Source organism: Corvus hawaiiensis, chromosome 3 (genome assembly GCF_020740725.1).
Source record: "Corvus hawaiiensis isolate bCorHaw1 chromosome 3, bCorHaw1.pri.cur, whole genome shotgun sequence".
In the NCBI taxonomy this organism is placed as follows: Eukaryota; Metazoa; Chordata; class Aves; order Passeriformes; family Corvidae; genus Corvus; species Corvus hawaiiensis.
In genome coordinates this window covers 26574033-26691209 of record NC_063215.1, presented here as the reverse complement: position 1 = coordinate 26691209, position 117177 = coordinate 26574033, and the positions used below count along the sequence as shown (strand labels likewise).

The 117177-nt window shown below is 38.1% G+C and overlaps 1 protein-coding gene across 2 annotated transcripts; it reads right to left on the bottom strand.

The window, feature by feature from the left end:
* Nucleotides 1–10147: 10147 nt before the first annotated feature.
* PRIM2 (DNA primase subunit 2) lies at nt 10148–111823 on the bottom strand. 2 transcript variants are annotated; one of them, XM_048299175.1, is made up of 14 exons: nt 108768–108773; nt 108532–108715; nt 107725–107828; nt 107336–107415; nt 100827–100947; nt 84836–84931; nt 83848–83985; nt 48760–48827; nt 45186–45258; nt 44018–44203; nt 24370–24496; nt 23442–23524; nt 15635–15703; nt 10148–10742 (listed from the first exon to the last, which is right to left on the bottom strand). In XM_048299175.1, the coding sequence occupies exons 2-14, from the start codon at nt 108683–108685 to the stop codon at nt 10515–10517; spliced, it is 1527 nt and encodes a 508-aa protein (XP_048155132.1). In that variant the 5' UTR covers nt 108686–108715; nt 108768–108773; the 3' UTR covers nt 10148–10514. The 2 variants fall into 2 exon arrangements, with proteins under 2 accessions (XP_048155132.1, XP_048155131.1); XM_048299174.1 differs by having other exon boundaries at nt 108532–111823.
* Nucleotides 111824–117177: the final 5354 nt, after the last annotated feature.

Here is a 117177-nt window from a genome sequence, read left to right as displayed (position 1 = left end):
ATGTTATTATATCCTTCCAACCATTTCTTTATCATTTTGAAGTATGTTTTTTGCTATGTATTTTTAGGACTAGTAATGGAAGCTGCTCTCTGATTTGCACCTCTTTACATTTTGTACTATGTGCCCCTTACAGCACACATCTTCCATAGGAAAAGTGTGTTGTAGCAGCAGCAGAGTTAATTAATTCAGCAGGGTTTGTCCTTCAGAGGAAGATGCCTTGGTTTTGTCACGCTCCATATTTTTGTGGTGCTCTAAAGTCACAGGACAGCAATCCACAGTACACAGCACCTCAGTATTGCAGTGGAGATTAGGAATGGAAATAGTGTTCTCTTGGAAAAAGCAATCTTTCACTCTACATCTAGTGACCAAAGTGCTGCAACTCAGGTGGCTCATTATCCTTTTAGCAACTTCCATGTTCCCACAGCCTGATGAAGGAAGCAGACGGATCTTCAGACGTCCCTGGTACATATTTTCCCACTTTCCAATTTGTTGAACACAGAACACACAAAAAGAGACAATGGCAAAATGAAGTTTGCCTGAATGTTTCCATTAAGCCAAAGCTGTTTCTAAGAGCAAACCTGACATTAAAACCCCATCTGGGGAGTGTTTTCAACTGAAAACCTGCTCAGAGAGCGCATGCACACAAAAGGTCTCCTGCCTACCAAAGGGAGATGCTTGTAGGATTGAGTCACCCTCTTGTTAGTAACAGTGAATAGGAACAGCAGCATTTTCCTCTGATAAAGGAACCACACCATGCCCTGAAATGATCACTTTGTACTCTTTGGTTTACAGACAGGTTTAATGTCACAATTTTTCTGACAGTGTGATTCTGTGCATTCATAGAAATGAAAATCTATATGGTTTGGGGGAATTTTTTGAGATATTTATGTTCTAAAAACCATGAGTATTAAAAAAAGTCCCTCAGATGTCACCCACAAGACTTGCAGTTTTTCTAGGTACCTGATGGCTGTTGACACACAGCGCCCACAGCCTATGTCCCATTTACTGCACAACCAGTCCATGCGTGCAGAAAACAAACATACTGATGCTTTTATCCCTCCCTTTTCTATTCCAAAGCCACCCTGTGACCCCAAGGACCAGGCTGGACTGCTTTCAGTGCTAACAACTGTTCTGAATCATGAGCAAAGCAGGACTGATGACCAGCAGGAGCCTTCTTTACACTGGGAAGTCAAGACTTTACCAGTCACTTACGAACATCCACTGAGACTAGTTCAGAAGTACATCTTTAATTATTAGAGTTCAGTCTTCCACCTGACGGAACAAACATGCAAAGTAACCCATGGATTTAATAATTTACCCTCTGCAGCCACAATTTGGCCATACAGCTAATTCATGCTGTAGATTCTGCTCAGTGAGGCACCACAAAATTATCCACACAAGCAAAAATAAAACCACTTCCAGTGAGTAGATTTAGGTTAAGCACCATTCAAGGGCTTGCATGCAAGATTTTCACCACAGTGAACAATGAAGACATTAACACTGTGATACATTAGATGCAACAAATGCATTTATTTACTTAGAGCACAGAAAAGAGCCGACTTTTCATTCCCAAAACAGTCATTCAGCAACTGTTGAAGATTAAGACTCTTCAAAAGTACCCAGGAATAGCATGTGTTGGTGGTGTTTGTTTGATTTTAAATGAAGTATTTAGACATTTGGATTTTAAAGGAATGCCATCAACCTTCAATTTACTGGTAGAGAAAGGAAATAAGATACTTCTAGAATATTTCTACCATTTCATTTTAGTTCACAGTATTAAAAACCTTAGTCCAAATCAACTTGCTTTTCTCCTTATGCAGCTATAAACTGAGCATTCAACTTGTGAATGAATTCTCACATGAATTCAGCATGTGAGATCTGAGTTTTCTAAGCAGCTGGTCAATGCACACAGTAGAGGCCACCTGCCTGTCAGGCCCAAATTCCTATCCTCAGCTGACAAAAGTAATGAAGAACAGTTTAGTCTGATACTAGGAATCTCAGCCCTGTTGAAACATAATTGCAGTATAAACCTTGCTCAGTAAAAGGGCTCTATTCACTTCTTTATAATGTCAATTCAATTTAACAACAACTGTTAAAAATAGTCCTTACTAAAGCTTGGGATGCACTTATTTAGACAATTCTTCCAGATTTATGGACAACATCAGCTATTAGTGATTAAACGTTCTCTATAGTTATGGTGATTAGGAAGATGACAACTGGAAGAATAACACTATATACAGGAGCACTACTTTCCTTTCTGTTTTAAGACCTTATTGTTTCAGGCCACGGAAAGTTCCTCAGGTGATTTTTGTTAGAGAAAATTATTATTGCAGTCATTCTGAATGAGGAAGACTCACACAGGTTTAGGTCTACTAACATGAAGGGGGAAAAAGGTAACTTATTAGGAACAAACTTCTTTGCTGGCAATAACTCCACTGAATTAAAAAAACTTCAGTAACAGACTAGTTAAGAAATGCAGCATTTTTTCAGCTTAAATGTAATTAAAACTTTCTTTAAACAAATCTTATTAACATTACCACAAAATATTGAATCATTACAGCTGAAGAGTGCAAGTGAAATTTTTGAAACAGCATTAAATTCTATTTAGGAAAAAAGCATTTCTAGAGTTTGCTACTTGATGAAAAATAAGATCAACTACCAACAACCTTAAACTGAATCTAAACTGACAACTGAGATTGCTGGTGGCTGGCATTACTGCAGAGAACTGGGTTTAGTGATCTAAATCTGCACAATAGACAATTTAATAAATATTGAACTTACGTTATGAAATAATCATGTGCTAAGAACACTACTTGCAAAAGTATGACAAGTCTGTTAGGATACAGCTGTTGTTATTCAGACATAAAACCCATTTATAGGAAGCACTTTAGCAGAACCAGTTATACAGCTGGATGGCATACACAGAGATATGATTTTTCCCTCCAAAATAAGTATTTAAGCCCCTTAAGTAAGTGTCACACAGGCGAACCAGCTTTAATAGTTTTCAGCTACCTACCGGAAACAAGTGTCTCTCCTCTGCCATCTAATTTGATCCATGCTGGGAGCACACATTGCAGTTAAAAAGAGTGAATATCCCATCAAACTTGCTTGACAGCCAATTTAGATATTCCAGCGTGATGGTTGTGCTTCAGATCACTTTGGCCTTCAGGTTGGAAGCAGTTCAGCAGGCTGAATATTCTACTATTTTCATTTCTGATGAGGATAGTGATGTTGGTTTGGCTTTCCTTCAGAAGTGAAGTGTCATTTATATACGCTCCAAAACAATTCAGAAATCAAAAGCTTTGCCTCTAGAACTGGCATAAATATAGTCATCAGACCTCCCCAGTGTAGCTACACCCCCCTGGATAAGTTTAGAAGAAAATTAATTTCTTCACTTATCATTTCATTTGATGGGAATTTTAGAAAGGCAAAGGGAGGCGTTTATTTCATGTGACCTATGAAGGTCCTTGGAATTTCCATTGTGTAGGGACTTTTTCCTAGGTGATGCATGAAAAAAAATTGAATTAATTGGGACTCTTTAATCCAAAACTGCAAAATCCTGAGGTTTCAAGGTAAGGCTTTACATAGCTCATGAGAGGGAGCTTAAGCCAAAACACAGAGGCAAGAGACAGAAAATCCATGAATATCAGTGATGAATTTAAAAAGGACATTCCAATGTATTTTTCCACTGCATAATAAATTTGAAATCTTTACAAAACAAAATTATAACAATCTTTAAATGAATGGTAAAAAAGGGAGAAATATACTTTTTAAGGCTCATTTCTAAACACGCCAAGTAGAAATAGACTGGGAAAGGAGTACTGCACTCCTCACATATGCTTGCACTCACCAGATTACTGTGGCTGCACTACTAACATATTTGACTATTGTAACTCTGATCACACACCCTACAACTCATTTGAAACACGTATTTAAAGAATTTTTTTTATTTTTCTTATTTGTATGTTGATTCAGATATTTTTCCTCATTATTCTTGACATGCTAAAGTAGTGATGAAACTGAGAAGTAAGACCACAGGTGAATACCTAAATCCAAGTGAAAAGTTTCCCCAACTGTAAAAAATTATATTTCTGTTAATGCTAGGTCCTGGAAAAGAAAGTTTTACAGCCACTCCTTAAGATATCATAATAGAGAGAAAAATTTGATCACTGTAAATAAAACCACTCATCAACAGTGCCTTCTGATTTAACAGAGACACAATATAAGAAAATCCTTGCATCCTTCCTAAGCCACAGTGGACAAGGATTCTCCTTTTCTTCCATTCAAAGTCTTATAGTAAGTGCAGTTATTATTGGTTTTTACCTACAGCATGTTAAGAACTTTATGTATTTTTAATTATGCTCCAATACCAAAAATCAAATTAGAATCAAAGTCATCAAAGTCATTCAGCAGGTTTCCTGGTATTTTTCTACAGTCAACCATTTCTCTGAAAACTGTAGCTGGCCAAGCCACTGACACTTCAAAGACCTGAACACCGAGTGGCTGAATCACACATTTCTGACTCTTCTGTCTCTCTTAGTTTGCGTCTATATTCCACCCAAAAGCACTACAGCAGCTGCCTGAACCAAGGACACTTTCAGCTTAGAAGATTAAATTGTTATTAAATGCACACATCATAGACTTTAATGGCCAAAGGGGCCAGCCAGGCCATCTACTTTGAACAGCGCAACAGAGACCATTACATTTCATCCAGTACTGCACGCATCCATTTGACTGGTTCAGTTTGAACAAAGACACTTCTGATCTAAACTGATTTTAAGTGAAGTTCACTTTATGAGTCTGGCCATTGAGCAGGGCAGAGACTTTCTGTTTGCATAACACCTACCATGATACAACTCTGATCCTGAGTAGAGTGCAATATTCTTCTAAAAAAATAAACATTGTGCCATATCTTCTATTATACTGATGTCTTTTTCATTATCCCATGTTCATGAACCATCTTAATTCAAGTTGATGATTATGCGACCAAACATCTTCAACTTGGCGGAAAACTTTCATTTTGGCTAGAAACACAGCTTCTCATGATGCTTTCATTGTGGTTGTAATTTTTATTCTAAGAGAAATTGAGAGCTCATACATCTTACTTTTTTCCATCCTAATCACCAAGTCCTGCTCTCCCTCAGCTGATACACACTGATTTCACCATCAAGTCTCTAGCTACTGATCTACTTTTCACCCACCCTAACCCACTTCTAAAGTCTTCCACTGCTTCCTCTGTTAATAAGTTAGTATTTAGGTATATATTCCTATGTATTTCACAGCTATAATTCACTCTTGACAGTATCCCAACCATTTTTCTACCTGTTTTTCAATCAATTTACCTATATAAACACTTCCGGCTCCTTGTGGGATTGAATTACAGCCATTGATCATAACCTTTGTCCAATTCAAACACTGTAAATCCTTCAGCACTTGAGGGATTTAAACAAATCTCAGCAAACAAATGTGTTAAGGGGTGAAAGTCTTTTTTTTCCTTTCTGTCAACTAGATACCACAGGTAGAAGTTTTGATATTGAGGTAATACCATTACCAAGAGTACAAGCATGAAAAAAAGTGATTCTTCTATGGGTTTTTAAAGGACTTCAAATGGATATGGATTTTAGAATATGCTATATATGCTTTAAAAAAACCGTAACAACTGAAGTATCATGATGTGAAATACGCCCAAAAGAACCACTCAAATACTGAGACCTTGAATACATCTTTCCAGCTGTTTTTCTGATATGTACTCGGGGAAAACAAGGAAAGCAGCTGTAATAGTTTGCAATCAGTAAGCTTACCTGAAAGCTCACACACACCACAAACTCCTGGGGAGGGAGCTGGGGAAGGGGTGAGAATCAAAGCAAAAAAAAATCCCCAAACACCTCATGAGTTGAGATAAGAACAGTTTAGTAACCGAAACAAAGTTTTTTAAAAAATTATTATTATTATTATTATTATTATTATTATTACAGTAATGAAAACGAGAGAGAGGAATAACACCCAAGAGAAAGAAGTGATGCAACTGCTCACCACACAGTGACTGGTGCTCAGCCTGTCCCTGAGCAGCAATTGGTGATTCTCAACCAACTCCCCTCAGTTTATACACTAACCGTGACATTCTGCAGTATGGAATATCCCTTTGGCCAGTTTGGGTCAGCTGTCCTGGCTGTGCTCCCTCCCTGGCTTCTTGTGTACCTGGTCACTGGCAGAGCATGGAACATTGAAAAGTCCTTGATTTAGAGTACACCCTGCTCAGCAACAATTAAAACATCAGTGTGTCATCAACACTGTTCTCATACTGAGTCCAAAACACAGCACTGTAACAGCTGTAGGAAGAAAATTGACTCTATTCCAGCTAAAACCTGGATAAATTACATGGGCTAAAGACTGACTGAGATGTTCACCATTTTCAGGGGAATCTCTCAGTCACCTCCATTTGCTCTGCTTTGGCTCATGCTGCCAACCAGTCTGAGTGTGTGCAAACTGGGTCGCTTCTGGAAGAAATTCACACAAAAGGCACATTCTGCACATTCCTCTACCTGCTAATGACCACCCCAGCCATAGCATAAGACAAAAACTAGTCCAAAGTAAACCTCCCAAAACATGCAGAGAAGGAACACAGCGCGCTCAGCATCAGGCGTGTGGCTGCATGGATCGGCTCCTATGGTGCCGTGACGGTGGTGGCTGCTCCTGCCATTCTCCTTGCCAGGGCACCACTCCTCACCTCAGCAGAGCACTTTTAGTCACACTCAATTGGGGAGCTCCTCACCCTTCCTTCTGCTGAACACCCGACAGTGACGCTCTCTTCATCATTAGATCCTGAAAGGCTTTGAAGTCAGAGACTGTTTCACTGTCTTTGAATGCTAGCACTTCACAAGCTTTGGGCCAGCATTCCTTTTGAACCATCCATCTCCAAGCTGAACTGTGGTACATTTGAGATCAGATGTTGGATGGAAAGAAATCTGCTTCCTATATCAGTATGATTGCTGCACAGGGCTATGTTCTGGCACAGTGCAACCCCTCAGAAATGCAACCAAATATTATCTTAGTATCTCCTTTACTGACACAGAATACTGAAGTGTCTTGTCCAGCAAAATTTCAAACTGTAGATGTGCATCTCCTGTTTTTATTCAAGTAGCAAAATATAATAATTTACTTTAAAGATCCACTTAGAAGAGTTGAGACTTGCAAAGAGATCCATCTGCAATGTGCAGAAACATTTTCTTTTCCACTTGTAAAATAGGAATTGGAAGTTTGTGGGGCTTTGGTTTATTTGGCAATTGGGTTTGTTGCTATTTTTTACTATTTCATAATTCTATCAGGGTCCCTTTTGTTTTCAGAATCCTTCTAAGTATAACTTTAATAGCGCTACTACAAGGCAGGAAATGTTTTCAAATGAATTATTTACATATTCCTAGTGATTCTGCCTTTCTAATCTCAAAGAGCTCCATAATCATGAAACAAGTGATTCTTACTGAATTCACAAAGCAGTAAGAGCTTAAAGCTCCTTGGTGTCCAACAGCTCAAATGCAGGATTCTCTTTTGGATTTTTCCATATTATCAATTCCAAAATATTCAGTTTTCAAAGGAAATTCAAAATGGTCAAAATGTGTGAAATACAGTAAATTGCCATTTTCTTCAAATAGCAACAAAAGCATTAATTTCAATCCTTTGCTAGTTACTTGCAACTGTATGCTATAATCTGTACGTTTTTCTGCTATAGTTGTCCTGACAAAAAAAAGGAAAGCAAATACTGTTTAAAGCAATTTGTAGTACTATTAATCAAGTAATGTAAACAGACAGTAATGAAGTACAGCAATAAAGCCCAAAGGCTTTGCCCCATACCTTTATGTTTCTTGCACTTCAGTTTAAGATTTTTCATTCAGAGGATTTGTGTGGTTATATTCTCTTCATTGTAACAAAGACTTATTTTCAAAAAAAATTTTATGCTTGAATTTCTAAAAATAAGTTTATTCTAATGTAGCAATCCATTATAGAATGTGTGTGCAAACAACCCATTCCCAACATAGATTTCAAAGCTGAAGCAAAGCTCAGAAAGGAAGAGCTGGAAGTTTAATGTCGATGTGAGCAGGATCAGGGCTGAACCAGAAATTACATTTTCCTTTTGCTGGGAAACACCACCTGCACCCACCACCCTGATGACTTCATTCTTCTCCCAGCTGTTTCACTTAGGAACATAAATCTCATTGCAGGTCTGAAAGAGTTTCACTTCTATTGAAAGAATCCACAATGTCCACTGAGGCACCTCAAACTCAGGTATTCAGTAATGCAAAATCAGAGGACAGTTACCACTTCCAAAGACACTTCAAAACCCTGAAGTTTTTAACCATGTACTACAACCCATGGACTTCCACACGTCAGGTGGGGTGGTGCCAAGAGCTTAACCAGCAGGAGAAACCAAGCCCTTGGCTGTTTGTTACTCCTTGTTCCTTGGGCTCAGGACAACCACTCTGGCAGGACCCAGGCACAGGGTGATCTCCACAACTCTTTGAATATAGGATATGCAAAGGTGTCAAAGGTTTGGTAGTTCACATGAAAAGTCCCTAAATAAAGTAAGGAATACTTCAAGGAAGATAAAAGGAACAGTGAACCTGGTGAATCCTCTTCTAACAAGAAATGACCTGTTATTTTTAAAGCCTGCTGTTTCACTACCACTGTGCAAGTTATGCCCCTTTAAAAATCCACTCTACATATAAGAAACCAAAGATTTACAGTTAGTCCAAACTCTTAACAGTAATCAAAGAGTCTTTAGTCCAGTCACAGTCTTAATAGTCTATATCATCCAATTACTGTAGAGAAAATAAAACCTCTAACACAATATGAACAAAACATTTAACATAATATTATTAGCTACTCACACACTTTCTTGTGTCTATCCCTTGGGTCTTTCTTGTGTCTACTCCTTTCTCTAGTGCTGCATGCACCTTTCCATGGCCCCTAGGGGTCCTGAGACCGACATCACATAGTCAGGGTCCCACATTGCTCATCAGGAGTTGCAGGATGCTGATGGTGGGGACCTTCCTTCTCTCTAGAACCCACCTTGTGTAATATAACACATTTCCAAAAACATTGTACTTGCTGGTCTTTCTTCATTGTCTGGCAATTCCACATTACAGCCAAATAATTATTTATATATAGTGTTGTATATTTGTTCTTTCTTCTCTTATCCCTAGAAACTTGTTTCGCACAACACTTTAGGTTGTACTTTTTTAAGGATCAGTGCTTGGAACTTGGATGATTTGTTTATACCCATGGAGAGTCTGGCATCTAAAATCATAGGGGAACTCATTCTATACAAAATAACTACTTATTACTTCCTAGCCATTAGCCACAGAAATATATCAGAATCAATATAAACATAGGCAGCACAGAACACAACTGTACAAAGCTAGCCTGTCATTTGAGAGACAAAGTTACAACTACAACAAAGCTTCAGGTGGGGCAAGGCAAGCTCAGAAAAATGGAGGTCAATGAGTCTTCATGCCAAGGCCTCACAGAGTTGGTACAAGTCCCTGGCAATGACAGTACTGTGTTTATGTGGTTACAGGCTGCACTGGTAGGACGGTCAGTCTCCAGGAAGGGCATAATGTTGTCTTGGAACTCCTTAAGCACGAGGTAAAATAAAACTGAGGCCTTTTAAATCCTTGTGAGGGTACTCAAACAGCATGGTAGAAAATACCAGCTCTGCTTGGAGCTCCCACCCACTGCATGATGGTTGCTGCTGGACTGAAAGCAGTTTGTGTGTTGGGTGACCTGGGCTTTGGGGAAATGGGTGGAAGTTAGGTGACCCAGAGCTTCATTCAGATGGCTGTTTAACTCAGCAGGACACAGGAGGCTCCAGCCACACTCTGACACTGAGGAAACTTTAAAAGGAATATATGAGTCAGTTGGTAGAATATCTTTTTTTTATTACTTTCTTACATACAGGTGTCTAAACTCTGATTATGTTCTCTTCCAAGCATCAAAGCCAGCTCTCTAAATTTAGTGTCAAGGTACAAATTAAGAAGCTGATTTCCCTCAGCTCCTCCTATAGAAGAGACAGACTCCTCCAGAGGGTAATTTTGATCATAAGAACTCCTACTTAATTACCATCCCAATATAGCTAAAAAGAAAATACAAAAAATTTTGCTTTGCAATTTTTTTATTAAGATGATACATAGAAAACTGACCCAAAAGGAGGTAAAAATATTTGAACATTTTGAAAAAAACCAAAAAAGGTAAGTCAGACAAAAATTACCTAATAATTGGGAAGTTTCATCTCCCATCCTTAAACACACCATATAAAACAGCTTCCTAAAGCAGTAAGAATAAATACTGGATGCAATTACAGCTTTTATATTGGTCTTTCTTTTTTTCAACCTATTCAAAGCACTAAATGCTTCTGTATTCCAGTGAAGTGCATAGTCCTCAGTATAGGGACAAAATCCAGCTAAAGAAGGGAAAGAATGAAAGAAAAAATAACACAAATAACAAACAAGTAATGCAGCTGCTTAGTCTTCAGTGAAGTATGCTTCCAGTCCTTCCAGTTCTGTATCAGCTGTTGCATTTGAAGAGGTGGGAGTAGAACTTGAATTTATGCTTTCCTGACTATTATTTTTCTGTTGAAAGTTTCCTGAGTTATTGAATTCCTTCTTCAGTTCTCTACCACCACTCAATAGCTTCTGACTCTCCGTAAAGTACTGATTAGGATGATTCAAAGAAAACCCAATGTCATCAACCTGCACATAAAAGGAAAGGAACACCAAGTTATTACATTTATTTCTAAAAATAATCTTTTTCATATTCAATAACAAATTAATCGACAATTTAATAAGTTCCAATTTTGTTGAAGAAAAAAGCATCAGTTTGTATATACTATCTCAGTAAATGTTAGCATGACACAGATCTAGTTTCATCAGGATTTTTCTTCCTTCATTGTAGAAATAAAATAACTTTGGCTTATTCAAACATTATTTCACACTGTCTTTACTACAGTAAAGAAAAATAACACCCCAAAACATCTAAAAACACGTAAGTAAAACAGCATCTCTTTAGAGATGCAGGACTATTGAACCTAACCTTAAAAGGGACTTTCCCCCCAAAAGAGGGAGTGAGACAGGTCTAGAGTGAAAACGAAAGAGGAAAATACTACTAGGAGTTGTAGCAACTGCACAGTACAAATTTAGACTTTAAGTATCAGTGTGAAACTGCAAATGGAAACAGGGAGCTTCACTTCTTTCCCTGGTTTCCCCAGTAGGCACGAATGCAATATTTACAAGGGAGTGGCCAAGACAGAAGCCCCACAGATCAAGCTTATCTTTGCTCCATCAGTGCCACCATCAGCATCCTGACTCTAGATGCAGAACCAGTACCACAGAACATTTAGTCTTCAGTGGAAAAAAATACAGAACACTAGCATAAGGTGCAGCATATTCGTATTACTACTTTTACTTAGCAGGTGCATTCTTTCAGCTTTGCAATTATTTGATAAATGAACTTTCAATTAACGCTCATCAAATATTTCAAATCGACAAAGCTTTCAGCTTTAAAAGGAAGCTATTCTGACGTATTCACCACAAACCACAGTTATAACCTTTGTATGTCTTTTGGGAGGCTCAGAAGTTAGAAATGCTTACTTTAAAAGGTGCTTTCACCTCCTATTCAAGGCAACCTGCACCTTTCATCTGCCTGTCACTTCATGTGGATATTCCAGGAACATTTTAGAAAAATACTGCTCTTAAAATACATTGGAAGACTTACCAAACATGGGGTACAACAAACCATGAAAGACTAAGAGTCATATACGAGTAAATTTCTGCTCCCACTATATTCCTTTTTCCCTGGAAGGGAGGAGCCAATTCAGGCATAATAAGCAACTCTGCACACACACAGAGTCTCCTGAGGACATACTGTGGCTAATTTAATATGCCAAACCCCATCAATTTAAATTTCAGACGCTTGTGAATAATCATAAAGCAGAGGATCAATGTGTGCTCTAAATGGAACCCTGATTAAATGCATTACCACTGCCTAGCTTAGCTCCATTAGAAAATGGTGACATGGATAACAAAATCTAATTCAGACACAAATTAGCAACTGTAGTCAGTGACCTTGCTTGAAAAACCTTAAAAGTAAGTAACAGTCCTAGCACTCTAATTTGGTACTCCAAGGCATAAAGAAAAAAACCAAAAAACCTAACCCAAAGTCATCACTGAATTTCATTTTAGTCTTATCTGGATGAGTTTCATCCAGCCAGCTTTCATCCATGCTCCAATTTTCATACATGGAAACTAAATTACTTCTTTACATGAAAAAGACTTAAAAAGAAGTGATATAGTGAAAAACTGGCTTTCCTAGTAGAAGCTCTTAATTAGCTCTGGGTTTTTTAACCTTAAAATCTCAGTTCTCTTCAGACCAATTTAAGAGTCATTTTGTAACTCTTAATTTTATTCTAAACTCTTCTCTCCCCAACAGACTGGAATAAGCTGTAGAAGCAGCTCATTGTATGAATGGAGCCTACAACCATGTTTTCAGAGGTGATTGATGGTATTTGTGGGTTTTAATTTGTAGGTTCTTAAAAGCTATTTACGGCTTGTTAGTTAAAACTGTTGTATGACTCCATGTATCATTTTTCCTTTTCAAACTTAAATGCTACTAAAATAAAACTCTACCAGATGAAGCTTAGACAACTCCTAATTAAAAGAATTCCATCCGTTCAAACCATCACCTTTTTGTGAGAGCCTAAAAAGAGAAAGGGGAAGATTTGTTCATTATCTTCATTTGTGATATAATGATATAAAAACAATTCTGTTCTCTAATTTTCAACAGAGTTCAGTGAGCATTTCTCTGAATAAAAATATTCTGCTGTGGCTGGGAATTCACAAAAAATTTGAACACAAAAGTGGAAGTTTTTTCTACATTAGACTGATGATACTACTTTACCTAAGTTTTACAATGTTTTTAAGTAATATAGATCAAAGCGCATTCATTTTAAAAGCCTCATCATTAACTTAGCAGTAAGTTAGCTGAGACTTACTACCAGAAATAGAGAAAGTAGATTTCTCTTAACAGCTTTGCCAATTCACACCTGTAAATCTATCTGGAATCCACCATACCCAAAGAAAAATGTATTTTCTGTGCAGTAAAAGCTTAAGCTTTTAACATGCAAAAGTTTTGAAACTTTAATCTTTTAAACAAGCAAAAAGACCTGCCACTTCAGACACAACTGTATAATCCATCTAAGTAGGTGATATTAACATACTAACACAAGACTTTTTTTGGATTCAGCACATTTTGCACACACTGGTTCTCATACAAACTCCAGTTTAGTATTCCTGCTATAGGAAATATTGTTTTGAAAATCCTGAAATAATAATTTTGCAGCTATAACATCTTGGGGTTTTAACCAAGAACTTTTAAAATGACAGCTGATAATGCTACAGCTGATATTACAGAAAAACCACATGGAGCAATCATGGTGCTACAGCTTTCCTTTCTCAGACTAACTGAAGAGTTAACAAATTGCCTACGTGTTTATTAGTTCCTGCCTGAAGACAATGCACTGGACCACACAAATGATGTCTGCTTTTGTTCTGTGGTTGTGAAACAGTGAAACCAAAGTTCAGGAGAGCTGTAGATTGAAGTTAGTAAGCCCAGGTTACACAGAGCATCAGCTTTTTGTTAGCCTGTGCTATTTGAACCAGTAGCACTGAAGTGCAAGGACACAACCCCCATCACCCACCCCCTAAAAAATACATCTAAACATTTTCACTCTAGTCCAGCTGCATGTATTAGCATAGTTTTAGTGCCAAGTACTAGACTACTGAAACTGACCCTGTGAACTCAGAGTAATAAAATAAGTCTCTGTTACAAAGTCATTCATAGTCAATCTAACCTACATACACACCATAACTTGCAGGCAACACCAGCAGCTCTTCCCAACATATATCAAACACTTTCTTGGTAAAATTTTTACATAGTTTAAGTTAAAATTCTCCATGTGAGCAAGTCCATTATTTCCATGAAAATTTTACGTAAGATTGTGCCCCTGCTCAAAGAAACAATCAATGTTACGCTAATTGATTCTTCTGAAACTTCCTTCACTGAAAAACTCTGCTAGTGATATACAGGAAAGCAAAGGTTTGATTGAAAACAAAGGTCACCAGCTTCAAGACATCTTTTACCACCCCACAGAAAAACATTAAAAATTAATAAAGCATTTCACTGTAGAATAGACAAATCAGTCCAAGCAGGCTGGTAAGTTGAGCAGCTACACTCTGTAAAAAAAATTCCCATCATAAGCATGTGCCATTCAAACTACAGTTGGTGTCTGTGTATTCTGCTTTCTCTCATTGAAATAATATCAAGAGCAAAGCAGAAAGATAATTCTGAGTGCAAGCAGCAAAGACAGATATTTATATTACCACAAAATTGATAAAAAATAATGCTTTTCTGGAATTTCCTATAGAAGAATGGAAAGACAGCTTTCCTAAAATGCACAGTACTGATTTATCTTTTGATGAATGTTGACCTTGGGGTCTGTAGTCATCCTGGGTAAATATTATTTCTACTGACATGAGCTTACACAGGTCGAGTGTTACCTAGATTTAAAATTGTCATTATTTTTAGTAAATAATGTTCTCATATTTTCTAAGACTGTTAGACAAAGTGTTCCTCTCAAAATACAGCTGCCAAAACAACACTGGACACAGGCTCAGGGTACGCCTTTGCTATACATTCATACATATGACTGCTGAAAATATGTGAAGACAACCAGTTCCACTTAGATCAACTGTGAAAACTGGTAAGAACAAAAAAGTCAGTGGTCACTGCCTCTGGGGTGGGGCATCTAATCCTCATCCATATCCTTCATAAGGCTGTCCCATAGTCTGCTGTTTGAAAGGGATGTTTACATTTTTTGGTTTGTGAAGAGAACAAAGCTATAAGAACAGCTATGCTTCATTGGGTTGGTTTTTTTTACAACAAGGAATCTTGAACCCCTGCAAAAGCTGGTTCTTTAAATCAAGAAATTACACAGGAGATGGAGTGTGGCCATTTGTTATCTTAAAATCTTTTGGAGAAAACAGTAAGATAACTTTGCTTACAATTAAGCAAATGGAAAAGCTCTGAAAATGTTCATTTTGATTTAAAAAAATAATCCCACGTGACAACAAATGTGAAAAAATACCAAGTAAAAATTAACAATAAGAACCATGCAAATGCTAGGAGATTAAGTTAAGAGGTTTTAGATTCTTTCTGTTTATTTTTTAAGTTGTATCTAAACACATCAAACTTGCACAATGCGTTAAAGCCTACAAATTTGATTAAAAGCAGGATATTGAAAAAGCTAAATGACTTGAAATAGATAAGATTCCGCAATATTGACCTTTTCAGGAAGATAGCATAACATTTTACATCTTGTAATGTTGAGGGTATTAATAAAATCAATATATAAATGCAGAAAATGGCAAAAGAATGTTTCAAATTGCTGAAAAGAAAACTAACAAGGCAAAACAGCTAATGCTGGATGTGCAAACAGAAAATAGTCTCTGGGCTTCACTCCTGAGTTCCAAAGCCTTCTGCAAAGACAAAGTCGGTGATAACAGCTGAACAAAGAATAGTAGCTACTCACATCATGCGTGAACTCGAAGTACTTCTGACAGGCCAGCTGGTAATGCATGCCCTTCACCAGCTCCAGGATCTACACGGAGGGAGAGGAACATGACAGTCACAAGTAGCACACATACATCTTATTGATACTTTCAACAACAAGGAATTCCTTAACAGCCTTGTACAACAGCTCATGGACATTTGCAGCACATGACATCTGTGAATCCTTCTAATAGCTGACAACATTTAAAAATGCCCTGGCTACATTAAAAACAAGATGAAACCACAAGAAGTTACGCCTGACCCTTAAAATGTAATTTCAATACTCTTAACTTCAAGAGTAAGTTGAATCTATATTTTGGTAATATAATTGTGACAGTTATTGTCAAACTATCATATTGCAACATCTCTTCCATAATTGCAGACATAAATCTAGTAATTCAAGTGGTTGAAGCATGAAGCAATCAAGGACACGATTTGTATTCTTATTTTCCACATTACCAGTTCATGCAGATGCACAGTAAAATACTACTGTGCTCCCATCAAGAAAATTTAATGCAAATCCTTTAGACAAGTATCTGTGAGAGGGGAATGCTTTTACCTTCAATCAGATTTGCCCTTTTTGAAATGAAGCTATTTCTAGTCAAGCTCAGCAGAATATGTGAGTGAATAGGCTGTTTTGAACACGTATTAGGAAAATCATGCCATCTTTTGTAAATACAATTTGCTTTCCAATTCTACTTCAGGTAATCTCTTCTGTGCTGCATAAAGTCCCATTCTTATCACCAGAATGCAATGCTGGTTGAAATATTTTAAAGTTTCATTACCTCCTCCCTCCTTTATATAATCAAAATGTATGCTCTCTCTGCTTATCAAACAGAGAAAATTGCTGGAATTAAGAGACAGCCTCAGTGGAAGGAAAAATAGTTTTCAAGAAATGTTAATTTCAAGCCATTTCCCAAGGTTGACCTTTGCGTCAAACACAGCAATATACAGCTTAAATCCCTGCTGTACTCATTATTGGATGCTGCCATGTATTTATTGACAGGTATATAAATAAATTACATTTGCTGAATGGATAAAAACAGCAACACACTGCCAGGAAAGTACTTAGTCCCATTATTTCTCTGTAATAGCCCAACTGATTACATTTCTATCCCTCTTGCCACCTCCTGTTAAACATTCGGTAAAAGAGAAAGGCCAAGGGCAACTAGGCAATGGAGTCTGAAATCTGGCACTATCTGTGTACATACATATATTTCTGGGTTTTTTCTCCTCTCTCCTTGAAATTGACTGAACAAATTAGTAGTTAAGGATTGAAAAAACTCATCTATTCTAAACACTTCCATTTCATATTGCCTTACACCTTCTTGTTTGTTCCATACAATGCCATGCAAAAGAGGTATCTTTATTTTGAAGAAAATGCTAATAACCATGTTATATGTGTGTACTTTCTTAAAAAGTATTTTTCACCTAATATGGAGTAATTATCAGAAGACCTATTCATCTGCTGGTTAGTTAAAAGAAACATTCATAATATTCTGTAGCATTCAGGCCTGTCTAACCTGAATTTTCCAGTTGAAATAAGTCAGATAATTCAATCTAGTTCATAAATACTTACGGTTTTCTCAAAATTCTTCGTTTAATCAAGATTACAAGTAATAAAATTATATAAATAAAAAGTTTTCTAAATTTAGGTGTAAATACATTCTAAATCTCAGAACCTTAAGTGAGCAAACAAACTCAGGCATGCACAAATTCTTAGTATAAACCCCAAAAGATTAAAAGCACCAAGGCTCTCTTATAACTTCAGGAAACTTTTTGAAAGAGATGATCAGTTAAGAGTCTAGGAGACATTCCACATCTTGTCTAACTTTTGAATTGCAGACCACAGTTACAGATGCTTTTTGTATCAATGATGCCATTGTTCAACTACTCTGAAAAGCAGAAAAGACAAGGATTACCAAAGCTAGCTTTTAATTAACTAATTCACAACAACTGAGAGGATGAGAGATTGAGCTGCTGCTATCTTCTCTGACAGTTCAGTAGGAAAATGTTAACTTCAAGTGGCAGATACCAGATGAGGGATTGCTGACTGACAGTGCACAGATGATGACAGAATAAAGGGGCACTTACAAATAAATTCCAGTTCTGAGCAAACTTTTGGAAATCAAGCTCATCCTTGGCAAAAACTTTACCCACCTTTAAGGTGGAGACGAGGACTTCATTGAGTCGATGCTGCTGACATATGAAAGCCGTAAGGGTCATGTTATCAGAGCTGGCCTCTAATTCTTAAAAGAGCAGCCATGTTATTTCACAACATCTCAGTCTTCATTGCCCAGCTACTCTGTCGTTTCACCACAGAACTACTGTCCCACTCCCTTGAAAATCCCTATCAGATCTCTTACAGGCTACTATTAAGTGACCACACAGATTTTTCTGCTGTTCTGCTATGAAGACACATCTTAGAGAACTGCTGTGAGAGGAACCTATATCAGCATTCTCCAGTGAACTTTGGTAACTGGGTGTTCATGCTACTTCTCTTCCTGACATTGATAGAGTGCTCCAGAGACCAGATGCTCACCAGAACATTCCAGAGAGCTTCATCCAGCTTGTAATATTTATCAATGTACGTGATTGTACTGGTAGCCATCATTTCACTCCTGCTCCTTTATACCATGTGACCTCCCCAGCTTCGAATGGTTGGCCAATTTCAGCGAAATTTGACAAGTAGAGATGAAAAAGCTAAAGGCTGATTAAAAGTTGTGGTTGGCTAGAAAAGCCAGACCAATATTTGTTGCTCATCCAGAAGAAAAGAAAAAAAGCAGTTATAATTCAGCTCCTACTCATTCCAGGAGGCAGCCACAAGGCAGGTAAAGAGTAAGCCTGATAGTTAGTACATCTGTAAGTTTAAACTGGCCACGTCATGGGGGACCAGGTTCACCTTCTGCATACATGAAAGGGAGGAGGAATAAGGGGCACATTTAACATATTTAAAGAAGATTTAGTAGCTTTATTAGCTTTAGTAGATGAACTTGATTTATCAAGGAACGATTTGCTAAGAGAGGAAACAAAAAAGGTTAAACACTGCAAGAGAATGTAGCCCAGCTAGAAAGGAGTCCCCTGTGTGAGAGAAACTAACAATCCTCTATTAAAATAAAACAGATTTACCATCCATAATAAATATTATCTTTTCTACTACATTTGTGTCCATAAGGAAAGCAAACTTGCAGCTGTTTTTCCCTAGTATTTTCCAGAAACAGACCTCCACTCAAAGCTTAATTCCCAGCAGCAATCTTTTGCCTCTACATACATTAAGACATTTACACTGCATTGCTTTATTGTGTAAGTAAAGGTACATACTCAAGGACTTTTCCTGTTAGTCTTTATGTGCCTTTTTCTTCACTGCCATCTGCAACTTGCTTTTCTGATGTTGCTCTACTGACTGCTAATGAGGCTGAGATGATGTTTGGCAGCTGTATGCAGCCACCTGCTTTTATAGATCCTCAGCACTCAAAGTAAAGATGCTGCATAGCAGGATAGTTTGGGCTCTATAATTATCCACTGTTATTTTTACTTACTCAAAGTCAGTTTGGGTTTGGGTTTTTTACATTGTGGAATTAACTTATCATGAAAATCTTTCTACTATAGACTCAGTTATGTATGCCTAATTTCTAACTTTCCCTGAAAAGTTTCTTTAGCTGCAAGGGAAAATATTTTTACAGCCAGCAATAATCTAAAACTTTTAAAATATTAGATCAACAGGGAGAGTGTGAGGATTTTTTTTAACTGTGGTGGTCTTGGGCTGGGTTTTTTTGCAGGTTTGGCAGTTTTTTGTTCAGTGTTTTGATGGGATTTTTTTTCATTAATAGAAACATATAGCCATATCAGAGGCCTAAGACAGACTGGCTTATTTATTTCCATCTCTGTGAATAATCTCCAACCTATCAAAACACTAAATCTGTTGAAGAAGTTCAGTGAGTGGCTTATTCAAAACCTTAAATTTAACCCAGTTATAGGAAAAAGATTTTTAAATTAAGAGAAAAATTCTACTTGAAAGAACAAACCTTCTTCTGAAGTTATCTGCTGTTCACCTACATAAGCTTTTACTCCTAATAGAAAAGCAAAAAGAATTAGTCTAGGCTCTCTGTTTCTCCTGTTTGTAGAACCAGAAATTTTTACCACTTTTTGCTTTTGCTATTGTGATTGACGTGATTTGGGAAAAAGATAATTTCTCCAAGAAAACTTTCTGAAACAAATAATAGATATTTTGAAATAACTAATTCAAAGCCTATCATTTCTATCTCCCTATATATGAGATGTGCAGGCAATACATTCCAGTGCATTTAGTACAACACCACAACAGATGTATTTATCACAGAATCATAGAATGGTTTGAGCTGGAAGGGACCTTAAAGATCATCTAGTTCCAACCCACCTGCCATGAATGGAGACACCTTTCACTAGACCAGATTGCTCAATGTCCCATCCAACCTGGCCTTGAACACTTCCAGGGATGGGATATCTACAATTTCTCTGGACAACCTGTTCCAGTGCCTCACCACCCTCACAGTAAAGGAATTCTTCCTTATATCTCATCTAAATCTCCTCTCTTTCAGTTTGAAGTCATTCCCCCTTGTCCTGTCACTACATGCACTTGTTCAGTGTCTCATATATAAAAACATATCTTAACATCTACTTTAATCTTTATAGTCTTCAAATGGATTAGCTGTTATCAAACCTGATTTCATTACGATTTTACCTAATTAGCAGTATACCAGAGAGAGAAATGAAAACTTATATACTGTAAATTCAAATGCTATGCTTACACATTCACACATTAGATGCTCAGCTAATGCTTCTTTCTCCAAGAACTATTTTTAAAACAAACCAGAAAAGCTACTATCACAAATAAAGATATAGACTAGCCTAAGGAAAATGTGAAATAAATACAAGTTAAATAATTCAGTTCTTGAAATAAACATAAGGATTAGATCTCTGCTTTAAGCACTATGATAACTAGGCAAGACCTTTAAGTCATATGCTGCATTACTTTGAGACAATTACTTCAGCAGATACAATTCCAGACAAGATACAGCCTCAGAAATCTAGACTGGAACAACAGGTTGGATCCAGATACTTCACAGCAAGCAGATTCACATATTCAAATGCTTTGATCACTTTTGTCATTACTACAAAATGAATGCAATGAAGCAGTCTAATGCTCAGACTGGCTACTTAAGTCACGTGAGGTCTGGCAGTATTTGCTCTGTACCATCATCAGAAGGTCCAGCTTTCCCTTTTCACCCCTAATCCTGCAAAAAGCCCTTAAAGATGGGGTTTGTTCTTACCACACACCAATCAAATGCTTTATCTGTATTGGAAAAACTCAGGAATTCTTATGAACCTTAAAGGAAAGGGTGCATGTCAAGAGTATGGACGGCCCTAGAAACAGAAGGCTGAGAACAACACTATAAAACTGAGCATCTTGGGTAAAACCACAGCCTTAGGGCTGGACACTATCCCACACTGTGGCTCATATAATAGCTGTGAGGAACAAGCTTCAAAGACAAGGAAGCAGCTTGTTTATGGGCTTGAAGGGAAGACATGTGAGTACTCTAAACCAAAATATGAAAATCCCAGTGGGGGACCAATTCATAAGTGCATAGCTAAGTTCAAAATAGATGTTTCTATTATGCAAAAATTATGCATCATCCCAAAGATTTTGAAACAGAGCAAGGAACAAGCATAAGAGGTCCTGAGCCCCAAAAAAAACCATACCATTTATTAAAATACATAGCTGAAAGGTCAAGCTCTGAACCATTCATTAAAAACAGGTATCTACCAGTTTGTAAGGGAGCTCTTGTTGGACCTGGAGTTAACAGAAAGTCTAAGAGTCAAAGGATATGGTTTGAGTGAATGTCAATCTTGAGATCAAGCTACTGGAAATGTAGTTACATGAAAGCACTGAAAGATTAGTAAACCATCCACCCCTAACATCTATTCACAGAGCTAAAGGAAAAAAACCATTTCTGATACTCAGCAACTGTCATCAGCATCAGAGAAGACTACTAAAAGCCACAGTCTGGACTGAAGGATCCTGAACTATTATTAGTCACACAAACATTACTGGACCATGCAAACAGAGCAACAAGGAGGGGCAGCAATAATGACAACTTGGAGACAGATGGGAACTAATTTTATTCCTCTTCTACTGGCTATCTCAAAGACTGTCTGATTAATTTCTGAGAACCCAGGTATAGCCAACATTTTATTTTCTTTTTATTAGGTTTGCATGGAGGGTGTATTGTTTCATGGGTTTTTTGGTTTAACACTAGGAGTGGACACTGAAGAGCCCTTTATCCTAATCACACTTAAACCATGTCAAAGTCATGGACAGGACAACATCCATTTCTGAGCAAAGAAGATGTTTATGGAGACAGTTTTTCTTAGTCACTTTTGATAAGAAAAGATAAGACTCCTAGTGAATCCGAATTCTACTTTGCAAAAGAAAAACAAACAAAAAACCCTAAACACATACACAGAAATAAAATCACAATTCACATTAAATAAGGAACTACATTAAATATAAAGATACTGCCTTAGTGTGCAAATTCGCTGAAGAAAAAACCTCTACTAAATCCAACCCACACATATAGCAAGGCATCTAAGCCAGTAAATCCTCACCAATCTTTCCAATGATTAGCAGGATAAAAACCCCAGACCAGCATCAATTCTTGATGCATATATAAGGAAAAAAAGCCAAAGGATAGTATCTCTAGGGCTTGTCATATATATAGATGCTTACTGATATAAACCAGGAGAAAATAGGGGAAAAAAAGAAAAAAGGAAAAACATTCCTAGGAAAAAACATGGGTATTTCAAGAATTTGTCAAGAATTACTATCAGTGAACAATAAAGTCTTTAAAACTATTCTCTTTTAATTTGTATCTTAATTAATCCTTCCAAGGGAGAGTCCTTTAAGTGGAACTTTCACATTCTTTTCTATCTAGTGCAATAGTTTGCTGCTGCCTGACAAGTAGTGGTGACATTCCATATGAACTAAAGACAACAACTTAAAGCAGGTTTTTCCTATGGATCTCAAGCAGGTTCCAGACAGTTAATACACAGAACTCGTTGGTCTCAGCTTAAATATCACCAGTACATCTTCCTTCAATGAAAATGACAACAACCTCTTACTACCTTAAGCTCTTGCTAGAGCAAGCAGTGGGAGTCACAGTTCTTCAGGACACATCTGAAAGTACCAATTCCTACATTGTTTTTGCTATGTAAGATAGATTTTCAATTTAAGTTTCCATTTTTTAAAAGATGATAAAAATTTCTGCTTAATTTCATTCGGTGTTTTATGTGCTTTTGTTGTTCAGAGGAAGTTAGCACAACAGTTAATGAGGAATGTATGGGTTTTAGAAGTTTCTTATAGAAAAGAATTACATTTGTGTACTGACTACACAGTAGTCATCCACAAGTCACTGCATGAATAAAATAAATTCACTAAAACACTCACAGATTCATTTAAACTTCTTTTCTAATCACAGTGCAGTAAAACAACATATAAAAAAATTCTGCATCGTATCCACTATAGTAATAAACCTACTCATAATATTAAACAATAGAAGGTGGTGACTATAATCATCATATCAGTGGGAGCACTGCAGCCAGAAAGCCAAAATTCTGGTATAAACCTTTTATAAGAAGAAATATTTCACAATACACACTGACAAATTGCATATGGTATTCCGACACGACGAGGAAGTAAAATTGAAAAGCAGTGCCTTATTAATGAAAGTGTCAAGCAAAATATGCCTTACCTGAGTTATTCCACTGGGAGGGATCTTGTATGACTGCAGCTTTTGCTTCAGTAGCTCAGGATCACTGTGGCGGAATGGGCACCCTGACAGTAAAAAATAAGCAAGCTCACAAACAAGGCTGTTTACTCAGGAGTTAGTGCAGTAAGGCACTCAAGAGACCAGCTAAGCTGTTCCTAATTGTCTAACAGCTTATTAATAGGAAAGTTAATTACCCATGTGTACAATTGCTTACTTTTTTTTTCTTTAAATAATTACTCTACCGCAGAGTTATCAGGGCACCACAGGCTCAAGAGTCACATAAAATATCCCACCATAAACAGGCCACAATTCTCATTCACTGACAGGAAAAGGGTTTAAGTTAGTTCCTTACTAACAATGATAGCATTGGTACATTTAATAGCTGTGGAAAAAACTCAAGAAAATAAAAGTAATGAGAGACAACTGGTCTTTAAAAGCATAGTCCATTGTAAAAATATCCCTTTATAAGTACCTTAGAAAGTTCCACCACCTAAGTAACGGCGGAAGTTTTTTGTCCCAGAGTGAGTTTTGAGACACAACTGAATGAATGACTTAGTACTAGCATAACAGTGAAGCCAGCACAGGTTTCCCATGTTTAGTCATACAGCTGTAGGAGCTTTTAAAATACCCTAGCAAACTTCAGACTTCCTGTACGATTGATCCATATTTCAGAACACCTCTACCTGGTCATTTCTTAAAGCATCTGCACATTTAAAGTCTCCTTGAACTGCATGACACAATGAATATAAAAACAGCAGTTATCAAGTCTGATCTAAAGAGAACAATTCAAGACCACTGTGGTCTGGAAATTAAACACGTAATTTAAGAGACTACAGGAGGAAATAACTTCTCTAGCCAAAGGATTCTGATGTTTGTAAACACTTGGGGTTTTTCCCCTTAAGGAACTCACCATGATAATCCCCTTGACTTGGTGGATTGGACATGATAATCTTCATGCAGCTGTATGGGGTATAATCAGTCCTCTTTCCTTCTTTCCCATAGTTGTGGCGAATGCTGTAAGCATATCCTTTGTCAAACTGAATAAAAACAGAAGAATAAATTCGTACACATTGGGTCAGTAATTCTATCTGCTCTGCAAATAGAAATGCTGAATAACAAAATATATTTTCCAAACATACTCAAACTGAGGAAAATGAAAACCTATTTGCTTGCTGCTAGCTTTGGGGTTTATATTACATGAACTTGAATTTGTACATATACATGTTTTACAGACACATCACAAGAGAAGTGAGTAACTGCATTGATTTAAGGTCTTTTCAGCTGATTCTGTAATGGCTTTAAAGATAAGATGATATAAAGAGGAAAATTTTGAACCCCACAATATTATTAAATGGAGAAAACATGGTAATTTAAAATCTTTCACAAATCTCCATACATTGATTGCCTGATCAGGGAAAAAAAAACAGAAATACAGATTTCTTTACTCAGGTTCACATTCTTGTTCTTCCAATGTATAATGCTACACCTATACTTTGCTTCAGCACTGAAGTTCAATTCTTCAAATTCTAAAATTAAGTATACTTCGCTTGTACAAAAAAAGATTTTCTCTTTTGTCTACCAATAGACTATCAACTCCTCCAATAAAATGAAATCTTCTGAAGTAATATAGATGTAGTCAAACATTTATCTTGACAGCTGAGCACAAAGCTATCAATATATCATTTTAGAGAAGTCCTATGGAGACCATTCAATTACATGACTTCACATCATTTTTTTACATGGTAAGAGGTGACCCATAGTAGAATCAGATTACTTAATATACAGATTCCATTAAATTGCATTAGCTACAATAAGACATCAAGGAACATTTGTTCAAATACCATACTTCCAGTTCTAAAAACCACAAATATGATAAAATAATGAAGCATCATATTTATAATTACACCTCTTTGGTCTCTCTTTGCCTCAAAAAAGAGCTATGACAGTACGTAAAAGGAAAAACTCTGCTCTTGCTCAATTCAAAATTATAGCATTAATCTTAAATTCTACATCTAAGTACAGACAATTCCCATAAGAATTTAAGTTTTCTTCTCAAAAACCACTTTAAATTAATTTTTTACTCTGACTCTGGTATTTTCCTAATAGAAGACAACGTAATATATTGAGAAAAATCATTCAAACATACAACTGCTAACACTACTACTGCAAGGATATTCTCATTTCTACCGATAAAAGCAGTTCCCTATTTGGCCTGTGGATGTCCAAATAGTACTTCAGAATATTCATATACCTATGAAATCTCCTGACTGGACTAAAGATGACAAAAACAAAATAGAAACAAAAATGTATTTTTCTTCATATAAAACACTTCAATGTTTTTGAAAATATAGTCACTTGAAACTCTGTAACATAATATGCAAATATACATGATAAATGTGTATAAAAATATACACAAACTTTGAGAATAAAATCCTAAATTGCACCTGACTCAAACAGTAAAAAAAAAACTTATCCATCAAGATGCTGCTCATAACCAAGTCAATGCACGAAGAAGACTAAAATTCAGCACTTACCCCTAATAAGGCTTAAGACATCCAAAGCTCTGAACAAACATTGACTAATTAATCCATACTGTGCACTTGGCAAAGTGACTTTACTCTACTTTAAAAGACTTTTTAAAAAGCAGGAAAGGGAAGAAAAGAGAGACAACAGCATTTTGTTTTCCAGCATAGCCACAGGCAGGATCAAGCGGGTGGGAATACTCCTTCCTATCTAGCCAACCTTTCTGCTCAGGAGATAAAAGAACTGGTTGGTTGAATAGCAAATAAACACTACTTTTTCTAGCAACAGAGTTGGGCTTACCAACTCATCATTAGAGAGAACTCTCTAGGCGTGTGCACACACTCGGAAAGGCCAGGGAACAGCTCCCCACCCCTTCGCAGGGCCCCAGCAGCTGCTGGCCAAGTCCTGCTGCTGCCCCTGTTGGAGCAGCAAGTGGTTTGGTTATCCTGAAAAACAGCAAAGATCAAATACAAAGACGTGTGCATTTTAATTTCCAATCTCTGCATGAACCTGTTAAACTGAAGATGGAATCTGTGATCCTGTAGCCACCTATTCTTCTACCCAAAAGCTCTGGAATTTTTCCTCCTTTTCAAAAGATGAATTAAAGCACATTTCCATCTTCTTAACAAAGGATGTTTGAGCAAACAATTAAGTTACACTAAATTTTTTTTTTCCAAGGGTAAATCAAATTGTGATCGCTTCAGGATGCACTGCTTAGTTTCCTAGAAAATTAACACCCCTCTTTAACAGTTATGTATACTAAAATCTTGAGCTGTACTTTTCACATCACTTGCCTTAATGCCCACAGAAATTACTTCCAGTACTTAACTCAGTACTTTATGCTGAGAAGCAGCTCTTGCAGTAAACAGAAACAACAGCTACATAATAACACAACACGGCCTTGGGACAGGCTGCATCTTTTCTCATTGCTTTCTTGTAATCCTGTTTGGTTCCCAAGAGTTTTTGCAGTGGCAGATGGCAGAGAATAACACAGCTACATGGTGCAAGTTGGCACATGTGCAGTTACATGCTTCACTGAGAGCTCTCTCATCCTTGTGATTCAGCTTTTCTTATCATTGATCACAGAAACGGGATTTTAGCACGGCCAATATCTGACAGGCTGCGTGGTCATCCTCAGCAGGAAGAAACCATGAACTGCGGCATTTCATTATAGAAAACACATCCTGCAGAACAACCTTCTTTGTACACTGGGGAATGAACTCCATGGTCTGCCTCATTCTTTCCTAATATCATTACTCTAGGATGTGCATAAAGGAAAAAAAACACAAGGAGCAACCCCTTTTGCTAGAAAAATCACCAAGGTAAAATTAGACATGTTTGAAATCTGCAGAAACAAGAAGGCAGAGCGATCTGTTCCTTCCTGTTTATTCTAACACCTCAAATTGAAGTGGCTCAATTTAAGTTCCTTGAAAAAAATAAATTATACACAGCACGTATCATGCATGTAGGTGTTTGCAGGGTCATTCTAACTTCTTATAAATTGCTTGGTTTTAAACTATTTTAGAGAAACAGCTTTAAAACCTGTAAAACTACTATTACCATCTATTCTAACTGCAATCTACTAAAAGGGCATTATGGCAACAACCTGTAAAAGGTCAGACTCAAATTAAGTGATTTGAAAAATCACCAAAAATTTTTGGTGATTTTTATAAGAACTTTTGAGGGTCTTACTGAACCCAGATATGAAGTTGCTAAACAGTAACGAAGCTGCAGGAGCAAGTACATTTCCATTGTACTCTGCATGACAGTTTTCACTGAGATGAAACTAAAGAATACAAAACCAAAAAATGATTCATCAAAAATCTGGGCACGTTCTACACATCCCACCATAGTCTGTGCTAACTATCAACAGAAACTGCCAAAGTTACTATGAAACAGTAATACTGAAGCAAGACCATTACATTATTGAGATGACCTACTGCTGGTCACACTTGACAGCAAGGATTCTCTGCAAGTTTTTAACTGTAAGCCCACATCAGGACTACCTCACTTACTTTGCCTCTATTTAACTCTCTGAGCTTTATAAAATCTGCAACTCATTTATAATTTATGCGTAAGGTGAATGGGCCACGGCTTTGGCAAGGGAGAAGGAGATTAAGAAATATGTCTCGTTTAAGCAATGAACTGATTCACACTGAAGCCAAGAAGCTGAGGCAAAGGCAGCCCTATCAAAAATTGTCACTCGGATCTTGGAATGTGCAAGTCTAGGCATTAGCAGCAGTGTCAATTTTTGTTTCAAAAAACTGCCAGTCAACTCTCCAAGCTTTAACCTGATCACTGAAGACAAAGTTTTTAAGGACTTCTCTTTCCTTTAGGCATGGCTGTAGGATGCTCGTGACATCATCAGCAGAGCACTTCAGACCAGACAGGTGGGTGGTTTTGAGGTTTTATGCACCAGTGTTTGTTGTAATAAACTGATATGTCCACTGTATGATACTGAATATACTAAAGATGATACCGGCTATCCTGGTGACACTGAGGCTTTCTTAGACAACTTCTCCCTATAAGAAACAAAGCTCTTAGTACTGACAAGTGGGACAAAACCTGTAGTCCAAAGCCAGAATCAAGGAGGCTTGGGAGACAGTTCACTTGGTATAGGTAAGTGTACTGTAGCAAAGAACTTATATTTTGCTTTTATGTGGTACATTCACAAGAATATCAGGGTACTGCAGATTAATTTGCCTAATAAATGTTAGTTAAGACACACGTACTATACTAGATACACTTCACTAGAAGATATACAAGTTACAAATTATAGTGTAAATAAAAAGGGATAGATATAGATACAGATATCTAAAAGCTGTAAATTTGCAACTGGTATAGCCTAATACCAGATTACCATGTTCCAGATCGGAACTTCAGGAAAACCTATTTTCAACAAGTTCTGATCATACAAATGCATACAAGATCTTTAGACATGGAATGTGGATGTACCTCAAAGGGACCATTTGGCAGGTGTATGTTCTCCTTTGAAGGAAAGTTTTCAGTGGACAAAGCAGGAAAGCATGGGTCATGTCTGCCACATAATTATCAGTTTGATATAACAGAATATACTTTCAAAAGAGAACTACAAGAAATGACATTCCCCAGGCGCTCCAGCCACTGAAAAATGGGCATCATGTCATCATTGACCATTACCTTCCTTGTATCACTTGCCATATTTGCAGATTAGTATCTGTAAATAGAAATAGGTGCCCCATAAAATTTGTTATCAAATCTGATATTCAGCATGCATATTAGGATAGAAAATAATTTGCTGACAGGTCTTGCAAGCCCTGTATGTTCAGGTCCATACTTCCACAAAACTTTCATGTTTCAGTTAAAACTACTTTTATATATTCATGTAAGATTTTATGCATCTATTCCTTACAGTACTGCGAAATTTATTTATTTGAAGTCTATCAACTAAGAAAAATGGCACACAAACTTTGTCTGGCTTCTTGGCTGACCACCTGATTATTTTCAAGTCTGCAAAATTCAAAGAAGTAATGGCTTAACACCTCTTTTTTTTAAACAGTCATTGGGTAATTTCCTGTCTAAAATTGTTGAGCCTGTATAGATAACAGCTTCAAATTTATAAATTTATCACACACAGTCATGTATCTGCTGAAATAATTGGTTCTCTTTTTCATCCATTTCCTAAGCAGTCACTCTAATCATTACTGTTGACACTGCTTAGTTGGCGTATCTTTTTCCAAGCAACTTTTCTTTCTTTAAGCTCATTCTTAAAATAACCTCAATTTAAGATTATCTTTTTGCAAGCACAGTTGTATTTAGGAGCACAAATAAATGCTTCTCTATCTGCCAACAACAAAAATTTGTCCTAAATTACCGTCCTGTAGCCCAATTTCTACCTCAAAAGTACAGATCAGAGACATCACCTAAAACCAAACTGGAAAACTACTACATTGTGTAGCAGTCAGCACAGACCAATTCACAGCAGTATAAAAAACCTTTTCCCCTCCAGTTCCAGGATTTCCAAACTACATGAGGCAAGAACCACTTAGCCCTGGAGATGGTTTCATCTGCTATAAGAAAACCAGAATTTTTTGGTATCAAACACCTTGTATACTACCCATATGAGCATAAAGTGTGTGGCTGATGAACTAGCAAAAATCTGATACCACAGGCTTCTATTTACAGCAGTCTAAGCTTGCCTTAGTATAATTTAGCTAAATATACAATTTATGTACACAATTTCTTCACACATTTACATGCACCAAGACTTTGAACCAGGAAAAGTAAAACATAAACCCCAGCAGGCTGTCTTCTGCCTCAAGACACTGCATCAAATTATCAGCATAACACATCTTAAAGCCATCTCTGTAACAACTTGATTTTTCTTAGGCACATGCTTGGTCACCTACAAACGATTTTATTACCTACTTCAAAACTGCAATATTTCTTTCTGTATCTAAATTATTCTGATGTTTCAGTTGGGATAAAGTTAATTCTCTTTTGAGTAGCTGGTACAGCGCTATGTTTTGGATTTAGTATGAGAATGATGTTGTTAACACACTGATATTTTGGTTGTTTATAATTAGTGCTTACTCTGAGTCAAGCACTTCTCAGTTCCCCATGCTCTGCCAGTGAGGAGGTGAACCACAAGCTGGGAGGAAGAACCAAAAGGACAGTTAGTGGCTTGTTGGGGGGGGGGGATTGTGATTTGGGGAGGGGGGACGACAGGGGTCCTCTCTCTATTTTTATTTTGATGCCTATGAAAGTTAAACAGAAGTAGAATAGTAACTCACTGCATCTGCAGAAATAAGATTCCGCTCCAGACATCTAAACCCAGACATCTGCCATTATTATCAGTGGCGGTCAATGCAATCAGAGGAGTCTGGGGAGCAATTCCATTTGCCCTGGAGGCTCATTAAATAAATCATTCTCTAGACACTATTGACTATAAGGGCTAGATTTCTATTGGTCATAATGGCAGCTTATAATCCTAGTGTAAAGAGAATGTATATCAAGGAGAAAAGAAATTCAGTATGTCTGTATCAAAACTGAGAGAAATCCATACGCTTATGTATACCACAGCACTGTGTATTACAGATTCACAGAGAAGATGGATGAAGACTGGCAAGGGGCCCAAAGTCCAACAACTAATTTCCTACTGCTTATTCAAGCTCTATCAATTCCCTAAACAAGAATGCTCTCATATGATGTTCTATAGTTTTTATTTGAATTTTACCCTAAGCCTCAGGTTTTTAAATGTGGCCACATCACTCAAAGAGATTCAGTGACTTAGACTGAAAAACATCCTTTCAACCAAAGTGAGAAAGTTATCAACATTTGATACAACTGTGGAAAAAACCCCTGCCTTTTACTGATATGGTTAAACCTCTTGGACAAGGATCAATGACAGAACAAAAGGATATTAAGTCCCAATCACATGTTTCAGGATGTCAGCAAATCCTCAGTGTAAGTGTAGATTAAAACAAATTGATTTATTTTCTAGATAAATTGATCATTAGAAAAAAAAATCAAATAATTCTTAAAATAAAATTACAAGGAGAGTAATGAATAAATTTCCTCAGGCTGATAAGTATTCCTTATGTCTACTCTAGAAACATACACACCTAATTTTTTTGAGGCAGTCATAAAAGAATGACAAAAGCAAGGCAATAAAACACAAAACAGTACATGGATACTTGAGGTTTGTCAACCCACTTGAACATAGAGTAAACTAGATATTGGAGCTCTCCTAACAGCATCGTTTGGCTCAAGATCACTGGCATACTCTCTAAAAGCTCTGCTATAAGACCAGATTTTTTTATTTATTAACATGACAATAAAAGACAAAATCTCATTTTAAGATAATGATCAAACAGAAGTTCAGAAAACCAGGTATCAGCCCTTGCTGTCATAATAAAAAGAACTGCTTACATATAAAGAACAATTTATATTCTGTCTTATGCAAAGTTCACTATAATCAAGACATATTTCAACTCTAGACTGCAATTTTGACAAGAGCTTTTCTGCACTCAACAAAAGAAAGCTTGTTTCAAAAATACACAAGACTATTTTCCTATCTTTTTTTTTTTTTTTTACTAAAAGATGACTTGACTGCAGGGAAAATGGGAACAGAAGAATAAAGAAGCTCTACTACCAGACTGCTCTGAACTGTCTCAGAAGAAGTAACACACATCTCATTTTTAGTGCCTGCTGTAAACTTCTAAAAACAGGGAAATAACTGTGGTAAAAAAAGCACAAGGAGCCCAACTACTGTAATTGTGGGCTTTTTTAAAAAGTTTGTTATAATTCACTAGTATTGCCCCAATTCTCATGCCCCAAATTCAACTCCATTAAATAGATGAAATAGAAAAAGAAAATAAATTGGAATTTAAACAGCAAAACTTGCCATAAAGACCACATGCTTCCACTCCCACATGTACAGCAGGTGACCAAAAGAAAAACAGGGAAACAGAAAACAAACTAACAAAAAACTCCAAATCCCCGAAAAGCCCACAAATAAACCATATTTGAGGGACATTTTGTTTTTCTCCTTTGTGAGTGGACATAAGGGATGCAGGGAGCAGTGAAAGTTTAGCACACACCACATTATGTGGAATTCAGTTTCACAGCTAAATAGCATTGTACATTTCATACAAAATCAGAATCCAACTTTCTTTCAAGAAGTAGTAACATCTGTAATGTTGAAATACTTAAGCCTTATCATAGTCATTTCCTTTTCCTAAATCAATATATTAAACTTGCAAAACATGAATTGCACATAGAACAAATAATGTATGAAGAGCTGTTCTGTCTTTATTCATGAGATTCAACTGATCTCAAAGACATGAGGCAGAATGTTAAATCAATTCTGAAAGCAAAAGTACATTTTTATTTACATCGTGCCTATTGTGATATATCAGCACATTTGATACAACATGCTGCTTTTCTGGATGACTGAATATGAAATACAGCCACGATTTACTGGCTGAATATAGACTGAATATGACATGTATATGATGTTACACAAACTACATGGACATTATCAAACAAAAGTATTCAGAATTATGGGGTTTGTTTTTGAAAACAGTTTATACAATTACAGGATACCTGAATGTTTGATAAAATAATTTTAAAGTATTATTTCAACTAAGAGTACCAAGATTAAAAAAATTTCTATCAAAACTTTTCTGTTCAAAAAGAACAGGAACACAACTGGAAGAGACCTGCTGTGTCATTCAGCTTGTCCTGGAAGGTAGTAAAAAGATACGGATGAAAAGATTTGTATCTCAAAAACCTCTAACCTGTGTCAGAACTTGGGGTAAATAGCCAAAGAGCTTAAATACATTACCAGTGGTGTGTGCAGCAGATGGTTAGAGGCAGCTGTATGGTTAAGAAGGTATTCAAAAGAGTCTGCTAAAAGCTCTATATTTAGCGACACTCAGATACTTCACAATCCCTAAACTTAGAAATGTATCAGCCAGATAGGCAAATCCATCTATTACTTTTCTTAAAATGTCATGGAATGACTTTCTTGCTGCTGCTGTGAGGGCCAATAAAACAGAAACCTCTTCTGACAAGTACAGTCCATCTACACTGATAATGAAGTGCAAGACTGACAAGTGGTTCAAAACTACAAAACGCATCTTAGAAAATTAAAGGTCTGGCTTCAATATTCATTTTTATACATGCAGTTCTAAAAAGACACTACATCATGGAATATCAACAGCAGTCTGTGTTGCTGAGAATAAAGCAAGCCATAAGAGAGCAGATTCTGATCTAAGTTAGTTTCAGTACAGGAAAGATAATTATTGCTTTCACTCTCTTCACTGCAAGAACCATATCACAACCAGCTCATACATTAGATTATTAAATACAGATTTCTGTGTCTAATATGTAACAACTACAAAAAGTGATCCTGTTTCTTTTTATGGTAGCTAGGACAGTTAAACATCACTAAAACTATGCCATCACTGTTAATGTCCTGGAAGAGAGATTATAGCTAGAGCCCTTCTCTATCCCTAAGACATGTTACAGGCTAAAAAATGGCCCAAAATGTTCCCTTTTAATGTAATTCAGAAGATGAAAACTGAAAATCATACATTTTTAACAGGGTAAAAAATGCTGAACAAATTAAAGCACTTTAAACTGCATAATCATAGGCAAATGCCACCATAACTTGGGCATCACAACAAAGACTGCAGAGTTTCAGCTTTAACTAGGATAATTGGGAAAACCGAAAAAGGGATTGAGTTTGGAGTGAAAGAGCACACATTTTTACCATCACGTATTACTGTGATTCCTCAAATATTTAAGTGCACATTCTAGCCTTCAAGTATATTACACAGTCTAATACTCTTCAATGTTTTCTAGTACCTCATCTTCAGTTGGGGTCCATTGGAATAACACCCATGAAACAAAAATATGGCAAAAAATAATGGGTTTATACCAGGTCCATTTCATTTAAGAAATACTGCTTTAAGACTTTGAATCTATTATGCAAAAACTAGTCGTTCTTTAATTAGAAGTTTCTGTAACAAAAATACTGTCTTATGAAAAAAAGTTAAAAAATGAAAGTGGAACAGATTTTTGTCAATATTCCTAAGCTTAGATAACTATAAGAGACACTGATATACCGATTTTTAAGTTAAGGCTTGAGAAAAGGAAGTTTCAGAGGGAAATACACAGAAATATGGTTGAGTTTAATATGCATCTACATTAGCTACAGGGCATAATTAAAACATAATTATGTCCCAAAGACACTTCCTCCTTAGCATCCTTAACTTCACGGGCAAACCTGTAAGCACCTTGGGTTTAAAAGGTCAGGCAACATTGTTTAAAGTAAAATAAATTCTTACAAGTAAAAGGCAAAAAAGTAAGGGTTTCCTTTGTTTTTATTCCTTCTAGTGCTCATAACTTCCAATGTGTCGGTCAAAAAGCAAATTATAATACAAACTGAAGGCAAACAGTACCAAGTGAAGTTACAGATTATTCCCCTGCCAAAAGGAACTGGTGCAGCATCTACCATTGGAAGGGATCTGCATGTTTATTTATATATTTCTGTTTACATTAAGCTGTAAGTTAACAGTACCTTTTCAGTGATGGTTACATATATAGCACATGGGCAGAAATGGTGAAAAGAAAATTACTTTCATATTACTTTCCTTAAATAAGTGGAACACCTAATCTTATATTCACATCTCATTTTTCACCATCTGACTTCTTATTTGTCAACTGGAATTATGATGTGTATTGTTTATTTAATTTGGAACCAAAAGTAAAACAAACTATACGAGAGAAACAGCCACAGAACAAGTCTGTATTTTTTGTTTAGTGAAGAGGTTAGAGCAGCAATACCTACAAACTTGCACATATTTGTGTGAGGACTGTGAACAATGTAGATGTTACTGGTAAATCCCTTTGCAGCAAAGTCAGAATTTTTTATCCATCAAGAAAGCAGAAATGGTACCAACTGCTTTGTAAAACTTGTACTATTAATCATATCAGGCAGCAACATCCACAAATGCAACATGGCATGTTATTTTAATGACAGCAATTTCATACTATTATTTATATCTAAGTCCTAATAAAAATCATTATCTGATGCAAACAACTTTAAACAATTTTGATTTGATCTCACGATGCCTAATTAAACAGGAAGCACACAGCTATCTCTAGCTCTGATTAGATGAGCTAATTTTCTGCAGTCTTTCTAGAATGACTGTGTACACAAGACTAAACACAAGTAACACTGACAATGCTAATAGGGACTTCCCTCTAGCCATGGTTATATCTTTACAGGCATTGCTAATCATCTCTACTTTTGATACAGCAAGTAAGGAATCTTATCCCAGTTCCTTCCTATGATTTGGCAGAATTTAACAGGATTCTGCAAGAAGTTATTCAAGTACGATCACAGAAAGATAGAATCATTTATGTTAGAAAAGACCTTTAAGATTGAGTCCAACCGTAAACCTAGCACTGCCAAATCCACCACTAAGCCATGTCCCTAAGTACCCTCCTTCTTGGCATACAATCAAATGCAACCCCTGTGAGCGTGCTTTCTCAGTCCTCTCTGTTCCAGAATCCATTCCAGAATCCTTCCTACTGCTGTAGTCAATAGGCACACAAAACAAATTGACAAAAGCAAACCATGCAGATCAGTGTGTCAGTAACACCAACAGAACTCAGATGATCTTTCAAAATTCTGAAGCACTCCACAAGAGAAGGGAAAAGAATGCTAGCAAGCACAAGCAAATATGCACAGCACACACAAGACATGAAGGACACAAAGGACAAATTCCCACCTACAAAACACAACTTTAAGTAACAATATATGACAGCAAGAATCTTGCACAGACTTAGCACACATACTGTGATAGCCATAAAGCCAAAACCAACCTAATTTTAATGGCCATTGAAGCTTATTTCCATTCAGCTAAAGAAGGATATTATGTTTCTATTATTCTAAACTTAATGGCCAGATCACAGAGGTTTTGCAAGAAAATCCTAGTTGTCAGGCTCAGCTCCAACCATTCATATGGAACCAAATGGTGAAGAAAAATAGCTGCCCACAACATAAGTTCTCAGGATTTTCAGTTATTTACATCTAGCTCCTCACTGCTTATTAGTAAACTACTACAGCCAAAGGAAAATAAAATAAAATCTTTTTCCAGATACAACCAACAAGAATACTACTAATTCAGCTCGACTCAAATGTAACATCAGCAATCCATGCATTTATAGCTTGAAGTCATGCTTTTCATTCTCATGCCTAGTTGTATAAATTTTTACTATGAAACAAATTCACTCAAAACACCTCTTCTGCATATTGCTTATTAAAATACAAAAGGGCCTCCAGACTATTCTCTTCAGCCAAGATCAAGGCAGCTAATTGATCTCAGCAGCCACCTGTCTTCATGTGAATATCACCTTCAAAAACAGTTATGTCCCATTTGAACAACACACCTGTTCTCCTCCAGGCTTCAATTTGTGTGGAAAATAAAACACTGAGGAAGTTGTACGAAAGCAGTAGATCTCCTGATGTTTGACTCACTGATATTAAGCTGATTTCTGGAAACTAACATGACTAACGTTTTAACTTCGTGTTCAGTGTATCACTGTCTCAGAGGCTGTTCAGTTCCTAACAACCATCTCAACATATAACTCAACATCTTGGCTGAATCACTTCACAGTTGTGCACAAATACTCTGATTTCATAGACTTGTCCTTCTTTTCTTTACCTGGCTCTTTTCTTTAGCCTTTGGGGTTAAAATTCAAATTAAATATTAATTTTTACTTCAAGCTACATGCCTAGGATGTAAGCCTTGGACCACCTACTGTCTTGAAACACCCCTAACAATTGCACATTACTATATTTTTCTTTGAACTTGCATTAAAAGAAAAGGTTTAATGCAAATTAAACAGTAAGTTTGGGAATAAAAATGAGTTGTGCAAATGAAAAATGCATTTTCTTGTTTCTTCTGACAATTAAATCACTTTTAGCCTGCTATTAAAGAAATTCCAAGAGCTAACTTTGTAGCATACAAAACACATTTTGAAACATATCATAACAGTGTTTTTACTTTCTTTATACTATGTAAGTATAGCCATTCAACATATAATAATTTTATGAATGTAATGCAATTTTGCCAAAACACAACAAAAATTATTCACTCAAAATCTTTAAGACTCACTTGTTATATTTCACTATAACTAGAGTATGAAATCATAAATTCCAAATTGTCCAAGACAAATACAGATAGTAAGTGGTTCTACTGAAGCTAATTTTTACAATCATTGGTGGAAGGAAAAGATCTTTTTGATTTTATGGTAAGTTTAACACAAAAATACAATTTAATCAATAATGTGAATATCTTGACCCCTGATAACCAATGAAAGCAACAACAATATTCTTTACTATATCAACGTTTTGTTACCATGACATAGTCCTCCACTGCTACAGAATTCAGGAAATAAGATCTTACTGCTACTATATGCTGCACTTTTATTACAATTTTGTTTCATATGTCCTAGAAGAGAAAACAACATTTTCTTGAAGTTCTGTTTTAGTCTTTATACATCTCAGGAGAATTCAAGCCTGGCCACCTATTTACATTACAATACTACTGATGTAATTTTTTTTTTAAATGAAATTTTAACAGAGGAATTTCAATTTTTTCTTTATCTCTTAGATGTTAAATATTGTGGTTTGCTGTCCAAAATGTCACTCTAACCTGCAGATTTGTTAAGTTTAAATAATTCAAGAATAAGAATAGCAGATAACATTAAATTAGAGAATTATAATTAAAAATGTAACAGAATAAAGATCCTTTTCTGATTTATTAATCGAAATGTTCCTAAAATAGTAGACAGCAATACCCAATATAAAGGGGCCAAGTAAGAAAAAAAATAAATCTAAGAGCAAAACCACCCTCAAATCTCTAAGAAATGAGACAGTAAAATACCAAAACCGAACGTAACCAACTGACTGACAGAGAAAATATTCATGAGGATTTGAGCAGGTGGAGGTTGTTTTAAAGAACCACTACATCATCCATGCATTATAAATTGCACTGGGCATAGTTGTATGTGCTTAAAAGCACTGACCTGAAGATTGCCAAGTGCCTACTTCTATTTTACTTTAGATACACAGGGCTTTGTAAAAAATATAATTGCATAGACTTACAAAGCATTAGAGCATAAACACTTCTAATTTACGTCTATACATTACATTTGTTTATTCCGTACTATCTTGTCTCCCTCTAGCGGCTCGCTCTCACAAACGTGCTTCTACCTGGATTCAGCCCAGTCTGCAGAATCACGGGGTAATTCAGGCTGGAAAGGACCTCAGGAGGTCCCTAGTCATGGAATTTCTGGTTGGCCTTGGTAGAAACATTCATCACCAGCTGTTTGCAATCAAGGTAAAGGCTCACTCTTGAATCCAGACTCAAGAATCTCCTAAGATCATTTGGAAAAGAAATCAAAAAGCCAGGAAAATAAAGTCACTGGAACTATCTCATTGGAATGTTTTTTTAACAGAGTCAGAGACATATTCCTTTGCATATTGATGCACTATATGGCTGTCACATTATCTGTACTCAGCTTCCACAGGATCACCATGTGTGGAAGAAACATAATATATTAATAATCTCCTGAATTTCAAAAGCTTCAATCTTAAGGGTTTGCTTCTTTACCAACAACAGACTCTGAGCAAGGTTGAATTTGAGTAAACTTTCCTTTTCCTTCTTCCAGTGAAACATCTGTCGTGAGGACCTCCACTAGCAGGAAGGGATGAAGAGGCATACTCCGACAACTAGAAAACAACCTGCTCCTTCCCATTGGTGATCAGCCACAATAGAAAACCACATGCCCTATGAAACTATAGTGAATTAATCTGGAAGACTGACTCGGGATGAGTAAGAGGCTTTGCTAGCCTGAGTGCCACCATGTCTCTGAGGGAAGAGTCCTAGAACATGGGCTAAAGAGCCATGTCTCACTTTCTGCAAGAAGTCACAAGGACAGGAAAGTTATTTTGTCACAAGGAAAATTTGGTAAATATAGTAATACTTCAGTTTTGGAGAGTTACTGAATAAATAAATAAACCCCCACACTCTTGCACAGTTTTAAGATGTGCTTCAACAGCATATGCAACAATAATAAAAACTAGTGCAATATCAAACTGCAGTACCAAAGGAATTACTTTTCAACACAGAAGTGTGTAACTAGCAACTGTTACTTCTGCACAAAAAGGTAAAAAATCAGAGTACTAGAAGAGGGCATTTTGTACCACCATACATCTATTACTGCTAAGAAAAAGAACATGTATCACAAGTATATGTAGCAAAGGAAAGCAAAAAGTGATGGGCTGCCTTAAAGCCTTCTGTCTGTATCAAAACCTCAGATCCAGGCTATTAACTAAACATGTAACTGAATAACACCTTAAAGAAACTGATTCTGCATTCCTTCTTTCTTTTGTTCAAAACACTGCATTATTTTTCAACTCCTCCTTTTCACGTTCACAGGCTAATCATACAAAAGTATGTGAAAACAGTAACAATTTCCACTTCAATGATCTCTGTTAGAGGACTTTATTTATAACTATGAAAGCATTTTTCAATCCGTACTCTAATTATGTAATTTATCTTGTCATCTTATTACCTTTGTGTATTTTTAAATCACACTGGACATACATCTTTCCCCTCCCTTTTTTTTTTGACAGGGTCAGGAGCTACTTTTTAAGCAAGAATAGTGAAAGATTCTATGAGAATCAGTGTCTGTTTAGAGTAAGATTACAATTTATAGAAAAAACAAAACGGTCTTAAAATAACACTGAAGTTATAAAGCCAACTGGCACAACCATTCAGTCAGAAGTAATGCATCTACTCCTATTTGGCAGCTGATCCTTTCATCTGAACAACAACAATTTACCATTTAGGCACTCTTAACCTAGCAATTTGCAGAGTAATTTTAATTGCAGTGCCTAAATTAGATAATGTTTTATTTTCCATTCTGCATTTGACCTTGTTGTGAACAAGCCAATACATGACCACTCCCCCCCCGTCCCACCAAGAGAGCATCTCCACCAGTTTCAGCACTTTCTTTGTAGGTATTACTTGATTTTTTTTCCCACTGACTACATGGTTTCACACCTCATTCATACTTCACAGATTCCTCTCTAAAGGTAAAATATAATTTCTTTAAAACTTTCTACAGTGTTTTTATCAGTAAGCCCTAAGGTATGCATGAATCAGTTACTCAGAGCACAGGAGGAGTTCTTTTTGGTGCAAATTGTCCATGTGCCTATGCTCAGCCTGGAGACCGTGCTTAAGCCAGTTCGCTGCTAATGTGCTCATGGTAACTTCCTTCCTGCTGAAGGCTCAAGTTGTGTGCCAAGAATTCTTAGGACTGAGAATTGGCATAGATGTTGCAGCTATTAAAGACAAAAATGAACAAACAATTTTGAAATCATAACAATTTCCAGCAAATTGAACACTCCCTCTTTGCAATATAAGAGTCAGTAGGTAATACATCATTAACCTTAATCTTTACGAAGTATCATGCATATATCTTCACAATGCTCCAGTAAAATGAAACAGTGTAATTAATTATCTCCACTCTACAGGAAAGGAACAATGGCATGAATGCCAGAAAATAAAAATGTCAAATGAAGAAAATAGCAATAAGAATTGTATTAATCTTCCTTTTTTCAGGACATTAAACATTGTATGACACTACTGTGAAAAATCACGGGCCACCAGTCTCAGTTAGAGGCATGAAAAATTAGTTTTCTTTTTTATCCCAGTTTGAAGCTGGTTATCTAGAACTTGAAAAGGACCAAAATTACATGGAAGTAACAGCTTCCTTGTGAAAAATGCAGTAACCAAACTCCTTGTTTGATTCACAATATGCTTTCTAACTCTTGAAGCTAAACACAGGATCATAAAACTTCATTTCTTTCTAGGGCCTATCAACAGAGATGCTATAGTAGGAAGTCATAACCCTGTGATTGAAAAGAGGATCCAAGGTGCATACATGTCTTCATACATGTGCATGTACATATTTGGTCAAAGCACAAGTAGGTGGAATCAGATGTGTTCTCCCAATATTTTTTGAAAACAGAAATAACAAATGTCTGTCTTTATACTGCTACTGTTATACTGTAATAGCTTGTTTTTATTCTTTCAGTTCCTTTAAGCACAAGATATGGCAACTGAAAATTCTGGATTTTCCTGAATTCAATTAGTCTTGTGAGTTGACCCTTATTGGATGTCAGGTGCCCACCCAAGTCTCTCTCTCACTCCCCTCCTCAGGTGGGCTGGGGAGAGAAAATACAACAAAGGACTCGTGGGTCAAGATAAGGACAGGGAGGGATCAGCCACCAGTTACTGTCACAGGCAAAACAGACTCGACTTGGGAACACTAATTTCTTACCAGTCAAATCAGAGGAGGGAAATGAGAAATAAAAATAAATCTTAAAACACCTTCCCCTCATCCCTCCTGACTTCCAGGTTTGACTTCTGGTTTTCGCTACCTCTTTCCACAGGTGGTGCAGGCAGACAGGAAATGGGAGTTCAGCACACATTTCTGCCACTCCTTCATTTTCCGGGGGAAGACTCCTTACTCTTCCCCTGCTCCAGAGTGGACTCCCTCCCACAGGAAACAGTCCTCCATGAACTTCTCCAATGTTGAATCTTCCCACAGGCTGCAGTTCTTCACAAATTGCTCCAATATAGTCTCTTCCATGGTGAGCAGTCCTTCAGGAACAGCCTGCTCCAGTGTGAGTCCCTGTGGGGTCACAAATCCTGCCAGCAAACCTGCTCCAGTGTGGGCTTCTCTCTCCACGGGGCCACAGGTCCTGCCAGGAGCCTGTTCCAGCATGGGCTCCCTACTGGGTCATAGCCTGTTTCAGGCATCCCTCTGCTCTGGCATGAGGTCCTCCATGGGCTGCAGGAGGATCTCTTTTCCACCTTGGTCCTCCATGGGCTGCAGGGGCACAGCTGCCTCACCATGGGCTACACCATGGGCTGCAGGGGAATCTCAGCTCCGACACCTGGTGCACCTCCTCCTCCTCCTTTGGCACTGACCTTGGTGTCTGCAGAGCTGTGTTGCTCTCACGTATTCTCACTCTCCTCTCTCTGGCTGAAGCTGCTATTGTGAAGGTGTTGTTTTCCCCCCTTTCTTGAACATCTTATTCCAGAGGTACTACCCAGCACTCCTGATGGGCTCAGCCCTGGCCAGCAGCAGGTCCCTCTTGGAGCCAGCTGGCATTGGCTCTGTTGGACAATGGGGGAAGCTTCTGGCAGCTTCTCGCAGAACCTAACCCTGTAGCCCCATCCACTACCAAAACCTGGCCACATAAACCCAATACAACTAGTAATCAATTGGCATTCCACTTCAAAATGTATTGCCACTCTTCAGAGATGTTCTTAAGACCTTTGGAAAAAAATGCATTTTTGAGGTTTTTTTTTTAAATAAACTACCTATCTCCTTTTAAATCGTATCACATTTAAGAAACTAGATAAACAGAGGTTTAGATTCTTATTCAATTCATAGCTTTAAACCCCTTTCTCCTTCCCAAAAAATTTGCAGACATGTTGACCTATCTTCTGGGTCTTGAAAGAGGCATACCTACCAGAATTCATTTTAGCTGACTTTATTTTTTGCCCTGTATCTTGTATAAATAGCCATGGCCCAGAGAACCTGAGGTAACAAAAGATTGTCTACCAAGCACTCCAAAATATTTCACAGTACTCCGGAAGGCTGAGATCTCACAATATTAAATATGAAGTATCACACTCCACCCAAAACTGAGATATGGTCTGAAACTGTGCTCTAACACATACCACAGGCCAGGCAGAGAAGGATGAGAGAGGAAGCCTTCTTCATTGTACCTGAGCTGTTCAAGATAAGGAGCAGTTCACAGTCCTCCAAAAATTAGACATTACATCTTCCTCACCCACAACACTCTCAAAAATATTGGCAAGAGTGAGACTAATGACTAATATATCAGTTATACCTCCCATTGCACTGAATAGTATTTCTCACTGTTTCCTTGAACATATTCTTCTGACTTCTGTCCCCAGCTGCTTCTTTCATTCTTCAACTGTAAATTTGCTGAGGCAAGACTACTTCACACAGAGCTGTACAATTAGTATTTTTTTAATAAACAACAAAAAAGGCTAACCTTTTCTTTCAGATAGTACTGGTTTTGGTCACTTGTCTGCTTGTGAATTAATTTAGTTACATAGTACCTGTATTTCGTAAAGGACACTTGTTTCCTAGTAGGACGGTTTTTCTAGTCTTCATCTATAAAAAGCCTCTTTATGGCTTGCCTTTTTTACCCATAGTTCAGGTGAATACCCAACAAAATGACTAAAATCATAAGCAAAGAGAGCAAAAAAAAAACTTCCCACCTTTAAAATACATTACTGTACCTTTTGCCCAATTATCTCCTTCAAAAAGCATCTACTTAAATCTGTAGCACAATGTACGCATTAACTACATCTCCACATTCACATATTGAGGTAAGTTTGAGATACTTTCATTAGTTGAATTACCTTATCTGCATCCACTTTTCCTCTGATAAATTCTTTCTTCCAAAATTCCAGTGCCTGCTCCAGAGTCAGGCCAATGCCTTTTAGGAAGAGTCCGTACTGCATCCGGCCTCCGTGACGGAGGTGGTGGCTGTCCCGGAGGGCTCTGTGCAACTGCCGCATGCAGAGAGGGAATGACTTCACAGAGAGCTGACAAGAGAAGAATTTCTGTTTAAGCCATACTGATCATTTAATTTGTAGGATATATGTTTACTGTGATTATTAATTAGCTCCATTTGAAAATGCCAATGGCTGGAAGAAAAGATGCATGTACAGAGAGCCTTGGCACTGAATTCATAACACAAGTGAGTCCATAAACTATCCAATTCAATAACCATCTCAAGAACAAAATCCAGAGGACAGAGTAATACAGGTGGCAGTATCAGATTGCCTCCAGCTACAAAGTAACACAGGTTTAATTGCTATCAGGAAAAATATATCCACACTTGCATTACAATATTTCTTGACTCTGCTTTATTTTAGCATCTGGAATGGCGAAGCAGCCTTTGATAGAGTTTTGGGGGACTGGGGAAGGGGAGGGGATTTTCATTCACTGCCAGAGAAACACTATCATGGTTAAGATGGACACTGAAAACACACAATTCCTAAAATTCAGATAAAGGAGTTATGTTTTTAATCGTCTCTATACAATTCATGCATGGTGTTTTACATCCCATGTTTTACTTCCATTTTATTTACTTCCTTGTTTTCAAAACCCCTCCTGTAAGTCAAAAATCAAAAAACAGCATTGAAAAGACTAATACTGCAACACAGTAATCATAAACTAAACATCATAGTTTGCAAGATTGTTAAATAAGAAAATTTTGTTAAATTCTGCTTATAATTATGTTAGATATTTGTGAAAGTACACAAAATTAAACAGCAAATTAAGCATTTCACTCTGAGTGAACTTCACTCTGAGTCTGAATCCTGATTAGATGCATTTTCAGTTAATTCTGCTCCATTTTGAACTTTAATGCTGTTTCATTCAACAGTTACAAAGCCAATATGAATAAAAAGAAGATAAAGGCTTTCTATTTTGTTTGTACATACAGCACTTGAATTTAAGAAGTTATACTTCAACATCCTATATAACTCCAACATCCTATATAACTCCAGAAACACAACTTACAGCATCGATTTGCTCTAGAGAAATTTTTCCAGTGTTCTTTTGGATGCTGTAATCTGGGCCAACATAAGAATGGCTGAAAAACAAAGCAAACATCATTTAAAGCAGTTCCAAAATATTTTTAAGTTTACAAATTTAGAAAGAAAATAATTTATCAGTTGTGGGCTGCAAATATTTCATATCAGGCAAAAACACGAAACCAAGTAACTAGGACTCAAAAAGCCAACATTAGAGCAAATACAGCAAAGAAACCCTCTCTCCCTTTATCAGAAAGGAGAAGTGAGGGGTCATACAGGAATACACAGAATAAAGTGTAGCACTTGGTATTGTAATTTAGCAAAATGTGGTTTTTTCTGGAGTTAAACTCTGCATGCCTTCAAAAGACTTAAGATATGATCCTTGTAAATTAGTTACAAAATCCCTCTTGGACAAAGAAATTTGTGCTGACCCGCACTTTACAACCTGCTTTTTGGACCAATAATCTGTATCCAAAGTCCCTGTTTACTTTATTGCCTGTAATACTGTACTGTCAACTTTTGAGTTTGGTTGGGTTCTGGTGTAAGCATTTCCCCAGGCCTGTTCTGCAGCCCTGCATATATCTTCATTCAAGAAGTCTCAATATTTAAAAGTAAAAGCTGGGCATTAGATGCTTGTATTTGATTTGAAATTACTTGGGTGACAATGTCTGTGTGACTGTCTCTGCTGTAGTGTAGGGTTACCTGAACTTAGCTCAGCTTTCAAAGGTAGCTTCTTTGCCGTATGAGTGAAAGATGAGACAGCACATGTAAATAAATTCCTGTGCTACTCTGGCTAGGCCTTAAACTGTATTGATATGTCAGTAATGCAGGAAAGGCCATCCCAGACTTACTGTTACTCTTCAGTTTTTGAGTTTTTAATTTTTCCCCACAGTAGTTTGTCCTTCAAACAGTTGTAGGTTGCTACCTGAAGCTTCTTTTTCACCAGACTAAACTAAGTCAACTCAGCTTCTCCCTACAGTTCACGTATAGACCCAGTCCTACAGCAGGATGATGGGATTACATACGACGGGTTTTGTCCATCTGAAATTACTCCTGCTGAGTATTTTAAACAGTAGAGCGTTAACAAGCCTGTACACTCCATAAAAAGCAGGAGTTGCACAAGTGTTCTTCTCACACATTTAGATATTAAGTTTCCATCTCTATTAAACTGTTAGTTTCAGCAAGTTAAATCTCTTTTAGCCTACTGTGAGCATGTGAAATCCCTAAACACAATCTTGCATCAAATACTTTAACATTATTACTAAAAATGTTTTCTTTTTTTTTGGTCCAGTACAAATGGTACTAGAAAGCACCAACGAAACAGAATAGAATAAAAAGAGTACTAAGTAACAGAAAAAATACATATTTAGTCTAAAACTAGTTGCAAAATACATTTCCTTTAAAAAAAATAATGGGTATGGGTTAAAATATCTATGGAGACATAATCCACAGTAAAATCACCTTTTCAGAGGACTTGCTAATTTGTAAGTCACAAGCAAACATGAATAGATGCCAAAGCATGTGTGGGGCATTAACAACTAAACAATGCTCTGTAACCATCAATTGTAAGACCTTTTCATTAATTTCTAAGCTTTTGCTTCCCTGACAGAGGTCTATTGACGTATGCCAAAAGTAAAACACTGCTCTACATATTCAGATAATGAAGGTAGAAGAAAGTCTACAACTAGCTAATATTCTCCTTTCTCAAGAGCAAGATGAAGCAAAAGGAATCACAGATTCACAGAAATAAATAACAAAGATGACGTATTTGGTCACCTGTCTGTTCACTGCCAGAGGCTGCTTTTCAAATTGCAAGATCTGATATATTCTGTTCATTTTAAAAAACTTCCAAAAAAGGCAACTTGGAAGCATTTGTATAATTTTTTCAGTTGGTGACAAACCAGAAACAGTCCCTCAATTTTCACAAAAGCAAATGGAAGTGATTTACCAGTTGTATAACATACATACCCAAGGTAACATAAGAATGTACAAGAAATACCAGTTAGCATAAATGTGGGGTACAGTATCCCTGTTAAAGTAGCTTTTTTGGGAACCTTTCCTTTTTCCATATTTAAAAAAAAGCACAGACAGGACTGATTACTGTGAGATACTCAAGGACTGTTCCACTTACATAGATGCAGAGTATATATCAAAAGAAATTTTCAATTTCTTAGTGATTACTCCTAGAGAGCACAGTTTATGAAAAGCTAACTTAATTGCTCTTGATCTTCAAATGGAGAAAGGTATACCACTGAGCTGCATTTTTTACAGTCCCAGTAAGATGTAGGGTAATAAAATCATGGAATGTTATTGGCATTCAGAAGTATCCCCAGCTATGTAACAGTAACAATAACACTGCAATCCTTGTTTTCATTCCTTGCTCTTGAACAAAGTTTAATCGTATGTAAATAAGCGGAGATACCATGAAAGCTATTTTTTCTATTCTGATTTACACTAAAAACAACAAAACATAAAACTCTTCCTATATAATAAAAATTATGAGATTTTTAAAAATCAAAATAAAATGTCAGGTTTTGGGAACAGATAGCTCAAGCAGTACAGCACCATAGAAAATAAGGAGCATGATCTAGCAAACTAGATCTGCATCCCAATTCCCCATGCAGTACTGCCATGACAGAGCCTCAACACTTCCGTTTTTAATTAACCCAACATCATTTCAATGATCTTAATGCTAAGCTGTATGTGTTCAAAAACAGCATTCATTACTGACATCCAATATTTAAGTAAATTTCTATCCTTAAAGACATTAAAAATTCGACAAAAATAAACACCTGAGCAATCTGATCTAACCAGATCTGCATTAAGCATGGGCTAGATTAAATCATCTCAAGAGGTTCACTTCAAGTTAAATTATTCCACGATTCTAAACCAGCTCGCTTTAATTGTATGGACCTTGTCCTTTTGCATACTACCATAGTAGGAAAAGTCTCCCATATAAAGTGATAAAAAGCAATCATGTATGTAAGAAAGAGACCTATGCTTAGCCTTTCCTAAAAATAAAGTAGAAAGCTTACATACATATATATACACACGCACACACATATACATCTGCACACACACACTCATACTACTAAGAGGGAGGCATATTATTTATTCTAATGGTTCACACTTTCAGCAATCTACTTAGGTCCATTAAAAAAACAAATTAGTACTCCATTCATCAATGACAGCAAAATCCCCCAAAAAGAGCAGAGAGCATAGAACATTTGCAACAAGGAAGGCCCATGCTCTGAGCACTGTAATCTGGAATCTGTTTTGTTCATAAAGAAGCTTAATAACCTTGCACTTGCTATTGAAAAAAAAACTTTATAAAAGCTACAACTATTTTTTGTTACTTAGAAGCAACACTAGTTCTATAAATTATGTTCCACGTCATTTACAAAGGGAATTAAGTTGAAGGGTTATTTTGGGGGGTTTTTTTCCAGTCAAAGCCAATCACACAGGTGAGGTCTGTAAAAAACCTGTACCTAAGGCATTCTACCAAAACAATTACTTTAATCTGCATGAAGGAACACACTCATGCTTTCACTTCATACTACCTGAGATGACTAAGCAGAGGTTGAAGTCTCTCATCAGACTGTATGGAAGGTAGTGATCGTGCTGTCAGCTGGAAGAAAAAAGGAGTACAATCAATAAAATATTAGCTTAAAAAACTTGGTAACACAAGGCAGGATTATGTTAGAAGTCACACTGTGTTGTTACAACTTTATACAACATTGGGTAAGACGTAATTTCTCCTATTAAAAATAATGAAGCACAGCCTTCCAGAATCTGAAGCTAGCAGAAATATTCACAAGTTAACAAAGAGTGAAAAATAATTTTTCTAAAATTACAATGCTATTAGAATTAAATAGCAAGACTTCATTGAAAGTGGTGTATGTTTTCCAAACGTATTTGAACTAGAAGTCATATTGTGCCTAGACAGCCTTCTACAAGTGTAAATATAATACATGAAGCCACATTATACATAATTTACGCAGTATCTAGCACCATGGGACTTATATAAACATGCCTCTGTGTACAGTTTTTTTTAAATGGGCATAACCTGTTTTGAAATTTGGTTGTTTTAAAATAAACACTTTTTTTTTCTTATAACTCATATGACTAGTTAAAACATTCAATTTTTCTGCATAAATAAACCTAGCAATCTATAGATCAACAAATACATGTCACACTATTGTGGAATACTAATTAACTGGTGTATTAACTAAAATAATTGGAAAAATATATGTATTAAATTTGCTTAGTATCTGTATATAAGGTAGCTACCTTCACCTATAAAAGCTACAAACATAGCACTGTTGATCATTCTGACATACATCTAACAAAATATTGAACATAACATGCATTTCATGATTCTGTGGCTGTATTTTGAAAACTAACTATGAACAAATTAGAAATTTTGAGATATTTCACACTGTATAAATAAGCATCAAGTACTTAAGTATTTTACAAGTAACTCAAAAATAAAATGCATTAAAAATATGTAATTCCTGAAAGACCCCCCCATTCATTACATCCATTCCATAACCTTTGCTGCTAGGCAGAAGTCGGACTAGAATCAAATTTGAAACTTGCACCTCAAGCTCGCAATACCATGCCCCAGCTAAATGAGAGGAGGTTCGAAGCAGCTGTCTGCCAAGGGAAGTTGAAGCTACTGAACACAGGGACAGCAGCAAAGGAGGAAGGGCCATTTCTGCTGCTGAGGGAGCCCTGGACTGCAGCAACCACTGTCTCACAACGTGGCTCTTCTCAGTCCCAGGTAACCCAAATGTACTCATCGAATCTGACTGCTGCAGGAAAGGTTAACCTGGCACTCTCAGCAACCCATTCATCTTCCTTTTAAAAAAGGCAGCTATCTCAGCAATAAAGCATGATCCACATTCCCTTGTTTTATGGAGCTAGATTGAGATGCATATGATATACTAGAACTCAGTAAATCCTGCATTTACTCAGAAGGTTTTTTTTAATTAAAAAAAACCCTCATTTTCCTACCACTGAGTTTTAAAGGCCGATATAAGGATTGTTCTATATTCATGTCCCCTATAAAGTAACCCTCTAATTTTGTTTTTAACACAACCAGAAAATCAGAAACTAATTCTGAAAAGAACGTGGAAGCCTTCTAAACACCAAGTTACTCCACAAGTTATCAGAACAAAGACTGAATCACCCGAAATACCATCTCCTTCTTTTTCCATTAATTACTTAAGAGATACAGAAAACAGTATTTGTGTGCACACTCAAATACAGATACAATTTTACATAACACAAGCATATGGTATTTTTCTCTATGTAGTACTTGAAATATTGCATTTAAGCAGAAAAAAACAATGCATTTATGACAGGACGTTTATGAAAGTCTGACTGGACAGTGATGTAAGCAGCAAAAAAAAAAAAAAGTAACATTCAAAACCTGAAAAAGTATCAACATTATTATCAAAGTTATATATACAATAAAGTACGTTTCTGTGTAAGCACTATCAATTAACAGAAACACTGGTTTAAAACTCATTTAGGAGACTTGTAGTAATTGAGGCAGAACCAAGACCTAGTGATCTTTAACGAAGATTTTACTTGACATCGCAATGAAAGAATATGGAAGAGGTGGTCTGTGCTGGCTGTTTCAGGATCCACCATTAAAGGGCAGAAAAACATAATCCCTTGAAGTCAAAGGAGAATCCACATGGCCAATATTTTTCTGAATCTGCAAATCTTAGGAGCAAAATGACTCCCCATTTTCCTCTATTATGTTGCCTGGACAAGGTAATGTTCTCTACACACCATAGTGTTGTGAAAATAAGATCTAACACTTTTCAAATCTTAGAACAAACACTTTGTCCAGTTATTTCAAATGTTTATTTTCTGGAAGATGCGGAATCCTCGTAACACTGCTCTTTTCTATCTAACACCCAGGATAGCTTTCCTTAAACATAGTTGAGGAGACCTCATCAAAATATTTGAACGACTTTAATTGAAAGAGCACATTTTCCTTCAGCTTGCCTGGATTATAAAAATAAAAGGTAGCATTTTCAAGTATAAAGTTTCTCCTTATAACCTTATGTTTTTTCTAACAGAGCCAGAGTGTAAATAAAAGCAGCTTTTACAAAAGTCATGGTAAATTAACACTAGTGTTTTTAAACAGCTAAGAATTTTAGGAGCTTTTTCAACAGCATTTTTCTAGAAGATGATCCCTATCACACATTCCAAATTGAAATTTTGAAGACTTTTTTCAACCACTCTGAAATAAAATATAGACAAATTCCTGCAAGCACAGCCTTGCCTTCACCTCTATATGGTACTCAACATAAAAATCATCATACCAGGGAAAAAAAGGCAAAAACATGACATTTGATATTTTAGATATATGAAAAATATCAAAATGTTGTCAAATAAAGAGCATAGCTCCAAACTTTAATCATGTTGAAGCAGTTCAATTTACAGAGAACATAAAACACTGCTGACTTAAGATAATTCAAGTCCTGAGGCCTGGATCATCAGAGGAGGGGGCAGAGTGAGCAGCAGACAAGGACACACAGACAGAGCTAAACTGAGATGGTGACCTTATAACCTCAAGTTCAGCAATAAGACTGAGGGGTAATTTTTCCAGAGCTCCCATTGCTCAAGACCTGGCTGGACATCAGTCTGCTGCTGGTAAGCATTGCTTGTGGGGTTTTTTGTTTTGGTTTCCTTTCTCGTGTAATAAACTGTTTTTACCTCATTTCACTCCTCTCACTGGTCACAAGACTGAAGAGATCAGTGTCTGCCCCTCGACTTCCTCTCACGAGGATGCTGAGGACCGCAATGAGGTCTCCCCTCAGTCTCCTCTTCTCCAGGCTGAACAGACCAAGTGACCTCAGCCACTCCTCATACGGCTTCCCCTCAAGGCCCCTCACCATCCTTGTGGCCTCCTTTGGACACTTTCTAACAGTACTTAATATCTGTCTTATATTGTGGCACCTAAAACTGCACACAATATTCAAGGTGAGGCTGCCCCAGGGCAGAGCAGAGCGGGACAATCTCCTCCCTTGCCCAGCTGGCGATGCTGTGCCTGATGCCCCCCAGGACAGGGCTGGCCCTCCTGGCTGCCAGGGCACTGCTGACTCATATTTGTCTTTCCATCATCCAGGACCCCCAGGTCCCTTTGCACAGCGCTGCTCTGCAGCCTCTCATTCCCCAGTCTGTGCACACAACTAGGGCTACCCAATCCCAGGTGCAGAATCTGTCGCTTTCCCTTGTTAAACTTCACATGGTTGGTGATTGCCCAGCCCTCTAATTTGTCAAGGTCTCTCTGCAGGGCCTGTTCACAACTTACTGCCTGACCTATCTGTGCCCAAAAAAATGCACTATAGTCTATTTGTTCCCATTAAATGCATCACTCAGTTGAGTATGAGCCCTCACAGTAGCAAAGTGCAAGAGGGAAAGAAGGTAAAAGCTAAATGGAAACAAAGATATGAGTAAAATATGACATCATGGTAGCACCTGCAACACCTCTAAAGGAATGGTATACAATTAAAAATTATCTTTTGTGGAATGAAATAAAGTTACTTTCTGCTCTGCTAATCCAACACTACTTCAGGTAAAGTGCCTTTTTCTTGAGCTTTTTGAAAGAGATAGGTATACATATATATATATATATATATATATATATATAGCTATCTATACATAGATATCTATGTATATATACATAGATATATATCTCGCTAAAGGTTATATATATATAACCTTTAGCGATAGCTATTTAACATTAAAAGACACAACACTTGTTCCCACTAACTCATTAAACTTTATTTAAAGATCTGTTTGGCCAGCATTTTAAGATGTTTTCTAAATGTAACCAATCTAACAGAATATCAAATCTTATGTAACCAAACCATACGTATTTTTTTTTTAATTGACAACACTGTAGCTATGGCATATCTGAGAGTCAGAATTACAGATCCCAGCTTTCCCCCTCCACTGGGAATAACTGAGAAACAAGAGAAGACAGTAAGACACTTTCTGTGAAAGTCTTTACCTTAATTCTGAATTTTTTTCCATAACCCTAGTTTATCTAGATTAGGTTTTTCCATAAGCTAGTTTATCTGTGGCAATCTGTTTACCCGTTGCTTTTCCTATCCCAGATTGTTCCCCACTGTTCCTTGCCCCTAGCCCTGGCCATTCCCTCGGGCTCTCCCTATTGGTTCCTGTACCCCAACTCCGCCCATGTACCGCCCCTGCGATCTGACAAAACCCCCCTGCGCCCGGATCACGAGGTCTCTCTGCCTCTGGGGATCGCTGGGACGAGATGTAGCTATTACTAGATCCTCTTAAACTCTTATGGAGAGACCCTTCTCGCCTCCTTCATCATCACTGGTTGTAAAGCTGACAGCTGCCGGAGCAAAACCGCAGAATTGTCCAAAATGGACTACGGGAGGGTGACAATGGTCGCACTGCCCTAGGCAGCTCTGCTGAGCTCTCAGGGAAAGCTGCAGCTTGCTAAACTAAACCTAGCATTACAACAGCTATCCTTCTGGAGTATCCGTTTGATCAAAAAAAAAAACAATCTTCAGGAGATGCTACAAAAGCCTTTGGGAAGCTTTCCTCTCCTCATTTTAAGATATGGAACAGGTTTAAAATAATGCTGTAGAAAGATTTTAGTTCTACTCAGTAAAGATTGTATCATAATAATCACTATATTGTTATAGATACACTACACACATCAGAGTACTCTTTACATATTTATAAGATCAACATAGAATCATAGGGTGGTTTGGGTTGGAAGGGACCATAAAGCTCATCTAGTTCCAAACCCTCTGTCATGGGCAGTGACACCTTCCAGTAAACCAGAGCCCCATCCAGCCTGGTCTTGAACATGAACTGCGCAAATATCCAGCAAGATTATGATAAATAACAGGCCTTTAAGTCTCAGTTCCACTTACATAGAGTCTGTTGCAGTGGGGATACTGCAACACGCATATATCAAACCAGGAGTCCCGTGGAAAGGACATATATACGGACAGACAGATTCTTGATAGCTGTTTCAGAGATGTTTATTTCTCCAGCCGCATGGCCGGAGCTCTGCCCAGGAACTGTTCCAGTCACGGGACCAAGGGTCCTTCTGCCCGCGCAGGGAACACAAACCAACCAATGGGAACGAGGCTGAGCAGGGACAGGAAACCCCGTGTCTGTGCCCTCAGGGCCCCTCTCCCAGGGCTACACGGCAGGGGAGGAGACCCCAACACCTCACCCGTTTTATTTTAATAAAAGGAGAATGAAAACAACTGGATAAACATAACAAGAACAGTTTCAAGACAAAACAAGCCACCCTCCTGAGTCTTTAAATGTCCAAACAGATTCTGTGGAACATCTTAGGGCTGACAGAAGGGAGACAGGACTCTCCGGGCATGCTTTGTGGGGAAACTGAGGCAAGAGAGGGTTTAACTTCTTCCCTCCCCCTTTTCATCCCCCACTCGGCATTGGAAAGGGATTTTTGGGGAAACAATTGGCAAAAGCATGGTTTTGTGAGGGAAACCATGGATGAAAAAACGGATTGGGAATACACTGGGGGTAATAGGACATAGAGTAAAAGGGAAAGGTGGGATTAGGAAAGGGAGACTGTAGGGGGGACTTACAATAGAGATACTGTCTAACATGACTACGGTTTTTTGCATATATACTGCCTTTTACAGGAACACCATCAGGCCCAGTGACCTGCGATGCTTGTAACCCTTTTCTCCCTACTACAATATTAAATTCCACCACCTCTCCATCTCCCAAGCTTGGGATGCATTTTTCAGGGTTATTCTTTTTAATAGCAGTTCTATGCACGAATATGTCTTGCTGGTTGTCACACCTTGTTATAAAACCATAATTTTGCTTAACATTATACCATTTTATTATCCCTAAGATCTTAGTTACTATGATCTTTTCCTTTTTCCGAGTGGCTGCTGTTTTCTGTCTCGCTGCGTCTTTGCTCTCTCTTTCGCTTGCTCCCGTGTTGGAATTGTCGGGGCTGCTGGTGCCTGCGCGCTCTTCCCGGGGTCGCGTTCGGGGCTGCGCGGGCCGGGCCGGGCCGCGCCGCTCAGTTCTCTGTGCGTCGCCTCCTCTGGTCGCAGCTTCGCTGCCGCTGCCGGGCGCTGCACCCACGTCTCGGCCGGGCCCCCGAGCGATGACTCCCCCGCGCCCGGCTCCAGTGCGCGTCTCGGCTGGGCACGGCTCCGTTCCACCGCCGCCCGCCGCCGCCCGCGCGCCGCCCCTCTCGGCCGGGCATTCACGGGGCTCACTCCACCACGCGCTGTGCTGGGCCATGTGGGCACCGCCGGGTCCCGCCACTCCTCGCTCCGCCACCGACACTGCGGCTCGCGTGGCTCCGCCCGCGCGCGGGAACTGCCTCGCTGCTGCTCGCAGAGCGCTCGGTGCACGTGGCCTGGGCCGCACGGTCCCTGCGCCAGGCTTCCCTTCGCCAGGACACAGCTGACATTGCTCAACAGTCTCGGTAACTAAATAATATTCACGAAAATATTCTTCCATCAGCATATATTTTGACTCCAGTATTAACTGTGTCCAAACAGTTTTCCAAAAGCCCTTGGTAAGAATTAAATCCCAAGAAACATAGAAAAAGTTCTTAAACAACCATGCCAGGAAGTGTTTCAGTTCTTTTTGAGCTTGAATCAAGCTAAAATTTACAAATCGTTGTTCAAGAATCATTTTAAGTTTAAGATAAATGTCCATATGCGGCTCTGAGAGCCAAGAGTCTTCCCACGGTTCCTCCATAGTTTAGATACGGAATAGCAAAGCAAAACCAAGAAGAGGAATCCAAAGTTTCCAGGGTTTACTCACACAAATCAGTCGCTTAGGGATCGGGGATCGTTCTGCTCTCAATTCTCCACCATTATGTTGCAGTGGGGATACTGCAACACGCATATATCAAACCAGGCGTCCCGTGGAAAGGACATATATATGGACAGACAGATTCTTGATAGCTGTTTCAGAGAGATGTTCATTTCTCCAGCCGCATGGCCGGAGCTCTGCCGAGGAACTGTTCCAGTCACGGGACCAAGGGTCCTTCTGCCCGCGCAGGGAGCACAAACCAACCAATGGGAACGAGGCTGAGCAGGGGCAGGGAAACCCCGTGTCTGTGCCCTCAGGGCCCCTCTCCCAGGGCTACACGGCGGGGGAGGAGACCCCAACAAGAGTCCAACTATAATTGTTTCTCAAAACATTTAACCAAGGCCATGCTTTTATATAAAAAGGGGAACTCTACTATACAATGACATTTCACACACAAATCACTCACATAAAGTCTCTTTCCTGCAGCAATCTGCTTTCAGCCACAAAAAGTAGTTTTCGTGTACATTTTATTAAGCCTAAATAGAGGAAGTAATAGTCACAAAAGACTCCTTAATGCATTTCTCTCTGATTAGAAGCATTGTTCATGAAAAGAAGCTCTAAAACTTTAAAACAACTTCATTTTCAATGAAACCTGAATTTTAGCCGGCTATTCTCTAAAATGCAGTTTTAAAGGATATGAATTCTCCAGTAAGGCATTTTAATGCACCAGGCACCAAGACATTTGCTTTAGATTAAATTTCAGATACAATGTCTAGAAAGGTTTTGTACTTCTGAGAAAGTCTTAATATTACTTTGGTTTGCCTTTATTTATTTTTTTAAAAGACATTTCAGAATGATACTACATGGTTTATGTGATTTTGCACAAAGAAGTTATGAGATGCAGATACTGCCAGAACCCAAGAATTCAAGTTAATTACATTCCAGAGAAACACCTTCAGCATCCAACTAAGTTGCAGGCTGTCTCATACCAACAAAAACCGATTGATTGCGAAACATCAGCTATAGTGCTAATGTTGTTACAAAATGTCACAATGCAAATGTTATGCAGCTGGGGAACCTGAAATAAGAAAGCAGTGTTTGCATGCCAGTATGCTGCTGTACCTAGACAGTTGACATTTTAACACTGATCAATTTTATTTTGAAAAAAGCTGGAGTTCAACCTTTCACAGCATCTTACATATCTCAAGCATTGTATAAAATTAATAAGTAATTTTTGCCAAGGCTTCTTCAGTTATTAAAAGTTATTTCAGCAGCACTTACACTGAAATATGCTCAATAAAAACTACACCAAAAAATTAATGTTACATCTATTCCACAACAATTGTTAACACACAACCTATATAACAGCAAATAACATTCTTCAAAACTAACAAAACTATGCAAAAAATGCTTTTGACATTATCAAACCTTTTTTTAAATGGATCAATATAATTTAATACATCAATCATTCTGATTATTTCCATCTAGTACCACCAAATTTATGGACTTGATGCCTTTTCCTGGTCTTAAAATCAAGAGGCATACACGGTTAGAAGGGGAAAAGGGATTTTACCTTGGTATTTATTCTTAAGGATCCTTAGGTGTACACGTCCAGGTCATGTGCATCAAGATGCACCCCACCGAGTCTTTCCCTGTGTCTCTGTGTCTCTCCTCTCGTGTCTATCCTAATCCTCCCCCAACATTGGGTATAACATTATAGGCTTTACTAATTAGCATATCTATCAAAGATTCCCCAATGAGAGGTTCAAGTGAGCCCCCCCTCCCCAAGGAACCTTCCCCTGGATGGTTCTGTCTTGGTTTACAGAATGTGTTCTGGAGAGGACCTTGGGGTCTGGGGCACACTGATCCCTAGCTACGAAGCTTCTAAAATGTTTAGTCTCTTAGCTTAACAAACAAGTCCAAGAATGTAGGCAAAAAGCACTAGGAATACAGAAGCTGTAAAAAGGTATAACAGGGGTATAACAGAGGTATAAAAGAAAAGGCAAAAATCTTCATGGCATCAGACTAAAGGAAATAAATAATACAGACTAGCATTACTGGGCTTCCAGTATAAATGTAACAATTCTGACATTTCTCAAGCACAGGAGAAAATTTCACTCTTGAATCTGTAGTGGATGGTATAAGTGTCAATATAAGGCTGAAGATGGTTTTGTGGGTTTGCTTTTGTTTTGTTGTTTAACTACGTAAAACTCCCCACCAACTCCTCTCACACACACACACACCACCCCCCGCCTTCACAGTAACACAAGCCAGCCAAAAGAAAATCACACAGAACACAAAGTGGCCTTTTATGTTTAAGGAAAGCAAATCAAAGGCAGCAACTAACTTATTTAAAAAACAAACAAAAAAAGGAATTAAAGTTATATTATTAGCACTGTCATTTTCTTTTCGGACTCTAAAAGGCAGGGCACAATAGTTATCAATGTTGCTTAGATGCTGTATCTGAAAATTTAAAACCTATATACTAGTATAATTAAATATAAATTATGTTGTAAGATATATATTCTAAATTATAAATATTACATATACAATGTCTTCTTTCATTTTGCCAGTTAAGTCAAGCTACCAAAGGAAAAATTTTCCATAAAAGAAGAAAGAAATTAAGAGTTATGAAAAGTGTCCTTGCTTGTCCTAGATATTTACCTAATACTTTAAGAACTCTGAAGAAACCAAACTCCACTAATTTCAGCTCAGCATTTGTCAAATGCACTCAGAATAATAATTAATGTTTTCCTGAGGCACTTGCTTCTGAAAGTAATTGATTTCTTTTTTCTATTTGGAAATGTCTAGGCTTTCATATTCACACTGAGGTATAAATAACATCTGGATTGGAGTCTCATACTTAGTCTTTAAAGCAAAATTTTTCAATAATTAAACCTTGTTTAATTGCTAAGCAAACTGTTGCTGGGTTTTGCAGCATTATTACTTGTGCATATAATCATTTCACTTGCATGTGAGGGTGACAGCATGTAAATGAACTCATCTCTTGTACTTTTTTGCATACTAAAATAAAGCTGAAGTTGACAGTTATGAAGATGCTCATTAGATATTTTCCCCCAAAAATAAGTTATTGATTCCATCTTTCTTACAATAGTGTATAGTGTGTTTCAGGCTTTAATTATATGTAGATTGAAGCAGACATTTAAGAAGCTACCTTGTCAGCAAAATCCAAATCTTCTGTTAAATAGTATTGCTTCCCATAGTTGTAAAGGTTCTTCAGTGATTTTATCAACTGTTTCACCACTGACTTGGCCTTTACAGAGAGCCTTGTCAACTTTTCATTTAGTCCTCAGTCCTTTTTATCAACTTCCAGATACCTAGTAATTTTCAAACCAAACAAACAGTGTACTGGAACACTCGCCTTCACAGCAAGCATGGAAAATGAAATCGCTTCTTTTATTCCACTTTATTTCACTATGAACTTCTGATTCTTGCAAACAGTTCTTCATCTCTTCATTACTCCTTACTATTCTTTGGCTGCATGCAGATCTTCTGTTTCTTTCTCTGGCATTATTTATGAACAGAAATTTGTTGCTTTTCCAGTCCTTCTCCCAGAGACTAAATGGTGATTCCATTACTCCAAAGTAACCTGGAATGTGTTCCTCAGTTCAGCTATACAGTGATGCCTTAATTAACTTGCATCCATGGAGCATTACTGAAGTGGGAGAAGGTAACTCAGACAGCAGTGATTTCCCCAAGGTCTTAATGTTATGATTTTAAAGTTTCACACGCACATCCCGCACCTCGCTCTTCATTCGTGAGAAGGAAATTAAGAAAGCCAAAATCTCTTCATAAAATCTCTTCTTGGTAGAAGCTACTAGTCAATATCACACAAGAAGCAATTGGATAGAACGTATGAAAGATTATTATTTAAAGACCCTCAAAGTCACGGTCACAAACCATGGTAGGTGTTTCCCAACACAAACTTCATCAGTCTAGCATTGTGTTCCAAAACTGCTTTAAGAACAACCACACTAGCAGAAGTTCTCTGATGATGAAGACTATATAGTCAAAAAAAGAAGAAGCAACTCTCTATATACCCATCCAATACACTTGATGAAAAGCTCATTTTACATAGTCATCATTACTACTACAGGGCTTCATCAATGTAGGCCATCATAAAAACCTTCAGTTAAAAACTGCTATGTATTTTATCTTTACAAACCCTATTACTAAAGCCCTATCCACTACAGGAAACAAATGTCTGCTACTGTATAAAAATCAGTTACTATAAATCAGTTTTATTACAGAACTTCAGAAGAGATATTTAAATTTTAGCAGTAATAGGATTTTACTACCGGGAATTGATTATCTGTCCAGTTCTGGGCTCCCCAGTACAATAGAGATGGACACACCAGAGGAAGACCAGCATAGGGCCATGAAGATGAAGGGACTGGAGCACCTGTTATGAGGAAAGACTGGGAGAGTTGGGACTGTTCAGCATGGAGGCAGAAAGGCTCTGGAGGATTCTACCAACGAAGGGAGGGTGGAAAGAGAACAGAGCCAGGGTCTTTCCATGGGTGACCAGTGACAGGACCAGATAAAACATGGACAACAGACTGAAATGCAGGAGATCCCATCTGAACATCAAGGAACACTGTATTATGTACTGTGTATTTGGTTTTCAACAACTGTGATTCACAATGTGGCCGAGGTTTGAAAGCACCTCTGAACGTCATCTAGAGCTGTTTGACCAGGACTGCCCAGGCAGGTTTTGAATATCTCCAAGGATGGAGACTCTGCAATCTCCCTGGGTAATCTGCTGAAAATCAAATACAAAATACATAATACAGCCCATAAAACAGTACCAAGTATTTCTGAACTACTAGCCTTCCTGTTGTGCATACAAGAGCTTCCATTCTCTAACCAGCCTCTGAAGTCCACATTTTCATCTGCAATGTAGGGAAATTTTAAAAACTACTCGTGATTATTCTGACAAGTTCTAACAAGATTGTCAAGTCCTTTTTCAGGAGGATGAAATGAAGGGAGGTTTTTTGGAAACAAGATCATTTTACTCTCAGATATCTTTCAGGGAAAAATTATTAACAAAACATCTTAAAACCACTTGTTCTTAGGGACCAAGATTACTTACTGAAGTCAACACTAATCAAGGCTGTGTTCTTATTCAGCCCTTAAACACTAAGATAGAGACACTAACATCTAAGGAAAAAGGATACTATTGCAAACCATTTTTCTGTGTTTAACGACCTTCTCAAATCTCCATATAGTTACTTTTTTCCCTTGACAAATTTACCATACAATTTCAAATAAGTTTAAATAACCCTTAGGAATTCCATACCTGATCTTTCGTAACAAACAACATAGAAAACATTTTATTACGACAGCCTGGATGACAGCAATCTCTTACTTCCAAAACTCAGAAGGCAGCATTTGAATTTCAACTGTTTTATTCTCTCAGTATGTGGTACTGCTTGAAACTAATCGTTTGTTGCTAAAACTTAGAAAAATATCCATCTTTTAAAAGTAAAAAGGTATTTGGAATACTTCTGCTCAGTTGTGCATATTTTACAATATTCATTAACTTTTTTTAAGAAGCAAAATCAAATCTTGCCAGCCTTTAAACCCCAGTTTCCCATATGTTCAAGTATCAGTGATTACATTCTTATCTTTAGTGAGTAGAGCTAAAAACATGACAGGCACTCAAATTCCATACTGTTAAAACCCAGCATTAATCTGAGCCTACTTATCATCATTTTCCAACATTTTACTTCATCTCAACTCTCTGCTGCCAGTAACAGCAATGACACTTCCCAAACACGAGTAAGAGTTAATGTTTAAATATTTTCTTTCCAAAACAGAAAAGGACATTCAATTAAGGAGAGCTACTAGCAACTCCAACAACATGCAGTGCTCTGATTTCCTTAAAATGTCCTTTCTTTTAAATGTTGATTACTTGTATTTACAATTATTACAAATATTTTACTTCTGAATAAACAAATACACTCTGACATAAGAACACACTTCCCCCAGGAGTAAATTTCATGAAGCAGAAAACCAGGCCTTCAAAAAAAGCTACTTATTTATAAAACATAAATTTTGCTGCCTTAGACCTTAACCATGTAAGTGGGACCTCCATTTGACCCATATTAAGGCCTGTGGCTCAGTGCCTTTCAGAGCAAAGTGCACACAGCAAGCCGCTGAAGTGAAGCTTGAAGCTGGTGGCTTCAAGGCCCAGGGATGTTCTCCTTCCCAGCCCCTGGCAGCCAGACTGCTTCCAGCCCCTGACCCCAGCCAGGCTGACCATGTATTCCTCACACACACACACTGTACAGATGCTGCTGGCCACCTCAAGAACTCCACAAACACAAAAATAGGCACCACATGCACACAAACAGCACATGCACAGACAAACCACACAATATGGGCTGGGTTGTTCACATGTGTTGGCTGATTTCAGGCATATAAGCCTCTCATAGCTGGCCACAAACTGTGGTCTCCTCAGAGGCTGCCTCTCGAGCCCTCACTCTCCCTCTGGACATCTTGGACACCAGACACTCCAGCACCAACTCCCAAACCCTCTGCTCTCTCCAGTATCTTGCCCCCAGACCTACGGGCTCTGGCTCTCAGCCTTCTGAAACTACTCACCAGCTCCATGGGATTGAAGGTTGCTAGCACTACACGCACAGAAAACAGAGAACAAGCTCAACCAGGAAAATAATTAGGAATAATGTTTAATACAGATTTTTTTATTAAGCTATTACTGCAGTGATAAGACACTGAGCAGAAGCCTAATTATCATAGATTTCTTTCATTCCCTTTTCCTGCCATTGGCTCTTCTGCTAGATGATCCATAACCACTTATACACAATCCCACAAGTCTCCTCAAATATCCCATAATAAGTTTGCTCTTTTCCATGACACACATGACAATCTTGTTTCCCGCAAGGCTTTGAGCTGCTTCCTCAATGGTCCATCAACAAATAAGCTGAGGTTAGAGTGATCCTACTATCTACACTCATATTTAAGTGTTAGAATCAATAATTTTTGCCCATCTTAGGCAATCTTACCACACTTAATAGAGAGATAAAACCTGTAAGACACTAAGTCCTAATAAATTTCACAGTAAAATATTGGGTGAGAGACATAATCATCTCTCGGAAATCAAAACACTACAAAGAACAGTAGAGACTCTACAAGGAAAACGTGTTATGTCAATTATAAGAGAATTTTCAGTTTGTATGCAAACACCAAAATAATCGCAGGAAACCAGCCCCCTGCTCAACTAGCAACATAACTGAAAAGATAAGCAGACAAATAGATAACAATTAACTACTTACTGAGGTGTATGGACTAGTTTTCAAGAACAGATTTCAAGAATGGGATATTAGCAATAATACTAGAACCATATCTCTCATGGTTCTCAATAAGCCTGTATTTTTTTTCTGACTACTGGTCATCTGGAAGGATCTCTGGAAGCTGCTCCTATTAGCTAATACATCTGACTTACTGTGAGATGACTAATGAAATAATGAGACCCTGAATAAATGAATATACATAACTGCAGCACAAGAGTTGAAAAAGACTATGGAACCATAGCAACCAAAAGTACAGGATTAAAAGATGTAAGTTGTGTGAAGCCAGATGAATGTGTAAAGGAATAACCAACCCAAATAAATGGTAAACCAGGTACTGCAACTGCATTTCAGAAGATAAGGTAGGCTACTTTACAATAATGTCTTCAAATACAGGAGGTACTAAAAAAGAGTTTTTATGAAGAATGTACTCTCCAAGCATTAGTATTTGAACAAATCTCGTATTCATTTTCTGAAGCAAGAACAACATATTGTTAGGCAAAACCTGTAAGCAAATATACTTTGTAGCCTTGTATCATTCTAACATTCTTCAAACCACAGTTTATGATCCATTGGGAGCCATGAAAATATACAATGGTATTGGCCAAGCGTCTGGCAACAGACAGCAGAAGTTTGGTTTCTCCTAAGTTACAGCAGTTCAGCACCCTCGGGGCGGAGAAATAGAGGATGTAATTACTACTGGCAGAGGATCAGAGGCTGTAATCAGTAGTTCAAATATTTATATTAGCCAAGGAACTCTTGCTGCTAGCATCAAATCTGTTTCACCATGGCTGCTGAGTAATTATAAAGCCCTAAAGGATCTCTAAGCTGCTCACAACTACTTGCAGCATTCTTTCATAACAGAAAATAACCTGTGTAGAGGAAGGTAACCTAAAAAGCTACTTTCTACATAGCTCAGCAAAGCCATTGTTAAATACAGTACAAAAATAAGATCAATATACAATTAAAACTTAGAAGTTACTAGATCCAAATACATATCATATCAGTCATGTTCAAGTAGTTTATCAACACAGCAACAGCAAATAAAAATTAAAAAATCACTTGCTAATGACAGCTTACTAATTCTTTTGCAGATTGGTTTGGCATAACCCTTGGACACCAAAACGGCTCCAAAGCCCTCACTAAACTGTGACCAGGTGAAACTGAGTGACACTTTTTTATATATATACATTTGATACTTATTGAAATAGTGCTCACAAGTCCTACTAGGCATACTCCCTACAGCAGTCAACATATCACATCATCCCTATGACCATAAAAACACAGATTCCAAACCTACACAGTTTTTTAATTTTGCTTTTTATGACATTTTCTCTCATTGTTACTGAAAATCATGTGGAAGCCCACTGTCCATTTTGTATAAGAAAATTAGCTTCTTTTCACACTAACACATGACTTCAGCATGACTAAGCCTGTACAGAATACTCAAGCAGGAGAAAAATTATCTGGGGCAATAAGGTTACCGAGGTTGGGAAAATCGTATTGTTTTCATCTATGTGCAAGAGATAATGGAAAGGGTTAGGAAAAAGCAGAAAACAGTTTCCACAAAATGCCAGAGCAATTACAGTCACCCCTCAGCCTATATAGAACATTGTTTTAGAAAGCAAAGTTAAAGGAGAAATTATTTGTCTAAAATACTATCTCTTCTCTTTAAGGTCAACTCACTAAGTCAAAATAGAAGAACACATGCAACAAAACATCTTTATTTTCCTTTATTCAAACTTTCTGTCCCTAATGCCTTCAACAAGTGACAGAAACAACTGTGTATTGTCCAAGTGTATCGCTCAGAAAATAAGACTTTTGACTACATTTGTCCAGCTCTAGCTCTTCTGATGATACCAGTATACACTGCTAAAATGAGGAAAGCACAGATGACTGGCGTAAGCTTGTCTAAAAGACAACATCTGCCTCCTTCTGATGGTTTAGGTATGGGCAGGACAAAAACAAGAAGAATGGATGAACTCATAAGAGTTTTACTTTCTTGCAACACTTGGGCCAAAATGCAGAACAATGACAGCACCTCAGGTATCAACAGCAGGTTGGCTTTAGATACAGAGAAGGTCAAAAAGACAACATCACCAAGGAGGCCACTGACAGCTTATGCCAAGTGTCTAAATTAGAATGCAACAAATAAATAAAAAATAATAGCCCTGAATGAGGTGACTAACCCATGAACATTCAACACTGCAAAAGACTGACCCCAAGAGGGAACCACTATGCATAGAAGCCAAGCCACCAAGTGAAGACCTGACCCTTGCTGGGAGTGCCCTGTTCAGCATCCATGGCACCGGTCACAGCTTGACAGGAGAGTTGTTTGATGTGACTCACTTTTCGTCACAGAATGTGAGAGCTGGTCATAGAAGCATTTGGTGGGTAGACCTTAGCTAAGGGCCAAACTCCCACCCAGCCATTGGCATACTCCCCCTCCTCAACAGGAAGTTGGGAGAAAATAGATCTACAAGTCCATGGATCACTTATCAATTCCCATTATGGGCAAAAGAGACTCAACCTAGGGAAAAGTTAATGTACTGACAATTAAAATAGATCTGGATGGTGGGAAACAAAGACAAAAAACCAAAACACAACCTTGCTTTGACGCTCCTCTTCTTCCCAGGCTCAGTTTCACTCCTGTATTCCCAATTTCATTACCCAGCCCTATCAAGTGGTATAGGTGGAATGGAAAATTAAGAGAGTAAATCAAAAACAGTGTGCATTGTTTTAAGAGATTGCAATGTTCTTAACCATATGCTCAAAAAGACATACTAAATTGTCATGCAGGTTTTCAATTGTACTTTTTGTTTTTATTAGCCAATTGATTTATCTTTTGCTATATTTTTCAATGAAATAATCTATATAAAAACAAAAAGTACAGAAAACTAACTACCAGTGAAGCAGTATTAAAGATAATCAGCTCTTTTGTAACATCCAGCAAGAGGTTGTTTTCTGCCAAGTAAGGCCAAATACCTCTTCTTTTCAGAAAGAGCCACTTCAACTCTGTCTCTGACATCCATTGCCACTTCAGTTGCTCTTCACTGAATATCATATCTGTAAAGTGCTCCAGATGAAGAAGGCAATGTGTGCATGAACCATATAATTTTGTTTGCCTGAGTCTGAAACTTGGATAAAGACAAGGATAACAATTTCCACCAAACCAGTCCCCCTTTATCTACAGCACAAAGTGATACTGTATAGAAGCACTTGCCTTGCTCTTGAGGTGACAATTGCTAGCGCACTTTTGAACAGTGTCAAGCTAACATGGGTCAGATCAACATTTTTCAAGAATATCACCACTATGGAAATACCACTGGATAGTAAGATATGCCAGCCTTGCACCAAAGAAGCATCGAAGAGAGCAAAAGAGATCAGAGAGATCAAAAGCAACACACAAGGAAAGTCACAGAATTCCATCAGGGCTTCTGGGCAGAAACAGGTGATAGAACACAAGTTGTACAAGCTGAACAGTCATGTCTAGGTGCATCAAAATTTAAAATAAAAACCAAGACAGTCTCCATAAAACATCATTTCTTAACTCAAATATTACATTTCAAAACCTAAAAACATCTCTAGTTCTTTTTGAAAAACACAGCAAAGATGTTTGAAATAGCATGCTTCATTTCTGCATATAACCAAATACTCAGAAACAAGATTCTGTCAATTCCCATATGTGTTTTCAATAAAAATCCAACTGTTTTTCACGCAGTGCTAATGGTTAACCAAGTACACAAACAAACCCACCAAAAAAACAACCAACAACATTTGTGGGGAATGCTGCATAACCAGATCATAAGAGTTGATTAAACTATATTTTCAATTCAACACAGTACACAAGTGTATATACCACTGCTATTCTGACTGAAACTTCACAAACAAGGCTTAAAATTGCAAGTCCAGGAAAAACACAGAAAAGAATTTTTGTCATGAAGGTATCACCAACCGGCTTAGGATTTATAAAGTCAGATCTCTACTACTCAGGAAGTACTATGCCTCTTATTACTTTTATTATTTTGAGAAAGACCATTGCAAACTGCAGAAGGAAACATTTTTACAGGAGGAAAACAGCAAAACTGAGCTACATAGGAATCACTGCTTACAGACAAACTATGTCAGAAAATGTGTCAAATATTTTTCAAAGCTATTTTATTGCTTTATCTTGCTGCAAGAGCAGATAACTGCAGAAGCATTCCAAACTGATACATTTTTTTACTCAAGGCTCTACTTCTTCACTGGTTTACCAGCTAGAACATTGACAGTAACAGGGTTTCAGATTGCTCCTAATGTGTGAGACAACCTAAATTTATACTGTCATTTAAATAGGTAGATGTGAGCTGAAGTAGAAGCACACCTGAACTATGTTTGCACTATATTTAAGTTCACATGCAGAAAAGCCACGATATGTAGAATGATTTTCAGAATACACTTGCCTCCACTTGTGCTAAACACACAGAGCTTTCACTAGAGATACCACCACAAATCCTAAGGATAAAAGCATTATGTTAACACGGTACTCTGCCTCTGTACTTTCATCTACTTCTCAGAGTTATCAGTCATAGCTTGGCGTAACACAGATATGGTGTGGAAGGTAATAGAGCCACGTCACTAATTCTGTTATCTCTGCAGTGAGCTGCACAGTTACCACCTAGCATAACTATTTTTTAAGGCTATGGCTTTACAAAGAGTAACATTGTTTGTTTATTTACTTTTATTGTAGCCTATAGTAGAATTGTGGTTTGGTTTTTTTAAGCTTGCTGCAGAATTGGATTTGTTGCCAGGCAGGGAACTCACAATTCAACATAAGCTAGATCTGACAATGAAGAGAATTCAACTAGAACACAAATCTGGGAGGAATAAGATTGTAAGATGCTACATCCTCTCCTTGAAAAGTTTTAGACATAACCTTGAGATATTAGCTAAAACCTGAAACACATCTTTTCTACAAGGAACCTGACACGCAATTTCATAGCAGTGCTGACAAGAATAAAAATCTGGGACTGAACCCCTGTGTTACTGCAGCTCCAGAGTACCAGCAATAGGCTGTGCTCTTCTTACAGTATCAAATGCAGGACAACACTCTAAATATCCAGCTGGTAAAATGGAATCTACAGAGATCCAATACACAATATTTGCAAGAAAAAAATCAAACACACACAGAGATCTTATACTAGAATACTGATGAATATAACCACATCAGGGCAAAAAACAAAGCTCTAAACACAGGATGACTCTTACAGCTAGCTGTCCACTGATGACAATACATCTGCAGTATTTCAGGTTATAGAGGACTTGAGGGGAAATGCTCAAGTAATGACCTCAAAAAGCTGAAAAGACAGGCAAACAGAAACAGTTTTCAAACCAAATGAGTAGCCAGTTAATTAGTAACAGTTTTCTGGTTTTTTGGCAAATCCAAATAGCATTATTTTCCAAAATCAGCATAGTTGGTAAAAAAACATTCAGAGAGAAAGAATCCCTCATCTTTTAAAGATGATAAAAAGCTTTTGACATAGATTATTTAAAAAGGAACATATGCCCATTTAGTAAGAATACAATGACATCAGGAAGAAAATTAAGACACTAAGGAAAGAAAATAAGAACAAGGAATTGACCATAGAAATCAATGGTAAGCAGTCTCAACAATAATTAAAAAGAAAAAGGTAATTGCTCTTTTATGGTCAGATACTTAGTTGATGCTAAATCTTATGGAATGAAGTGTAACGACTGAAAGATTAACCTGTATAGTGTTAACATCATGGACAAAACGAAATATTACCTAAGACACTGAAAATTTTGAATGCAGCAGATGTTAAAGATGGAGCTACAGATCACAAATACACAGAAGCCTACTAACTGTGAATGACATGCAGATTCCCAGTGAATGACAGGAGTATTCTGCTAAAGACATCAACAGAATTTTTAAGTGTTGATTATTTCTTAACTTTTGCTTATTAGTTCATGCTGACAGATACAGGTAAATTAATCACAGAAGCAAAAATTAATGACATTTTGTGAAATGCTTATTTGCATATGGTGCATACCAAGGGAATAAAACCAACCTCATTTACATACATTCTGCACTAGTCCGAACACAACACAAGTTGCTTCAGCATCAAGAGCTGAACCCCACGTCCCGTGTCCTCCACAGAGGACGTCGCTATCCACAGCGGAGGCTGCGGGATCGCGCTCCCCGCGCTCCCGTTGGGCGCTCCCGCCGCGCCCTCCGCCGGCCGCGCCCGGGAGGTGCAGCCACAGCCTCGCCCCACGGAGCTCCCGGGCACGGCCGCCCCGCAGGAAAAACGCTCCGGCAGCTGCAGCCTAAGCCAGCTAGGCGCAGGGGCAGGCTCCCAGAGCTCACCGCCTCACCCGTGTGCTGGCCAGAACTAAAACTGCCACCGTAGCTTATAAACAGAGTCAGCTCACAAAATACGAAACTGATAAAGCCACTCCAAGCTCCACACTCGGTGGGCAAAACGTCCAACTTACATCCACATGATGTAAGTTGTGGAACTGCAGCAGCCTGGAGAGAAAATTCATACAAAGCATTTGATTTTAAGTATTTAGTCTGAGCTTGCTTTCCTGAAAGTTTCCTTGAATTCGAGCCCAACACAGAAAACAAAGCATTCACAGAGCTCACTTTAAGAGCTGAATAAAGACTTCAGGAGACAAAAAAAATCTAACTTGAAAACTGGCAGAATTACCCAACAGTATTTTGAAATTCCCACACTTTGCCTTTTGAATCCTGCAAATATAGGAAACTTTTGAGTCCAATTATGCAGTCACTGAAATACAACTGATATAGCAATTTCCAAGTAATATTAAAAGTGCATAGTTTAATTATGTTTGCTAGGTGACAGGACACAGTAAACAAAAAAAGGAGTATTACATATTGACTTTCCAAATTTCCAAAAGTAAACAGAAATCAATTAGATCTTAAGTATTTTAGCTTCTAAGAGTTATGCCACAAATTAAAGACAAATGCAAGTTTGAGAGCAATTCTAACCTTCACGTTTTTCTCTCATCTTTACTGATAAATTTCCAGACATTTACGCTTTATAAAGATTATTTAAGGAAGCAAAGAACTACCTAGTAGTCAAAAAGGATTGAGTAAGGGATCTACCAAGAAATGTCCTCTCATGCAAGTCTGTGAAACTTGATGGGATGTACCTTAGGGTACTGAGAGCTGAAGTTATGAACCCACTCTCCACCATTGCTGGAAGGCCACTCTAATCAGGAGAGGCTCCTGATGACTTAAAGGCAAGTCCTCCATTCATCTTCTGATGGAACAGTAAGGATGAGTGGGGAACAACAGGCCAGACAGTCTCACTTCAGACCCTGGGAAAGTCACAGAGCTTAGTATTCTTGAAATGCAGTTAATAATTCATTTGTTTTTAACCAACCTGACAAAAACAAGTAGATCTGTGGGTAAGGAACAGTGGATGTCATTTGCCTTGGCTTTGACAAGACTTTTGATACAGGCTCCCTGTATCTACGTTGTAACTTTATAGTCCAGGTTAAGTTAAATGGCTGAAAAGCTGTTGGAAGGTTGTAGTGATGCTCACCAGATCACTGCTCACTGTATAAAGCAAGTAGCTAAGGATTCCATTTACAGTAAACCTCACTAATCCAAGCCTGGACTGTGCTACTCTGTGTGTGTAGCCTGGGTTTCAGGCCCGTGTTGTGCTACCCATATTCCTTGGCTGCAGGAGAAATTTAGGTGACTAATTGTAATTGAAATTCACCAAGCACAACTGAGAAGTCCTGTACCTATGACAAAATGGTACAGGATGATGGCCAACTCACTGGAGAACAGCTCTTCTGGAAAAGAGCTGAAAATCTGGTAAGCAGTAGGTTCAACTTCAGAAGTGAGGACAGGCAGAAAACAGAGGGTAGAATTTTACTAAACTTGCCCCACTTTATCAACATCTTTCTTGTGCTGCAAGTCCCCTGTGGCAGGACGTGTCTACCCCCTCTCTACCATAGATGGTTGCTGCATACGCAAGAGATGACCCAGGCGGATCACAGGCCCAGCATGGAGTCATCTCTGGCACCAAAAGGGCTCAGGCCCCCAGCTAAGAATCAACATCTTAGTCTGCAAAGCAAATGTGGGAAGAGATGAAAGAAAAATAAATATTCTTGACCAAAAGACATGGTTCTTTTGTCTATAAAAGCCCACACAATTACCACAGAGACAGAAGTCTCCTACAGACAGCCTGAGAAGCCTTCTACCCACATGCCCTTGAAAGCGTGTGAGACTTCTCCACAGAGCCTAGATGCAGATTCCATAGTTACTTTCCTGGGAATTGAGGGAAAGGATTTCGATGTGTGCTCCATCAGGATTTGGATGGTAAGAAACATTGGATCCTAAGTTATATTATTTCTTTCCTAGCCGTAAATTTCATGGTACCTTTAACCCCAGATGTATAATATACTAGTGTTCCCTTTTGTCTTATCTCTGTGTAGTAACAGTCTGTTTTAAGTCTTATGTCTGTTCGTTTTGTGTCTGTTAATGAATAATTCATTCTATAATACACCCAATCAGCCATTATTAAAGAACTTGCGAATGAGAGTGGGTCTTGGGGTGCTGGCCACCTCAGTAATGGGACTGCCTGCTGCCAGAGGCCTGGGCAAAAGGCAGGGACTTATTTAAACCCATATCATCCATTAACAACAGCCCCAAACTAGAGGTAATATTCTAGATGTGGTCTAATAAGTGTAAAGTAAAGGGGTAATTCCTTCTCTCTACCTACCTACTACACTTCTGCTGATACAGCCCAAGGTACTGTTAATCTTCTCTGCTGCCAGGGCACTTTGCTGGCATACATAGAGCCTACTGTTTGCTTAGATGTGAACTACACTAAATCCAAACTGCAATGTTTGTACTAGAAGTTTAAACAACAGCATCATACAATCCCATTGTGGTTGCTTTTGCTATGCTATTTAAGTGGCTGAAGAAACACACATCAGTGGCCAAGGAAATCCTTGGTGACTGTGACTTAGATTTCAATAATGTTACCCAACACTCAGAAAAAAAAAAATTTAAGGAGGAAAGTTGAAGAACTAATCCTGAGCTCAGAGTAATCACTTGTCAGATAAGAGTATGTTACCATCTGCTACACAAAGTATTACATTTCTATGGTGAAACATGTCTTAAAAATAAAAAAAAAAAACCACAATACACACAAAAACAACAGCTGCTTCTTTTCCTGAGAGGTTCTCTGTGGCTTCTAGACACTGTCACAAAAGCAAAGGATGTTATATAAGAAAATAAAATTGATTTCTTTTTTTCAAATATCTCATATCCTTCTCCTGTTCATAATAACATTCATGCCTGGGGAAAAGTTGTCCACCTGAACAAAGTGCTCACAATGACCCTCTTACAGCTTCTGCACAGATTTGCCAACAGTGCTGGCAGAGCACCCTGTGCCGAGCAGGCCAGGAGCTTTCGTTCTCCACTACTCCACATCTACTTCTTAATCCCTCAGCAGCAGAGCACAGGTTTATGCTCACGCTCTGTACGAGGTATTCTCCCTTGTAACAACTGAATTCGAGTATCCCACATCCACCCACGAAAAAATCCAACTCTTTTAGGAACCAAGTACTTCATGTCACAAGAATTACCCATTATCTTGGAACCATTATAAATTCCAAAAGTCACAGGTCTAAACACAGTGCTGGTTTGAAAAACATGCAGCTTAGAAGAATTTTTTATTATTGCCTCTCTAATTATTAGTTCAACCATCTCTGTTCTTCTTGCAGGCTCTAACAGCATTATCCTACGACATAAGAAAAATACATAGATGAATAGAAGTGTCTAATAGTTTTCACCTAGAAAGGGAACTAATAATGAAAGTCAGGGATTATTCCCCAGCCTAAATTTTGGCAAAAGCACATCACCAGATGATCCATTACACTCTCCTCTTCATTCCTCCTGAAATAACTGAAGATCAAAAGTCCAACTGGACTTGCTATTTAAAACTGGTTAGTCTAAAACTGGCTAGCTGTACTATGAGTGATAAAAGTACTGAGAGGGAAGAAAGAGAAGGTAACTACAGGCATCAAGATGCCTGCTCTCCAAAGCCTTTTGTTTTTTATACAGGAACACCAGAGAACATACCAAATTTAAAAGCAGATTACCCCAATATTTTCATTTGTTCAGTAGAAACAATCTAGAGAAAGAATTCCAGTAAAGTTTAGAAGCATAATTCAAAAGAATTATTATTGCCTTTGAAATCACACTTATTAAAATATCTAACAGCAAAATGTGTTGTGTGAGACAGATAAGAGACTGGTTTTAAATTTAAATATGTCCTAAATTAATTCATAGCTCTTATTTTTTCGTTTACATCCTCCTGTTACATTTCTTTTACTTACTTGCTCATGCAATATGAGATATCATCAACTTTTATTGAAAAACAGATATTTGCTTTCTGTCACCAAGGGGTACCACATGCCTAGCATTCTACAATAGTGCGTGGAAGACTTAACTCTTCCAAAAATTACTTTAAAAGCCTGTCATCTGGAGTAAGAAGTGATTAATAGTTTTATTCATTCACTTTGACAACTGGTGGCATTCTACTCACTTTGAAAAAAAGTAATTCTACATTTCCACCATCCCCAAAGAGGATTTTCCTGATTCACACTTCAGTTTTAAAGAGAGAGGGTGGAGGGCAGTGTGTTGGGATTGCCACATTTTTAAAATTTATTTTTAATGTCTATAAATCAAAATGATGGAGTAAAAAGAAATATAAATAATGTTTGGGATTAAGAAATCTGGTAACAGAACAATCTTCACCTCACTTTGGCATCATAACTGTGAAAATAACAGGGAAAACTCATGGGCTTTTCTATTACTTAAAAAGCTCTAAGCAGTACATCCAAATTTAATCCTTTTTTTTTCATGTGTACATATATAAACAAAGGCTGCAGTCATTAATAAACCACGTCATTTTGCTTAACTTGTGACAGATGGTAATAAAAAGACCTTTGCTTTCTGGTATTTGTTCAAGACTACAGATTATTTAAATTAAACATCAATCCTTACAAACAAAAAAGTACTAGTATTTACACAAAAAGGAATTTGTTTACATAAGTACAGAAAAAAGTTACAGCTAAAAAGATCTTTCAAAGCTACATGTAAATTGAAACTGAGTATCTTCATTGGTCTGTTTTTCCCAGATACTTCACCTTATTTTCTGCCTTTCTACAACTCAGACACTGGACACCTAATTCAGGGTCCCTGCAAAAATTTACTGAGCACATGCAAGATTTTACAAAATTTCACATGGAACTGGAGACTTCCAAATACATCATCACCTTCCAAAATCCATTTTTACAACAAAATATCTATATTTTACTGCCTCCTCCCTCAGACAGATGAGATATCGTCAGACGATGAGAACATACAAAATATTTATGTATGTTGACACTATCAAACATACGTAACTCACATACGATCTATGGAATAATCTAACAGGAAATCCAATCAAAAGTAACCCCAAATCAACCGACCATCCAGAATCCGTTGAGCATAAGCCACTGATTTCCCTACTTTAAAACATCCCTGCAGTCAAAATATTCAGGGATACAGCAGTACTCTCCTGAGGCAGGTAAGTCGTTGGCCACTAGAAGGGAAGTGATGATCCAGTAGGAGCCTGACAGCAGAGCACAGGCAATGCAGAGGCACCTGATGCCTCCCTGGAGATTATTGTCCATATAATCCAAGTCATTATCCAAATAAGGACCTGCTTCTTTTCAATCCAGAGGTGCAAAATGAAGTCACAGCTGGGAAGGAGGGGTGCAGGGTTCACCAACAGGCCCGATGCTACTACAGCCAAGTTTAACTACTCTAGCTCATATTTGCAGCCTAATTAAATCATGTTTCTAATATTTCAGGAAGACAGTACTCCAAGAATTCTAGTGATAGCCTGTACAGACTGTTCATAAGACAGCAGGGTGTGATTTTATTGCAAAAACTCTATTGTAAAAAATTTTATTGTAAAAAATTTCATATATACTGCCTCTGAAACATACCCTGCTTTCCTATTACTAGGAAAAAGTTACTCTGACAAATAATCTTCATTTACAAGAACTAGAAAAAAAACTTCCTCTCTATCATAGGTATGCAAATTGACACAACAATACATTAACAGATGAAATATCCTTTGGGAAACAGCAGTAAAATGGAAAGTCATACAATGACACGACCCAGAAATCAGCTGCAGCAATACTGACAGTGCCTAGCATTTCTAAAAATACTCACTTCATCTATATTTAAAAGTTTGAAAATAAATATTCAGTAACTTCAAAAAGCATATTGTTACTTTTTTCTTAAAAAAGAGTTCAAAAACACTTGAGTCGTGTAATCAGTAAAATTAGGGGGCTTTTTTAAATTAGTTTTACAGTAGAATTTCTTTTAAACACATCTTGGCAAAGGCACTGCTGAGATAAAACTTGTGCATACTTTACTCTGACATTCACAGCTTAAAGGAGCGCTCCAACCTCTAAAAAGATTCTCTACATTAATCTACCAAGACCTGATATGACTACCAGGTGTTCAATTTATTTCAGGTCTGATTTTGATCTACCGACAGTCATTTCCCATTTTTCCTTCTGACTGAAAAAAGGATTTAAGATTCAGTCCTTCCCCAAAGGTCAGCCAATCTTTATCATTAATAGGAATGGCAATGAACATGATAATGTCACATGTGCAATGTACATTAGGATATTATAACACTTTACTCAGGAGAACAGCCATTCTCCATATTTCATTGCAAAATGTGTGAAAAAAAAATCATGTAATTGGAGAGGTAGCCATCACAATTTTTAGTGATTCAACCCACTTCTTTTTGCCTGCTCCATAAACTTGCTAAGCCAGAGTATAGGGGATGAAATTAACTCCAGATGGATACTACTACAGCTATCACAAAGCAACTGACTGTGGGTCACAGGCTGCCATAAGAAAATAATCAGGAAAAATGCAAATTTGTAACACAGTGTCATCCTAAGATACAGACTTTTGTTTACTCACCAACTGCATATGACATTATAGTTCTTTCTCACTGACTAAAGTGCATCATCCTCAAATTACTGTTACCAGCATATTAATAAATAACATTTAACAGGTGTCATATTAACTGATGAGTTTCCAGGTTATCACATCTATCACACAACATAGAAATAAAACTGTACTTGCAACTAATATATTCAATTCCAATTTTTTTCTGAAATTTGGGGAACAACTAACTTAATTAAGCAAGCCTTCCACATGCTCCAAATACTGCAAATCTTATTTTGTTAGCTTGACTATCAAGAAATATGGATGTGGATTTGAAGATTGAAGCATTTTCACACAAATCAAACCAGAGACAACCACGTAGAGATCACAGCAGTTGTTTATGCTGCAAATGTAGTGCTTAACAAAATCTTATGCACTGTACAAAAGATGCGAGGAGCCAAGAGAAGAAATAGAAAGAAAAAACACACAGTCAAATACAGTCAAATTTCATTTAGCCTCCTAATATTATTCATAATTACTTTATGCTACCAACCTGTGTGGTCTCTAGAAGGAACACGTGTACTTCAATTAGTAGAGGAGATAAAACACTGAAGGATGTTAGGAAGTATTTTAGAAAACAGAGAGCAATGGGACAATGGCCAAAAAAAACCCACAAAGAGAAGTCCAGGAACAATTCCACATACAAGCTTCAGTCTTCTCTTGACACACACACTCTCTAAATAATTTCCCTTAATATCAATTCTCCCACTCAAAATATCACCATTTTATTCAGTTGACCTGTGCCTTAGCCAATGACTGTGTAGTACTCAGAAATGAAGACCAGCTGCTTCTCTGCAAAATTCTCACTGCAAACTTTACCTGAGAGATTCAGAGGACAAAGTCACTGTAATCACATTTTACCTTACACTGCCAAAGTTATTACCTTACTAACCTTGTATGTGCATATTACAAAAATCATCCATTTACGTTACAGTGAATTACTTTAACACTGGGAACACAACACCTGAAATGAATTTCAAGTGACAAGACCATCATCAATCATACTTTCTCAACATTAATGCCACCACATAAAGCCTTCTGCTCCACTGCTTTAAAACATAGGTGTTTTAGGAAGAAAATGTTTCACAGATGGTGCTATGTATACCGATACTTTTCCTGAATTAGAAGGTTCTTTGTACATACAGCATAAATCAACCAAAATAGCATATTTATTTGACTAATATTTCATTTTAAAAGACAAATCATTACAAATATTAGTAATGCAACTTACTTGATCCCCATTTCTAATTATTTAAAAGATTACATGCCAAATCAGGAAAATAATCAAGAAAAAATATACAAAATTAGAAAACACCAGTGAGGTCTTCCTTTTGCGATGGGTCCTTGTAGTGGTTTATGTGTAGACATTTTGTCAGATTACACAAGATCATATTTCAAAGTAAAAAAGTGCAGGTATTAAATTAGGAAGAAAAAGGTTCTTTTAAGATTGTATGTATTAATATTGGAATCAATTTCTTATGGCACCAATTAGTGCTATTTCTGAGTTATATTTTAATTTGCAAACAGTTAAGATCTTATATAATTTTCTGACAAAGTGTTTTCACAAAAAGCAACTTTTTTGCAGTAATTCGGAGACCAGCCAAGTTATTACTTCAATTGCTAGGCAAAAAAAGGGGCAGGATTTAAATACAAGTATGAGAAATATATGGCTCAGTTATGCCAGCCTAGGTGATTACAAGTCTTTGTAAAATAAACTCTTCAACACACCACAAAAGCACTCACACAGCAGGAATATTTACACATTCTCAAGCATCAGCTTATGGCTTTAACATGTATTGTTCAAAAAGCACTAAAACTTTAGGACAAAGCATTTTCTGAATGTAATGTTCATTAAGGTAAAATGACAATGATTCAACCTATTTGATTCAAACACTACTGGAGGCATCCCAGTTAGAGTCAGGTTTTTCAGTATCTAAGATCCCCACATCTTGAATTTATTGGGGAGCTCTTTCAGAGGAAGAGCCCAGGAAACACAGAAGTTAACATGACTGTGTGAGCTGGAACCAGAGTGCTGAGCCTCCTTTCCTCCAGCATCCAACCTCAGCAGAACTACAAGCCTCATGACAAAATATGAGAAGAACAGCCATAGATAACTCACCCCAACCTAATGGCCAAACTCCCACCCAGATGCTGATAAAGACAGGGAGATTGATAAACAATTACCACTGCAAGCGAAACAGATTCAACGTGGGGGAAATTCATATAATTTACTGCCAGTTAGACTCAGGTAGTGAGGAGCAGAGACAAAAAAGACTACACCTTTGCTTCCCTCTCTCATCAGCTGCACTGTGCTCCTTCACCCAAGATTCTCACACCTCCCACCCTGAGCAGCAGGACATGGACAGCAGGGGCAGCTGTGATGGGTCCAGAACAGCTCCTCGCCACAGCTCCTGCCTGCTCACAGTTCCCCCTGCTCTGGAATGGGTTTTCTCCCATGGGATGCAGTCCTTCAGGAAAAAAAAATGCTTAAGCATTGGTTTTCCACAGGCTGCAGTTCCTTCAGGAGCTCTCCACCTGCTTCAGTGTTGGTGCCTCCTTCTGTCCTGTATCTACGTGTCAGCTGCTTCTTCCATCTTCTCCCCCTTTTGTCCTACTGTAGATTTCTCTGGAGCAATCCTCTTTTGTGCAGTACTGAGTCCAATACAGCTCTGATATGGGTCTGTGGGTCTGAGCCATGACATTAAGCTTAATCTTCTGATTTTTTTTTTAAAAATCAAAATTTAAAACTACTTTCCTTTTCTCAAACATGATATCCATAATTTTGTATGTTAGCGTAAACAGTGAAACCCTCATGTATAAAACATTAAGCAAACTTCTATGAATTTAAATTGTGTTAAGTTATAAAACAGTTGTAGAGCTAACACTACAGCTCACATGTTATAGAAAATGTTTAAGCTTTCTAAAGTTTAATCATCATTAATGGCACAAGGAAATTATTTACTATCAAATGGGTCAGAGAATATATAAAGAAGGCCTTTGCAGTATTGATTTTGCACATAAAATTAACGTCTTCAGTTGTACTTGGAACTGCCAAGAGGGCCTGACTAATATCAACTCCCCTTTTTATAAAGCCTCAAGAAATAGCCACAGTTGGGATGTCAAACTTGTTTTTAAATGATGAAAGAGAACATGTGAGTGCTTCATGGGCTTGACTAGTAAGTGATTAAAGCATAACTGACTGAACTGAATTTCTGCCAGTGTCAACATAAAACTTTTTTTAAAAGTCAGTGCTATGAATTATTTACTGTTCTCCCAAAGCTCGGTGTCAATACATCAATTCACTCTCATTCTATTCCTCCCTTACAAGCCCAACTAGAATCACTCTAACATGCAGGATGGTGACATACATCTGCAATGTAGCGAGCAATGTAACAAGGCTAGGCAACCACCCAAATTATTGAATGTTTTGGAGACCCAGGAAGAGCATCTTTAGTACAAGCACATTCCCATAAGGTGTACAATTTCAGAGCACCTTGGAAAACACGGGGCAGACCTTCATCATAGTATCACTCCTGCATAAGCATAATTTCTTCCAAAAACCTGTGCATGTGACTACTTGGAGTAGTACCAAATAAGCTCCACGAAGAAAAACATGGATCAAGTACAAATAATCAATAATACTGCACAAACAATCCATACTGGAAAACGATGCTGCTTTAACATTGAAGAACTGCACCTCTAACAAGAGCTGAAAGAAACTACATGCTTGAAAAACCATCTTTCCAATATCTATAATCAGGGTATTTTCTCATAGAAGTATACAGCAGACTGTCAAAACCAGAAGTATTGCCCAAAGTCACAGAATCACAGAATCAATTAGGTTACAAAACACCTGTGAGATCATTAAGTCCACCCTATGACCAAACACCATCCCGTCAAACAGACCATGGCACCGAGTGCCACATTCAAGTCTTTCCTTAAACACCTCCAGGGACAGTGACTCCACAACCTCCCTGGGTAGCCCATTCCAATATCTAATCACACCTTCTGTGAAGAAACTCCTCCTGCTGTCCAGCCTGAACCTCCCCTGGTCCAGCTTGAGGCTATGTCTTCTCATCCTGTCACTAACTGCCTGGAAGCAGAGACCGACCCCCACCTTGCTACAACCTCCTTTCAGGAAGCTGTAGAGAACGATAAAGGTTTCCCCTGAGCTTCCCTTTCTTCAAGTTAAACAACCCCAGCTCCCTCAGCCATTCCTCACAGGACTTGTGCTCCAGACCCTTCACCAGCTCTGTTGCCCTTCTCTGGACACCCTCCAGCCCCTCAATGTCCTTCTTGAATTGAGGGGCCCAGAACTGGACACAGGACTTGAGGTGTGGCCTCACCAGTGCTGAGTACAGGATAATCACTGCCCTGGTCCTGCTGGCCACACTACTGCTGATCCAGGCCAGGATGCCATTGACCTTTTTGGCCACCTGGACACACGCTGGATCATGTTCAGCTGGCTGTCAAACAGCACCCCCAGGTCCTTTTCCATAGGGCAGCTTTCCAGCCACTCTGCCCCCCGACTGTGGCACTGCCTGGGGTTGTTGTGACCCAGTTATAGGATGTGCCAGTTGGCTTTGTTAAACCTCAGACCACTCATCTCTGCCCATCAATCCAGCCTGTCCAGATTCCTCTGCAGAGCCTTCCTACACTCCAGCAGATCACACTCCAATCCAACTTGGTGCCATTCATGAATTCACTAAGAATACACTCAATTCCCTCATCTAGATCACCAATAACAATGTTAAACAGGACTGGGCCCAATACTGAGCCCTGGGGAGCACCACTAGTGACCAGACACCAACTGGATAGGACCCCATTCACCACCACAGTTGGGGCCTGGCCATCCAGACAATTTTTAACCCAGTGAAGTGAAAATATCCAACAGGAGATACAATTTTTTAACCTAATTTTACAAACCCCTTCTTTAGAAATAGCATTCAGATTATTGCACCATTACAGTCTTTAATTCTCAAATTCTAATACAAGGACTGTTCACTAGAAAGTGCTGAGAAGAGTGTAAATAGCCAGATGCTGCAAAACCACCAGAACATACTCCCAAAAGAACACACAAGTAACGCTTACCAAAGTGGTAATTCATTAAGAGACAAATTAAATAACAAAACAGGTGATGATGTTCAAGGCTTTATTACTTCTTAATTAAGTCTGGCCATGATGCACAACTTCTGTTCAAAGTCATGAAGACCTCTATATTGCCAGAGTGCCTAAAATGAAACACATTTCTGTTGCCTGAGTTGTCCTTTGCAGCAGATGCAAAACAGCATCCATGTCCTACACAAGCACAGCTAAACCAGCTGTACTTACAGAGCTTGGGCCCAGATCAAATAGTATTTCTACAACTACTTTTCACAAACAATACTGGAATTGTGCTACTGTGTCCTAACTTCTGCCTCTTCAGTCCAGATATGGCTGAGCAAATTGTTAAGATTATCCTCTGGATTTATATATACACAATCCTTTCTTTAGAACTGTAGTCTTACAGTTTCACTGAAATGTAATTGATGTTTATGGTTTTGTTTCAGTGAAAACTACACTAAGTAGCCAGCTACCAAGTACCACACTTCAGTTAAGCCTCTGGTGTAACAGAGTTAACATTAGACTGACCTCTGTAAAACATGCTGGAACTTTGGCCTTTATTTCCAAAGACTCAAATTAATAATATTCCTCGCATCTCTCAGCAGTGCACTGTGCTGGCTGGCTAAAATTAGCTGAAACAGTTTACTAAATACAGTTTGTCAAACTAAATTAGCAATCAACCACCCCCCCCCCCCCCCCCCCGCAAAGTTCCCAAGTTCAATTAGGAGCTTTGGAATAGGAGAGAAATCACTAATCTTTTATTCCTTACCTAGAAAACATGGTGAACTTTAATAAACAAAGCTTATATACTAAAAGACTAATGCAAACCTGAAGCACTGCAATAACATACAGCAGTTCTGTAGAAGATAGTTTTCCTAGGTCATGAGTGTTCAAATTTCTAAGCCATGACTACAAAGTACAACATAAAGAAGCACTTCTTTCCTATAAAGCAGCTATTGGCTTTAAGAAAGTAATCCAGGTGAAATGAATAATATGTAAGATAGTGTGTGTGTCCTCAGATTTCTGCTCGAACTAAGGAGTCAGCGACTACTCATTGCAGTTCTTACTGTTTTTCAGACTTCTCAGCTATTCACAAAAGACACAAATTCCAGAAGTCCACAAAGCTTCTCAAAAGTATTTTGAATAGATGCAGATAATCTGCATATTTAGCCACATTTCTGCAGAATACATTCTTTTTTTTTTAAATCTTACACAAGTGTTATCAGCTTTCAGCAAGAACATTATGCATCAACTCAAATACAGATATCTCTAGCTGCAGTTGTATTAAAGACTTCTAATGGAAATGTTCACATTAGACTATCACAATTTCCACTGTACATTAAACAATTCCACAGATTCCAGTTATATTCAAAATTGGTAAGATTCCAGTATGCTCATTTTCTAATTTGTTAAAGGAAAGCATTTTTACTTCCCATTGTTTGTTTACTAAATGTTTGTGGTCACCTTGGTATCAATGTAACATAACAATACAAGGCTTTGAAAATATTTTTAAAAAGCAATGCAAACTGCCTTCATGTGATTCAATGCTGCATTTTCTAGGACTAAAATTTCATGCATTAGGCATGATCACCCACCTTTAAGCCCTGTGAAGAGTCTCATACTGTAAAAATGCAATTCCTGAGTTGATCACTGAATTACTAACAAAAGGCCATTCACATACAGTGTTTGCCATCGAGGTCCTAACTAGACGTGATACCCCACATACTCATACAACAAAAACTTTAGCTTTGTGTGACATCTTCTGGCTTATCCTCATTTCAGTTCACAGAATATTCTGAGTTAAAAGGGATCCAAAAGGACCATCAAGTCCAACTCTTAAGCGGGTGACCTGTACAGAGATTGAACTCATGACCTTGACATTACTAGCACCATGCCCTAACCAAATGAGTTAATCTCAGTTCTTACTAACAGAAAAAAGAGAAAAAAACCCACAACTATTTTACCCGTTCCAACAAAAAACTGTTGCAAAATGCTGTGGGAGAAAAGATAGATACGAGTAGAAAAAACAGTTGTGTGCGTAGGGGTAACATGTTCAATGAAAGAGCTGTTACTATCTCTGTGAGAAACAAATTTTAAAATCCTCTAGCACAAATTTCTTTAGAATGCACACCACTTAAAATTAATGTACATTCAGCTCACAATGAACTTTTTTAGTGCTGCCAGTACTTGTAGTAAGGTTTCTGGTATTCTCCAGATGGAAGCATATCAATTTAAAAACCAAAAAGGCTAATTGTCCAAGAGCATCACCAAACAGTACAACAAGAGTTGTAAAAATCAGACTTTATCTGACTTACCGCCAGTGCTTTAGACAATTTTGTTCTATAATTATTCAAAACAATCACATCAATCTCCTTTAATGGCACATAGGCAAAGCCATCTTTAATAAATACTCTTCTGGCTCTAAATAAATCCACAGCATCTGCAAGTCCAACCTGAGAAAGAAGAAAAACCCACATTGTGGAATAGCAAAATAATGCAGTAACAATGTTTACAGCCCTAAGATTTAAGATGGGCCAGTAAAGCTTTAAGTCATTCTCTGCCTTTTAACACTGTCTCCAGACAAAACTCAAAGACTGTGAAATTAAATGTTGACTTAGGAATAGCTGATCATTATTTTGGTGGGAAAATACTGCTTGCTTACAAAAAGTCATGCAACTAGGCACAAAAAGCTACTTTAAAGTTTGTGTCAGGTTACTGACCCAATTGTATGATTTTGCATCACTTACTGATTCAGTATTTGAAAATGGGTTTCTGTTGGCCTTCTGTTTCAGACATCTTGAAATACTTGATTCATGTAAGCAACATACAAAAGGTTTTGTAAACAGATCTGGAACCTGACCAAATTTACTCCAAAGAAATAGTGGGCCACATGAGAAATTTTCTTCTCTCCCCTTGCTCTCTTGCAAAATAAATTTTAGACTAATACAATCAGACCAAACCTAATTTCAGCAGTAGATGTTTGAGAATATCTCCATCCTGAACAGTCTGACAGCCAGGTAAATTAAGTCATTTGTGTGGGAAATATTAAAACTTAAGATCATTTTTGTGGCAAAAGTCAGGGACGGCAGAAGAGGACAAAAGACATTATTAGGAGTTTGAAGCTTCCTTCATTTTCCCAGTCCCTGCCTCCACCTTTATACTCACATGAAGTAGAGGAACTCTCATTAGTCTTTTAGATACTTGGATTAACTGTTAGTATTAGGTAAAATTAAAATTAGTAACTCTGCATTTAACTGAGAGAGAATGAATGCAGATCTGTGGGACTCAGCCATTTTTACTTACCTTATAGAACATTTGTTCTTTTACTTTAGAGATATTAAAGCCAGGGGTTGATGCACACAGGTCATCAGCCAATTCATTTTTCAGGTCTTCACCAATCTAAAATTAAGAATTTGTTTTAAAACTGTGGAAATACTTTAGGATAAGGCTTTTTTATTTTATTACCATGAGTTAAAATATTACTTAACCTGTAATATCATCGGTTTAGTTGAAAACAGAAAAAGAAGTACATATTCAGCAAACAACCACTAATAATTAATCACGCAGAAACCAGCAAAACACTAGAGGTCAACAGTGTTAAGCAACCTTCCCTCTGAAGTAGAAGAGCAGATTTTAAACTACAATAATTTTAAGCATTAACAAGAACTGTAAAACACACTTTTTAGAAGTCAACCTCTCTAAAATAAAACTTGTGACAATCCTTGCTTGTCTCTAGATACGCATTAAAACAAAGCAAGATGACTAAATGGCAGTTAGTAAGGACTTAAACAACTTTGTCAGATTTTTAACAAAAAAAAAACCAGTTTCAGCTTATTTTTAAATACATTTAATACAGATTTAACAAAACTATATCCAACCTTATACTCAGGAATTTAACTTCACTTTTCTAAGCAGTGAAACAATGGTATATTTATTGTCCTCTAAGTGTTAGTGCTTTTGCAGCTCTTGAAACAAGTAAGCAGCAATGCTCTAATTTAACAACTCGAAGTATTTTAAAAACACAATGTTACATTTCCTATTAAAAATCTTAAATAGTGGATACACATAAATTCACATCACAGAATCACAGAATATGCCACGTTGGAAGGGACCCATCAGGATCACGGAGTCCAACTCCTGGCCCTGCACAGGACAGCCTCAAGAGACGCCACATGCCTGAGAGCATTGTCCAAACGCTTCTTGAGCTCTGTCAGGCTTGGTGCTGTGACCACTGCCCTGGGGAGCCTGTTCCAGTGCCCAACCATCCTCTGGGTGAAAAACCTTTTCCTGGTATCCAACCTAAACGCCCCCAACACAGATTCAGGCCATTCCCTCAGGTCTTGTCACTGGTCACCACAGAGAAGAGATCAGTGTCTGCCCCTGTGCTTCCCCTCATGAGGAAGGTGTAACTGCAGTGAGGTCTCTCCTCGGTCTCCTCTTCTCCAGGCTGAACAGACCAAGTGACCTCAGCCGCTCCTCATACGGCTTCCCCTCCAGACCTTTCACCACCCTCACTAGCCCTCCTTTGAACACTCTCTAGTAACTTTTTATCTTTCTTATACTACTGCACCTAAAACTGCACGCATTTGCATAACACGTTCTTGATGAAGTGTAATGGGAGTAGTCCCTGACTGAAAGGAATTAAAGTGTTAAGGAACGCAGAATATCTTCTCAAAATGTAGATGGACAGCAATGTCACCAAAGCATAACACGTGTGACACTGCTCTCCATAAACTGGATGTGTGCTCCAATACCTACAGTGAGCTAAGATTGCAGTCAAGGTAGCTTTTAGAGACTAATCAGGAACCAGTCCCAGGCCATCAAATGCAATAGATGAGCAGACTCCAAATGCAAGATAAAGTCACCCAGTGACTTTTCTCTCCATGGGAAGGGATGTGCTTAAGCAGTTTTCTTCTCTGAATGGGACAGAATATCTAATTTGTTGACCAATGCCGATATGCAGTTAAATGGACATTTAAACAAGATTTTTGCCTTCCCAGTTGAAAAACCCAAGAAAACAAAACAAGTCGTAGTCATTGGAAGTCATAGGAAGGACTCTTTAATTTCAAAGTTGGAGGAGTAGCTTAGTGAAAAACAGTGATTTGATATATGCATACAAAATGGCCAAGGCAGCAATGTTGAGAAGGCTTATGGTTACCCCGTCTGCATCTTGATGTAATCTGTAGTACTCTCTCAGGAAAACCAGCCTTAAGAAATAATAAAGATGCCAGCAAGGCAGAAGAATGTAGCTTCGAAGAGAGAGGAAATACACAATAGCATTATATATAATATATTTTTTAAATAAACAAATATTAATCAAACCACTATTTATTATATAAATAAATAATATACATAAAGCTGTAAAATAATTTACTTCTTAGAGCCTCAAGTCTCTTATAGGTTAGGCAAACATTCAGCAGCCCTAGAAACACTTTGCTCCTTGCCTTTACACTAAATTCACATTGCCTTCATGTTCTCAGCTAATAGAGAGAAAGAGGAAGAAGAAACAAGAATAATCCTAGCCCCCAACTAGAGCTGGGAAATTACTCAAGAATGCATTCAAAAATAAAATTGGCTTCCCTAAAGACTGAAACATGAAAAATAACCTTCCATCGGCATTACTGATTTCACCATTTTCACATAAAATTGACTGAAGATGCAATGCAAAGAAATATGCTCCTCATAGTCTAAAGTCAGACTCCAGCTTTCAGTTAGGCCATGCCTGAACCTCTGCATTCAGAGCATCATGAAAGATGTATCCCAATTTTTCTTGGTTCACAGAAGCTAGAAAAGCTTATTTTTACTGTTGTTTTTGGGTTTTTTAATTATTTAAATAAGAATACTACAGTTTGTATATTTAACAATTTCATCTTAAAATAGCACCTGCAAAAATGCATTCCAGTAATCATTAAAAAATTAGATACACTTAAATACAGCTTTTAGGATTCTAATCAAGACTGGAAAGATAAACACGCTGCTTAACTTCTGACAGAACTCAGTGATCTTCACCAGATAAAATACTGTGTTGCCCAAAATATTTTTAAAAAACCAAAACAAAACATACAGTTCTTCTGAGGGTCTCACCGGGTGATCATCTGACCTCCCACACAGAACTGATTAAACTCACCTCACAGAAAACAACTCACTAGTTTTGTCTTGCTCGTTTGTAGCCAGTTTAGTAAGCTGCTTATCACCATGTCAGACTTTGCTTTGCACAAGCAAAGAACACCAGGAAAAGGATCTTCCCTTTTCAGTGACAGTGGGTCAGGTAGCATAGCTTGAAACAATTCAGCTGTTCATTGTAAGTTTCTGAGACTTAGGAAAAATAAAGATAGAAAAAAAGAGGAAGGGAAAAAAGCAAGTACTCAGGACAAGTTGCATTATTTCTGGTTTTCTTGCTTCCTATGTGCAGTTTATTCATTGATTTTTAATCACAGAACTGTCCTGGAAACACAAAGACACATGAATTTAGATTAAAATATGAATAATTTAATATGCAGGGCTTGGTTAAACAAACACAGTCAGTGAGGTAGTCCAAAAACTTCAAAATAAATTTGATATCCCTACTCTGTTTTAATGAAGAGATAAAGATGCATGCATACATTATACTGCTATACATGTGCAACTACCTAGTTTCGCTATTTCTAAGTCTCCCAGTAAGGAGCAAGAAGAACTCCATGCACAAGTCCTTTCCTTTTCCAAGACTCAGCTTCAGGTATTTATGTGCACATGCCACTGGTGTCCTTAGAAAGTGAACTTCCTAAAATTTGCTGTAAGTCGCAGAGCACCATGTACTCAAGTGGCACAACACCCTTCCCAAAACCAGGCAGTGTCAATCAATACTTTGCTAAATTGCAACTTTAGGCATGAAGCAGAAAAAACAATCATTTCCTAATCAATCTTCTCCATTGTCACACATCACACTACAAACTAAGCTAGCACTAGAATACCAAAGTATTAACCTAGATACCATTAAATTTGAGAATATAAATTTGAAGTGTAATCAGCCAGTTAATGAATACTAGCTTGATTAGCAAAGGACACCATTCCCAGCTCTCCTACCAATTAAAAGGATGAAGAGCCTTAAAGAAAACACTCCAGAGGCTTGTAAATCTGTCATTCACAAACCTGATGATTATCAATTTCACTGTGGCCAAGCACAAATTAATTAAGAACAAGATTTTATCTTCCATAGTACTACAAGTTTATATTTTAGCTCAAGTTCAGCTTGCTGGCATACCTAAAAATATAAAGGGCAGCACTTGGAATTATTATCTATTCTTATCCCTGAATTGAAATATTGTTTGGGCTTTTTCTTAAGTCAAGAGTGGGCACAGAAAGAACATTTTATGTTTTCTTCCACACTATTTGGCTAACTCAGGGTTACCATAATCACAGAGAAACTCAATGACAGGTTCAGTCTCCTACATTCCTGACAAGCATTTCCCTATATCCATTAAAAGGAAAGCTGAACAAAACAATTACTACAGAATTACCTAGAAGTATAGAAGTAGAATTAAAAAGAAACTTGTTAGCAAATGTTTCTCTAGACTGAATCCCAAGATTAGCAGGGAAGAGTGTTTCAAAGTTGGCAGACCATTTTCTGAAGTTTATGTCCAAAATGGCAGCTAGTAAATTCTACTTGCAGAGTAATTACATCCTGCAGAAACCATCCTATCAGCTTTTATGCTGCTGTATTAAGGATCAATACAAACATCTCCAAAGCTACTGCATTCACTGCTATGTAAAAAATAAATTCATTTTACGAACATTATTAACTTCAACCACTACAAAAGAACTTAACACCTTGATTATTCAAAGAACATATTTTCTTCTTGGACAACATATGGGTATCATTTTTAAAAATACACTACTGATTTCCCAATTTTCTCTCTTCTCATTCCCCAAAAGAATATCTAGAATATATAGAAAAAAGAGGAGACACTTGATGGTTGTCTATACTAAGTTTCTTCCAAGAATCCAAAATTACCAACTGCTAAGAACCGAAAATCTATTAGGATGAAGTTAGGATTTTCTATGCTTTTCACCCTTTCCAAGCCTTTAGACAAATGGCAGTCAAGTATGACGTGGTCAGCTACTGAGTGCTATAGCACATTATCACACAAGCAGTGTGGGTCCCCTTCCCACTTCTACCTTAAGCTGAAGAGCCTATTTTCCACTACAATTTTGGCACAGCTGCCACTTTAATTTTACTTTAGAAATCCAGAGTTACAGCAGAACATCTGCCTCAGGATTCAGACTGTATAGCAAATGTTGTCTAGTAGCTGTCAGCTAGATTAAGAGGAAGAATATTTTTATTCATCATATCTTTACTGCAGCCTTTTTTTTCAATTTTATTTCAAAGCACATAACTTTTTTCAAAGCAGTTAGAGAATGTACTTCAAACCAGAAAGAACATACATAGTACCTAGTACAGAAGGATTCAGCCTTACAGTGGACTGTAAAGTTCCTATTTAACTCAAATGATGAAACACACAAAGCCATTTAGTAAGAATCATAGTGCCCCAGTCCACTAAAGGGGCATAAGTAACTGTACATTTTGTGGTGCAGTTAGACTTCGTTCCACAAGTCAATTTTAAGCAATAAAAAAGACCTTCTAAGGGTCTATTTAGATTTCTGCAGATAATCAGCATCTGTTTCTAATCAAACTGAGATGATTGCCAAATTAAAACTTTTAATTAGCATTTTGCATCATTTACAAACTGTTGTTCATTATGTTTATGAAGGTGAAAAAGGACATCCCCAGTAGCTATATATTCTTTAATCACATCTATTACTCAATTCTGCAGTTTTATAGAATATCACCGATACCATATGTGCAAACAAATACATGCAACTAGAATTACTGCAGCAAAATGCATCAGTTTTCTCCATAACTAAGAGTCATGCTTACAGTTCAAGGATCCATTAGAGAAGAGTAAACAAAGAGACCCATACATCCTGTCAGTGCATAAAAAAGAGAAATTTTTTTAAAAAAAAAATTTAAAAGTGTGAGAGAATATTACCACTGATTTTAAGCTTAAATGTTTTAATCAAACCTCATCCCATCTACCTGTCCCTCAAAATGTTAGCTCACTACAATACCCAGGCTGCTTGGCAATCAACCCAATTACTTTTGGATGAGAGTAACTCACTACATTTTTTAAAGCACTAATAGTACACGTTTCAGTGTCTTACTTAACAAAATCTAGCACTTAAAAAACCACCCTACTCCTAAACCTTTCCACATACAATTTTGTTTCTGTTACAACTTGAAGCATGGAGTTGAATGACAGGATACACATTTTTAGCTTATTTTGGCAGTAAGGCCCGTTTCCCACTTAGGCATGCATCACTTATGACCTTTGCTGTCACCTGTAAGACAAGCATCACCAGTTTTCAAGCAAAGGGACAAAAACAAGATCTAAGTAGCAGAAAAGTAAGATACAATTCAGAACCATTTCCTTAGCAAATGCAAACCATAGCCTACTTGCATAGTTATTGTCTTAGCTTGGCATAAGTTTCCACACAGTAATATAGACTCCAGACAGTTTCTACTTTTAAGTATTTTCCCCATCCTGTTTGGGAAAGGAAGAAATACTGTTTGATGCCCCTGAAATGAAAAGCCATAAACTGTATCAGAAGAATATTCTGGTTTAAACATCTGGTTCCAAAGTAGATAATTATAGTCACAGCCCTTCAGTGGCTAGACATGATATTGAGTATTCTTTCAAACATATCTGTTCTTAATAGGGACAAAAACTAGTCCCCATTCTCATTAATCCACATCTGACTTTAGGATCTTCTGTACCAAATAAAGGCAGTCATAAAGCATTTTTCAAGAAGCTGAACTACAAATATTTCTACAATTGCCCCACTACCAAGATAAATGTTTTTGAAGAAAGCATAATAGTGATATCAGAAAGTCTCTCATAGGACTACTCTGATCATAAAAATGGAAATTAAAGAAGTTTAATTTCTAGTGCTTAAAGCAGCTAAAAAAGCACTTCAACTGCATCATCAAAGAGCTACTGTGGAAAAAAATTCCATCGCTAATGCATTTTGCTCTTTCCATTTTATTTTGCACTTCTTATTCCTTTCGCTCGAATGTCTGCAGATGCACTAAAGACCTTTAGCTCCCCCAGCTGACTATTCCCATCTGCCATTCCTTCCCTATTACTGTGATCCAAAGCATTTATTAAAATAATGTGCTTTATAACAGCACCTAAAAATTAGGACATCTGATTCTGCAATAACTGGCTGTTACCCAAAAAATAACTCATCTAAACTAGAAGTTATTTAAAAGGTCATAATATTTTTTAAATTTCAAGAGGCTATTCAGAGGTAAGAAAGTTCAATTTAAACATGACTTTTTTTTCTGCTCTGTGGAGTGGAAACAGCAACACAGATGTATTCAAGATTAAATACACCATGCTTAGAAGTTTATTTCTTTTGCACAATGCAGAAAGATAATAGTGAACAGAAGCATTGCAGGAAATATAAATCCAATTATACAACACCCTTACACCACAGATTAAGACATGATAATAACTATTAATTTTCATTTCTTCTGGAAGCAACAAAGAGGTACAAACAGTCTGAAGATAAAGAAACCAGAACAGCCAAAATGATGACCACAATATCACCAAAAAATAAATTTAGGATAAAATTTTGCATTCTACTCCACTCCATATTCCAGTATGTAAGTTTGATTGCTGGAAAGGTACAGCAACAAATCAAAGCATCCAGTAGTACTTAGGAAAAAACACAAGACAAGCAGCAATCCACCTGTGACTGTCAAAAAAACCCAACTGTGTTAAGCTGATTTCACTGCCTTTATCACAGTGCAGCAGACCTCAGGGGCACAGAAAAAAGCAGGTGTCATATTCTGTCAAATGCCCTTGAAGTTACCAAAAGACATTTTCACATGCAAATGACCAAACAGTTCCAAACAGTTCCACTGAATCTTCTATAACCGGGGTTCAAAACCCATTGGAAAAGTCATGAATGGAAGAATTGAACTCAAAACAGAAGGATGACTTAAGCCAAATTCTACAATCAAACTAAAATTTAATACTTCAGTTCCTAACCTGTATATTAAAAGAGGAGCAGATCACATATTGAAATACCATGAAGCTGAGGGCACTGTAAGAGCTCTAGAGAATGGGATCAGGGAAGAAAATCTGATCTAAAATTGAAGGCTGTAAAAATGGCAAAGGGCACTCACAGAAATGACAAAACACCACACAAAGAAAGGCTAAAAGAAGAAACAAGAAAGCATGATGACAGATAGAAGGCAAATACAAAGAGAAGGGAAAAACAAACAAAAAAACAGGAAAAAAGCCCTATCTTTCTCAACTAGTGGATAGAACAAGAAGAAATATGTTAGGTTTGACATTAGTTTAAAAAGATTAAAAGGAAAGTAAAGCAGCAGAATGATGACCACCACTGTGAGACTTGAATATAGAGTTGCAGGGAACGTTGCAAGCAGAGCTGTGACATTTTCACAGACAAGGCAAGTGAAACGACTGTCATTTTCAAAATGCTGTTGAAAGTGTTCAAGGAAAAAAAAACCAAAACCAAAACCAAAAAAAAAAAAAAAAAACCCACAAAAAAAAAAAAACCTACCACACACAGCACTTTGAACACAACCACAGAACATTTTGGTCCACCTGAGCAGAAGAGACCCTAGGACCAACCCCAGGGAGAGACAAAGTGTGACTGGTTAAGGTGAACAGGTTTTGTGGCAAGTTTTCAGAAGAACCAAGTGGAAAGGACCCATAAGTTCATTATATCTTCCAAATCAAAACAAGACGTATCACAGACCTACAGCTGCAGATGCTGAAAGGACAGATCTTCCATTTGATGTCTAAGAACAAGTGGCAGGTCTTGGAGAGTTAAAATTATGCAAGGCAAAGCAGACAAAAGGCTGAAACTCAGATTAAGGGCTTCAAAGGAGCTATTTCTGACCATGTCAAGAGCAACTTTGTAGTTGAAGCCCAAGTATCACTTACCGGTAAAACCATTTATTTTATATAATTCCTTCATATACTGAACAACTTACTTTGAGATTAAAATATTTTCTTCAATGACTTTAATATTTAAAATATTCACAAATTTCCCTTTAAATATCTTTAAATCTGTTAGCACCTTTTACTGCCAGAAACTGTCAGGCATCATTGATGTAATTACTCATTTATAGTAAGATTTTAATACTTTAATATCCTAAATTGATGCAAATCTCAACTGCACACCTGTGTTTGCATATTATATTTGATGGGCTCTGTCACCTTAAATGTCAGCATTTACTCCTCTTGAGTGCTGCTTAAGGGTTTCCGATGCTCCCTACGTGACTGACTTTGCACCTGGATTATTTAATAGGCCATGAGTGCTGAAAATTACATGCCATACATAAAAAGCTTCCATATTTATCTGGATGAGGGGAGTACTGTCCCTTAAAAACCTTTTCTCTTCCCTTTTTTTTTTTAATACCTGAAGTGTAGAACAGACTAAAAACATTCTGAAATACCTTCAGAACTATTCCATTATCCTCCTTTTACTATGATAAAAAACCAATCCATGTATCAGGGGAAAATACTCTTAAAGCAGAGATTTATTCTTGCTTTCCTTCTACCCTCTTCCTTTCTCGACATTTTATTCAATACCATGCACTCTACCCCTTCCTCATGCTGGCATAAATTGGTAGGTGTAAACAACAATATTCCAGACTACTGTAAAATTTTGAGCACCAAAGCAATGTTCCACTAGGCTGGGCAGCACCAGTCCAGCCATCTTCCACACTTGTCAGAGAAGAGACTGGCCAAAGCTATTCCTACAAGTGATTAAAATGCAATCTATATGTTAGTAGTTCAAAAAGTGTCTCAAATACAAACTCAAATCAAGCTTCATTTTTTTTTCCAAGAAATCCAGGTCCCAGAAGACTAAATACTTTAGTATTCTTACAGAATACTAAAGATGGACTAACTTAATCCAGTACCAGCTTTGTAAAAACTTTCCAAGGAAGAACTTACCTAACCTTCAAATTTCCATGATTTATACTAAATGTAGAGTATTACTGTATCCCGCAGCCGTAGGGAGGAGAGGAGAGATCCAACAGGCAAGAATTGTGCAGCAAGATTGATTTATTTAATTATTTTACACTCTTTTATAGACTTTTTCCTTCATAGTCTAATTGGACAAAGGATCAGCCACCCCTTGGGTGGATTGGCTAAAATCCTAAACATCCATTGTCAAAATATTTTTCTACTGTACTATAAACACAGTTCTACAAGGTCACAGGTGTTCATCGTTTATAGAAGTTCTGCCATTATCTTCCGTGAGAGAGAAAAGTATCCCACGGGCTTAGAAAGAAGCAATAAAATTCTTGCTAGCAGCAATATTGTATCCACAGTAGAGAGGCTTATTTTTTAATCACAAACATGGTAAAAATTTTGAATTGGAATAATCCTATACATGTTCAGACATTTCACCATACTGAAATCATCACGTTTATCTTGAGTACCATGAAGTTTATAGCCTTCCTTTTTCAAGTGAAGGGCATCTTCATCATCAGGTAAAACTCCCCAGAGCAGGAATTTACTAATTTTAATAAGCCCTGTGCCACATATTTTGCTCCTTCAGCAATACAAATGTCAGCCACATGACATAGGAAATCCTATTATAAAAATTAAAACATTAGTTTTCATTAAATTTCATTTCTGTTTTTAATTTCAGAAAGCTCTTGATTAAAAATTTATTTAATCATGAGATCAGAGCTACTATCATATCAAACTCTCTACAGCTGACCTTCATATTAAAAAAAAACCTTTCAAATCTGGTATTTTTTCCTTCTAGTTGCTAACAACTTCTTTCTTTCAAAAATTTGCTAAATAAGATCATTTTATTAAGTATTCAAAGATCTTAAATATATAAAGATCTTAACAACTTCTTAAGTATTATCCATTGGTGGGATCGAAGATTTCTTGATTCTATAAAGCAATAATTCTCAATGCATAATTTACAAAATCTCAGAAATTAGTCTGAAAATCCCCTGCAGAATATTATATAAGTCTCACTTCCTCATGCATGTAGACAAACACGAGAAGGTGAGAGGTGACAGTTATTGAATTCTCAATTTTAGGTTCACTTTGTCAGCACTGTAAATGAAGACAACTGTGACAAAACTGTACAAGGCAATCCAATTATTCCTGCTCCCCACAAAAGAGCTGACCAGTTCTTTTAATAAATACTGAGAATCACTTCTTATAGTGGTTCTTAAAATTGTTAACATTGCTACACCAGACTACGTCAAGGTCAAGCTTTAGCAGCTCTGGCCTTTCTCAGATTACAGTTCTGAAACCAGAAAAATTATCTAGAAAACGCAAGGCACCTCTCTTCTCTTTGAAGAAATTTAACTAGAAGTTTCTTAGTGCATCATAAGCAATTGAAAGTTCCATAATATCCATTTACCCATATAGAAAATGGATTGTAACATCAGAACTTCCTTCCTGTTTCTGAAGACCATCCCCTTTTCTAATTGGTAGAGCATGAAGTTTGATTTCTATCTTGTTTCATGCCACAGTAAGGCATAAAAACATTGTAACTTCTAACAGAGAAGCATAAAAAGAATAGTTCATCCTAATTTTCTTCTTAAAGCCTTTTACAAATAGAACATTGAGAAAAAGAATACTGCTTTTAGAGTGCCCTTACTTTTGTAGTGGCCTCTACATAGCTTCATAGCATTTAGACCTGTTTCATATACATATGGAATTCCTTAGTAATATTCAAATGTTTTATACATGATAGTGCAAGGAAGGATTAGTTTTGCCTAAATTCCCATGAGAACTGGAAGCAGGGGGTGGAAGTAGAAGCAGGGAAGTAGATTTTCAATGAAATGATGCTTTGTTGCCTCAACAGGAGTAAGAAAGTAATACCTTCTTAATCATTTTGACATATTGAAGGCACATTCAGTAGCACAGAACCAAGCCCTACTCCTAGCTATTTCCAGCAACCCGCAAACATTAATTTATCCATACAAGCCTGAATGCTGAAACCGTGACAGAAGAATATGAGGCTGGGGAATAAGCAACAGAAATACAGCTCCACAAACACACCTCTCACTGAAAGGTCTGTTGAACCAGAGAATGGCATTTCTAATAAGTCTCTCAATGACACAGGAAAGCCTCTGTTACTCTTAACATACAAATCCTATTTTACCAACATGCACTGATCCCAGATATTTCAATCCAGCAACATATAATGTATGTCAGCCACATCTTAGAATATTTAAGTTCTTCTAATACGCAGTATTTTAAGAGAAAGGCTTTTTCAGTAGAGTGATGATTGCACATTAATTTTTATTAACTCAAGTTTACAATGAGAGCTATGGGCAAAAGCTGGAGTTTCCTAAAGAAACAGTTCATAGCTGCAGTGTGAAATATTGTTAAAATCATTAATGCAGACACTGCATTAGACATTTTCCTTTAATCCACTCAGACAAACAAAGCAGTACATAACAGCAGGAACTCTTTTGTAATATCCCTAAAACACCAACAACAGTTGTCTAAACAGATTTTGCATTTTCAAGGTTTTTCATCACTTGTCAAAAGAAACAGAATGAGTTTAAGTCAAAAGGGAAAAAGTTTTGAATCTAACTTCTAATGAGAAAGCAACAACTGTGAAATTAGAGCATTTACAGAATTTTGGACAACTTATATTCTGCATTCTCCATAGCATGTACTTAACGGGCAAAAATCAAATTAGCTATTAAAAGAAAATAGGATAATTTACATGTATGTGCATGTATAAAGTCTATGTTACAATGAAACTTATTTAATTGTACATCATTTCTCTTAAAATTATAAGTAAGTCCTTAACCACAATTTGTAGCTACTGTATTTAACACCAGCCTTTAGTTTTTCATTATTTAAGCTAAATCATGATCTTGGTTATACACCTATAGCTCCAGTAACTCATATAATATGCACAAACAAGAAGAATCAAAATGGTTTTTGGCATGCACAAACATGTAAACCATGTGTCCCCATGGAGACAATAACACAGAAAGCTACATTTTTGAGCAATCCATACAGGATTTTCATAATTGAATTATTAAATTTTAAGTATGTCCTGAACAGTTATCATAAGCATTCATTGAATGCACTTATCTTCCATTTCCACATAGTTTTCCAGATGTCAGTGTTCACAAATGGAACAATGTACAAAGTCCCCAAGTCACTGTAGTTTGCTGCAGTTTCTATAGCAAAAAGCCACATCTTAAAAGTAGTTAGTAGATAGTAAAGGTTCTAGAGCAAAGTTTATGAACAAAGACATATTTTGGCCACAATTATTTTTCAACTGAAGTCAATAATGTGATGAGAACAAATTGCACATACAATTGACGTAAGGATCAAACACAGCCATTGCTTTCTTATTACTGAAACATTTAGGGTGAATTACCACACAATTCACCAAGAAAGCAAGGTAATTTTAACATGAGTGTTATTTGGCCGAGATGGCCAGACAAGGCAGATAAGACTTTACATGAAGAACACAGACTGTTCTTATCTGAAGAACACAAACTAGGGACGTAAGATGCATCCCAGAGTCCTGAGAGAATTGAATGATGTAGTTGCCACACCACTCCCCCTGATATTTGAAAAGTCATGGCAGTCAGAAGTCCCAAGTGAATGGAAAAAGGCAAACATTGTACCCACCTTTAAAAAGCTTAGAGAAAACCCTGTGAACTACCAATGAGTCAGCCTCACCTCTGTGCCTTGAAAGATCATGGAAGAGATCCTCCTAGAAGCTGTGCTAAGGCACATGGCTAACAGGAAGGTGATTTGGGACAGCCAGCATGGCTTCACCAAGGGCAAGTCCTGCCTGACCAAACTAGTGGCCTTCCATGATGGAGTGACTACATCAGCAGACAAGGGAGGGGCTACAGATGACATTTATCTGCATTTCTGTAAAGCCTTTGACACAGTCCACAAGATCTGTCTCTCCAAACTGGAGAGAATTGGATGTAATGAGAGAACCATTAGATGGATAAGGAATTGGTTGGACATCTACATCCAGAGGGTAGTGCTTAATGGCTCAGAGTCCTGATGAACATGAGTGACAAGTGGTGTCCCTCAGGACTGGGACCAGTGTTATTTAATATCTTCATTAACGACATAGGTGAAGAGATTGAATGCACCCTCAACAAGTCTGCAGATGACACTGAGCTGAGTGGTGCTGTTGACACACCTGAACAACAGGACAGCATCCAGAGGGATCTGGACAATCTCCAGAAGTGGCCCATGGGAATCTCACACAGTTTAACAAGGGCAAGGTTCTGCACCTGGATCAGGGCAATCCCTGGTATCAATCCAGGCTGGGGGATGAACAGATCAAGAGCAGCTCTGCCGAGACGGACTCGGAGGGTGCTGGTGGAGGAGACGCTGGGCATGAACCGGCCATGCGCACTCATAGTCCAGAAATCCAACTGTATCCTGGGCTGCATCAAAAGTATAGTGGCCAGCAGGGCAAGGGACGGGACTGATGGCCATAAACTAAAATGCAGGAAGTTTCAACTCCACATGAGGAAGAACTTCTTTATGCTGAGGGTGGCAGAGCACTGGAACAGGCTGCCAAGGGAGGTTGTGGAGTCTCCCTCTCTGGAGACATTCAAAATCCACCTGGACGTGTTCCCATGTAACCTGCTCTAGGTGACCCTGACTTGGCAGGGGGGTTGGACTGGATGATCTCCAGAGGTCCCTTCCAACCCTAACAGTTCTGTGATTCTGCCCCTCTACTCCACTCTAGTGAGACCCCATCTGCTGTGCTGCATCCAGCTCTGGGGTCCTCAGCACAGGAAGGACATGGACCTGTTGGAATGAGTGCAGAGGAGGGCCACCAAGATGATTAAAGGGACAGAACACTTCTTGTATTAGGAAAGGCTGGGAGAATTGGGATTGCTCAGCCTGGAAAAGAGAAGGCTTTGGGGTGACCTAATTGTGGCCTCCAGTACTTGAAAGGAGCCTACAAGATGGAGAGGGACTTTTCACAAGGGCCACGTGGTGACAGGACAAGGGGGAATGGCTTCAAATTGAAGGAGAGTAGGTTTAGATTAGGACAAAATTCTTTACTGTGAGGGCAGTGATGTTCTAGAATAGGCTGCCCAGAGGAGTCATGGATGTCCCATTGCTGGAAGTGCTCAAGGCGAGGTTGGATGGGACTCGGAGCAACCTCGTCTACCGGACAGTGTCTCTGCCCATGGCAGGGAATTTGTCTTAGGTTACAATGTAAAATGTAACCAAAAGTATGTATTCTATCATCATCCGTTAAAACCAGGTGGGGCAGGGTTCTTTATCTGTTTTGTGACACATCCCTGATAACTCCCTCTGGAGAGATATCTTCTGTCAATGGGCCATCCAGCTTCACTGCATGACTCAAAGTTACATCATCCCAGTGTGACATGCCCCACCCAGGGGGAGCAACCAAGCATTCCATCCTGGATATAATCTGAGGTTTGGAACACCACAGTCAGCCTTACCTACTGGATTCCCAGACGACAAGAGCTAGATAACTACCACTGGACCTTCTGAGGAAGACCAGACCCTTCTACAGGATCACCCCTTCAACAGAACCACATCTATCACTTCAAACAGGACTTCAGCCACCACTTAATCAGACTGCTACCACCACCCCAGCCGGCAGCGTGTCAGGTTGTATCCTGACTCCGGCAATTTAAGCCAGTGTTTCTGTATTATTGCCTTGTTATATATACTAGCAATGAACTGTTATTCCTATTTCTCATATCTTTGCCTGAGAGCCCCTTACTTTCAAAATTATAATAATAATTCGGAGGGAAGGGGGTTGGATTTTCCATTCCAAGGGAGGCCCCTGCCTTCCTTAGCAGACACCTGTCTTTCAAACCAAGACAGATTTGGAACTAGATGATCTTTAAGGTCCCTTCCAACCCAAACCATTCTTTGGCCTATGATCTAATCCACCCGAAATTTTGATTCAAAAATACCTATCAGCTTTTGTAAACCTTAACTTACCTGTGTAATCACATCTTTTTTCACTTGTGTTTGTAGACTGAAGCAGACTGAGCTTCTCTTGTTTTTCACTCAATCAATTTTATCACTCAGTCCTCATGCACACTATTCTCCAAATTCAGAAGTTCTGTGTGGTTGGGTTTTTTTAAAACCGTAACTGCACTATTTTTCAAACACAATTGCTAAAACTATCTTAATGAGAATTTTAAAAAACAACAGGCATGTGCAACATAAATACAGAACATACTTACACCTTCAAATGATAAGTTAACATGTTCCAGGAATTTCTGCCTTAAATTTTCAGTTAGTTCATTGAAGCGATATCGGAAGAGATCCATTTCTTGTTGAAGAAACCATCGCCTGAGATCCTCACTGCAATAAAAATAGTAAAAAAAAAATACATTTTCTGAATACGCATTATTTCTTTGCTTGGAAACTAGACCTCAAACCCAGTGAACACATCAGTGATGCTGACTTTGGCATGTGACTCACAAACTGAGAAGCTTGGAAGTGAAAGCAGGAAAGCTTCAGTAATGCACACTCAATCAGAAAAGACTTGTGGAGAGACAATACTTTTTACTTTTTGGATAAAAATATTCAATTGTAGTTAACATGCTCTCTTGGTATTTAAAGGACAGCTTTTTTCTACAACATGGCACAATACTTCTTCATTGTACAATTAATGTCACAATTAATGTGATGAGGCAAATATATTTTGAAGGCTACTTCTTTTAATTCTCACTTTTGGTGTATCTCTAGCTGAAGAAACACACATACATCTCAGATAGTATGACAATAGTGCACTCTGTTCTAGGCAACAAACAGACTGGAAACAGGCAAAAGGAAAATATACGGCAATGAAATTGGGTGAGGAACACAAATAGCACATCTAACTCTTGACAAAGAGAAAAAGGGGTTTACCAACTGCAGGTGAACAGGAGAACAAACAGGAACACAGAAACAGGAGTCAGAAGACAGAATAAAACAACACTGAAGCCAATCCAAGTACTCTAAGCACTCATGTAACTCTTCACATCCTAGTGCTCAGATTCCCAGGCAGCAGCACATTACTCAAAGCTACAGCAAGTAGGTACCAGAGTGCCAGTACCAAAAGCCACCCTGTATGTGCAAGCACAGAATGCAAATAATGCATTCTTACTACCACAGGGCACTCTCTTAAACTGTACTCTGAGAGCTACCCTGTGGGCCACTGCCACTGGAATTCACAGAGCACAGAAATACTGCACTCTTATATGTTCTCTTTACAATATTTAAGCATCTTTTCCCATAAGGGAATGTGTGAATCACAACAGAGTTGTTTGTGGTTTTGTGACAAAACCTCTGCTTGAAATACGGCTTGAAGAAAAGCAATTATTTTTCACGGTAATTCCAGATGGAAAGGCTGTTAATGTGCTTTGTAAAATATAATCCTGTGGACAGTTTCAGTGCTTGGGATGTAATAATAATCTGTGCAACTTAAAATGGAAGTTAATGCTTTAATAACTGATCTGTTGCAGCTCTTCTGTGGCCATCTTGGACAGTAGTAAAATCCTGGGATGTGTCAATTTTTTCTGTTTTCCTAGATTTACACTGCATTTGTTTTCCTAGGGGAAAACCAACCAAACAAAACAACACCACCACACACACACACACAAAAACCAAGCAAACCACAAACACGATTATGTATAACTGCTTTGGAGACCAGCCAGCCTGTTCCTTTTCTTCAGGAAAGCAGATCAAAGGCTATAATCCCACCTACCCATTTAAGTTACCATAACAAGAAAATATTACTTTATCTCTTATATGTGGGGTATGCCCAGCCCCTGCCCTGGAGGGATGTCTGCTGAGATTGGGTAATCACCCAGCAGGACTCCCTGGAAAGGCAACCACTTCTTTGGTCACAGCGAGAAAAGTCAGACCCAGAATCCTCTAGGAGACCCTATGCAGATCCCTTGTAACCCATTGGCCTTTACCCTCTGAGACTCATTCCCTGTATCCCTATAAAAGCTAGCCCTCTGCCCCTATGAGCACAGATGCTCGCCCATAGCTCCCCTTCGCCGGAGTATGGACCAATAAAGCTGCCTCGTGCGGAACCAGCCACACGAGCCTCTCGTCTCTCTGGTCTGGTCTGGTCTGGTCTGGCCTGGAGGCTGCCCTGCAGAGCTGAGCTGGAATCACGAGCTGATAATCACTAAAGAGCTGACAGCCTCTGCAAGGGCCCTCCTGCCAGCAGCTGAGGGAAGACACTGGACCGTGGGAAGGCGATTCCTTTTGGGACCGGTCACCCCTTCCTGGGTCAGAGCTACCGACCCCCTCACCAGCTGCAATACCTATACACGCACCTATCTGGATTCTTCCTACATCTAACAAAGTAGCTGATGAGCTGACTTCACGCTACTGTGTATGTCCAGCATATACTTTAAAACTGACTTTCCTAGGATCATCATCATTAGGGCATTATTTACATCATTTCTAGAGCCAAATCCTATTTTTTACTCAATATTCACATGAAAAAAATTGTACACTCTCATCTCAAACTCACACTAAGTAATAATACTTATTATCAAAACCCCAAGCTTAACTGAAAAGCAATGTCACTGCCATTAGATAACTAACCAAGTTGCTGCTGAAGCTGAGGGAGTTGCAGGTCATTGAAGTGTAGATGTTAAGAATATCTCCTCATTTTTTGCCACTTAACTTTCTGGTATGCAGATTACTCAACAGTTTAAACCAGTTCATAGATTCCCAACTATAAAAATAGTATAAAAGAACAGTCTCTTTCATATACGGAACAGCACTTGAGGGGCTGGGGTTGGAATAGAAATAATCTTCAATCCAAGGAGGGGTAGGAAAAATCAGAATATTTGTTAGGAAGCATGAACATAGAAGTACTTTAGAAAAGGCATGCAAATGCTTGTAAATCTGGAATTTAAGACTAGTAGCTGACATTCCACAATTAATACAAGAGTTCTAACAACTTAACACTGACTTATGAAAACTCCAGGCATGGGCCAGATCACTGCTTTACTAGGCAACCAACACCACCAAAGGATTACTCAGAGTTTAAGTTTTAAAGACTAGACAGCAAGGGGAACATGGGTACAGACAACACACAAAAGGAAATGCTACTCAACATAAGAGGCAGCAATTTTAGCACACAGGTCTAATTTACCAAATAGAAAAAAAAGTCAGGGAGTAGTGAATAGGCCTTGCTAAGTTTGAAATAGAATTTATGTCCTTGTTATGTGACACAGACACAAATCAAACCAAAAAAAAAAAAAAAAAAAAAAAAAGGCACAAAAGTATGTTTGAAAGTTTGCTAGATAAAAAGAGTTTTGCTGCAAGAGAACAGGCAGAATTTATTTCTTCCATCTTAAGAAAGTAAAATGAAAATTATGCTCCTGTGACTTTCAAGGTTCTTCATAGTCGGTTTGCTGAAGTGACGAGAGATGCAGCAGACAAAAGCAAAAGTGCACGGTCGTGTCCACATCCAGATAAAATTACCTTTACATCTGCCATGAAAGCAAAAGAAACAAGATGATTCTATTTCCTGGTCTTGACAGATCTAAGCGACATTAGAAGAGGTGTGAAAGAAGGGTATGGATGAGACTGTCTTCTTGAGACTTTACATACACTATCTTACAGGAATAAGCTTTAAAGTCTTGGATTTCAAAAGGCAGAAGAAGGAAAGTCAAGAGATGATGACTATCTTACAAATTTAACTGACCAGAATGGTGGACCTGGTCACTTCAGATCATATGAAAATCAAATCAAAACAATCCAATTTACAAGTGAGGACTACGACAGACTAGAAAAGAAAAATCGATATTGACTTGTACCCCTGGGTGGCACTGTTGGCCAACTGAAAACTGAAAAAAGCACTATCACAGGAAAATGCACACACATGTACACACAGCTGCCACAGGAACTGAATTCAACCTAGTTTGCAGTTATGTCTATTTAAGTGCATTTTTTTCAGTCACTCCTACCTTAACAACTTTCTTTAATTAACCTAATGATTTGTGCCAACCTTATTTTTCTGACCTAGTATGACAGAAACTTGAAGTACAGTATATTCTATTTGCCTCCCAATTTTATCTTTTTGAGAACAGGCCAATTTCAGACGATATAAATATCCCCAAATTAGTTGCTTTTCGAGAAAATAAAGAACACTGGGTACAGGCTCACCTCATAGTTCTTAGAATGCTATTTTCCATTTTATGAGTGAGTACTAAATCCACCTTTTCGAAGAAAAGTGCTATCGGAAACTGACTAAAAGCTGCTTTATCAAAATCAGCAAGTATCTATAAACAGGAACACAAAATGGCATTTGCAAGTTGTTTAAAGGGTGCCCTAAAGATCTATCCAAGACCTCTCCTCCATCTAAAGAGGTCTTTCCCCCTAGATTACAAAGCCAGGCTCTTTCCTGCTGATTCTGTGGCCCAAAATAGCTTGTATTCATTTCTGCACAGTGGTTCACCTTCAAAAAGCTGCCCACTTCTGCCCTGCTTATAGCCTAATTTTTAAGATACTTCCCTGAAACACAGGGTTTGAACAGTATCTCCAATATATTTACTAAGCAAGAACTTCAGTCAAATAACCTCTGATAAAAGACACAAGCATCTTCTTTTAAAAACACAGCTTGCAGAGGAAAAAGTAAGCACTTGCATCTATCATTAATTCTAGGAGATTCTAGAGCCATTATAGACAAGTAGAGCAGGTAAAGATCACATCACTGACAAAGGCAGATGTTTAGCCAAGTCCCTCCTTGGTTATTTCTGACTGAGGCAGCTTTTCACTCAAGCCTGCCACCCACTGTCAATTTACAAGTGTCTTCCTCCCTGCTCAGTTCAGTGGACAAAGCCTCAGGAATTTCACTCCTGAGCCCAATACCTAACCTTCAGGCTTTTGCTAGGTGACTTGTGTTGCCTTCTGTAAATTTGACCCAAACTCATTTTCCTGAAGTCACAGACCAACCAAAAAATAGAAACCTCTTGAATTCCAGGTCAGATTCTCACCATCAGACAATTCTACCTTCCACAAGAGCAGAATTTTCATCAAATGTGTCACTACCAACACCCTCAACGCGTCTCATCTCCCACGAAAAAAGTAATGGTCTAAACAATCTAAATAACAACTAGATGTTTAAAGTAAAGTTTTGGCTTTGGAATTAAGACAAACTGATTATTCAAAATGCCGCTAATACAAAACACTACATTTTCAGGGGCCTTTTAGTCCCCAGACTACTTGAGGATACTACCTTTTAGGGGGTTTTGCTAAACTTACAATACAGGTAAAGCAAGATATTTTCTTGTGAAAATCACCAGGACTAGTATGATTAAGGGAGTTTATAAAAATACAACAAACATGGGCACTAGAAAGAAGGCAATATTTCACTTGTTAAACACAATCACAAATTATATATGTAGAATACAGAAGGGATTTCAGTTGCAATTTTGTTATTCAATCTGCTCCCTACTTTCAGGATTCCAAGCTACACTATCAGAGTCACTGCAGTGAAGGCTGGTATTGATCTCCACATCCACAACCCGTTCCCCATTGTACATGCATCATGGATCTAGCAGGCTCATTGATCACACACATTGACAAACTTTTGTGTTTTCAGCACAGCCCAGATGTCTTTTGAAAGGTCAACAGGATGGGACATGAATGATCTAGAAAATTTCAGGGTGTTTAAAAGTCACTCAGGGCCTGTCATGGCAAGGTTTCATCCATCTGGAGGCAGGCTTTTGAGGCCTCTGCTATTTCCTACTCCGATCAGATGGTCTGCAGCAGGAATCCAAAGCCATTTCAAAGAAAAGCCCCATCCATTCCAGCTCCATATCCTGGCTTAGACCACAATCTCTCCTGCTCACCTTCCCTGTCTGTTTTGCTTACAAGTCTGTATCCATAGCAGCATTTCAGTCATGTCAGCTATCACAGTATCATAATATGCATTCTACCACATTCACCTAATTAAAATGAACTGTATTGCAGTCTTAAGTGCAATTGAATTAACAATTCAAAACAGCACACACTTCATATCTGCCAGTTTTAATTCTAGAAAAACTGCAGTGATAAGGAGTAAAGACTTCACACCAATGTATAACAAAACTACTTGCAAACAAAGAACTGACAACCTCTAATTTCATCCAAAAACGACACGGGAAACAAAACCAATGCATTTTACAAGATCAACTTTTTGCTTGAAATTTCACATAACAAAAAAATGCAGTGTAACCAGCCACAGCAATGACTTTGGACAAAAAACAGAGGCAGTAGAGGAAACCTCAAACTCAGATGGCATTTTTAGTCCGTCAGAAACAGTGCTTTCTATACAGTAATAAAAAGCCTGTTTAAATAGTCAGGTCTTTGGTCAGTTATCAACAGTTAGCATATACAGAAGTTAAACTATGTTATCAATCACTGCAAATGACTGACAAACTCTTAATACTGATGTGCTTTCATTAAAAAAAAAAAAACATATCACGAGACTCAAATCAATGCTGTGTGTTTAAAAGCCAAAAGTTTCTAAAATTTTTAAGTTATTACAAAATCCAGATATTAATTCTGATTCCACATATCCCTTTCCATCACAGTCGAAATCAGATTCCTAGCAAAAAAACCCCTCTTTGAGCCTACTTCTTTTTAGTAGCCATGCAACTCTAAAGCATCTGTAATGTCTATAATAAAGCACTGCAGTATCTGTATACATTTAAAATTAATAATAAGAGTACAGCATTATCCAAAAAGTACTTACGACTGGCAGTAAGCAAGGCGCAGTATGAAATGGGAGATATGATCTTTTCTTCTTGCCTCATAATCATCCTCAGCCAAAGCCTATAGAACATATTCTTATTATTTTGGAGAAATAATCTCTCCCAGATTAAAAATTTACAATCAATTTACCATTGGTCTTCAACAGTGTATTAATACTCATCTTTTAGACAAAATATGCAAACTTATTGAGGAAGGGGGTTACCCTAAAGAAAGAATTATATACCTTCAAAGAAAAAATACACCTCTGACAAAACGACCGAACTGCAGTTCTAGAAATAGCATTTCATCACCTCTATTCTTAGTCATCATTGTTGAATGGCGTAAAGAAAGTAAAGTGCAAGAAAGTTCCATGTTTTGATCTTTACTTACTCTGTAGGGAAACTTCAGTTTCCGGAACTCAGCCTCCAGCTTGGTTTTGTATAAATCAGTACCTCTTACATAGCTCACACCAAGATTTTCAACTACTTTGAGCACTGGGCAAAAAAAGAAAAGGTCCATGTTAGAGACAACATGCTGAAATCGATTTCTCACGGCTTGGGAAAGGGCACAGGAATTGCTTCTAGTGGTATGAGGAGCAAAAAGGTGAGAAATATGGAGGATGAAGTGCAGCCTGTGAGTCCTGAACAGCTGGCCCAGTTCTGGGATCCATACTGCCAACAAGGAAAGGGAGACAGCTAACTGATGGATCAGTCTCAGAACATCGGTTTCAACTCTAACGGAAACTTGGATCCAGCAGTTTTCAGGACTTCAGGGGAAGCTCTGGCTGCCAGGCACAACGATCTGAAATGTAGTCCTGAGCCATCAAATATGTCACAACATCTACAGAAAGTGAAACGTGCTCATAAAAACCCCCGGTGTAAACCAAACTACACAGTCCCGGCAGCTACAATGAACCCTCATTGTAAAATCTCTCTCAGCTCTCCGAAACGCCCAAAGCAACGCGTTTTCCCTTAGCGGGAGCTCATGGCAGCATGAACAGCCAGCCCAGCTCCCGTTTATGTCAGGGGAGCAGAACATCCAGGCCCGCCAGAAATACACACAGCCATGACAGGAAGGATCCAAGGCATCGAGCTAGAGAAGGGACGGGAGGAAGGAGAAGGGAAAGGGGAGAGGGGGGAGGAGGAGGGAGGTGGAAGGACGGAGGGAGGGAGGGAGGGAGGGAGAGACGCTACTCACGCTTCAGGCGGTCGATGGCAAAGCTCTCAAACTCCAGCAGGGAGATGCTTTCCGTGGGGGGCTCCAAGTAAAACTGTAGGCTGTGAGGGTACTGCTCCCGCCGGTCTCCAGCCAGCCGCGTATGCTTCTGCCTCGCTCGGCTGGAGAACTCCATCTCCCGCGCCCCGGGACTGCCTCTGGCACGCTCCCAACCAACCAACCAACCGACCGACCGACCGACCGACCGACCGACCGACCGACCGACCGACACCGCCCAACACGGCCCGGCCGGACCCCGACCTGTGCCCGCCTGGCCCCGCGCCCCAGCTTCCCGCGCTCCGCCGGCCCCGCCTACTTCCGCACATGGCCACGCCTCCTGAGCGGCCATTGGCTGCCTCCGCGATCTGGGCGGGGCCATGCTGGCAGTGCCCACACCCGGCATGGCGGCCCCGGGGCGGGCCGGGAGGTGCTGGCAGTGCCCCCACCCGGCATGGCGGCCCCGGCGCGGGCCGGGAGGTGCTGGCAGGTGTCCACACCTGGCACGGGCGCTTTCGGCACCGTCATGTTCTACACTGTTTTACAGTTTTATAATTTTGTCATTTTTCCAAGAGAACTGCAGGACTTGCTATTTTTGCCGCTGTGTTGGCCATTTTGCTGCATCTGAGGTTATGTTGTTTTATGCCCCTGCCACAAAATGCCACTTACTTGCTAATTTTCCCCTGCCCAAGAAGTTGGTTAATGATCTTACAAGAAGTTCGGCCCGTAAAGGTCTGGGAAATCAGAACTGGCATACAGTTTGTGCCAACAAAAGTGAGGAAAATCAGTAGTTTAGGCTGGCAAGTTCTTAAGAGCAACAAAAGGATTATGGATCAGGACACGCACTAGTCCCGTGTTTGTGGGCAACACCTGGGACATTCCCGAGAGATCTGACCGCAGCTTTAACAAACACTGCCCTGGAAGCCGGCCTGGAACTGCAGCCTGCCTCTGTACTAGCAGATTAAACGTGGTGCTGAGCTCACCTGAGGCGGGATAATCCACTCCACCTTCGAACACAAGGTGGCCACATCCAAACTGCCTACAGTGCATAATCCTATGCTCGTGCTAATTCTCAAACTATGGCATCTCCTCTTTGGCCTGAGCCAAACCTCTGCCACTGCAATACCTGAACGTTTTAGCAGGATAGAAAGTCAAGTTTCATTCTCCAGGACACCTCTGTAATTTTCCAGGGGAAAACATGCTATTGATATATTTTTATGCATTCATATTTTTGTAATATTTAACCGAAATCAAGTTCATATCTTTTTATATATACTAAAAAAACTTTAACCCGAAGCAACGTTTTTTTCAAATACCCACTGCTCATCCCACACAATTTCTTCCCTTCACCACCTGGCTGCAGCATGAGCTGCTTAGGAGTAAGGAGTGCCGCCGCCAACATCCTCCTAATATTTGCAAGAAGGCGGAGTTTTTGGCTTTGACCAGTGTGTTAACACTCTTGAGATCTTACAGAGACAGGCAATGCACTGTCCAGGGCAGGTCAAGGACTTCCATCAGAGTTCCCACATTTGCTTGGAGTGCTGTATCCAGCCTGGACCAGAGGAGGAGAAGTGTGACAATGCTGAGGAGCACAGCAGACACCAGAGTTACTTTTCATTTTAATTTCTACTCATGTTTTAGGTTTTGGCACATAAGCAGCACCACACCTTTGGAAACCACGGTGTGCAGTTTGCTGTCCGTCACTAATTCCACTGAGCCACGTCCTGCTGATTTTTGACAGGTCAGCAGCTATGTATACATCTGTTTTCTTTTGTTTGTTTTACTTCTAGGGTTTTTTTCCTTTCTTGCTGAATACTAAACCCCAGATTGTCTGTAGTTAGGTGAAGATCTACCCTGTTTGTTTGGTTTTTTAAAATTCAGTTTACTGGTGACACTAACAGCATTGCAAAAAGTGATACATAAAAATAATTCAGCAGAAATTAAGAATCAAAATTAACATCTCTGTTACTAGACTTAATTACTGTATTACTAGACTTAAATAAAACTTACGATGCAAGATCTTACCCTTTCACACAAAAATAATTTTCTTGGGAAAAGAAAATAGACAAGTGAAACCCCCTCAAAATTCAAAACTCAAACTTTCTTCCTGATGCATCTGTTGAAACCTACAGATGGTAATATTTCTCACTATATTTTGGTTACTTTTTTCTAAATATATTTTCACTACTCCCACAGTAACACTACCACTGGGGGCTGATTTTTTAAGCACTTTTTAAGAGAATAATTGATTTTGTAACAACCCACCTCACAAATGTTTTACAACAACATCCATATGCTCAGCTGTCAACTGTCCCCATCATGCCATGCAAACAGTCAAATTCAGCACACCCCAAACTGTTCTGCTACTTAATTTACGCACTTTTGGGAGGAAAGGGTTAAAAGTGGAAGAAGGGCAAGGAGGAGGAGGAGGATGGTAGATTCACTCAAGTGACCTTGCATCTGGGAATGTCAGGGTGCGGAGAATAAAAGTGTGGGGAGCCCCTATGGCTGTTTATACTCTGTTTTGAGAAGCATTTCTGTGAACAGATAACGGTGTTTTGAGAGACTTGGAGGCACTCTCATGGACATGCTTCAGCTCCTTGGTTTTGGGAGAGAGAGGGTCAAAGCTCAGAGATCATAAAAAAACCCCAGAGGAGATCACAGCATGTTGGTAAACTACAAATGCACAGACCCTTGATAAATAGGTGCAAGCAGCAGGCCTGCCTTTCCACTCAGATGGACTGAGCCTAACAGTGCTTGCCTTTCTGCTTGTGTGTCTCTGCCAGGGTGTTGCCTTGGGATCTTCCAGTTAGCGAGGTAAGGCAATAAATTTACCCTCTGCATTTTAACTGTGGTTTTGTGCTTGTTCCAGCTGCCTGCCTGTGTCAACACAGATACACAACACACACACACAAAATCCTTGTTTGCACTAAATATGTATCATTGCAGAGTTGTTACTCCCACTTTTGTTATATTAACTAGCAGAGTGCCTAATGCTAATCTGCCAGAGCCCAGTTGTTCTCTATTTGTTTAACTACATCTGCTAATAAAAGGGTAAATGTGGTGATGCTTATATGTAGTCTCTCTTTCAAACCCCTTTCATCCCTCATGTCTGAGATGTTTGGATCTGTATGGATGGCAATGATTAGCACAAAATGTCCCTTCTCTGCTTTGGGCTCCCTTTTCAGCTCTTATTGTTAACTGACAATCTTACTTACTGCATGTATCATCAGCCTGATTGACTTATCATATAATTCTGTCTTCAAACATATTGTATTAATATCTTGGAGTTTTAGTGTTTTCACCTCCTAAAATGTTCTTCTTGAATAATTTTTTAACTTTTGTTTGTTCAAAATATTTATTTACATATTTTCCCCTTGTCTAACTCTTTTCCTTTACTGATCTGACTTTTTCAGAAATCTTTTCTTGTAATATCTTTGTGTAATTCCTAGCCCAATTCCTATTTATTTTTTCTGTTTCACAGTTCTCCATTTTTTTTATTACTTCTTTAAATGTTTGACATCCAGGTTACACCTGGATTTCAGTTCTGACCACAATGCACAGATACCTCTGTACTTACTATAAATAGCAGGGTAAATGTTCTGAGCTGGCCTTTAAATTCCTCGGGTTCTGAAGTGAGTAAAGCATGAATCATGCAGTGAAGAAAGTTCAGAGGGCTGCTTTAGCTGGAATATGCTCTCAGCATTAATTTATTTAAGTGGAGAGTTACATAGTCACATCCCTTGGGACACTCTGAATCTCTCTGGCTCCACTTACATATGCCTCACAAATCCTAGATTTATTCCCCAAATCCTCTGTCCAAGACTCTAGTGCAGAGGCAGAGAAAATCTAGATACATCTTTACAATCTCTTTAAATTTATCCTGACAGGTAGGTCTGTCATTCACCTCTGCCTCTCGCTGCATGCATCTTCTTCAGTATGTTTAGGCTGCTGTAGCAAATACTTTCATTGCATTTTTCTTCTGTTATATATAATATTTTTGATTCCTTAATTTTATATAATATATATATATAATTTTATATATAATATAATTTTTCAGGGTACATATAGAGGCAAAATCTGCGCTGTCCCTGCACTAGGCTTTTTTCAAAAGGATGTTATCTTTGTATTTCCTTATAAGATGCTCCATGTACTTGAAATAATTTTGTTTGCCATGCTGGGGCTTGGGGGAGAGGAGGAGTTGACTTTTTGTTTTCTCTTGTTAATCTTCCTCTGGTAACTTTTGAGCATTGAATCAATGTTAAAGAGAGGGGTTGAAGTATCAAAGATAAGATGCACTCATATATCTGAGAAATTAGATCTGAGTAAAGAAAAGAGAGGCAGATTCATATTTCTACCATGGAAAAGAAAAACAGAACTCGATCTTTTTTGTGTGTGGAGCAGCAGCAACAAGACAATTAACAGAAACATGCTGGCCAGTCAGCATAAATACAGCTTGAGCTCAGCCACCACTCCATTGTCTCCAAACAGACGGGAAGGTTTGAAATATCCAGAATCAGGACCAAGAAATTAGAATTCATTTCTAGACTTAATTTAATCTGCTGCATAAGGATCTCCTTCTTCTTCTTTCTAGTATGTCTATCTTTATCATAATTAAATTGTGAGCTTCTGAAACACACATAGAAGTTTTTCAAAGTCTGTCTATTTGAAGGGATACTGATGTTTTCTTTTCTTGGATTTTTATTACCACTAAACTAATTTACAAGAAGAAAATGCTTTTGTGACATATAACATTTAGGATTTACTGCATTTCTAATACTCTCCTGAGAATAATCAAATTTCTACCTGTATAGCAGTGAAGAATAGGATGTTTTCGTATCAAGTAATCTGTAGGTAATTGAAACATTTCATTAACCCCAAAAGTATTGCTATCCAACATAAGAACTAGACATAGCTATGTAATTAGGATTTTTAACTTTTTTTTAATCAGGTAAAGAATTATTTGTCAGGATTCAGAATAATACAAAAAAACAAAGTTTAAAATATTTTTACAAGGAAAATCTCTTATTGTCTGAAAAATTTTAAATATTATTCTGTCTCACTTAAAAGAAACCCACTTCAGTTGAAGGATTTTGTTCAGCCTTTTTGGTGTTTGATTAGGGGTATTTTATAATAGAGACTTGGCCAGGAAGACTTCCTGGTTTAAGCCCATGACTTGATGATGAAAAAATGTCCTGTTCAGTCCTGACACATACTGAGTGTTCAAATACTCAGCCACTTTGTAAAACAGTCTGCAAAATTCCAACCTAACTGTAAGTAGCCAGCCTCATTCCAATTGCTAAGAAATCTTCATGTTAGACTTACTCAGAGCACTTCCATCATTGCAAGTGAAACCCCCCAAAATAAACATTGGGGTGGGATTTAGTCTGCCTAATCTAGCCACTAAACCTGCACCTACCTTTTAAACTCTTCTTTTAAAGGGAATAGTGTTCCAGAGAATACTTGGAAAGAGGTAGGTATCCTGCAGGCCTCCGAAAGGACATCTAGACTGCCTAAATTTAGGTGCCTACATAGCTGATTTGTTTTCCCTCAAATTTGTTTGGCTTTTTTACTTGCTTGTTCTGTGGGTTTAGGGTTTGTGGTCTTTTTTCAAATATGAGTGATGTTCAGGAGTGGAAACTTAAATATTTTTGCAAATTAGGGGAAAGAAGTCTCCCTTGCATATAATACGAGGTCCTCTTCCCCATTAGGAATAGATTCCAGCATAAGGAGTTAGAGATAACTTACATTACTTATGTAAGCAAAATTCCAATTAATTGAAAGTCGCCTAAGCAAGACATATGAGATGAAGATGATTAATAAACATACCAGCCAATTCTTGAGCCACCTTCCTACTATAAACTAAATATATTACTTTGTCTTAGTTCATATTATTTTGCCTTTGTGTTACTTTTGTCATGCTCTGTAATTTCCTTTGGCTGGAACTTTGTGGAACTTGAGCTAAAGAAGTAAAACTGACAAGGAAAAGTTCCAGTTAAGGCTCCTCTCCCCATTAAGTATTGTCTAAAACTGCACTGGTTTCACCAGAAGCAGAATATAGCCTCAGAATATAAAACCCCAACCCCATCCACCAGCACTGTGGAAATCAATTCCTACTGTAATGCTCCTTAAAATTCAGGGCTTGCTGGTAAAACTGTTGATTTATTTTCAGACTACAGAGCTAGTATAACTATTGGCACCAATATCTTGGCAGTCTTTCTTCAGCTCACCTACATGAATATGCATAAATCTGGTACACACATTGTTATTTTGAAAACTACATGGCACGTTTGCATAACAAGTTTCAGAAGCTGAGACTCATCCTAATAACTTTTGAATAACCATTAAAACTGCCTACAGTTTAGCCACACTAAGTACAAGGGTTTAATATGTTTATATTTCCAATTAGAAAACCAAGTTTATCAGTTGCACAGCTATTAGCAACATATTGCTTTAAAAACCACAATTCTATTAGATATATTGAAGACTTGATATTTTTATAACAAATCTGGTGTCCTGGGTTGCAGTGTATTCTATTACCATCCCCATCAGCTGTTGAAATCAGGTGGGGCAGTGTTTCCTTGCCTCCTCCCCCCAGACTATCTTTCTGTTAATTGCCCATCATTGTCCTGCCGCCTGACTCAGAGATAACTCCCTCCGGACTATCTTCTGTTAATGAGCCTAATCAACACTTGGCCTCATGACTCATTACCCCATTGTGAGATGCTCCACCCAGAGGGAGGAACCAAGCATCCCATCGTGGATATAATCTGAGGCTGAACACCAGAGACACGGGCTTCCCACTGGATTTCCAGAGGACAGGAGCTACACAGCCACCATTGGACTTCCTGAGGAAGAGCAGACTGTTTTACTACAGGATCACTGCTTCAGAGGACTGCAGCCACCATTCTACCAGACTGCTACCACCACCCTGCCTAACAGGGTGTCAGGTTGTACCTTGACTCTGTCAGTTTGACAGTGTTTTCTTTTACTTTTTTTTTTTTCCCCTTTTCTTTAATTTCCATTAAATTGTTATTCTGACTTGGTGCCTCCCACTGGTTTGTTTTCAAACTAGTACATCTGGTAACAGCTAAACAGCAAGGGTGGATCACAATCTATCTAAATGAATCCAGCTGGTATACTTTGTATTTTAGGTGGTATTGATGCATGGAGTAGCAGATAGTATATAGTAGCAGATAGCATATAGTGTTACAAATGCTTTCAACAGTGGCTACGTTATCTTTATACATATTTAATTTTTAGGGACCTGTAACTTACATAGGTACCTGGATGGTATTACATACTTAAGTGCCTGCAGTTTTGCCTTCTCAATGAACTGTATACAGTTAAATATGAGTAAAAATTATGGCAGCTATGAAATTGTATACTGCATCTTGAGTATGTGTGGTGTTGCACCTTCTCATCCAACGCCATCTAATCTCATCACCCTGCAGAAGTGAACAGATGATACTCTCAGGGAACAGACAAGAGTGTTAATTTATCAACAGGCCTCTGGGTATCTTGGTTTTTGCTTTGTATACCCATGGCAGCCTACAAACTCTACACAGGACACTGAGAAAGCCCAAGCTGTAGGAGGGGAGTACAGAGCAGGCAGTCTCAAAAAGAGAGAGACACAGGTGTCCTCAGAAGTATGCTGGTTACACTGCCATCCTTAGCTCCTAAGTCACCCCATCTGCCTGTTCCAGTTCACTTAGCACAACTCAGTCCACTCTGACAGTTTCCGGGCCCCAGGAACTCATGAAGCTCATTTCCACTCTGGTCCCATCCATGTGTGTGTGTGTGTGTCTCCCCATATTTCCTTCTCCTGCTTTGTCTTCTGCATAGGCAGCACTTGGGTTACTGCCTGCCCAGACCGCCCAGTTCCAAGCATGTGCAGGCATCCCTCACTTGCAGGCAGCAGTAATACAGTAGTCAGAGTGAGAGTAGTAATGCCAGCAGCCTGGTGTCCTGGATCACACCACCACAGTTCACTTCTTGCCCTCCCTCACGGCCCCACAGCCAGTCCTATTTCTTCCCACACTTCTTTTCATCAGCATCACACTTACTAACCAGCTGATTCTGCATGTCCAGGCACTCACTTTCAGCAGCTGCAGATGAAGTGATCTAGACCCTGTTCTTCACTATGGCTTCACCTCAGCCTAGCTATCCAAGGAGTTTACAGTGTCTGAGGAGGAGAAGACCTCCCATCTCCCAGCCTTCTGCCCCTCCAAATGTAGGCATATGCTAAGTAGGCAACAGCGACACCTTCCCGACGCTGTCTCCTGACAGTACTGAAATTCAAAGGAACTCATCAGACAAAAAAGGGCTTTTCTGAACATTCAATTATGTTATGTGTAAAAAGCAGAGAGAGAGGGTAATGACATTTTAGATAATTAAAAATACATTTTCTCTTACAAATTATTGGTGTTGGAGGCAAAAGACTAGCCTAATTTCTCATTGCATTTATCCTTCTTCATAATGTTTTATTTCAGTGATTTTTATTGAGCATTTTCCTGAGTTTGGTGTAAAAATATATGCATTCCCTCATAAGGTTTCTGTCTCCCTCAGTAAACTGAAGTTGGATTCACTAACTTCTTTTTTTAAGGTTGCTATGACAGACTCTTCAAAGTT

Bases quoted from the DNA above. Each gene is read 5' to 3' on its own strand.
- PRIM2 (XM_048299174.1), bottom strand. From the start codon at position 108,952: ATGCCGGGTGTGGGCACTGCCAGCATGGCCCCGCCCAGATCGCGGAGG. The intron at 107,829-108,531 runs GTGAGTAGCGTC...TTTTTTGCCCAG, and splicing joins TGCCATCGACCGCCTGAAGC to TGCTCAAAGTAGTTGAAAAT. The intron at 84,932-100,826 runs GTAAGTATGTTC...TCTTAATTTTAG, and splicing joins TTAACTTATCATTTGAAGGT to ATTGGTGAAGACCTGAAAAA.